Genomic DNA, 136,016 nt, shown 5'->3' on the forward strand with positions numbered 1-136,016 from the left:
TTTTTCCCATAACAGAATGAACGAGCAGTATGAAAACGTATGAAAAAGGTCAGTGTGTTTATTCAGTTTATTCAGTCATGAAAACAAAGAGGGTTTGTTTAGCTTGTTTAGCCATAAAAAAAATCAGTCAATGAAGATTTTTCTCATCTGATTAAAATTTCTTCCCCAAAACTACATAGTGCTCCTTTAAAACACAGATATACAGAAAACACATTTAAGCTTAGTTGGCTGTTTTAATCCCACACAATACATGAATACAGCATCACTCTCCTGCTCGTGTTCTGCCTGAACTCACATGTAAATCCCAACTTTAACACACAGACACACACTTACGCTCTGTTACTACAACTACTTCCTCAGCATTGACCCAGTCCGAGCCCCCCCCCCCCAACTCATAATTCTTCCTCTTCCCGCTCATTCCCCTTTTACCCCAATGCTGCGGTCTAGTGCTGCCGCCAGCCCTAATTATTTGGCGTGTGGCTCCCCGGGCCCCTAATAGGCTGAAGTGTTGCGGTTTACAGAGCGGGTGCAAAGTGCCTGTGATTTCCAGCACCCAATTAAGCATTTAGGGCCACTTAACCACTGAAAGCCCAGTGGAAAAGTTGTAAAAACCCTGCATTAAAAAGAGAGATGCCACGGCGCAGGCATGACTAAACGCCCCGAGGGCTGCTGCGCTGTGAACGGTGCACAATTGAGCCGGTCGTGGTGGAAGCAGCGCTACGGTCGTCCTATAACGTCTGACCTTAGTCAGCTTTTGTGGTCGGCTCAGTCATGCTCAGACAGGATTTAAGCTCCCCTCTCCCCAATGGGACCAATATGGCAAATGAGAACAATATGCAGCCATGTGGGCTGTCCTCTTCTGAAATGCAGCTGAAGCCGACTAAGTGTTGTATGTGCAGAGACTGCGGGTGGCTCCGATAAGCATCAAGTTAAACTTTGTGAAGAAAAGCATCACATTAATGCTTATCTTAGCTTCATTTATAGATGATGTTAAAAGATAAGATGCTGTCGGTCAACGTCCTGCTTTCTCCAGCAGTAAAGCCTCAAAACTCAGCAGTGAGCTCGGAAAGACCAACTTTCTTTCACAAACGAGGCCAAGACTGACTTTGATCTCATGTCTTGGGAACAGGACTGATCTCTAGCTGATGTCTGATGCTGTCAGCACACTGTCACATGAACTCTATGCACAAAATCAAACACATCACCTGCTGCAGATGCTTTTCTGTTCTTCTTTTACACTGCAAGCTCTGGGGCTGGACTCCAGCACGTTAACCTGATCAATGTGCATGTTTATCAAGGCTGCGTTCATAATTAACTTCTCTTTAACATCTGCCGTCAAGGCCAACAAAAAGCTCACATTTGAATATATTTCCTTTTTTAGAGCAGGGTTGTCTTCCCCGAATCCAATTCAATTCAAAACAGGTTTAACTAGTTGTTTTTTATGATGTTTTATGCTGTTGAACTTTTGTAAATAATAGAATTGTTGGTTTGAATTGAAATGAAATGGACCCAAGCTTGTTTTCAGACAGGTAAAATCTTGTCTTACATATATCATGCTGATGATACACAGAAGCCAAACATGAATTACTTACCTCAGTAGCACACACAGTATAGTAGAACATGTAGAAACACACACAAACTCATCACCGAACCAAAGTATAACTGTATATATAACTTATTATTGTACATAATGTATACATTAATAAAGATGTATGGCAAAAACTGCTTGTTTTTTTATTTAATAATGTGAAAACTGACTTTTTTTAAAAGGAATTTTGTCTGAGACGTGATTGGATCGGACCGGCAGGATCCAGAGTTTGAAACAAACTGCCTAAAGGACTTTAAATAGCAAATGTATTGACATGACTGATATTTAAGTACACTTTTATAGACTGATGCTGTTAGTTGTGCATTTTGTGCTGGTATGCAACAAGTTAACAGAGTCAAAAGCTAGCAGCTCTGTGAGGCTGTACTTTGGCACAGTGCTGGAGCCAAATGCTAACGTTGGCATGCTAACGCAGCAGGTATAAGCAGGTATACTCTTGAGCATGCTCACCATCTTAGTTAAGCCTGTTCACATGTTGATGCTGAAATATTGACCTGTTGACCGAGTGGCTGACAAGAGCACTGGTGCTGCAACCAAAGACAACACGTGAAAATAGACAAAACACAAGCAAAGTAGGAAAGATCCACATCAATCTGTCCATGTGCAGCATTAAGTATGCGCTGCAAACACACACAACACGACCAAATACTGTGCACAGACATGCTGCAATGACCAAAAACATTCCCATTAGGAAAAAAAAAGTTTTCTTAAGTTGCTCTGCATTTGTCCTTGTCGGCCACCATAGTTGACGACACTTGATGAAAGTTGGAGCATCACTGGAGTTTCTATAATTCATTCTGAGGGTGACTTGAATGTCTGAGCCAAACGTCATGGCATAGTCGACCTCATCAACCTCTTGCTGGTGCTGAAGTCAGGGTCAGCGCTCATTATCTCCAGTGCATGATGATGCTCGGTGGACCAACAGACATTTCCATCCATAAAACCCCACTGCCAGCATGGTTAAAAATGTATCTTAAGTATGGCAATAAATAAAAACATACACACACAGTAAACACTGTGACCCAGTGTCAATTTAATTGTGTTAATGTTATCCAATACCCCAACAGAAGGGTTGTTTTTGATCGAGTAACCCAACAGTAATGTAAAATTAACATTGACACTGGGTCAAGACACCCCTTTGGTACATCTTGATAAGGTTAGCTCAGTATGCACAGTTCTGTACTGACCCATGCTGGGTAACAATTTGTAACACATTGTTTTTCAGTGTGCAGTACAGACTCTTACAGGACCGGTGTGTAGGATGTAGTGGCATCTAGCCATGAGGGGTGCACTGTTTGGTTTGCCTGCCCTGGGCTACTGTAGAAACATGGCAGTGCAACATGGTGGACCGTCCACCACTACCCCCAACACAGGCTGTATATGTGTGTATGTATACTGTATATATTAATGTTTTGCAGACATGCACTTAATATATCCATAAAAAAATGTACTCAGCCATTTATATGACGTCAGAGGTGAGTGACACTGAAATGACCCCGTGTTGTGGTCCATCCCACATTGTTAGGCTGCCATTACAGCAAACACTGATCAGGTCGTTAATGGTTTAAAGACACCCAATGGAAAATCTCTATTAACAGCATTTTCCAGCTCATTCAATACTCCCAACAGTTAATTATAGATCATTAAATGTGACACTCTAACCACATGGTTCATCAAATAAGAAATTATTTCAGTGGAAAAAGACTGTAGGACAAGATTAGTAGACGTTAACGTCATTCAGGCATTAGTTCTCACTCTCAAATGTGCTTTTATCTCTCTCACTGACTTGCTACTGCAAGTTGGGAAACCAGTTCACTCCTCTTTTTCACAGATAGTAACTTAATTCTTCTTAATTTTATTGAATTATAATTTTGTTGTTATCGTGGACGTAGGCCAACACGCGGCTGTCAAGGCTCCATGTCTCCACCGCACTAGTGAGTTTTGTGCCGGACGGAGAGGCTCTGAGTGAGAAGTACGCTGGACAGCAAAGATAATAAATCAGTTTTTCTTATTTTATTGAATTATTTCTTTGAAGGGGAAAAGGCTTTTGGGTACGGACTGGAATATAAGAATATAACTGCACAATCAGATTTCTTTGAATGCTTTTAAATTTGTTTTGCAAGACCTGGAGACAGAATCGTTGGGGTGTTGGTTCTTAGTCCCCATGAAGTCAAAATCGTTAAAGTGTTTTCATCACATACAATATGTCTTGTCTCCATATCTCGCCTATACAACAGTATTAGGCCCACCAACGGCAAAAAAACCTGGTACTGCACTTGGGGGCGTGTGTTCATTTTTCGTATTAAAAAACGCTTTTTTTATTTTATGACGCTGCCATGGATGTACAAAAAGAGGAAGGTCGCTGGAGGAGTGTGCGATAAAAGTCGATACCGCTAACTGCTGCTTAATGTAATTAGTTGCCGTTAGCTCAGTAGGCGGTCCTTGCTGACTCAGTCTGGGTACTGTATTCCCATCTTCAAACTAGCCTCCGTCTGTTTTCCGTCCTCGTCCAACCGTGTTCACTGGGAGCTGCCAGTCCATGGAGAGTCAGCGTCGGTGTTTTCACAGGACTGTGCTGAAGCAACTCGCATTCTATTGTCGATCTCACAGAGACTTTAAACTGATATCTTTGGATGTATGGCTTGTACTGCGCTTTGTTCGTTAGGATGTGTATATTGTAAAACTGTCCTTGACTAAGAGATTTTTACATATCCTGGTTACAAAGCATGCAACCTGACCTGCACCAACATAAAAAAGCGAAAGACCTTTTCTCCAACAAGACATTAGCAACGACTGTGTCACCTCTGCATAGCACTCTGTCATCGGGCTTTTTATTTTGTGTAGGCGTGTGTTTGCGCCAAGATTCCCAAGGCCTTAGCTAATTGATGAGGTGTGTTTGTTCTGGCTCTGGATGTAAAGTCAGGTTCACAGAAGGTCTGCCTGGCAGTGGAAACGCCAGTGACGATGCTGTGGGGCATCACATCAGCACTGAGATCGTTTCCCCATCATGTTTCCAACATTCACAATTGCCCGCAGATAATCCGTCCCAAGTGAAGAGCCTTTTAGTCTGATAACACACACACACACACACACACACACACACATTGAGCATACATGTACACAGATGTGTGTCTTAAGGGTCTGTTTTAGTGCTTGGCTTGATTTTAAATGAGGAGGAGGATGAAGCCATAGAGAGCCACTTCGGGGCAAGGAGTGCCAACCAAGAGACCAATTAAGCCTCTTCTATTCAGTAACACATTCACCTTTCACACAGCAACTACATGCACACACTGATCCCTGTCAGTCACCTGGAAACACATCAAACAGCAAGAGTTCAAGTACTGTCCAGACCCCGGGTGTATTTTCTGCCACTTTTTTGGATCAAAAATTGTCTGTCTGGTTTGAGGGATGAACTGTTTTTGCACTCTTAGTAATTAAATTGCTTTCAACAGCAATAACTGCAGTACAATTGCGCAATTAAATACCCACTAATACACTGTCACACGATGTTATAAAATGCACTTAGCAATGCATCTTGCAGTTAACCGTGAAAAACAAGGAACAGATACTTTGTAAAGCTGCCACCGGTTTTCAATAATCATGAGAAAAATCCTTTCTAAAGGAGTTAGGACAGAGTATCCAGCAGTTGGCAGGAACAGATGCACAGTAATTAGTCAGATTTTGCTGAAAATAAAAGTGTCCAGAACTACTGAGACATATTGACGGACAGCAAAGACGTACGCTGCAGGAGTGGTTCAAGAAGTGTCCATCAACGCTGAACCTCCAAGCTGATTCTGCCTAATGCACTGTTCTCCATGAAGCAGCACATTTTTTTAAAGTTTCGGGTAAGTGAGTGTTTTTTACGTTTTAGGTAGAGCATCTGTCTGAAACTTTGACATTTTGGGAAATATGCTTATTTGCTTTTCTTGTGTTAGCGGAGATGATTGACACCACACTGTCAGGGGGAAACAGCTGGCCATGCTGTGCAGATGGATAAAGAAAGAGTTACATTAAGTAGCTTCTGTTTGTGTGTAAATCCAATAAACGAGACATTTTGTATTAATTAGTGAGGTGCTGGTAGGCCATTTTTAAATATTGGACAGAGCCGTTCACACTTGCTTTCATTTTTTATGCTAAGCTAATCAGTTGCTGGATCTAACTCACGAAGGGTCAGTTATGATTAATTTTGCTTCAACAGCCCGACACCCATTAACCTTTACGTCACCTGTTACTTAAGCTACTGTGAGCAAGTTGTGATAGCTTTCGTTTTGAGAGCTGACTAGCAGCTGGTGGTCAGAGCTAGCTTGAGAGAGCAGAGCAGAGCTAACCCTCCAGCATCATCGTCTCAATCATTCAGCACACCAGCGGGGTGACGGCCCACAGCATAGTGGGCATTTGACTTAGCACACTTCATTTTCTACCTCAGACTGCTAGCTATCCAAGAGAGACGAAAAGGTCTCATTTTTCACGTCATGTTACAATCCACTCACAAATGGCCAATAAAAAATTTTATTAATACATTAATACATGTAAATTGTCACGAATTAGTACGTGAGGCCCCTTTAAGGCAATTACATGAGCAGTTTCAACGGCATTATCCATCTTTTGGCAAGAAAGTGAATACATGCAAAATGTTGAACTGTTGTATTGTTTTATGTAGCAGTGGAGCTTGAGGGTACAAATTTGGGACTATTGTTAAATTTGCAATCAATATAATTAGATGTGCTTTAAGTTGTGATGTCTTGAGCGACCGACCAATGTGGAAATTTTGAAAAAGGAAAAAAGAAAAAATAATTCACAATCAAGTACAGACTCGACATCAGCCCCAATAGATTCAGAGATTCTGGAAAGACGATAATGAGGAGGGAGACAGAAATTTGGAGAGACATTGACACATGAAGCTTAGCCAAAAATACGCAGGCAGAAAAGAAATGTGCAACATGTTTGTGAGTCCCGAATTAGGACTGTCACTTGATTTTTTTTTTTTTTTTTACAGATACAATCATTATCAGATGCAAAAAGAGGTTAAACAAATGGGGATTTGGAAAACCCTTGTGATCTGAGCCCGTCGACCATAAATAACCCCTGACAGCTGCTTCCACTCACAATTCCTTCACACACACACAACCTCATTTACAGTCAGGTATATTACCAGACCCACCATGTGCTTATTATATCACTCAAACAGAATATTTATGCATTTTGCGGCTGGTGGAAAAGAAATATACATTTGGTGGTCTCCAATGTCAAATTGCTGATTGACTTGACTTTATGGTTGTGCTGAAGTGGAACCGCTAATGTTTCCCCCTGCCAGCATCCCCCAACTACCAAATAACATTTTAATGAGGTTTACCAGCCAGACCAGAGCTGGGCCACTCTATACGGTAATTCTCTGAATTTTTGGTTCACTGAAAAAACGCAAACATAAATCAAGATCAGCGTATAGAGCCGTATAAAGGTAACAAGGACCAGACACTGCTACGCTGACTGCAGTGCAGACCAGACTTAACTGAAGTCATGACAGTACATAAATCACCCATGGACAGTTCCTGGAGTCAGCACACAGGCAATAAAGCCCTGTTAAAGTGACATTCCACCCAAAATCTATTTGAATATCAGACACTCTATCACCTTCTACAGTATCTGTGCATGGACACTATGGTATCAATTTCTAGATCTATCTATCTATCCATCCATCCATCCATCCATCCTTATATCAGTGGATTCTTGATCCGTATGCTCAATATAAAGTCCACATTGCACATATGGATGAACACGAGTGAAGCGAATTATGCTGCAGTGCGTTGTTTCTCTTTTTTTGGCTTGTTGTAAACTTGCTGACATCTTTGCAACTGACCAGACCGCAGCTGTTCAGAAATGTGGGAAACTTCAGACCTTCTCTCACAGCCATATTTCAGAGTGCTTTGAGGTCATCTCTTATCAGTGGCTGGGATCAATTTAGACAAGGAACGTGTGGACAAAACTGATAAAGGGGAGACAATTGGATTTGCAAGGTCTACCGAACAGGGGTGCCCCCAAAGCCTTACAAGGTCTTAATGTCATGGAGGTAACTCCATAAAAGATTACTTGATTGGTAATCCGACAATATCGCATTAATTTGTTAGGCCAGTAAATAGTGCAGCTCTGGTCGGCTGTCATGTGTTACCACTCAGCTCGATAGCTTCAGACTGAAGTCAAGGCAAAAGATGAGTCAATAAAGTAAGAAATTGATGAATGGCTTTGCAGTGAGCTCCAGTTTTCAATCAATTTGTACTCAATCTGCAGAGCGGACGTGCTTGGAGGCAGAAGAGATGGATGCTGAAGAAACAGTTGATGATAAAATGATGATCTTGACAGAGAGTTTTTATTTACCACAATGCATCTTGCCTTGATGTGACAGGGTGAAGCTGGGTGGCTCGGGGAAGAATGGCGGTCACGGGATGAGTGTTTACGTGGCTGCTGTGTGCAGAGTGTGCTGATCATACAGCCTGATGATTTCATCTGATATCATCCAGATGCAACAAAATTCACAACAGCCACAACTGGAACGCAATGTAAATACTCTGCTCCTCCGTACTGCCTGCAAAATATGACCTCTTTTATCTAATATATAATCTCCTCTGCATACGGCTGTTGACGGTTACTGAAGTAGTAAAAATGTGACAGAGAGAGAAAGAATTTAAGGTAGGATAAGACCTAATCAGGGTGATATGCTCAGTAGAAACGAGGGGGATTTCCCTTTTTAGGTCTCTGACTATTTAGTTTCACCCCCAGTGGAGATTAAAATTGTACTTTTTTATTTACAACACAAGAATTTTTTAAAAGGCCAATAAAAATGAAATGTTTTCCAGTCATTTTGTATAAAAACAGATGCGGTGCCAGCGAGTGAGAACAAACCAAACTCATTTTGGTAACAACATGATGTATCATTAAAGGGGACTAAACTATAAGCTGCAGCTCACTCCTGCACCTTCAGCACAGCTGATGCAGAAGCTTCCAGACAGATCAACAGAAAGACCTGGTTTAAAAAATGCTCAACAGGGTGAATATACTGTCAATGTTCAGCTTGTTTTCAGGATGCATGATTTACAAAGCTGCTTTTTTTCCGTTGCAGTTCGACTGTAGGATGCTAATTTTTATTCCAGTACCACCATGTGTCCCCTTTTTCATCATTGGCTCTATTATGGCTGTAATGTTGGTGCAGTTCCCAAGTATCTGCAATCACTCATAGTCATTTTCACTCAAATATCTAAAACAGGTGGCATTTATTTGGGCAGAACATTTCATTTCAAACATCTTTGCCCTTGAATGTTTTTTTTTTTTTAGGGATGAGTGTTTTATTATTATTATTTATTTGATTTATGCGCAATGCTACATTTTGTTTTTGCTATTTTCAGACAGTTTATAAACCACGCTATGCAGATTTCTTTTTCCTTAAATGTAGCCCTAAACCGACTGTTATAATGAATATCTGATAAATTAAGATTAGCTGATACAAATCGTAAAAAACTAAAAAAAAATTAAAAAGCCATGCCTTTTCTATTCTATTTAAAGGCTTCCTTTCTCAATTGAAAGTTGTTCTTGCTTCTTATGTTCACTTTGATAATAAATACTTTGCAACACTTTTTATCAGATTGCACATATTCACCACTTCTTCACATGCATAGTAGTTTGGCCTCACTTTAGGATCTGGAACATATTCTAAGTAAGACTGAATCTGGAGTTATGTCGACACTATTAACACAGTCAACAAGTGTTATTAAGGGAGACTGTTTCTGTGGTACTCCCACCTTCAGGCCCATACAAAGCAAAGCATTTTAAAGTCGTAATTCATGGACAACAACTTCAGTACTTACTATAAATAAGCACTAATTTGGTGGTCATGAGGAAAAACTCTTATAAATATATACTAAAATGCAACTAGTTAATGGTAATATGTGCGTCCTGATATAAAGTGACCGATACCGATCAGTAATCAATGAGACTAGTAACCAATATTTGGAACCGATATACATTTGCAGTACTTACTTTGTATTTCCTCTTGGCAGATTCAGATCATTCACTGTTGATGAGCTGTGACGTGTAACTAAACAGTTTGTGTTGTGGGCTGGACACTGAGTGAGCTCACAGAGTGGTGACTACAGACAGAGAGTATGCCGCGTCAGTGCCAAAGTATCGCAGTTTTAAATTACTTTATTTCATCGGCAGCCAGACAAAATAACCCACCGATACTGATAATCGGAAAAATGCTGAATACCGTCTCTGGTAATCGGCCAGGCTGATTATCGGCTGTTCCTATGCACTACCCAGTGGCTGGCAAAATAATATGTTTTGTCTGAACCTTCTTGACGTCGAGATTTTATCCTGTTATCAATAAATGTGTCTAAAACATATAAAAAATCATTAATTCAGTTCATTCTGTATTATTTCATACTTGATCTATATTCTACATTAAATATGAGATCCAAAGACACATTGTACCAGCAAGGTTTTCAAACTCACCATCTTTGAACCCTGACCGAAACAGTTTCGCAGAATACCTAACATGCACTTACTTTAAGAATTGGGATGCTTTAAAAACTGGACGCAGCACATTCAAATTCAGAGCAGCACTGCACTTCTGAGGGGTTTTCAACGAGTGCATTTTGAATATCGGCTGTAATTGTTCCAGTCTGACCAATCTCCTCCATCAACCAACACCACCAACGTGTCCCATACTGAGACCATTAGTCCCATAACCCACCCATGCTCTGGAACAAACAAATAAGACATGTTTATACAAAACATATGGATTTCAGCATTTCATATGCAGTCCAATCGTAATGTCCTTCAGTTCTTTTTGTTTATTGCCATTAAAAAGCTTCACAGTCACAGCGTCTCTTCCTCTGAGCACATCAGACACCCATTAAGGCCACTTGGCAAGCATGACACTCATTTAAAAACAAAAGGGGAGGGTTAATGCAGAGGGAGAAAAGACAAGACGTCAAACTAACATTGTGGAGCGTAAAAAAACAGTAAGGTCACAAAGAGCAAAACATACACAACAGTAACAAAAGTAGTTTTGACAGACAAAAGAAGTTCAAAAACATAGCAATAAATAAATAAGGAATGTGTGTCTGCTTATTATTTGAGGTAGGATGGAGCCTTGAAGTACTGAACAGTTGGAAATATGGTAATTACAGTTTGCGCTCATATGAAAGACCCGACAACGTGCTGAAGGACTGAAATACAAGGCAAGTCATCTTTAAACTAGCAAGAAAGTCTGATTTTATACAGAGACCTTCAATCCAACATCAGGCAGAGAAACAGATGTGAGTGTGTGTGTTATTCAAGGTTGTGCAGGATGGACCTGAGGTTGAGGCAGAGGAAGGTGTGCGTGTGGTTGGTTTTGTGATTAAGTTCTTGTATCTGAAGGTGGAGGGAGGACAGTTCAAACAGACGGCGGTTCTTCCTGAAAAAAAAAAAATCAAAGAAATGCAACGAAACCCCGTGAGTGAGTCACACACTGTACTACAGGCAACAGGAAGGAAGTTTAAAAGTTAGAAGTCACAAACAGAAGAAGTTTTTAGTGTCAATGATTCCTTCATCAGTTAAGGTTTTGTTTTTTATTGAATCATGATTTAAAAGACCTTCCACCTGTGTTTTTTTCAACCCTGACATTGTTATTTGAATTTCTTAGCTCAGCTTCCTCATTACAGCTAGCCAGCCAACTTTGTTTCGAGCTTCCGAGGCTGAACAAAGCTAAGTTACGGATATGGGTGGCAGAGACGGAGAGCAAAGAGTGATGGGAGACGGTTTTCTCGGCTGGATGAGACAATTGGAGGTTGCCATCAGAGCAAATATGGGAAATAGCAAAGATTGCAGTGGTGTGCTAATCAGCAACACTGAGGGGACATCAACCCAACCCTAATGATATGCTGAGTCCAGGAAATACACTCTACTAAACTTCTCCAGATGTAGTGGTGGTAGAGGAAAAGTCAGGGATCACCAAAGTTATCAGGATTCAGCATTTGGGGAAGATGATTGACTGTACAAACATTTTTCAACAATCCATCCAATAGTTGAGATATAAAAGTCTGGACCACAGTGACCAATATTTGTATTCATATGGCTGTTTGCATGATGAAAGATTTCCAGTAGCTTTGATGGTGTGGATTTAATTTTGGACTTCAGTACGCAAAAAGCTCAAATAAATACACGGCTCTCATAGAAACTTGATTTAGCCAAGGTTTATATCTAAGCATGCGGGTACTTCCCACCCATGATCAGAGGCATGTAAATTCTTGATTTTGTCTACCTGATACTTGAGAGCTTCTGCAGAAGGATGGACAGCTTCTCCAGCGACGTGAGGTCCAGACGAGGATTTTTAAGCAGCTGAGAGGCTGTTCGGAAAAACTCCTCACAGCTACACGCATCCAAGAAGGCATTAAGGTAGCCTACAAACACACAAACGCAAACGGAGCAGGGAAAGTAGGATATTACTAAAACAATTTCTCCAATGAACAACACATTGTTCTTCGATGTTAAACCCTTTGAAGAAATTGTCTACATAATTTTGCCATGCTCTCCGGATTTGCACAGAAATGAAAACGACATGGAGGCACAAACAAACCATGAAAATCCCTTTAACAATCAAAAGCAGTTAGACAGGGACACATATGCTGGTCAAAGTGACTCTGCGATGATTGGTTTTGGAAGAGCTTCCATATTGTCAATGTTAACTCTGACCTTCCCTTCATGAAACCGTAACTTCTCACACACACAAACACACACTCAGACACACACACACACACACACAGATGAAACAAAAAAAGGACAATAGCATCAATCCTCACAGATGGGAACAGCACATTTTTAAATGAGTAAAAGCAAATGTGGCCCTTATGAAGTCCTAAAATTAGTCAGTTCCTGGTAAATAAACATTTGTTTCTGCTAAAGACACATTCCTACTCCTTCAAAAACTAACTCTCCACTGGCTTAGACCACGCACAAGGGTGAGGGAATACAATCTGAGGCACAGAGGGACTTTTTGGCTGGTACAGAGGTTCTGCTGGCAATAAATCACAGCAGAAGATTGGACAGGGAAGAGTAGGATCAGGTTCAGATAAGAAAAGGATAAGGCGGGTAGAATCTGATAGCATGAGAAGGATAAAGCAGGACAGGACAGTTTGGTCAGTCTTGTTTCCAGCAATTACATCACTTCATCTCAAGGTTATAAAACATCTATATACAATTCACAATACTGACATCAACCTGAACAATGTCTTTTCAACATTTTACAGTATTTCTTGCACATTTCTTTAGGTTTAGGCACAAGAGTTTGGTCGCCACCATCCCCTCCACCTCTTGATATTAAAGTCAGGTCATATACATGTAATGTGAATGTGATAAGACACATTTTGTAGAAATGTGAATATGGTACGTAGCTGATGACCTGTACATGAACACTTTGGTGGTTTGCGGAAATGTTAACTGCCAACATTTTATTCTGGCATCTGTGCTGGAAGTCCAACTCATATCCATGTCGACTTTCCTTTCAGCTCTGTATTTGGTCTCTACCAACTGCTGAGGGAAATATCTGGCTCCTTAGCAGCTAAATGCTGCACCATGTTTACCAGTTTGTTGTGAACTGTGTCTGTTTTCGCTGAGCAGGCAGTGTACAGTGGGTTTTAAGGGCTTCAGGTGATGACTTAATTCTGTGGGCTGATAACTACGAGCGACCAAAATTGTTTTCACACTGTCACTTGACACATTGTTCCTGACAATACATATATTTTAATTTTTCAAAAATGTCCAGACCTGAGTGAGAATCATTTAGAAAGATATGACAAATCAGTTGGGTAGGTCCTTAGTTTATTAATATCATAATTCAATTATTATATTGCTTGCAACTGGCAACGTCTTATCGGTTTCAGAGGCATTAATAATGCATGTTATGACCAGAAGTATAAGGCCGGAGATATATTTCCTTTTAACAACACGTTTGCAGGTGCATGATGGCCGACTCAGCTATCCTGCATTCGTATGGAGCATTGTTTGTGCACATCTTCATATATGAACGCGACGTGTCCACAAGATATAATAAGTACATTGTCTATGTCTGTGGTTAAACAGCAAGTATATCTCCAGCCTAACACGTGTGCAGCAACTCTGCTCACACTGCCCAGTCCTCTGATGGGTCTTTATTATTTTAACATGTGCCACATTCTATACATACAGTATGTGGCTATATGGATACAGAGGGAGACAGAGAAATACAGACAAATACTTGATGGTTGACAATATAGGCGATGTGGGATCACGTCAAATAATATAAACCTTGTTTAAAGTAATTTTACCGGGTCAGAGTTTTTCTTTTTAAGCTGCAACCATCGAAACATGGAACAACAAACACTTCTGTACCGTGTCGAGCATGAAAAGAATGCAAACACACACAAGTAGGTCCATATGTGACCATGGAAGTTAAATATACTGTGTTTGGTAATGTGTGGTAGTGAACACACCCACTGTTTACCAGACATCAGTCAAAGCCAGTAAAACACTGTTACTGAGTGTGTGCTGAGGTGGCCGACAGCATTTTTGTGATCCACAAATGTGCCATTAAGAAGATGTGTTGTGTAGCTGGCAGAGCAGTCAGGCTGTCGCACTGTGACCACAGACGTGTGTGTGTTTTGGGTACAGCTACACCTTTTTGTTTTGTTTTGTTTTATAGGCAACCTTCAGGTGTAAACCTGTCTCCCCCTCTTCCTCACCCCTTTCCGTCTCCCCTCATTACTGCCTGTAAAACACAATAATTAGCAAGTCTTGCTAGACTTACAGTCCCCTTAAAACACACAACTGTATGTACACACACACACACAGCTCCAGCCCCAGTCGCCTCCAGCATATTGCTCTGCTGTGTATTAGCAAACAGCAGTCTTAAATGATATGGCTTATAACCCTGCTGACCTTGCCCTTCTATGGAAACACACTGCAGCTGTTCCCTCCTCTGTCAAGTCTTTCTATAAAAAGGGCCAGGAGGTGGTGAAGGTCCAACGTTTTATGACCACAACTTCCCAATCTATTGCATGACCTGTGCTTATGATGGATGTGAGCTCAGAGAGACCGTTACTTTCCACATGTGGTCTTTTATGTGAGGATGATGTGGCAGGAAGAGCTGGTATAAATCAAAGTAAATAGTGATAGTAAAGACAGTATATAAATCTGGGCTAGAAGAGGGATCACAGCAGCTTTCAAGGCTACATCAACCACAGACGGTTTGAGTGAGCAAAGTGAACTGTATATTTATAAAGATGTTGAGGTCTTCAGTGATGTACTATGGCAGGCTGGAAATTTAACTATAGTTTATATATATAGTATATATTGCTTTGCCATTCACTGATCTGAATATACAAATGTACAAAAATGTCAACTGATAACTAAAGAAGTGTTGCTATAGTGGAGTTTCTAACTCCGAAATGTTCTGCTTCTAATGTTCAGAGATGTACCCTGACTTCATTTGGACTCCCTCAGTGCCTCTGAAACTGGTGCATCAGCCAGTTTACTAATGTTATTGTGCAAAAAAATATATAATTTAAACACTGTAGCAGAAAAAAAAATTTATAACCAGGAAATCTGGAGGAAAACAGGAGACCTTTTCCTTTTGTTTTTGTTGTTTCTTAAGACAAGGCCTATTTATGTTTAACTAATTTGAGAAACTATATTTATGTCTATTTTAATACATAAAACTAGAACAGTTCTTCCTATTTGTGTTTTTATACCCATTTGAGTTTCAAATTATTATAATAAAAACAAAATTTTAAGATTATGTCATTATTACCTAAAATGCACTAAAGACATGTACAATTCTAAGAAGGAATAACTTGTGTAAAAAGAAACCTGTTGCACAGAACACTTGGTCCAGTCTCAAAATGATACACAGGTGATGGGTTCTCTACTTTATTCATGAGACGCATGCCTACTTACGGGACTGTTCAGTTAGCTGCATCAGGATGTCTACGGGTGTTTTCAGACCTCCATGACCAGCACGAATCATCCACAGTAGCACACACACTCCTCCATAGTGGATGAATAGGCCTCGGCTCTCCTCAGACATCAGCTCGGTATGGAGATTGTCCAGAGCCTGGGCCAGTACATCAGCTGAAAGGACAGACAGACGTATGTAAATACAGAGATACTTGATTCTTTGCTTGAAAAATGACTTTAACAACATAGTTGCTGACTTAATTCTTTTGATCGACTAATTGATTAAACAACTCAATGAAGCTCTAATCTCATCTTTGTACAATGCATTTTTATCAGCATTTGACCTGTTCTGTAACAGGAAACTTGTCCTCCATCTACCCTTTCCCATCTGATCCCCACTATCCAAGCTGTTTCCTTTCTTTCTCACACTTCATCACTGTACTTTGGCCTTAATGCCTGTCATTCTTCTGCAGTCACTATTCAGGTCCAAAACCACTTATGCCTGACAAAGTCAAAAATATGATGTGTGACAATCTCAAACAGTTCTGAGAAATTCTAAAGTTCTGAGAAAATGCTTTTCGAATGTCCAAAAGTGCTGGATTTATACATCCTGACATGGGATAAAAGCTGTCTTTTTATTTTCGACTGAGTTTGGTTAGTTCGTCTCAGAATGGTACCTATTATGTGTAAAATCCCAGATAATAAGAGGGGGAAGAAACATCTCCCCATTATATCCAATCTGGTTTTATGTCAATCCAGGCAAGGGAAGAAAGCAAACCTGGTGAGCAGACTGACAGAAGTAGTCTATATAGAGACATACTGAGGGAGCCCTGAAGCATTATGAGCAGATGGAAGGTCAGTTCAGAGGAGAGTTTCATAAAATATGTCAGGATATATAGGCTGCACCCACTGACTGCACTAAGATTTATAGTGTGGAAGGCCAGGGAGGAAGATTTGGGTCTAGCTAAAAGCCTCTTGCCCTTTTCAAATATTTTATAGGAGCAAGACTGAGAGCCTAAAGCCTGACTAGCTGCTCCGTGAGGGTACTGTTCCTTGTAATGAAAACAACATTTTAAGATAGACATGAGTAGGGGTCCATAGATCTGCAGTGCAGCATATTTCCACACGAGTTCCTGACTGTGACCGATTTGACTGTTTGTCTCTACTTTTCCAAGCTATAAAAACATTTCTATTTCCCCGATTTTGCAATGATGCATCTCATCTTGCAATCAATCTTGTTACTAGATAACCAGTGCTCCAATGCACTATTTCTCTGGGGCTTAATAGGTCAAATATTATCAAAAAAAATGTGTAGGTAACCCTTGTTTAACATGGTAGCATACTAACATTTGCCAAAATGACATTTCTAACTAAACACAAAGTTCAGCTAGGGCAGTTGGGAGTTTGGAGATTAGGTTACAAACCAAAAGCACTGGAAAAATATTGAATGTTAACCTGATGATGGTGCTCGTCTGCCAATAACCTATGCGTCATTTTTGACCACCAGATAAAATTTCATAAACAAATCAAGACACATCCTCTCGCTTAGACTACTTCAATGCTTTTTATTCCTGTATAAGACAAAAAGCGATTACCGGAATACAGTTAGCCAAAACTCTACGGCAAGACAAGTCACTAAGACCTCATATCACTCTAGTATCACCCTGGTTTTGATGTCACTTCACTGGATGATTAAGGATTCAAAAGGCCTCCTCCCTGTTCATAAGGATTTGAATAATCTTGTGACAGCGTATATCAGTGATCTACTAACAAAATATACCTCTGCTAGGCACCTCAGGTCCTCTGACCAAGGCCTGTTAGTTTTACCTCCATCAAGACTGAAAATGAGTGGACTGTGTGTTCCCTGTCCTGGGTCTGAAAGCAATAGGTGAGAGGAAGGATCACCAAGGTAATCACAATTCAACCACTGAGAAACATTCATGTATGTCCTAGACCAAAAATGTTTATTGCTGGAGGCGGTAGATGATTAATCAAGGTACCACCAAAGTCATTAGGATACATCCTCAGAGCGATCCATCCTATTGTAGTTGAGACAAAAATATCAACCTCGTGTTGGCACTAAAAGAGAAATCATCGATTGAGAAATCATTCTTAGGGACCATCGTGTGTATTTAAAGAATTTTAAGGCAATCAGAGGTTCAGATTTGTGAGTCTGGAATACAGTTGAAGTCTGATTACATGTTTTCACACCCAGCTGTTTCTCTGTTTCACTCCTACACACGAGGGCTGCCGGTGAAGTTGGAGGTCACAAGTAACAACAAATGTACTGATCGCAATTTATACGTCTGATTATGATTCTGACCAGCAACTTCAGTTATGCTGCCGTGACATCACTACATCGTGGATACGTCTTGCTGCAAGCAGGACAGGTAAACAACCAAAACTACAGTAAGAATCTTTTTTTTTTGTAGAAAATCTGCTTTTTAGATAACCAACTTCTTATAACTAAACCTGCACTGAGCGTAATCTGTATAAGAAGTGAGTCATGAGAAGCATTTCGTCACATTTTTCTAAAATGTTTCATCATTATCCAGAGTAACTTCTTTCCCTCATCGTTTTTCCTTTGTAAGGTCTTCTTGGCTTAGTAACATAGTTGCACACCACATTAAAATTGTTTCCAAAAGTGTCTCATTTCTCCTTTACTGACAGTTGAATTTATGCACTTAAAATTGTACACGTAAGATCAAGTATCTGTCACAAATCAATCATAGACACAACAAAGTCATAACTACTTATTTCTCACTTTATGTCTGTTGTTTTCTTTAAGCCAAAAACATTTTTCTGTCAATCACTTAAATTCTGTCTGTGACGCCAGCAGCAGAAAAATGAAATGAAGTTCTACGGTTTCTAAAAAAAAAATAGGTGTAATAAATGGATGAATAGTATTATTTATAGTGTAGTATACCAGTGTGTAATAGCTTTCTATAGACAAGAACTGATTCTAGGGCTGAGACAATTTGGCAATTTATCGCTTCGTTGATCAACAGAAAATTAATAGCCAACATTTATTATCAATAAACTATTTCAGCCATTTAACAGGCAAACATTTTTCACTGGTTCCCGTTTCTCAAATGTGAGGATTCATTGCTTTTCTCTGTATCATAATGCTGCAAATCGAATATTGTAATATTTAAGATGTCCCCTTTACCTCAGGAAAATTTGGTAATTTGTCACTTTTTTCTGACACTTTATCAATTAATCAAATAAACAATACATTTAGCGATGATGAAAAAATCACAGCCCTGCCTGATTCGTTATCCTAAACCTTCTATCCTGCTTTATCTTCATAATTAAACACCTGTTTCCAAGTATAGTTCTTTAGATACAGTATGTGTGTTCAGCACTATTACCTTGTGTGACAGTACGGAGGATGATGAGGGTGCAGAGGATGCGTGTGTGAGGACAGGGGCTGCGGTAAAGGGGCCAGCTCCTGCAGACTCCACCCACAGCCCCACCGCAGGACTTTGACACGACTGGATCTTCATATGTAGCCGCCGTTAACTGGGCTGGTGGCTTTGATACCTCCTCTCCTATCCGCCGCAGAGTGGCAGATAGTGCTACATGCTATGCAGATAGTCAGATACAGACACACATTTGTCATTGCACATTCATGACTGTGCCTGCACTCAGTTACTTTAGTTATATAACTAGGAATGATATGCCTGCAATGATCTTCATCAAACACCAGTGTAGAAAATACAACGTCACCCTGACCGGGAGCCAGCAGGCTTCTTCTCTGAATAACTGATGGAGCCAATAACTCAGCACAGTAAACTACAGCTACTATCCAAGATTTATGTATTTCCAAAGCAGTAAAGAGCGGGTGGTTTTCAAACTCGTTCTCTTCATAGGGACCCCAGATTCTAAGTTGCCTCCCTTCTTCCATTAATGCACTGTGGCCCAATAGCGGTTGGCTTTTGTCTTAAAATTCAGCACATATTGCAGCAATAAGGCAGCATGTGATTCCAGTTGAGCATCAAGCATGTCACAGAGCAGATATGACATGGCCTGACAAACATATACGGGGGGAGCCAAGCACCCTGCGGCAGGACTGGGGAAGAAGACTGATGTTTGGAAGTTGGAAGCTGTGGGTAGAGAATATGGTGGCCAGGAACATAGTGTGAAGGCAGGAGTTTAAGGCCCAATCCCATTACACTCCTTGCCACTACGCCTCTGTTTCGTGTTTGTGTCTAGGGGTACGATGTCCCAATTCTTGTTGGGATAGAGAGGCGTGTAAGGGATACATGGCGCTCCAAATTGAGGTTTTTCAGAGGCACACTTCAAACCAAGGGTTGCGAGAACTCTCTGTTGTTTCAATGTGTTGTGACTCTTTTTTTATTCTTAAGTATAAAACAACTGCTACTACTTTTCTGATTATTGGACAATAAGCTAATAGTAAGGGCTAAAGGCTGGATGCCTGTATTTGACCTTCACAATAAAATAAGCATTAAAAGTGAGATTGAGAAACAGCACAATTGTCTCATCACCTGTCTCCAATTTAACCAGAAACCTGCTGATGTTCAGTATTTGTCATGGGGGGCTCTGGAGGGATTCATGGCCACGTGGCTGTATAATGGAGCGGGACACATATTCTTATCAAAGTAACAGAGACAGGGACAGCCTGTTTTGATGCCTAGTCTCTGTTCAACGCGCAGTCAGACACAGAGGGGACTTCAGATAACCACACTTGTCATCTGAACACAAGATGGAACTCGACAGGGCCTCCAAACATTAAAGCCCGCCGTGCTGCGAGGGGAGATGTAGCGATAAAGTGGATATTCCCTACTTGAAGTGCATGTGGACTTGTCTGATGTGTGGCTCTGAGGGAGAGCTGTGCATTGTGTTTGATTTCTGCTGCATGATGTTGTGAAAGTGCCCTAGCAGCTTCCTGTAGAATAACACTTATCTTTTGCTCACTTATTCTCTTAGGACCAATTTACAATAATTAGGGAATGTGCAGGCCGAGGAATTTCCAATATTTTCTAAGAGACCACAATCTCTAGGGAGGCATAATATGGATTTTGTAGCAGGTCAATAATGTATTTATAGACTCAATATAAAATATATCGTGCATCTCTGGTGTTCTTCCTCCCCCGTGTTGTTACTTTTGGACAGAATAAATACAAAACAAGTTGGAGACTCTTGAAATTGGATACAGTATCCAACTTTTTTCAGGATAACTAACTGAAAAGGTTGTAAACATCTTTAAATGGTCACAATTTCAACCAATGCATCCTAAAATCCAAATTTTCTTCAGTGGAGGTCTTTAAAAACTAAAGTCAATGAGGCAAATTAACATACATACCTCACATGTTCTACTGCTATTGTATTTGTGATGTATGTTCTTTGATGCATCCTGTAACCACTCAGTTTAGCCTCAGGAACAATTATACCTCGTCTTTACCTGTGCACTGTTGTCCATGTGTCTCAAAGCCCAGTGGATGAGGCGAAGAAGGTGCAGGAGGAGGTCAGGTTCTGACGTAGGAGTGAGATGAAGCTGATCTGCTAGTAGCGGCAGCACCTGAGGGACCAAAAATAACTTATTTGCGACAAAAATGTTTGGGTTTGTCTTGATTTTTGGCTCTTTTGTTATCATGGGCACCACAATATGCATTGAAGTAGTTAAGTAGTTAAAACCAAGAGATCACACTGACACTATACCTTAAGGCATCTCTCGTTGAGAAGGACCTCTGGAGGAAGACACTGGCCCATTCCTTTCCTTTGGTTTGCTGCTACTGATGAGAACGTCTGTCCATCAAGGATCCAGTCCATCAGAAGAGTCAGGAGCTTTGGAGGAGCAGGACTGAAGCTGCCCTGAAAGACGGAGGGTGAAAAATATAACAGTTAAATTATATTGTCAACTTTTTTTTCTTCTATTGCCATCATATTCAATTAACTTTTTGTGGGGGGTTTTTGGTGTGAATTCTACGTTTATTAATTAATTGTGAAGCACTTTGAATTGCATTTGATTTGTTGAATTTGACCTTAATTATCTGTAAGGTTCACATCGTCTATGACATGTCGTGCACAGAGTAAAACATGAGCTCCTAAGTGGTGCAGAGAAGTCAGGATTTAAAGAAACGTCTCTAGAATTCATAACTGCATCTATCTGAAGTTCAGCTGTGGGACACACAGGCATATTCAGGGAAGTGTGAACATTACATCATGACTGTGATTTCACTGGGGCGCCTCAAGGTGTTAATTAAAGTGTGAAGAAGTATGATAATGAAATGAAAGTTTGGCTCCGTCAATGTTCTCTGAATAAGGAAAGGGAAAAAAAATCACCCTTGAAATGACAAGGGCAGCTGTATCAACTGAGCTCAGAGCTCGACTGCATCCACTGATAATTCATCTTCATCAACAACTGCGATGATAACATAATAAAATCACAAACTATGATTTATCATGTCAGCTGGCAGCACGAGTGTGGTTTGTGGAGAAGAAGAGTTTTACTGTTTCCAGCTTGGAAATGTGTAAATGAGCTTGTTAAATGTGTCAAACAATGCTAAATGATGTGCTCTGTGTTTTTCGACAAGCACACGAAAACAAATTAAGTAATGCGGCCTTAATTAGAGTAAATCCTACTGATTGGTAAAAGATTTGAGTGGAAACAAACAAGCACAACACAGCACAACAAGAGGGGTGTTGAAGTACCTTGTTGTTGGGTTTTCCAGAGGCAGCGATTTTCTCCGTTTTGGTTGGTTTAACACACTCTTTGCTCTTAACACTCATTTTTTGACAGCCTCCTGATGTGATGCTGTGCTCGTATTTTCTCTGAAAGCAATAAGTCAATGAACGACTGTATGAAAGAACATTTGCTTTTCAACACATTAGAGACAAAAAAACACTTTTCAAGCTAGAAGAAAATACTGATTATGATTGACAGCTAGAATGTCAGAACTTAAGGTCTTCAACAGAAAAATGTACTTGACTCTAGTTATAAAAAACACATTGGTTACTATGCTCTTACCTGTAGGTTCTCAAGTCGAGCCTGCACCCTCTTGGACTGGCTCTCTAGCTTCTTATTCTGTTCAGTGATCTTATCCAACTGTTGATTTAAAAACAGTGGATGTCAATCTGCCATGCAGGGCCACTGTCTAGAAAAACAGGCTGTATTTTGTTAATTCCACATAAACAAATCTGCACACTTTTTCAGATGGGATTTTTTTTTTTGTGAGTTTTTGAGGCTCCATAGCAGCAAAACACTTAAAAGTTCCTAACAGACACTTATACCAAGTAAACAAAAGCAGATTCAGTGATTCTTGTATTGTTCAACACAACACGAGAGGGTTATGTCATAGCGCCCTCCTGTGGTCTAAGGTACTAACTGTTCAGTATGAGCCTTCTACTCCTCCTCCACTATTAATGAAGTGACACCTTCTATCTGTTATTTTATTTTTTAAGGAAAAGAATGAATAAAATACACTCACACATTGGCTGTTTTTTTGACACATTGGGTGGATGTCAGGCTCGGTCACTTGGGATATTACTTTCAAAGCAAAACATACAGGACTTAATTTTCAGCCCTAAAGATTATAAAGCCTGCTATTTAAATGCTATTAACCCTTTAGCACTGGACAAAAAAACAACTGTGATTAATCAGACTTAAACACACATGTTTTATTTTTATCAGATGAAAGAAATTTTTTAATATCTGTAGAATTGCTGGTCAAAATCAATGTATTCAGGAGTTGGCTGGCTTTTCTCGAAATGTTTGCTCATTTAAGAAACTGCAGTATTTCAGCCCTTGCGTAATACAGAATGTAGAGATTTGTGAGACTCTATCAAACTTTGGAGATACCCACAAAACACCAATAGACAATCACGGCTTGTATGTGAACTCTTTTAACCTGTTTCTTCGTGCTGTCGTTCAGCTCCTTGATGGTGTCGAAGCTGGACTTGAGCCTCCTGTTCTCCTTGCTTCTCTCCCGTACAAGATCCTGCAGCTGGCTCACCTCTCGCTGGTGTTTCTGGTGACACATACAGACATGTTCACACACAATGACCAACAAACGCTTCAGTGGTACAATACCTTATTTAGTCCACCGCATCCGAAATGAAATTGGCTTGTTTGATGCGTTTAATTAGTGCGTTTATTGGATTTGGATGGATGTCTTTGTGTGTCTGACCTCCTCCACAGCTAGTATCCGAGTGTGAAGCATCTCCTCCAGCCCGGCAAGCCTCCCAAAAGCCTCCTCCTGTTGCTTCAGCTTCGTCTCTCGCTCCTGCAGCTCCTTCTCCCACTGCTGCTGACTTTGTCGCTCTGTCTGCATACACACACACACACACACACACACACACACACACACACAAACACATACACATACACATTCATTGATCTTACTATACTTTATTTTATATGTTATATTGTAACCCAAACTAGCATTTGACTCCAGACAACCAACTGTAGGTATCCTCTAATTTTGTATTTCCCTCATCTGGATATACTGATGAACCACTGTTATAATAGTTCTGCTCTCTCACCTTTAGTTGTTCGTAGATGGTCATCATCTCTTGATACACCTCTACTAGTACTAAGGAAGAGGAACGGCACGAGTCAGGGAGCTGTCGAACTCTCTGCAACCTCCCATCAGTCTCAGTTTCCAAGGACCCAGGGCTACCATGCAGACAGGAAGGCAAGGTCACATCTGGAGGAATGAGGTATAATAGAGGTAAGCCCGAGGCTAGCTTATTATCTACCTATAACAGAGGCTATTAGGGGAAGTCACAAATCCCAGCAATAACAGGAAATTAAGTAAATAAATTACAAGAACTCCAGGGCCTGTTTCATTATTCATGATCTTGTCCAGGTCATTCATTTTCAAACTACAATCATATCAACATGTCTGTGCTTCAAAGAATTTTCCTCAGGAAGCAGGAGCCCTGAAATTATTTCAGCATCTACTACTTTAAGTTTGCTATAGGGTGGCGACTTCTTCTGACTCTTTTCTCTTTTCTGGCTCTGACACACACACCTGTTTCTGTAAACATCAGCTGAGAGCCCTGAAGAGGGGCAGCGGTAGAGTCCCCACTCGAGTCATCACTGCCCTGTAGACTACAATCACTGGCAAACCTGAGAAAAGATAGCAACAACTTTGATCTTGGCATAACAATCATCTCAAAAAAGGGGGTATTTGTAGGAGTAATCTCATTTGACTTACTGGTTAGGATGGTGGGTAACTGCTTTGAACAGCTCATGTAAAGCTCTGTCATAGCTTTTCAACTCTTTGCTTGGCCGTTTGGATTGGTGGGCAGAAATGAGCCTTTGTACAGCCTCTAAAGTAGTGAACACAAAGCAATGTTAGGCACGTACATTCAACGTGTCAGCATCCATTACTTTTAAACATGTACTGTACTGTAAAAGATCCTCCAAGTGAAATATTAGTGGTTATAAATTTATGTGCATTTTGTGAGAGACTTGATAGAGAAGTCAGTGCAGAACCTGAGGTTATCCGAGCATGTGAAGGACCTCTGTGGACCTCCTGTGAAGAGCACTTCACATCACTGGCTGCCCGGGTCATGTCTTCTGACGGTGCCAACTGTAAATCAGAGCAACCCAGTACAACAGGACGACATTATTCAACCGCATTCAACACTGAACTTATGACAACAAGTGCTTACGTGACCTGAAGTTAGAAACAAGTCACAGTAACAGTACTTAGGTTTTTGTTTCATTCATGCTTTGACATGGAGCTTTTTCATGTAGCTGACAGGATGAAGGAGAAGTTAGCTAAACAGACATGGCGGCGTAGCTAGGCAACGACAGGGACGTGTCAATGTGGAAGTAAGCTAGGCTAAGGCTACGGCTAAGTTAGCATTAGTTTGTGGATATCAATCACACGGTTGGACCATTGACAGAAAAATGCGAATGTAAAGCAGCTCTAACTTGCCACTGTTTCTACAGGAGAGCGCTGTCACAATGCAGTTACCAGACACGCTGAGGTCGTCTGGAAGTTGTTTGAAGTTGTCAAACCTGTTTCCTTCTCTCCAGATACTTCTGCTTCAGCTTCTCGACCGTGTCCGTCACATCGGTGTCTTTAAACCGCAAGTTCATGGCTACTGTAGCTGTTACGTTAACGTCAGCTTTAATGTTGATCAACTCTGCAGAGTTTAGTCAAGAGATTCAATAATCACAGCGTACAATCAACTTCCGGTAAACACTTTCAGATTAAAAGCCATTTTCATGAATGAGGATAGTGCATTCGCGATATAACATAAAGTATTTTGAAACTCTAACTTCCGGTGTTACTCTACTTCACCGCGACCAGGTGTAGTGCCGGTGTCCTGCCGAAAAGTGACTGCACCCTGTAACTCTGGATTGCAAGGAGTGATATTGACCAATTTCACTGTACATGCACCTGGTTTCCTCTACTATTAATGCTGAAAAGACAGAGAATGTAACCCCTCCCAATCCAGAGTTACAGGGTGCAGTCACTTTTCGGCAGGCCCTGCCGAAATGTGACTGCACCCTGTAACTCTGGATTGCAAGGAGTGATATTGACCAAATTCACTATACATGCACCTGGTTTCCTCTACTATTAATGCTGAAAAGACAGAGAATGTAACCCCTCCCAATCCAGAGTTACAGGGTGCAGTCACTTTTCGGCAGGCCCTGCCGAAATGTGACTGCACCCTGTAACTCTGGATTGCAAGGAGTGATATTGACCAAATTCACTGTACATGCACCTGGTTTCCTCCACTATTAATGCTGAAAAGACAGAGAATGTAACCCCTCCCAATCCAGAGTTACAGGGTGCAGTCACTTTTCGGCAGGCCCTGCCGAAATGTGACTGCACCCTGTAAGTCCTTATTGCAAGGAGTGATATTGACCAAATCCACTGTACATGCACCTGGTTTCCTCTACTATTAATGCTGAAAAGACAGAGAATGTAACCCCTCCCAATCTAGAGTTACAGGGTGCAGTCACTTTTCGGCAGGCCCTGCCGAAAAGTGACTGCACCCTGTAAGTCCTTATTGCAAGGAGTGATATTGACCAAATTCACTGTACATGCACCTGGTTTCCTCTACTATTAATGCTGAAAAGACAGAGAATGTAACCCCTCCCAATCCAGAGTTACAGGGTGCAGTCACTTTTCGGCAGGCCCTGCCGAAATGTGACTGCACCCTGTAACTCTGGATTGCAAGGAGTGATATTGACCAAATTCACTGTACATGCACCTGGTTTCCTCTACTATTAATGCTGAAAAGACAGAGAATGTAACCACTCCCAATCCAGAGTTACAGGGTGCAGTCACTTTTCGGCAGGCCCTGCCGAAATGTGACTGCACCCTGTAAGTCCTTATTGCAAGGAGTGATATTGACCAAATTCACTGTACATGCACCTGGTTTCCTCTACTATTAATGCTGAAAAGACAGAGAATGTAACCCCTCCCAATCCAGAGTTACAGGGTGCAGTCACTTTTCGGCAGGCCCAGCCGAAAAGTGACTGCACCCTGTAACTCTGGATTGCAAGGAGTGATATTGACCAAATCCACTGTACATACACCTGGTTTCCTCTACTATTAATGCTGAAAAGACAGAGAATGTAACCCCTCCCAATCCAGAGTTACAGGGTGCAGTCACTTTTCGGCAGGCCCTGCCGAAAAGTGACTGCACCCTGTAAGTCCTTATTGCAAGGAGTGATATTGACCAAATTCACTGTACATGCACCTGGTTTCCTCTACTATTAATGCTGAAAAGACAGAGAATGTAACCCCTCCCAATCCAGAGTTACAGGGTGCAGTCACTTTTCGGCAGGGCCTGCCGAAAAGTGACTGCACCCTGTAAGTCCTTATTGCAAGGAGTGATATTGACCAAATTCACTGTACATGCACCTGGTTTCCTCTACTATTAATGCTGAAAAGACAGAGAATGTAACCCCTCCCAATCCAGAGTTACAGGGTGCAGTCACTGCACAGTGACACAGTGATATTGACCAAATTCACTGTACATGCACCTGGTTTCCTCTACTATTAATGCTGAAAAGACAGAGAATGTAACCCCTCCCAATCCAGAGTTACAGGGTGCAGTCACTTTTCGGCAGGGCCTGCCGAAAAGTGACTGCACCCTGTAAGTCCTTATTGCAAGGAGTGATATTGACCAAATTCACTGTACATGCACCTGGTTTCCTCTATTATTAATGCTGAAAAGACAGAGAATGTAACCCCTCCCAATCCAGAGTTACAGGGTGCAGTCACTTTTCGGCAGGCCCTGCCGAAAAGTGACTGCACCCTGTAAGTCCTTATTGCAAGGAGTGATATTGACCAAATCCACTGTACATGCACCTGGTTTCCTCTACTATTAATGCTGAAAAGACAGAGAATGTAACCCCTCCCAATCCAGAGTTACAGGGTGCAGTCACTTTTCGGCAGGCCCAGCCGAAAAGTGACTGCACCCTGTAAGTCCTTATTGCAAGGAGTGATATTGACCAAATTCACTGTACATGCACCTGGTTTCCTCTACTATTAATGCTGAAAAGACAGAGAATGTATCCCCTCCCAATCCAGAGTTACAGGGTGCAGTCACTTTTTGGCAGGCCCTGCCGAAATGTGACTGCACCCTGTAAGTCCTTATTGCAAGGAGTGATATTGACCAAATCCACTGTACATGCACCTGGTTTCCTCTACTATTAATGCTGAAAAGACAGAGAATGTAACCCCTCCCAATCCAGAGTTACAGGGTGCAGTCACTTTTCGGCAGACCCTGTAACTCTGGATTGCAAGGAGTGATATTGACCAAATTCACTGTACATGCACCTGGTTTCCTCTACTATTAATGCTGAAAAGACAGAGAATGTAACCCCTCCCAATCCAGAGTTACAGGGTGCAGTCACTTTTCGGCACCAGCTCAGCAGGTCGCAACGAAAGGGGAGACCACACAAAGACAAACATCTGAAATAATATGTTAGCAGAGTTGGAGGAATAAACTCCATGAGACATCGGTCTTGCTCGTGACTGGAAAAAACTTTATTGAAAAACTTCTCTCACACAAATCACGTGCCACTTACAGCGTCTTTTATAGGCTGTCATTACTGTCCATCACATTACCTGCTTAAACTGAAAGGTTTGCCTAGCGACACAAACTAAGGCTCATTCTCACAATTAAGAGCACATTTTACACACAGGTCAACATAATATTTTATGAAATCAAACTGAACCAAATTAGATCAAATCTAAAGCAAATCTAAATGAACACAACCAAACTAAAAGCCTGCTGGTTGGGAGCACGGGAGACAGAGAGAAGGAGGGAGCTGTCCAGCCCTCTTATAGCAGGTGAAGTATTCAGAGGAAGTTACTTCAGGTCCGCTCCTTCTCCTGACACTCCTACCGCTCGGCCTTAATACATGAACAGGTAAAAACACGAGGAACCACATAAATACGGTGGGAGGGGTCGTCACACAGCACAGACAACCAACGCAGGCACTGTACAGCTTGTAGCTAGAAACGGACTCGTACTCGTGTGGACGCGAACCTGCATCCTCTGTATCTCAGAGGCTGTGCGCATGCGTAGAAGAGACGAACGAACTTACACCTACTTTAACCGCTCGGCCATCACAGGAGGCAGCACGGCGGGACTGAAAAATAGGTATCTAATCTGGTGCTGTATTACTCAGTGTCTCTGTCGTCCGGCCACACTGACGGATTTCCTAATCAGGTTTGGTGGCATAAAACATAAATTACCAAATTACAAAACACGGACTGAATGACACCGCTGAAGACTTAGTAGTAGTATATTCAAAAGCCCACAAAAAGGGATTATACTAAGGTTGGATTTGTCACAAAGCTTTTTTTATTCAAGGTCTAATCTCGGTTCATGTGATCTGAATGATATCTATATCCTGATATTAATTACAGCAAAGATGTATTTTATTTTCACCTGTTCATTGTTTGTCTTCTGTTAGCCTACATCATTACAGTAACACCACACACACACACACACACACACACACACACACACACACACACACACAAGAATGCTAACTGCACAGTACTTTTTTAACCAAACCACTTCATAAACATCTCAGGATCAACATGTGACACACTTTTGTCTCAGAAAAGTAAAACCTGGTCATATTGACACAAACAACAGGTAGTATTTAAAATGAATGTTACTTCTTTATTGCATGGATTGTGCTACCTTACAGTTAATTTCACTGAAATTAATCGGAAATGATGGCATGGGCTTCAATAAGTTGTTTGCATGGTTTTTGTTTTGTATTTTTGTTTCTTTGTCATTTTATCCAGTTAGTAGGCTAATTTGAAGTACCCAATATTATACACAATCACTATACATGTCATGTTTTGAACATAAATTCAACAGTTTTGACAATTGTATGCAGACGTGAACAAACCTGGAGCGTTGAGTAAATACACAGAGTTTTGTTGATGGTTGCTTTTGTCATCTCAGAACTGAACCTTTTCTAACAATCTATAGTTTTAACAATGAAAACTGCAAATATGCAATGCACATAAATAAAACAATGACTAATATAAAGCTAGTATGTTTTAACAGCAGGCAAGCTGACTACAGCATGTATTTATAGCCGTGGCCAGCAGAGGTCAGTATCAGTTCTTCTACAGGTCTTCAAGTTGTAAAAAGCCCTTTATGCCTCTAGAGGGAGCTGTGAAGTCTCATTCATTTCTTGTTGGGGTCTGAAGGTAAAAGTTTTGTTGAAGGCAAACATCAACACAGACTTCTCTTCTTCTCTGAGAATGAAGCATGTGTACTTCTACTTGTCTACCTGTAGAGGGGGCTGCAGCATCACCAACCTCTAACCTCTAATTGAAAGCTGTTTTTTTTTTTGTTTTTTTTAATCGACTACATCTGTGTGCTTGACCCTTCATCAGGTAACAGATGTTTGGCAGGAAAATGGCAACACTATTTTACCAGTGATGGAAAGTAACTAAGTACATTTACTCTAGTACTGTATTTAGGTACAATTTTGATGTACTTTACATGAGTTTTCCCATTTTCTGCTACTATACTTTCACAAATATTGCACTTTTTACTCCACCACATTTATTTGATAGCTTAAGTCATTAATTAATTTGTAGAAGGCTTCATCAGAGCCAAAGTAGTGCATTTTTTAAATAAATGTAATTTTTGTATCTGCAATCGGATTAAAATAATATAATCTGATAACAAGAAAAATGCTGAACATCCCATTGGATAATCGGTCAACCCCAAGTGCATACGATGTGTATACCTACATGTAAATATATGTTTAATTTACTTTTACATGTACTTTTTATTGCCAGAAAATTACTGTTGACAGAGCAGAGTATATTTTGTCACATACCTTTACTTTACTTTTATATTAGATACTTAGGTTTTAAGGCTTTTACTCAAGTTAACCAAAGTAATATTTTAACATGACATCTTTTTTTACTTTTACTTAATTGTGAGTTTTGGGTACTATTTACAACCCTACTGTAAGAACTCTTGCTAAAAAGTAATGTTGTGAAAAACATAAAGCAACACATGCCAAGCAATGGATTAAGTTGGCCAAAATATACTGAAGTCACATTTACACAGAATAACTTGTTCTTGCAATAATAAAAGCAGCTAAACTACCCAGGCAATGCAGGCAATAAAGGGTTATTCTCATAAATATTTAGGATTGGAGGAGATGTGTTGTTGATTTGTTGGCTAAATTTCCTGCTAAGTGGCACCACAATGTTTCCTGTGTGTCATTGCATAAAGTCATGTGTCAAGTATTTCCACTGGCATTCCTTAAAGTTTAGGCGTTTAGTGCAAGCAGTCAAAAAAGAAGACTTGCAGGGAACCTTGCTTTTACTTGTGCTGCATTATTTAACAATAAATACCATGAATATGTTGACAAAACAGTCTGAACTCAAAGTCCATTTACTCTGAGATTGAGACTGTTTTGTCAACTGCTGTTTTTTAAGGTCAAGACTTGAAAATGCACAATGATTTCATCCCTGAACACAAACGACAGGGCTCACCGCGTTACAAACCTTATCGCTTTTATTCAAACTGTACACATACAACAGGCTTATCTCATTAAAAAAAGACAAGTAAAAAAAGACAAAAATGAGTGTCCCTATAAATACAATATGCCTTTACAAAACAGTCTGTGTTTACTTGGTAGGTTGCATATGTTCCAATAAAAAAAAAAAAAAAACCCACACTCATACTCCTTCTGAAAACAAGACAAAGACATCAGTCTGGTATCATTGACACGGGCAGATCTCAGCTGCCTGAAGACAATCACACAGAATACCTTTGCCTTGTTAGGTCAAAACTTGATGGACGAGAGATGACTCGTGTGGTGGAGTGTTGCCCTGTTTCCTTACTCAATCCTTTAACCAGGGTTTGAGGTATGTCGTTCGTTGTGTGTGAAATGTGATATTTCTTGTACACAAACTGCTTCAACAGCATACTGCAGAGAGTTGTACGTAGTTATCTACTATTAGTGTGTGTGGATTGTTTACGAATAACTAGAGTACCAGGTCTATAAGGTCATAAAGTGAGTGTTCCCTCGTTGCTGCAGGGTGTTTCCATTCATAGTTTACATGTAATGTATATAGAGAACATGTGTTACAGGACAGGAAAAAAAATTCTGCCTCGAAGCTGTCTGAATCAGAGTGAAAACATCTTTATCTTGCGTTTCCCAGCAAGATCTCCTGCTGATCTGAGCAGTGAGTCAGAGAAATAAATTCCTGATTAAGTCCAAAAAGTCAGTCACCTTCATGCAACAGCGGATTACCAATGGGACTAAATCGCTGGTGAACCTTTTGCTAATGATGACTGTTCTAAAGTTTTGTGTTTTCTTACAAGACTTTAAAGTCTTGAGTTTACCCTAAAATTTCAAAAACGGACAGCCTCGATCCTGAAACACGCTTTTGGGTCGGCTTATTTATATAATATGAGCATTTAGTTGAGAGGTTTCCCTTCTACTGTGTTAAAAGGGTTGCATTTATTTAAAAAACAAAACAACATTTGATGTTTAACTACACCAACGAACATTAATTTTGTTGTCATAAGCTGCTGTATTATCACCAGTGATTCAGTCCCAGAAAATATGAAAAAATGACAAAATATTCTCACATAACCTTTGACCTCAGTCCTGATTTTTTGTTCTACGATTTAGAACATTTAACGTGAGTTCTGTTTCCAGACAGAGGAAAAAATGCAGTTTTTCTTTGTTTCAAAGTCGGGTGTATACTAAAATAAAGATTCATTAAAAATCTAAAATGTTCAGTCTGCTTGTGAAAACCATTCAACACTTAACGGGAAATTATACGGGGGTAGGGCAGATTCAGTTACATTGGATAGAATACAGGCGTGAATGTGTACAGTCATCTTAATCCAGGATAAAATAACGTTAAAAATCCTGAGCAAACCATTTCCACCCCGTACGGATTAAATCTGGATCCTTGAAATGGTGCTTTGGATGTCTTAAAAGCTTAAAAAAGTCTTTGATGAGTGATCCAGCAGTCGAGAGACCACACACAGAGACAAACAATGAGCTGTTGTGTCTTCGTTGCAGAGAGTGGAGGCCCGTGAGTGTGTGAGTGTGTGTGTGTGTGTGGTCTCTCCCTGTTTGATCCAGGTCATCTTGTAGTGAGAATCAGTCATTTTTTAACACTTTTAAACTTTAAGGATAGCTGTGCAAACCAATACATAACTTCATTCACCTTCGGAGTGAACATTCAATACAGGAGCAAATACGCAACAGACTGGAAAACTGAAAAATTTAAAGTAAAAAAAATGAAATAAATGTTTTGATTTCTGGGCAGCCACTTGGCACATAAATGGCAGAGTGAGTCACGAGTGGATTCGTTATTCCTCAGATTAAAAACAGGCAAGATTGTGCTCTGCAATGTCTAAACACACGTATTAAAGGATTTCAGTCTGTACCTAAAAGCAGAGTAACTTCAAATTTACATGTATAATCCAGGCATCCATAATTCATGAATTCACAGTCAGAGGGTGTGGCTGCTGCTGTGGGGATCAAACCTTTGACCTTTTCGCTGCAGCATGGACAGACCCATCAGTCTTTTTCTGTTATGGTGCCTTCCAGTGAGAGACTCTCACCGGAGTAGACAGGAAGTACATTCAAATTGTAAGATTAAAAAGGATATAATCAATAATATGGAGTGAGTTTTCATATTAAAAGTAACTTCACCAGTCCAGGTACCTGTATGGCCTTTTGCAACGAACATAATCCAAAGATGCAAATGCCAGGAGTGACAAAAATAAAAAAAAGAGATGTATATGAAAAATTCGTCCAGGTTCTATCGAATATAAAGTTTGGGTGTGTGTCCAAAACACGATTTGCTCTCACACCTTTAAAAAACACAAAAATCTGATTAAAAATGTCCAAAATAGTATTAAAATGAAAGCTATTTGACCTCATTTACATGGTTGTTGTATCCAAACTCTCCTCTCCGAACTTTTAGACCGTTGTCTCTCCATGGTTACCGTTGCTAAGGCGCTTGTAGAACCTCCGCCATGATTGAAGCGTCTTCCCGGACCAGACCCAGAAACCCGAGGTGATCCCGACTATCATGGTCATCAGGTATTTGATCATGAACACCGTGAAGTCCGGGGTCATGGGGGCGAAGTTGTGAACCGGACAGGGTACGGCGAAGCGCTTACAGGTCTGCATGTGCCAGGTCCGCTCCCAGTGCTCCCTGAAGGCCTGCTCGTAGAAGTAACAGGCGATCACTATGGTGGCCGGTACCGTGTAGAGCACACTGAACACCCCGATCCGCACCATCAGCTTCTCCAGCTTCTCCGTCTTGGTGCCGTCGTGCTTCATGATGGTGCGGATCCGAAAGAGGGACACGAACCCGGCCAGGAGGAAGGACGTGCCGATGAACAGGTAGACAAAAAGAGGAGCCAGGACGAAGCCGCGGAGGGAGTCCACGTTGAAGATCCCGACGAAACACACTCCCGTCAGGACGTCGCCATCCACTTGACCCATGGCGAGGATGGTGATGGTTTTGATGGCAGGGACAGCCCATGCGGCCAGATGGAAGTACTGGGAGTTGGCTTCGATCGCCTCATGGCCCCATTTCATTCCGGCAGAGAGGAACCAAGTCAGGGACAAAATCACCCACCAGATGGAGCTGGCCATACCAAAAAAGTACAACACCATGAAGAGGATGGTGCAGCCCTCCTTCTTAGTCCCCTGAGCCACCGTCCTGTAGCCGTCATCCTTGAATTTATCCACACACACAACTTTGTCCTCCAGGAAGAACCCAGCAGCGTAGGCCACCGCCACCATGAAGTAACACCCAGATAAGAAGATGATGGGCCTCTCGGGGTACCTGAACCGCCTCATGTCCACTAAATATGTGAGCACCGTGAATAAGGTGCTCACACAGCACAGAATGGACCAGATCCCGACCCACAGACGGCCGAATTTCACCTCATCCTCCCGGAAATACATGATGCCAGTGGGTTTGGTGGGCTCACAGGGTGCCCCGCAGTCTTTGACCCCCATGAATCGGTACCCCAGGTAGGTAGGCACCTCCAGCTGCAGAGGACAGGAGAACGTGTGGTACGGGTGGAGCTGGGGCGGGCGTTGGTTGGGTCGGCCGATGTTTGGGGGAAGGGTCACAGGTTCGGGTGCATAGGGGGAAGACGAGGAGGCCGGGCTGCTGGGTTCGGATGTGTTCTGGCCGACGCAGATCTCCCCGGCTCCGTGGACGGGGAAAGCCTCGCAGCGGAGTCGCTCCGGCCACTGGAAACCGAATTTATTCATCAGGGCTTCACATCCCTGCCGTGCACGCTCGCACAGGGACCGGCAAGGGGGGATGGCCTGCTCCAGCACCGTGCAGACAGGCGCATACATGGAGCAGAGGAAGAACTTCAGGTCCGCAGAGCACTGGACCTTGACCAGAGGGTAGAACTGGTGCACCTCCAGTCCGGCGTCCTCCTGGTTCGTGTGGCCCAGGAGGTTCGGCATGATGGTCTGGTTGTACGCGATGTCGGTGCACAGCGGGATGGAGATGGGCTGGCAAAACCCGTGTTCTGGTATAGATATTCCGCTTTCACTGTTGTAATGCTGGGCAGAAGTGAGCGAGCACAGCCCGCACAGCAGCCACATGATCCGCAGCAGAACGGAGCCAGTGGTGGACCTGGCCGCCGCCATAGTTGAGGAGGAGGGGGAAGGGAAGGAAAAACTTTGATCCAAGTAGGGCGACTTGAAAAAGGCTCAAAAGCAAAGAAAATCTTCCTTAAATGTCCCAACACTTATCTCACAGTCCGAGAAACTCGACTTGAAATCGCCGCGATGGTCTTTTCCTCGTACTTTATGTAGATAAATCCAAGCGAAACGTTCGTCGTGTCATGACTTCTTGATGGTCTTTGTAAGTGACTCCAAGCAGTCCACTCTCACTCCCGGCCGGGTGAAAATCACACTCAGAGTCCCATTTTATCGCACTAAAGCGAGCCCGAAACAGTCCAGCGCGTTAAAAACTTACGCGTCGTCACTTTCGCGCTACACAAGACACAGATAAAAGTTGAAAAGTCTCACATTTCCGTCGCTTTTCCGACTTGACTTTCCACACGGCGTCGGTTCACATGCTGAGCGGTTGGAGTCCAGGGGCTCGCGCTGCTCGCTCCGTGCAGATTCCACCGGTTTCCAGGCGCCCCCTCCATTCACAAGACCCCCCCGACAGAACGCAGGGCGCCTTGAAACCGGTGCCGCGTCTCAGCCAATCAGAGCGTTTGTTTTCCTACAGGATTCGATCTTGATTGGTTCTTAGTCCCTATGGAAGGAAAATGTGTTACAGTAATTACATTACACCAGAGATTTTACAAAGAAATAACCTTTATTATTACGTTTTAAAAAAAAAAAGGATGTACATACAGCCCGGAGCACTTAAGTTAAATTAATTTCTTGCTTTTAAGAAAGAAGAAAAAAACATAAATCCCGTTTGTCAGCTGTCCAAGTCTTTCTTGTAAGTCTTCTGTCTTGTAGCCTATACTTAACTTCTTTACTTTTACTGAATGTTTATTGAAAAGCAAAGCCAACCATACCACTTGAGAAGGAATGCTAAACCATTTTGCATATTTTGTATAAAGAAACACTTTTTATATTTTGTATATTTCACAAATAAGTAATACTCTTTATTGTCTTAAACTGGGCCCAGTGTGTGATTCTGACCTGGGGAACCCACTGGTTGTTACTGGTTTTTCTATTGTACTGTAAATTTTTGCAGCAGTCTCTGGCACAACAATTTCCTTTGGGCTTAATAAAGTAAAAAACAAACAAAAAAATGTGAGAAAAAAGTGTTAAAGTGTAAAAATCAGTTCATGTAGATTGTACTCAAAAAATATACTGTTACTTTTGCTGAGTGTAGAAAGCACAAAAGCCTTTTTTTATTAATGTCTAAAAAGTATGCAAAATTCATAGGCCTACTTGAGTAAAAGTAAAGGTTCAAATGAAATATTACTTTGGAAAAGTGGAAATTACCCATACAAATTGTACTTGTATTGGGGCTGATTATTTGGTCTGATATTCAGTGTTTTTCCGACTACTATTATTATTTTTATCCGATTGCAAATACAATAATTTAATTTAAAAATGTGCCAATTTGGCTCTAATGCAGCATTTAATCTGCAAAGTAACAAGTTACTAAAGCTATCAAATAATTGTAGTGAAGTAAAAAGTATGATATTTGCCTCCAAAATGTTGTTGCGTGGAAGTAGAAATGCTCAAGTAAAGTACAACTACCTCAAAATTGTACAGTAGTTGAGTACATGTACTCGAACTAGTAAATACTGAAAATTGAAAATAAATACACTTTATTTTCAATGTCAACATAATTCCTCTGTTTTCCTGCCTGCATATTGTATTTTTCAGTGATATAAATAGTTCATTTTAACAAGTTAAAACAAAATGACAATTAACAAATTCAACTGTTGAATTCATACTCAAAATAAATAGAGGGCAGCATATCACCAAAGTAACCGCTATCTGCTTAAAACTGTAGCTGCCGCTAGCTAGTTAGCTTAGTTAGCAGTGCAGCTAGCACTCGATTCTGAGGTTTGGGGCAGAGGGGGTGTGTTGATATACCAACTAACACAGGAGCTCGGAGGAGGGGGCTAATTTCTAGCTTACTAGCATGCTAACATCATAGACTTCTTTGACAAAGCGTCAAACGTCACATTCTGTTGACAATTTTTGTTTTTTAATGTTTTAAACTATAATTCCTACATATTGCACCTTTAAGTCTGATTATCGTGCATAAAAACAGTAAAGTCAGATTTTCCCTCTTTGTAGACCAACCGTTCAGTTTCTACCTGTTCAGAATCTGTGTTTTAATACAACAGCAGGATAAAGCACATTAATCCATTTCTTGGTTTTTCTGTCCTCCGAAAGCTGCATAAAGTTGCGTTTGAGTCTGTTAGGTCTGAAGCTTTTTGCAGCTGTGAAGTTAAGCTCTGAGTCTCTACACAGTCACTCACTGTGTGTGGGACATGTAAACACACTGCAGCACATTGAGCAAACTAAGAGCAAAAGAAGCCAAATGGATTCCAGCATCTTAACCACTCGACCACAGCAAGCACCGCAAGTACCTGTTGCTGTTTACTGCTAAAAGGCTTTCATAGCAAACAAACAGATGCAGCTTTTGAAATGATCTGTATCATTGACATTCACAGCAACAACAGGCAAGGCAGCAGTAATTTGGAGTGACAGCGTGATCAATCTGCCCACAGGCGACCAGTGTGGGAGGTTCCCGGTCGCCTTGCCTGCATTTGGTGTGTTTCTACCCTGAGTGGGATAAAGAAGAAGGTGGGGGTAGATCGTGGTGGGGGAAGGGACAGGAAGAAGAGAGAAGGTCGAAGAGGGCAGGGGGAGAAAGAGAAGGAGAGGGAGCAGGAAGAGAAGCTGAACCAAAAGGAGAAGTCAGGAGTAGCTGATCACAGTTAAACTGTTTTAAACTGGCCAGATAAGTTCGATTGAATTAGGCCAGTGGTCTAGTCTGGATTTCTGGCTCTCTGCAGAGTTACTCATCAAGAAACTGAGTCAGGCAAAAAAATGTTTCCCCCCTAGCTTTAAAGAGTCTTTGTGCTGCCTGTTGCACAGTTGACTATAATGTGACTGACTGGATGTGTTGGACTTTTTAAGACAGTCCTCAGGACAGGGACTACTTTGTCTCACTCATCAACTAAACAAATCAACACGACATGCTCAGTTCCTGCAGGCCTCTTTTATTTAACCTTTACATGCTGGCATCAGGTCAAATTACACAAAATAATAAAATCACATGAATCCACTTTGTTACTGTTAGAAAGACATTACTATTCGTCCCAACAATTTTCACTGGTACATTTTGTCAGTAAGAACAGGATCTGGTTGGATGGATGGATTGACAGTGTGCATCGTGGACATCTGCTGATGTTTGAATCCAGCTGGGGATGTTTGTTGCATGTTATCCTCCCGTGCCTTTCCCATCTTTCCTGTCTGTTTCCACTGTGTACAATCAGACAAGAAAAGCTTCGTCATCGTGGTTTGGAGTTGTTCAGAGACACGCAGCTGCTGTGAGGTGAAATCTGTGACCTTTGTGTTAAAGTAAGCTGAGAAAAGACTTTATGATTACAAGAACAAATGAGCTGAATGACACATAGCTGGGAGCCTCATGCAGCTCAATGATCCATCTGAAGGATGAGTCCAATGTTCTGGCCGCCGCTTCTGCTTCTGACGATTGGTTTGACTGGTCGGGCTGAGCCTCGGTAAGCACAGCTGATGGACAGCTGTGTAATAATTAAGAACTGCAGGTATTAAAGCTATTGATGTTGTACGCACACTGATTTCCCAGGAGAGTATTGGACAACCCACCATCTGAGCGTTACAGCCCACAGAACCAGTGATGTTAGACACCATGGATGAATTGAAGCAAGGGTTAATAAATACAATGGTGGGGGCGGGTTTTTTGGCTTCCACAGCTCTTATTAATTAACTTGGTGTCCTTCATAACATTGCTAGAGAAATGTATTTCAACATGTTCCTACATCGCTACTTTATCTGTGCTGTGACAAATCAAATCAATACATACAATATGACGATCTTCCTTCCTCGATAACCTAAAGGGGAATAATTACAGATAACTATGAAGAACACTGTAATAAATATTAAAAAGCTGTCACTACCTTTTGAAGTATCAGTGTCAAAAATCCAAGGTCCAAATAATGCGGAAATGTGTAGATAACAAAAACATGTGTAATAGAAATGGGTGTAATAAGCCTCAGTTAACAAGTAATGAGGCCATTAGTCATAACATTTGTATCTACAAAAATAAGCATGTGTAAGTGTTGATAATAGCACAATAAACACCCTTATAGTTAAGTATTAAAGAAATGTATAAACAGTTTATGAATTTTTTTTTATTGAATCTTTTATTGGATTTGTTTATTTTACAAACACATTTATTGAGTTTAACTAATTTACCTTTTATGTGACTTTTAACAACTTTAACGATGACATGAGGGATGTCACAACATCAGGTTTGATTATCGTGGCCTAAAGAATTCATGATGATGATATTTTCACAATATCCACCCACACTGCGGGAATAGTGTTGCTCTCGCCTGTCATCTGCTTTGACATATTTTTGCGCAGCAGTAGTGGTTGTGTTATCTTCTTCTCATTTTTTTTTTTTAAAGGCGGCCGGCAACCAGCGTGAAGGTGCATTAACACCACCTGCTATCACAAACTGAGAACTGAAAGGTGGAGAGGTGCTGGATCACATGTGTATTATTAACACAATATCAATATTTTATCCTTAAATATCATGTTAATCATCGATTACATCGCAACACACCAAAATGTCATAATAGGTAAGTTACTTAGATCCGGGAGCTGTTAAAAGCATTACTAACTGATAGTAAAGGTATTATAAAATATGTATAAATCTAATGTAACAAAAATGCTAAAGGTTTAACAATGACATAATATCTAAGTTATTTTAATCCCAATAAATAAATGTAATGCTATTACATTGAATTTTAAGAAACTCATAAGGCTTTTTATTAATGTTCTTAAAGGTGCATTATGTAGTTTTGGAGAAGCATTTGTGCCAAAGATGCTCTGGATAAGATAAAAACATTGCTCAGATGTTACTTTGGAGTAACAGTAACATGATAAAATCACGCCACATCACAGTACAATTCTGCTTGAAAATGATAAATGATCATATTAAAAGACACATTTCATAACGTGAACATCGCAGGTGACGGTTCAGGTGGGCCTCCATGTTTTGAATGGGCCTGGATTTACTTTGATCTCCCTCACACACACTCACACACTCCTCGTTTCTCCCTGTGGTGTAAAACGCAGCAGTTAGCAGCCACACCAGGTCAAATGGACGCACTTCATCATGTTTAACTGTAGCTGTTTGTTTGTGTGTGTGTGTGTGTGTGTGTGTGTGTGTGTGTGTGTGTGTGTGTGTGTGTGTATTTATGTAGATAGTGTCTGCAGTGATCAAGCAGATGTAGGCAGTCCAGCAGGTTTCCAGACAGTCAGTCAGTGTTTGGACTGCGGTCTGCTGCCGCTGGACATCTGCTGCAGAGGAGAAAAAAGTGTTACACAAACAACAACTAGATCTACAGGAGCCCGAGGTGAAATAAACAAAACAAGAGAGATTCTGATGGTTTGGACTGTGCTTGCTCGGTTTAAGGATAGCCCAGAAGCATGACCGCCATGCAAAGTATTTGAGCTACCGTGTGAAACCCAATACTGAACAACTATTTAGATGTGGAGCTGAGGTGGAAAAACACGAGCCGTTCTGTTTGGTCTGAGGAGGGTTTCTCATTTGAGGACGTCGTACAGGACGTGTTGGCTGACCGAGATGGTCTAACCAGCGTTAAGTGTTTTGAAGGAGTGAGCTTTCACAGTTTATGGCACTATATGGGTTTATGTTCATGCTTTAATTTGTATGTATATGTGGGAATTTTATGTAAGTTATAAGAACTTGTAATCTTTATTTTCTATCTTTTTGTGGTTGAAAAAAATGGAGAATAAATCCTGGATCTGGTTGTACTATTTTGTGGTTTCATGTAAATCCAGTATAGCTCAGGCATATTTGCAAGCAACAGCAATTGAATGTTATTTTAATTTATTCATCCATCCACTGATAACTAGACTATACTTGACTAGTGAGCCTTTTCCAAAGTGTTTACCCTTCATTTCTAGACCAAAATCAACAAAATAACATGTGTGATCAAGTATTCATCACAGTAATCATCATGTCTGGGTTCATTTCAGGTGAAGTTGTGTTTTTCTTGTGTAGTAACAAGTGTGGATTTATATGAAAAACCTGCAGGGCTGGGGACTGTGCGCTTGGCTGAAAAAGTAAATAAGCATCCTTTTTGGACCTAGTCCCGTCCATGTCACTGTAAAAACAGCTAAGCCTTATGCAGCCACTCTCTAAAGGTGCTATATGTGAAAATAAGCCACCTGTTGAATTCATACAGAAAGTTTGGGTGTCCATCCCTTATTGTAAGAAACAAGGAAACGCACAGTCCTCCCAGAGGTCTTTCTTTCTTTCAACAACAGCTAATTTAGCAAACACTGTCAGTAACATCATACAATCAGCTACCTTTTTAAGCTATCGCTAAATATTCAACGTTAGCATTTCAGCTGGTCAAGACACAATGTTACGAGCGCAGCATCAAACTTCATCCCTTCACTCGCCATGAGCTGTCTCCAGCATGTTAACTCTTGTTTGGTTTCTGTCGCTATCACATTGTTTTCCCGCCAGTTGTGAATGGTTAGAGCACACTCAGGGCCACTTCAACATCCTCTCATGTTGGACTGGAGGGTCGGCTACAAGACAAGACAGGCTGAGGCTAGCTGGTTAGCATGCTAACTTTAGTAGCTACCTCAGCAACACATAACATAACTCCAAAACGTTTTTTTCTTGATAATTTAGGTAAATTTTTAAAAAATTGTTCACTCAAATTCTTACATATAGCTCCTTTAACTGTTAATCTTACTGTATTATTCAAGTTGTCTGATGCACACTGTCCCATTAAATCAGACGACTTGAATAAAACAGTAAGATTAACAGTTAAAGGAGCTATATGTAGATATATATATAAGTACTTTCCAAACTATAACATGGCAATAAGGATAATTTACTGTCCCTGTTATGTGGCTCGTTGATCTCATCCTTTGTTACAGGTGTAAGGAGCTCCCAGACCACGTCGTCTCCCCAATTTGCAGACATTTTTGGTTGTCTTTCTTCTTCGTTGAGTAAACTGCTAACTGCTGCGAGCCGCTCTCTCCTGGTTGTGGGTCGCACACATAACACGTCATTAAAACGTCACACCTCTGTCCAGTTCTGCCAGCTCGCTCTTTTTATACAGTTGATTCTGCATTGTTACTACCTCAACTGGTCGCTCGGAGGCAAAACAACACAAAACCCGTTCCATGTTTGTACCTTTTTTTGAAAGGGACAGTTTAGAGAGATGACAGGAGACACAGTGAGAGAGAGAGGTGGGAAGACACGCAGCAAAAGGACGCAGATTGGACTCTGTGTGGGATGCACACTCTGCCAACTGAGCTACCGGAGCGACCCCCAGTTTTGTTCCTTTAATACAGAACAATGAGGCAGAATAAAGGCTCAACAGTTCGACTTTGAACAGTTGTGTAAGTAATGCTACTGTATCCTAGCTGCCCTGCACAAAACAGGAGGCAGAAAAGGTTAGCATCTAGCTAGCTGGTGAACAAAGTGGATAATTAAGGAGCTAAAGAGCTAACATTTCCCTCGGGACAGTGAGTATATTGGACTTTCTTTGCTCTGATGGACACAAACACAACTCTAACTCAATGCTAATGACCATATCTCCTGGATGTGTAAAAGGGCAACAGTTTGCCAACACAAGCTAACACAAAAATCACTTATTGCAGGGCTCATCTAAAAATAAATGTACAGACACTCACCAGCCCAAAAAACTCAAGGATAAAGAGGTTTGCTATCAAGGTGAGACTAGCACCCACAGAGCGGGTCGTCATGGCAACAACAATGAAGGAAAGCAGAAATAGACCAGACAGCTAAAGCTAACGTGCTGAAACATAGCGGGGAGAGGCGTCTGATTGGCTGTGGGGGATTATGGGCCGTCAGTTACTTCAGAGGCATCAGGATGAGTGATGGGTGTTGAATATAGCAGCTTCAAAAAGCCCGCTGTAAAAGGTGCAACACTGAAAAAAAAAGGAAAAAAAAGCATCTCTATTCTGTTAAACCATACGTTGCTTAATTAAGCTGTCTCCTGCCAGGTTTCCTTGTGTGTATGTGTGAGTCATGGGTTGGTGTATGTATATATATAGCATTGTAGAAGTATGTGTGGGACACTCGTCTGAATGGGGGGAGGGGAGATCGACCTTAGAAGAAGTCAGTAGAGAGGGAGAGAGAGAGAGAGAGAGAGAGAGAGAGAGAGAGGAATGCAGGCAGCTGGTTTGTGTCTGTCAGTGCAACACAGAGAGCCTACAGTACTGGACTACACACACACACACACACATACACACACACAGAGTGATGAAAGAACGATTTATTTGGACCAACAGTGTGTGTTCGGCCCAGAGGCAGGCAGCAGGAAGCTCACTGACTGACATCTCAACTACTGGGACAAAAAAATGCCAAACGAGAGTGTGTGGCCGGAGAAATATGTGCAGTAAATTACGAAAATGTTAAAGCACCATCATATCAAATAGTTAGCAGGGTGTGGATGTGATCAGATCAGATTCTATACGGTCATTAAAGTTGTACTTAAAGCCTGTCACTGGTTTGGATTCCAACTTATCCGTGTCAGACCAGCCATAAATTAAAACTGTGTTTTTTGCTGAGGATAAATTGAGGTGTCTCACAGTCGCCTGAGAAAAGAGGATGCTCTGTAGTCTGGTGGTACAGTACGGCACAGGTTTTATAAATGAAAGTTCTGTGTAGTAGCTTTAAGTACTGGTTTATTAGTACTAAGTTATTATTAAGAACATTTGTTGGGATTTATTTACTTTTTACCTCAAACATCTGTCTGTTCTACATCACACAGAATATACAGCAATATTGATGTATATGTGATATGCTAATATATTAACCCAACAGTTTGGAGGGAAATAACAAAAGTCTATCCATGCTGGCAGCACTGCCTGCTCCGGGCTAAATGCTAATGTCAGCATGCTAACATTCTCACAATGACAATGCTAACAAGTTGATTTTAAGCAGATATAAGATTTATATCATGTTCTTCAACTCAGTTTAGCAATCGTGCTATTAAGTATATTCACAAAGTACAGCTGAGGCTAATGGGAATTGTAGTTTTACAGATATTTTGTAAGAAACAAAGAAGCACAACATGAAAAGTCAGAGGGTCACAAATAATGACAACAAATAATCCTGAGGGACTTGAACATTTCACTCAAGACCACAAACGTCATCTTAGCGAGATGTTCGATGTTATAGACACAAAATTCACCGCTCCTTGTCCCGCTGCAGTCCTGTGCTCTGTCTGCTCAGTGCAACAGCTTGATGGGAGATGTTGTGGTGGAGACAGGTCTCTGTGGGCACAACAGTCCCATTGTTTTGCCAGCCTGAGTCCCATTTTGTCCATTTCCTTTTCCTGCGACCACACATTAGCCAGGAGCAGCCTTAAACCAATCTGGATTATCATGGCTCTTATTCAAACTCTCTTCTTCCCTGGACTGGTTCACATAGATATGTACGAGTACTAGTACTGCATAGAAGAGTAATATTCTAAAATATTACACAGAACAGTGATTCATATTGAGATTAATTCACATGGTTTGTTGACAAAAAGGCTACAAGTTGAATTATAAGTACTCAATGTCTTTTTAGTGTAAAGTGACTTCAGGTCAGGTCTTAAATGTCATGTAGCCTCAAGACCTAAAAGTATAACATTGTCCTCCGGACTGCAGGTTCATGGTCGGACAATGTCTGCCAGTCTGCAGCAGGGTAACAGTTTGTGTACTGGGTGGCAACAGACCATGATGATCATTCAGGCCTTCAACACAGGCGTCGTGTGTGGTAAGTGTCCTGAATGGCAGAGAGCTCCCTGCCAATGGTCTGCTCTGCTGTTGTTTCCACTCTCTGGAGAGTCTTGTGGTTGTGGACAGAGAGCTGCCAAACCAGAGATGTGACCAGTCCGAAGACTCTCAATGGTACGTCTGTAAAAAGTCTGTGAGGAGAGCCGGTCCAGGCCAAACTTCTTCAGTCTCCTGAAAAAAGTGGGCAGAGAGGTGACTCAGAACAACAGTGGCGGCTCCTCAGAGGTTAGCATAGATGCTGCTAGCATCAGTTATAGCAGAGCTGGAGGGTTATTTCATTGGGGATGGAGGATTTTCTCTTGACTGGCTTTCGGTCAGAGTTTGATTTACCAACTGGCTCTGCTGGTGGTAGCGCTCTCCTATCTTTGATCTTATTGGTGGAAAATCAGGGCAAAAACCGTGTAGTGTGAGCTCTGCTTAAACAAGTAGCAGGCAGCCATGATGGACACCAGTTCTTGGGCTCAATCGGGAGGAGGTGGTGTTGTCAATTCCTCGCCCCCCGAGGCCTGTTCAACAGGAGGTGAAGCCCCCCAGCTGCAGAGGGAGGTGTCAGGTCCGTGACACCAGATCTGTAGGCAGTAGATCGTTCTCCACTAGATGAAAATAGACTTTACCTTTAATGCATGTCTTTTTATTCTGGTATAGTGTCACTGATGCACTTTGTGATGAGTCCCTGAACATCTCTCAGTCTGTGGTCTGAAACAGGAGAGTGGTCGGCGTGGTCACTCCACTCTGGACAGTAAAGGTAGAACTGGTTTGTCCTGTTTAAGTCTTTGTTTATATGCTCGGAGCAGCAGACTGGAGATATGATCTGCTCTCCCAGAAGGCGGGGTGGGGGATGTTTGTGCAGCAGTGGTCCCATGTGCATTCACCTCTGGTAGGTATGTGAGCATGCTGGTGATATTTTGTTGGCCCTGTTGAAACTGAAAGCTGCCTCAGCGTGGGCATTCTCCAAACTGTTGATAATATCATACAGTTCATCCGTGGCCTCGGCTCTGTCTGCTTGTTGTGGAATGTAAACTGCAGTTACAATAACAGAGCTGAACTCTTGAGACGCAGACGAATCCACATCTCGAGTTATGAACTAGTGAAAGAAGATTTCTAACTCCGCCGAGAGCTAACAGACTCGTGTCCTGGCGGTAAAGCACGCTTAATCCAAATAATCAGTTTTTATTGTCTTGTCTTGGACTAAACATCAATGATGGAGAAAATATTCAGACCCTTCACTTAGATAAAAGTACCGACGCTGTAAAAATACTCAGACAATTAAGAATTCTGCATTAAAATTGTTGCTTTAGTAAAAGCATGTGATTATAATCGGGAAAATGTACTTTTAGTATTTAAAATACAAGAAGTCAATGCAGAAAAATGTCCCTTGTGACTGTAATACTATTATAATTATATCGTTAGATTGAATATTACTCATCTACTAATGAAAAAGCGTGATTTGTCCCTTGTGACTTAATTTTTCGGTCTGTAAAAATTCTGAATATGGATAATAAACGCCATCACAATCACCCAGAGCCTGAGGGGACATCCTCACAGTGCTCGTTTTGTCAGTTGGAATCATGAAATGTTTTTGTAGTGACTTCATTTTAAACAAAACAAAGCACGTAATCTGTCTGGGATCATGGGAGCTATCGTCTTCACTGTGAAACAACCACCATGGCAGATGAAAATCTTTTTATGTGGCTCAGGCAGGAATGGTCACGAACGAGGTCATTTTTTGGTTTTATTCACAGAAGATTAAGTCACGTTGGCCAACTTTCTTCCTCACTCTGACTCTCTCCCAGGAGTTAAGCGAGAGCTGATTAAATTAAATACACCATAACCAGTCCGAACTTTGTTGGAAACATTTGGGATGATGTAAGTACACAATTTAACAAAATGTACATCACAGGTGCAGTCATTTTTACACATTTTAATGCAGAAATGTGGCATGTTAAAACTATACAGCTGAAACAGAAAACTTTTGCCCTTCAGTGTTTATAAGTTGTAAGTTATTGTTGGCGGCATTGTTGCAACGGCAACTGGATCGCTTTCTGTTTTCTCCAGAGTTGCAACAAACAGCAACAAAATGTGACTTCATTCATCCATTCAGTCTGTAATGGAGACAGACTAAACAGACTGCCAGCTTGGCCTGATCTCCAGGCAGCCTTCAACTTCCTGGAAGGCTTTTAGATTAATAGATTAATAGATTAATGAACGTATCACTTGCGCTGCACTTGTATAAACTGTTGGGTAGTTTAGTAATCATATTTTTTTTTTAGCCCGTTGTGTGTTTTGTATGTAAAAATCTATCTCAAATAATTAATGTTGAGTAAAAAAAAAAGGGGGAGCAGAAGTAGAAATTGGCATGAAAAGAAAAAGTGTACCTCAGTTTGTACTTGAGTAAATGTACTCAGTTACATTCCTCCACTGCTGAGCATCAGCCTGAAGAGGAGGTTTAAAGAACTTGTTGTGTGTTCTGCGTCTTCAAAGAGCTGTAAACTAAGTGGGAAGTGACGGTTGGTGCCTGTTGTGCGATTGATAATGTGTTTGTCGGTCATATTGTCGGTTAAAGTAACACACATGTTCACACAGGAGTTACCAAAGTCCTGTCCACGACCCCTCAGATTGACTGGCAACAGACTGAGTTAAGCAACATGGTAAACCTCTGTTATTTTCTCGACTACACACAATAGATCCTCACTTCCCCTCCCCCACAGCGCGCTCACACACACACACACACACACACACACACACACACACACACACACACACCAGTCTTGGAGGTGATGTGCTAATTGATGCAAAGTAATGGAGGAGGTGAAGCAACAATGGCCACCCCGCTAAGCTTTACACAGAGCTTTTCTCGCTTTCATGGCTCATATTCAGTAAACTTTATGTATTCTGAAGGTGTGTTTTTCGATTGATCGCTGATCAGAAGACAGAAAACAGACGAGAAGAAGAGGAAGAGAAGCAAAGAACAGAAGCAGAGGAAGGAAAAAGGGGAACATGGGGAAGGAAGAGGATTAAGAGAGGGGGGAGGCCTCCTGCGGTTTTGAGGTCACACACAGCTGTGGTCATCACCTTTCACTGCAGGCGACACACACACACACACACACACACACACACACACACACCACTGTGATCATCACTCTCTGTGGGAGTTTGACCCGAGCCAGATGGTCACTGCTGTCTCTTTTTATGACCCTCTTCTTCTGTCATGTCCACACTAAACCAGCGTTTTTCACACCTTAAAAACTGAGCTTTTTTTTGTTTTTTTCAAATGCGCTCTCCGCAGTGAATACATCCCAAAACACCAGTCTCACATTGTGGTGTGAACGAGGCGAAACAATACCAAATCAATGATGTATCAATAACATGCCTTCACAGGCGAGGTAAACTCTCACTAAGTCTGAGTGCCAACCCTTTATCAGACAATGTGATTAACTCGTCTCTAAGTTGCTGCTGCAGTAACTAAAAACTGGGTCTCAGGAGTGGAATATTTCCAAAACGAACAACAGAATCTGCTCTGAAAACTAGGACACGGAAAGACTGTAAAAGAGTGCCTGTTTTGTTTTAGTGAAACCAGAATACATCCAAAACTCTATACAGCATGAACTCTTTCCAGCTGATGCAATATGATGTGTTTGTTACGTGTAGAATAAATAAATAATGAAGAAAATGTTCATCTTCTTTAACTTTTAAAAGGGTAAGTTCACCCAAAAATGAAAATTCAGTCATCCACTCGTCATCATGTCGATCGAAAGTCGGGTGAAGTTTTGTTGTCCCCAAATCATTTCTGTAGCTTCACAGCAAAACAGTGTTGCATTATTCTCCAGAATTACTGAATTAAATATATAACGGCTCCATTCAGCTCATCCGTCATAATCCACATGATCACATGTCCCAATTTGTTTTGACATACAGCTGCACACTAATATGATGATGATAACAGTTATTGTTGTTATTATTATTATTATTATTATTATTATCAGTAGTAGTAGTCGTAGTATGTAATTGTGTTAAATGAAACTTTATTCTGTGTTACATCTGTGTTACTGAATATACAGTTACTTTTCTTCACTTAAAACCACAAAGAAGTATATTTAAAAGTTTTAAAGTTGGATCAGTTCAGTAAAGTTCTACTTCATATGTATATATATATATGTATATGTTTTTTGTGGATCCAGGAATTTATTTATCTTTTTCTTTAACATTCAAAATTTAAGATGTTTATTGTCACTCCGGTTGTACGAGTACACTCGTGTGAAAGTCTTATGTTTAGCGACTCCATGATAGAAATGGTAAATAGTAAATTAGGAAATAAAATGTATATAAGAAATAATAATAATACAATAATAACTAAAGTAAAACAAAAATAGAGTGTACAGAATAAAAATATGGACAGCAGGGATAAGGTGCATGTGTATGTATCTGTCTATTTATGTGTGTACATGAGACCGTGCAAAGACAATAAGTGTAAACATAATATAAATAGCAATTAAGCAACATACAACATATTTGTGCATTTCTGAGGGAATAATTCATGGATGTTGATGAACATGGTATATTCAGGTGGCTGGTTTCTATGAGTTAGTACTGTTTGATGCAGATAAAGGGGGCTGTTGGGTCCTTGGCGGAGGTATGCTCTCTGCTGGGTGACATCTTAGTTTGTAAATCTGAGCGAGGTCTTGCGAAGAAAATCCGTCAGTTGAGGAAAGTTGGGATCGCAGCACCGTTTTACATCATAACAGTAAAAATGTGCTTGTAAAGTTGTAGTTTTGGACCTCTGAGGGACACATTTTGGGCACCGCTGCTCTGAATGAACCTAGTTTATATTGAAGCTCTTCAGTGTTTCTGGTGCAGATTTTTAATGCATGTAAATGTTGTTTCCCAGCAGGTCAAACTTCCTCCAACCAAGGCAGCATGCCTGTGCATGAGTGTATGTGAAGATCGTGCCAAATTACCCTGCGCCTAAAATGTTTTTATCAGGCTCCAGACATGTGTTTCCAATGTTCTTTAAATACGCTGCCTACACACACACACACACACACACACACACACACACACACACACACACACACACACACACACACACACAGTACTTCCAGTGCCAGATAGTTAAAATGAAACCCCTCCCTTGTTGTGTCTGAGACAAAGTTGAATTTTTCTTTTTTTGGCATCGGACTACATGTGAATAAAAAGCGGATAAACTGATGAGAAGCTGAGTGTTGGTGTTTATCAAATACCAAAAACTCTATGTGGGATCTCATTACACAAGTTCACTTCAGAAGATTCACCTGTTGGAAACACAACAGTTGTGAAATATGTTTTCATGATGTCTCCATTGGACTGGAAATGATCCGGCTGGTTTTCATCTTGCAGCAGCTGGACTTTTTTCTCTAAAAAAAAGCTGGAATGAAGTAGATTTAAAGAGGGTACTTTAGGAAAAAAAGGAGAGCGTTAAAAATTAAAACTCTTTGCCCTCGGCCATCCGCTAATGTACGGGCCTTTGGTGAGCGCCTGTGGCCCCAGTTGTTGCAGTGTGTCCCTGCACTGTTGGCACTAGTCGGCCCTCGTCGGTGGCTTTTTGCCAGATTGAGTACATAGAAATGGCAGCAGAGCCCAACGGTGAGAGAAACCACTCCGATTGGTTGTTCAGCTGAAAAACAGAAAGGGGAAGCCCTCTGAGCCTGCGATGTAACGTCCATGATTTCAACCATTTAGTGCAGTTTCTCCTTATTTTCTCCTCCTTCGCTGCCATTTGCAACCTTTTATTCAGACACACTCTTGATTAGAAGTGGCGATATTAGACAGAGCGGTGTATCTTTCATCGCAACAGGTTGTATACTCACAGTCCAGAGTCTTCCAGTTTCCCTTCTTGGATGATGAACACAGCCTACTGCCACCTAGTGGTCTGGAGATCTATTTCCTCTCACACAGGTGCAGGATGTACAAGCTTGCCGGCCATCAGAGGTATATCAGTCTTTGTGATGTGTTCAAGTGGCGCTTTTGGCCCAGACAGGCGACATGAGGCGATGCAACAGTCAAACTTCCTTGCCACCAGTTCTTTAATGTTGGTTTGGTGTGTCAAAGCCTTTTTTTTTTACACCATTCTCACTAATATAGCCACTTCTGATTGAGAATATCTGATAAAAAGTTGCAAATGGTACTGGCAGAGGTGAAAAATACAAATAAACTGTGCAAAATGGGTGAATTCATTGATACCACAGTATCAGGCTCAAGGGGCTTTCCTCATTTCTCTTCTTGTGTACTGATTCCCTCAGCTGAACAGCCAATCAGAGTGATTTTTCTCACTTACAGGCCCTGCCCATTTCTACACGCTCAATTGGCCAAAAAGCTGCCGACAAGGACCGATTAGTGCCAACAACCAGGGCCACAGACACTCACTGACTGCCCCAACCATGGCTGCTGACCAGCTGTCGGCCTGGTGTATATTTACAACTCCTTCAAAACCTTAATCAATCCAAGATGCTGAATCATTATCATGAGGAACTTTTTTGATGAAGCAGTATGCTTTTGAAAAAAGAAAATGTAACGCTGGGTTTGAGGAGTCTAGCAAACATCAGTAGGGCCCCAACACACCTGAGTCAAATGAACGGGTCGTTATCAGACTTCAGCAGAGCTTGATGATGAGCTCATCAGGTGTGTTGGGGCAGGGAAACCTCTAACACTTGCAGGAAGGAGGTCTCAAGAAGAGGACTGAAAAACACCAGCTTAACCATAATTTAAACTCGCCAGATCATAGATACCAGCCACCTACAAACGCTTAATTTTTTTCATCAAGATCCATGTTATTTTTCCCTGAGAAATTCATGAAAATGTCTAAAGAAAGTGAGAACAAGTTTCTGGATCCGTCCTTTTATTTGGATCCACAAGAAAAATGTAATGGGGTCTATCTTCTAGATAGATATCTTCTGTCCTGAGCTGAGACCCGTCCAAGTTTCATGGTAATCCAATCAGTAAAAACCCGACCTCCGTGTAATAAAGTAGAAAGTGATAATTTGCCTATCCTTTCTGACATGTACAGCAAATATATTTAATGTTTTACCTCATCAACTTAATTTACTTTTGCAAATATATGTTTATTCTGAGTTTAAAGTCGGGACAGGGCAACAAACGACTGGGAAAGATGCTGAATGCTCAAAAACAGGTTCACTGGTGACAGGTGACAGCAGCATGATTGGGTATGAAAGGGACCACTGTAGAAAGGATATGACTACATGGGAAAACGGTCGCATTCTGGCTTTCATGTACGTTTTTCACACCGTCTAATACTGTTTTTGGAGTCGGGGTTGTACGAATCTGGAAGGTACAGCTGCAGGCAGGGTTATAGAGTGCTCTGTGTTACCTCCTCCTATACTCCTCACGACATTGTGGTCAAGCAAACCGCTCTCTCAGACTTGCTGTGTCTCTGTGGCCTGGCTGCAACCCTGCACGGTTTTACACACACACACACACACATACAGTGCCTCTGCAGTCTTGTAAATCCAGGTTGTGTCGTTTCCAGCAGCAACAGCAGTTTATGAGGGTTTGGACAGGAGAGTACTTGCTGCTCAGGTCACGACATGGGGTTACCTTGTGTGTGTATGTGTGTGTGTGTGTGTGTGTGTGTGTGTGCGTGGGAGGGTGGGTTGTATACAGGAAACCCGGGGCGGTAATTTTATTTGTTTTGAAAATAGGAAATAGATTTGATTTTGTTGCGTATGATTTTTGCATGAACTGAAAACCAGCATGATGTTCGTAAGTACAACGTGTAATCAAAAGCTTTCTCCCTGCAGCCAGTCTTTATTTAAAGGACTACATCAGAGGTTTTTCCATATTAAAAGACATTTACTACAAATTCTATACATGTTGCATTACTTTTAACCCTTTTTCAAGACCTACTCTACTCTGTGTGTTCCTCATGTCCTCTTTTGCTGCTTTTTAATACAGTTTGAAAGCACAACTTCAACTTATTTTCTTTTTTTACGCAGTCATTAGAGTTGCACAGTTCTGGTGACAATTCTGACTCTGTGAGTGTGACCTGCAAGAGTTACCTTTTTAATGCACGAGGCTTCCAGGTTCACACTATCATTTTAACCCTCATGCAACTGTTGATACGTTTTATGTTTTTCTAACTTTCATTTTTGGAATATTTCGGCTGTTTTAATGAATATTGCAAACATTTTGGCAATGGTGTTTGAGTCTATAAGACTTAGACTTAGACTAGACTTAGACTTCACTTTATTGATCCCGTTGGGATGACTCCCTCAGGGAAATTGAATTTCCAGCAGCATGCAGTTCACGAGAAAATAAACTCTTAGCAAAAAATAGAAAATAAAGATAGGAATAGAACAAAATACAATACAATAGAATACAATAAAAATAGATTAAAATAAAATAAGATAGAATAGGATAAATAAAGTAAAATAAAATAAATGTAAATGTAGAGGACTGTATATTTGTTATTGTACAGAAATTATTGCACGAAAGTGAGAGTGTCCAGGTATGTATGTGAATAAATAGATAAATAGATAAATAAGTTATTGCACAGTGAAATCACAGTATTGCAGTATTGCCGGTTATCTATTTCCTCCTATTTCCTATTTCCTTTATAATACACTGTGTATATTACAGACAGACAGCTATAAATGCTATCAGGCTTTCATTATGTATTTCTGTATTTTGGCCCATTAGCCACATACATGCTATTTATCTTGTGTCCTATAGGCGGGCTTTGCCTCTTAATACAACTTAACATGCGACTGATAAAGACACATTTAGTACAAAAAATATCCATGTCAAAAACTGCCATAAAAACAATACTATATATTAAATATATAGAAAATAACATTTTTTTGTGGTAATAGAAATGTAAAACCTAAGACGTTTGCCCAGTGTTGTGTGGGGAGCGCTGGGTGGAGCAGGGGGCCCTATCTCTGCTCATCTGGGGAGTTAGCTCTGGAGGAGAGGGTCAGGCGCAGAGCCAGACTGTCTGGAGGATTAAAAAAAAAGATAAAAAGTAATCTCTGAGCTACAGGAGGAGAGCTCGGAGATTACTTTGTAACTTTTGGGACTAAAAAGTGGATTTATCGTCACTTCTGTTTATCAAGCTGACTCCAGCAGCGGTCTACAGAGGTGACCTCTATTATCGGGTGTACTTTACTTCATGACAGTAATGTAAAAGAGAGGAGAGAGGAAAAAGAAGAGAGACAACCAGAGTCTCTGGTGAGTGCTGAGTTTAGTGTTTTTGACCTGAATGCGAACACACAGACACAGCCTCTAGCAGGTCGTTGCTTGCTTACAGCTAACTTACAGTAAAGTAATCTGACTGCGAGTAGACACGCCTGCTGGTACCTTGAATAAACTTAGATTGAAGATAATAATTTAGTTGTATTCATGTTTAGTCTTATACACCAACTTCCACCCTCATATCCCTGATGTTACAGCAACAGACTGCGAGTTTAATCGCTGGATCTTCTTTCATATTATATCTTCATTGTCACGTTTGACTCGTGCTTGTTTTCTGTTTCCTGACATCAAAAGTCTTAAATGAGACCTGTGTTCTTCTTAAGGCGCCTTATTGCTGTTTCCTGCATCGCCGAACCTCCAGAGAAGAGAAACACACCCATCACTTTTAGATGTTTTAAACAGAGACTTGTAAACTTACAGTAATGAAGGAGAGAGTCAGGTATCCAGCGTGAGGCTGATGGTTTTAATATAGACCATGAACCACAATGACATCAACAGTGATAGAGCTGAGGTTCACAACACTGAGATGTTTGTCTGATGAAAAATGATTATTAGATTAGCAAGAAACTGTAGCACATGCTACACGTAAGACCCCAGAAGCTCCTGCCAGCAGCTGTGATGTGATTTCTCTTGTTCAGCTCCAACAAGGCAACAATATAAGACTCTCTTTCTTTGGACTCTCCACCCTTGTTCCTTTTTTTCATTTTTTCCCCCTCGTTTTTACTGCTGGCAGTAAAAGTCGGAGCCAAAACCTGCTGGACGCTTTTATATAGAAAACACTAAAACGGCAAACAAGAGCTGATCACGAACATGGGTGAAAGAAAGGGTAAGGGAAGGAAAGGGAGGAAAGGATGAAGAAGTGCAAGATATATATATAGACACACTTTGTATATCTATTAATGTAAATTATATATATATCTATATATAGTGAGGCAGTGAGAATGGGATTTGGAGATAACATGATGAGACGTTATACTCGGTATTAACATATTATGCATAAATCCCTGTGTTACCTTATGTTGTATTCATCCAAGGCCATGGTTCACAGGGTGACTCTGTTCAGCCTCTGGTACCAGTAAATGTGTCCGTGTCTTTTTGTAGTTACTCAACATGTGACAGTCAATCTGAGCCTGAGCAGGACTCAGAGGAGTGAGACCTCTGCTGTCCTAACACCAGCAGTGGAGGAAATGTTCAGATCCTTGACTGAATACATTAATAAATAAAGTCCTGTATTCTACTAAAGTAAGAAGTGTTATCAGTAAACAAGGTTCATTGATCTACAGTAAAATATCCCCTGTGATCAATATACTATTGTATTTTTAATTAGTAGATCAGCTATTTTATGATACATCAATATGTGAGGTGCATTTTACTGGTGAGGCCACTCGAGGTGGAGCTGGTTTTACCTACAGTTTCCAATCAATCACCAGATAAATCTGGGTGGTTAAGAGATGATTAATAATTAATACAGATATATATTGATTTTTGATTTTTCTGACTTTGTCTTTAGTCTTTGTTTTTTGTGAAATATTGGATGATTTGAACATTTCTGCTGGAACTGCTGACAACTCAGAGACACCTGAAAAATAGGTCACAAGCCAAGAGAGGGTCTTTTTTCACTTTTGTAACACTTCTCTTATACTTGTGGTTATCACATGAAAAACAGTAGAGTTAACAGCAGTGATGGAAAATAATATAATAATAATTGTAGATAGTTCTGGTTTACTTCACTACTTTATTTAATGGATTTATTTACTAGCAAGCAGGGAGTCAGTCTTGTTGGGGTGCTGAGGGGTCAGTCTAATGACATCATAGTAAATGGTGATCAACACTGATGTTTTTTGTATTAATTTGAATGGCCAGGATAACATGTATCTGATCCTTATTAACAATTATTTAGAACAATTTGAACATCTACATACTGTAGGTCAAATCAGCCACATTGTTTACAGTTAACAACAGCAAAGAGATGAGGAGGGAGAGAAATTCCCCAGACTGCCTTAAAGAATCACTCAATTTTGTGAGTTTTTGAGTTAGGAGAAACTTTTTAAACTTTGTGAAATGCTGTCAGTGACAAATTCTTAATTGTTTGGGCCTTCTTGTTAATTCGGCATATGTTATAGCCTCGTGTTAGGGGGTGACGCTGCCACCTCAGCACCCCTAGTTCCCGCATCCCTGCTAAGTAGTGTACAGATTCAAATTATTAATACAACATGTTATCAATGAACAAAATATAGCATTATTTTAGACTAAGCTATGCAGATGTAGGCCTACATAAAGTAGGCTAATTAAAAAATAGCTCCATCTTTACCTGGAAGTGATGTACACATTAATGCTTCAATTATTACAATCCTCATAATGTTTTTAAACATTGATTACTTTCACTTTTGGCAGGACTACCCACTTAAAGTACACTACTAAAAATTAGATAGGGATATTGGGATATGGGTGTAAACATGCATGTGCATGGAAATTCAATAAAAGTCAAATTAAATGTGTCACATTATTTTTGGAGACCAAAAACACAAAATAAAAAATAAAAATATATAAATGATGTCACTTTTGGGTACTTCTCCACCACTGGAGTACCTATAATATTAAATGCCAGCTATTTAATTAGTTTACTTACACTGTTAGCTTGGTACATAGTTAATATAGAACACAACTGCACATGTATTATTTTGTTTACACTTTATATATGAATTATCTTCAATCCAAAAATGTATTCTAGGTCTGAGCCAGGCTTCATCACCGGAAACAGAGACGGAGTCACACCTCTGTCTGTCACTATCGCCTCTTCGACATTCCACAGCAACAGGTGTGGCAGCGCCGCGGAGTTTGTCCCTGCGCGGCCGCCGTCGCGGGGCTGTCTGTGTGAGAGCAACACTGAACTGTCAGAGGAACTTCTGCTTTTACTACGCTGCACTGATTTGAATCTTATAAAAAATGTCATAGCTCGGTGTTTCTGCCCCGACAGCCACGCACAGTTATCTGGACTCGTTCACCGTTAACGCGCAAACAAATCCGACGCGGCGACCTCCAGACGTCAAACTGGCAGTCGGTAAGTTTAGTTAGCTTGTTTAGCGGCTGTAGCATCGAGCTAACCAGCTTCACTTCACACCGCAGCTGCGTTTCACCCCAACTTGTACCAACAATACACGACCTTTCGTGTTTTACTGCACGTTTTCACCTCACATTGTGTAGGATTTAAACTGGGCAGGACGCTTACAATTGTCTTTTTCCTTTTTAACTCGTTGTCGTGAGACATTTGCTGTTTATAAGCTAATCTCTGGCGTTAAATGGCTTTAAAGTCTCCACTGATGGTGACCGAAACAGGCGAGTGAATTAATGTTTGGCTTCTTGGATGATGCGAAAAACTGCATGTAACGAGCTACATTTACTCAAGTAACGTTACTGCACAAGTACTCTGACTTCCACCATATTTGGAGGAAAATACTACACTGTTTACTTCACTACAGCTACATTTATTTGAAAGCTTTAGTGTCTTGTTACCTTTTAGATTTAGGTGACGAATACATGATATAAATTAACCAATAAATGATGATATTTTGTAATATGATACGCTTCCCAATAGTGTAATAAAATAACTGGAAATAAAATGAATCCCATCTCTACCAGTTGCAACATTAAAGGGGTTTTCACATTAATGTATCTTAATCTAATACAGTTATATGACATGTACATGTGTCGACCAGCTTTTTCAGGGCCAGTGCCGATTATTAGAAATCAAGGAGACTGAAAACCAATAGTTGGAATCAGTCTACATTTGCAGTAAAACTTAAAACCTTAGTGTCAAAATGAAGAACAAGCAGTGATGGAGTGAACTTAAGTACAATTTATTAAAGAACTGTACTTAGGAACAATTTTGAAGTACCTTACTTGAGTATATCTTTTTATTGTACTTGTACGAGTTAGAAGTTACTATATAACAATATACAGTATTATATAATATATATAATATTCGGTGTCTATATGCTGTTAATTGTCAGGTAGTGAAAAATCCCAGATAATGATAATTGGAAAAATGCTGGATTTCGGCCGTGATAATCGGCCAGGATGACAATGGGTCTATCTGTAATGTATATGTTATTTGTGTACTTTAAAGTACACAAGTAAGAGTTTGAATGCAGGACTTACACTTGTAACAGAGTATTTTTACTGTGTAGTATTGCAACTTAGACTTCAGTAAAAGATCTGAATACTTCTCCCACGTAAAGCTGTCAGGAACACGGAGCATCAATATCAGAACTCTCTAATGGTTTTATTGGGTATTAAATTGTTGTGACATGTTATCAGTGCTATCACAGCTAATAAGAATCCAGTGAAGATCTGATGAGGAACCATTACAAACTAGATCAGCCCACAGGGTTGGGCAACATGACTGAAATTAATATCACAAGAACCTGAAAGTTCAGTCTTTAACTTGGTTCAATAAAATCATCTTTACTCACGGTCCGTGAGCGAACCGATGAAGACTGTATGATACATTTTAAAGCCTTGTAAAAAGCTATGTTTGAGCTTGAGTTTTGTAAAACTGTCACAATAAGTGTGTGTTATAATATACAGTATATGCATGACACAGTAAATAGGGGTAAAATGAAGAAAACATTTCTGATCCTGAGCCGGAGGAGAATAAACTGGCTATCTTTATTGCACATGCCACACTCTTTGTCAGACAAGTAAAAAAACTGTATAATTTGTATTTGTTTCTTTGAAAAACAGGTATTTTACAAAGAACAAGCATCTGAAGAGGCGCCAAAACAGGACAGATGATTTTCTTTGTTCCTGCAAACTGATTTATTGTTGGGAGTGAACAAAAGACTAGAGCTCTGGAGAAATGTTAATAAAGATGCCTTCAATGTCCTGTGGAGTGGAGAGTCTGAAGTGATGGAGAACATAGAGGAGAGGTAAACATTCACAGACACAGACACTCACACTTAAGGTGTCCCTGTCCTGATTTTATCTCACCAGCAAGCACTAGTCGAAACACGTTGAAAACTTAAACACTAAAGATGCCACTGAAATCACGCCTCCCTTAGATGTGATCATGACTAGATTATAGCAACATTCATACCATTAGTACAAGATACAAACTTGTGCCTGTGTTTCGCAGCTCTGCAGTATATATATGTGTCCAATTCTGTATGAGTGATATGCTGTTGAATCATTTACAGATGTTGTACTCCTCCCTCCAAACATAACCGCATGTCAGGGCCTGCAGGTGCTGAACAATTATTGGTTTACGTATGAATGAGATGGAATTTAACTCATCTTTGTGTCTCTCAGCCACAACATTATATTGTCGCCAGGTTTAAAATTTGGTTCTGGTGTTTCAATTCAGGCTATAATTGTAATATATTTGTGTGTGTCATTGTAGCCCAGCAGATGAGCGGGCCCAAACCCCCCCAGAGCGAGGACTGCTCCACATCTGGCAGTCAGCGGGGCCCAGTGCACAGCTGCCTCCAGAGAGAGTGCTCCTGTCCAGGCCTGTTCTGCAGGCCGCGTTGGGAGAACATCATGGACTCCTGCTGACACAGGGTGGGAGTTAAAATATGTCTGTTGTCTCCCAACAGCTGTGTTTGATTAGATATGTAATAATTTAATATCTTGATGTTACTACTATGGTATTACAAAACTTTTATGAAAGCATGATTCAAATTTGGATATACAAACAAGTTTCTAGTCAAAATTAGTCATCACTCAGTAGTTGCCGTCTTGCAGGTGGTCTGGTGTATTCTTTCGGTGAGCTGTTATGGAGGGACGTGAGCGTCCCGGTGTCTGCTCCGGTGTTGGAGGTCTCTCTGCTGGGGAGGACGGTGGTCCACGTGGCTGCTGGTGGCTTTCACTGTGGAGCGCTGAGTGAGCAGGGCAACATCTTCATGTGGGGGGAGAACACTGCAGGACAGTGTGGGCTGACTGAGAAGGGCACAGCTGCAACCATCACAGGTTGGTCAACACTTAACCTCTTTTCTTCCCACATCCCCCCTGTCTGTCTGTCTGCTGTCTGTCTGTCTGTCTGTCCACCCTACCCACTGCTTGCCCTCCTTACTTTTTTCTTCCCATAGTGCCTCCATTCATTGCTATAATCCATTGTTAAGAAATTTCCTTTTCCTTCTCTTTCTTTCATATATTTTTCTCTCTTTCTTTATTTTCCTTTTTCTTATTTAGTCAATAAATGAATGTATTTAACATTTAATATGCATTGGCGAAACATCAGCTTTGTAAAATATCCTGTGTCAGTTTCAGAGCCGAGCCCCGTCTCTGTGGTGGACAATGATGTCGTTCCTCCAGCAGCGGTTCGGGTTGTGGATCTGGCCTTCGGACGGGAGCACAGCTTGGCTCTGTCGGCCCAGAATGAATTGTGGGCGTGGGGCAGCGGCTGCCAGCTCGGCCTGGTCACCAGCACCTTCCCTGTGTGGAGACCACAGAAGGTAAGTTTGTGTAAGAAAGAGTCAGATTGAAAACTGATGTGTATAATGAAACTGAATCTTTATTGAATACTTCATCTTTTAAATGGTGAGAGAGGAAGAAGACTAAATTTGTGTACATCTCTGGCACAGGTGGAGCACTTGGCAGGCCGACATGTAATTCAGGTAGTTTCTCTTCCTAATTTCCCCGTTGCCACATTTGTACAAAAAAACACTGTGTTCTCAATCCAGAAATACCGTCGCTATTTATATTCCACAGGTGTCTTGTGGTGCCTACCACAGTCTGGCTTTGGTTCGCAGTTTACCTCCAAAGAACTACAATACCCAGAATCCCCCTGAAAAGAGGGAGCGGGGCCAGTCACCTCACTACTCAGTGACAGAGAAGGAGGAGCCGTTTACAGTTGATGGTGGTCACTACTGTCCGCTGGGAGTGGAGCTGACTGAAGGCATGACAGAAGAGGTAAAGACGGTTCAAAACGTGCCACAGGATATTTGATTCACAGGGATTTCTCAGTAACTTGAGCACATTTTTTTGTTTAAATTTCAGCTTTTTCCAGCACTGGTTGATGTTCCCTCTTTTGTTTGTTTTCCCAGACATCTCACAGAAGAAGAGCCAGACAAAGGTTCCAACCTGGGGGAAGGTCAGCTGGCAGCAGTCCTGGCTCTGCTGCCGGTTCATGTCCATATTCTGAAGATGGCAAAACGAACACTAAACAGTAAAGTATTACATACATGGCTCTCTCTTTTATTCGTCCATTTAATGTCTTCCTTTTTCAGTCTTTCTCTACTTTCCCTTCGTTCCATTGTTCAACCTCAGGAAGAATCTTCCAGCTGGCACCAGGCTGGAGCCCGATGGGCTGACTGAGACAGACGGCAGCCCCAAGTCCCACCCACTGTCAGGCTGGAGGTCCAATAAGAACTCTGCTCTCTCTGATGAAATGGATCTTCAGAACCTCCTCCAGAAACTCTCTGGTCACTCACTTGAGACGCCCAACACCTCCGGGCTCGGAGATACTGACTCACTGAGCAGTTACACTTCAGGTTGGTAATTCAGTTCTGGTCCTTCATCCTCAGTTATTATGTCTGTTCACTTGTTATTTCATGTATAACCTCATTCATATCTGTATCCCTGTGCTCTTTGATTATTTTCCATTCTTCCTTCATTCGTTCCTTTGTTTGCTTTATTTTTTGTTTGTTGCATTGTGATTTAAAGATTTAGTATATAATCTATTTTCTTTCTCCAGTGACCTCTAATGTTTTCCGTCTCTCCCTCCCGCTGTTGTTTTCTCCAGATGACAGCTGTGTTTCCTCAACTCCTTCCACGGATCTGTTGACTTCCAGTTACAAAGAAGAGTCATCGATTAAGAGTCAAACCAACAAGTAAGACCAAGTTTAGTTGACAATGAAGCACTTTGTTTGGTCAAGAATTTTAGGCAGTTATCTCTTTAAATCTCATGTTGAGAAGTTGTAGCTCAAATAGCAGAAAGTACATTTTTGTTGCTAATTTTGTCTTCACTTTTATATTTTATCAACCAACAATGCAAGTCTAACTTTAAAGATGTGCTAACATACACAGACAAAAAGCTCAGTTATGTGTCATTATTCACAAACCAAGTTGATTCTCACCTATACTATATTTACCCTCTGAACTTTGACCTTCCCTTCTGCAGAAACAGTGGACTGTCCACGTCGTACTCCTCCTCTCCAGTGTGTCTGGAAGACGTACGACATTGTCTCGAGGCAGAGAAGCGGGCGCTGCAGGGGCAGAAGAGCTCCAGTCTAACAAACATAAACCAGAGGGGGAAAGCATCAACAAACAGGAGACGCTCTCTGCCTGGAACACCCACCCGTGGTAGGAATGGTAGGGTGTGAACAACGCGACTAGATGTTTGGGAAATACGCTTATTTACTGTCTTGCCAAGAGCTAGATACCAGAAGGCAGATACCGGAGAAGCGGCTCACCAATAAATATATTTATTAGTCAGTATGTAAGACCTCATAACACCACTGTAGTCTGCAGAAATGGAGAGAACAGCAAAACCAAATGTTCAGAAACTCAATCAATGTTAGTAGCAGGCTGGAATATAAATGTTATCTCCAACAGAACCACAATATTATTTTCAGCCTCTGTTTGCATTTCACTTCAACACAGAACAATAACGTGTTCTCCTGGATCTGACGTGATCTGCTCGGATAAACTGATATGAAAGTCAGGATCACAGCATCCACATGCTCACATGCCAACATTAGTGTTCTTATCTTGAGATAACAATATTTATTTTTTTGAGATAACATGATGAGTAATGAGTTAAAAGGAGAAAGTAAAAAATAACTACACATTAAAAATCAGAAAGTCTGTTAGTCACAATATAAGTTGTATGGTTTAAGCCAAGTTACGTATGGACCCTTTTAGTAGCCTAACTAACCATTAAAAATCTCTTTACACTATTCAGAGGTATAATATCTGCAGTGTATCAAAAGTGCCACAAAAGACGAGCAGACACAAAGTGTGACCTTTAAGGAAATTGATGATTAGTAGATGCGGCAGACCAACTTCTCATTTTCTGGTTTTCCCAGAGTTTCAGGAGCGTCAGAATGAAAGTCTGTCTTCAGTTAACACAGATCTGAAAACCATCCAATGGTTTTCAGTTTTAGTAGTCACAGTGATGTTGCTAGGTACGCATTAGAATCTGAAAGGATGCAGTGAACTCACTATCCATTTCATCCCATGTTTTATATTCTTTATTTGTACATTAAGCTTCAATGTTTTTTCTTCTAGTTCTTCCAACGTTCCTCCATTGTTACTGTTGCTGTGATTTCCTGCTCTGTGCTCACTTAACTCACCTTGACAGATTCACACGGCTCTCTGCTAGCTGTTTTGGGGATACAGAGTCTTACAAAGAGTCGTTAGGGTGTGTTCATACCAAACCTGTTTGGTGCAGTTTATGTGTTTGCCCGTGTGTAAAGTTTATTGAGACAGGTGAGAAAAATGCAGTTCTGAACTCTGGTGCAGTTTGTTTGAGAAAAGAACACAACACAAAGCAGCTACAGGCGTATATGCTCTCCGATCATGTCTGCAGTCTCCTTCATCACATCGTCTCTTTCCTCTGTGTGTAGTAGCTTTTGTTATGTACAGTATGACAGATGAAGTGCATGTGCAGTCCTGACAGATACTTGCATTTATAACTAGTAGCTGATGGTCCAGTTGTTTGTATCAACACTGTTACCAAGACTTTTCCATTAGATCATGTGTTTTTCTTTCAGGGTCACCACGGCAACGGCGGCCTTATGCCTGCAGGCCATCTTCTGCTGCTCGGATGCAGTCTGCAGCACCGAAGGAGGCCGGAGACGGGCTGCCGTCTCTGAACACAGAAGTGTGGAGCTGGGGCCGCGGGTCTGAGGGGCAACTAGGTCATGGAGATGATCTCGCCAGGTCTTAACAGAAACCAATACAAAAAAATCATTAACACACATTTAAAAAAACTTTACCTAACCTGAAATATCTCAGAAGCTCACAAGCTGTTAACGTGTGTGTGCACGTGTGTGTCCAGACTCCAGCCTCTGTGTATCAAGTCCTTGACAGGCGAGGAGGTGATCCAAGTTGCCGCAGGGTCACACCATTCATTGGCTCTCACCGCTCACTGCCAGGTAACACTCGAATGAACCGAAGTCTTCCCTTAAGATTTAAACCAAATCTCACACTGTGCTAACGTAGAAGTACAGCATACTCACATATAGACAAACTAACTTATCTCATGTTTTGCAGGTGTACTCATGGGGCAGCAACATGTGTGGACAGCTCGGTCACGTCAACAGTCCTGTCACTGTCCCTCAGCAGCCGAAGGTTCATTAATTCAATTAGTGCTCAGCTAAGTTACAGATACTGTATACCATGAGACACGCTGCAGTCACACTAACAGATCTACATCTTCTGTGTTTTGTCCCTGGCGGGCCGCTGTAGCTGTCTGAAGGTCTTCGGGTTTGGGACGTGTCAGCCGGTCAGAGCCACTCCCTCCTCCTGGCTGACGGAGACTGTGTCCAGCCGGTCCTGTTGTACTGTGGCCAGCAGCAGGAGCCAATGTCAGGGCAGAGTGAGAGGTCACACCGGGGTCAAAGGTCACACCATAGGTCACCCAACAGAGCAGAGAGTTACACAGTCAGACCCACACTGCTGCCGTTCTGCATGGAGGTGTGTACGTCCAAAACTGTATGACTAACTGTTCCTGGTTTTCCTTCAACAGGAGGAAGATGATGGGTGGAGCAATTTTCCGACTGCACCACTGGAGTGTATTTATTTTTAGATATTGCTCACAGTTCAGTGTGATTAAAGTGCAAAAAAGTAGACAGCCGTTCACAGCTGCCATTTTAAAATCTGTTGGACGTACATTGAACAAGAGAGAACGAGAAAGCTGAGAAACAACAAAATGAAACATGTCATGAAAGAAAACTTAAAAACATTGTAATGCTGTTAGAGTATGACAAACGTGTTTCTTCTGTGTGTGTGTGTGTGTGTGTGTGTGTGTGTGTGTGTGTGTGTGTGTAGATGGGTTACATTAGCACTGTGTGCAGTGGTGGTCAGAGCTGTGCGGTGTTGGCAGACCATAACATCATGGGTTTCATCTCAGCGATTCATGAGCTGGCCTCCAGAGAGAGACAGTTCTACTGCTGGCTGAGCAGCGTCAGGAAGCTCCTCCTCACACCGCTACGTACCAGAGGTGAGAGACTCCTTCTTTGTTGACCTTTGCTCTAGTGTGCGACGCCCTTATGACTGGTGGTTTTAAATATTTTCCTCTTAAGTGTAAGTGAGAATATATGAAATGGTGGCAGATGCAAGGAACTGTGCGCAAAACACAAACTATCTGTGAAACAACACATGCATGATTTAAACATTTAATAAGCGAGTTAATAGCAAACGCACTAACTCAGCATGTTGTTGATTTCCTCCACAGAGAGTGCGTCTCCGTCGTTAGGTGAGCCGTGCACTCACCTCTTCTTCTCTCTTTGTGAGAGTTTTGTTCGTCTGAGCGCTCTGATCGGTCGACACTCCACGTCACTCACCTACTTCCTGCATGACGTGCAGGGCTGTGATGTCACTTCCCTTCCCCTGCTGACTCACACTGAGCACTTTCTGGACATTTATAAAGAGTAAGATTCACATTTGTGTTTCCACACACAAAATGTCCATGCTGCATCTTCATATGTTTTATAGAAAATATGCATTTATGTTTGTTTTCAGTCTTTCTGCTTTTGCAGATTTTCTGACGTGTTTTATTCTCAGTATCACTATTTTCTCGTGCTTTATTGTCCCTCTCCTTTACTTTGTGTTTCATCCCACTTTATTTATTTGTCATAGTAGAATAAGAATATTTTTCTCTCATACAACGCGAATCACATCAAAAAGAGATTCTGAGGCTTTAATTCTTTTACAGATGCTTTAACAGTCAGAAAGTCCAAGTCAAGTTTAATTAATACCAGCTTACTGTATGTTATTTGTCTCAATTTTAAAATAGTCCACCTCTGTACAACAGATTCAACAGATTCCACGTTCTGTATCTGTCCTGTGTATGACTTCATACGTCAGTTTAAATATCGAATATCAACCCTGATAATTGAAAACTCAGTTTCACTGTGCATGCAGTTAGTGCTTTCAGGGCTTTTTATAAAGAATTTGTAGAATCTGTTACATGGGTTGCTGGCACAAACCAGGAATGTGGCACTGTTTTTCCAGGGCAGATAAAATGATAGTTTACTGTTGACAGTAGATAGAGCGAGGAGTCCAGGGACTGATGGAAAAAATGCTTTCAACATGTCGGCCTTAGTAAGAATACAGTTCATGTGTGACAGAATAAGATGAACAACTCAAATTAAAATCTCTCTTTCTCTCTGCCTGTCTCTCTCCAGGTATTGTTCTTCAGTAGGTAACTTCCAGGTGATGGGTGGATTCCAACCACTCCATAAACTCTCACTGTAAGCACCTTACTTTTTCTTTGTTTTCACTTGAGAAGTACAGCTTGAGTAGACGTAGACTTCTCATTCATATTAAGGAGACATCTGCAAGTGCAAAGGCCTATAGAGCAGGAAACGTATTATTAATGCTGATGATCATGCCCGTGCTAATGAACCAGTTCTTCTGGATATTTTATCCCCCAAACAAACCATAAACTTAAATTACTTCCTGTGCAGCAGCAAAACAGCAATCAGATTAGCTTCCACCAACAGACGACAGACACATATTTAGATTAAAACACTGAGATAGTTTAGTCCTAAGAATGTCTTATTCCTCTTTGTTTTTCTCTGTGTCCAGTGAGTGTTTAGGCTCTCAGCAGACGATACTCGCTCAGCTGTGTGTGTCAGACCAGTCTGTGAGTGCCGATGTTGACCTAGTTTCGTTGTTGTACTGGCCTCTGCAGCAGCTCCACCAGTACAGCCGAGTCCTGCTAAAACTGGCAGCCTGTTACGATGTGGTGAGAAGGAAGCTCTCTGTTCGCTCTCCCTTCTGCACTTTCACTCTTTCTTTTTTTGACTCAAACACTCTTAAGATGTTCCTTCTTTCTCCTCTCTGTTTCACTTTCTCGTCTCAAAATGTTTCCCATGATTAAATACATTGCGATATGTTGCAACTTATTACTCATTGTACTGGCTTGAATTCAAGATGCTTCCCATTTTGCAACACCTGTCCTTCGACAAAGAAAATGTTTCTTAAAAAAGTTTGTAATTGAGTTATTTGGCAGAAGATGTAATACATCTACACTCTTCTGTATGTTCTTAAATTACAAAGAAAACACAGTTAAACATCTATTTCTTTTCTTTCTCCCCCTCAGTTAACTACAGAGTATCAGTCCCTCCATCAGGGCTGTAGTCAGTATGAGTCCCTGTCTTCGTCCCTGCTACGGAGGAAGAAGGAGGCTGAAAACACCTTCCTCTTCTGGAAGACCCACTCTGGAAAAACTGTGAGCACGACTCTGTGTTTAGTTGCTTAAACCTGCTAACATTCTTCCTGTACTTGTGTAATTGTACTTGTGTGTTTGTTCATCAGGAGGATCTGCGTCTCGCTCGGCGTCGTGTGGTGTGTGAAAGCAGCAACAGATCTCTGACTCTGCAGAACGCCGGGCGCTTCTCCAACCACTGGTTCATACTGTTCAATGATGCACTGGTGCACACTCAGGTACAAACACACACACACATGTGCAAACACACAGAAAATCAGTGCACAATTGTTCTCCGTAAACAACAACTATTCAAACATCAAAGAACATCCACAGGATCTTTGTCAGTCACATTCATAACACATGGAGCTTCAGCTATATCTGTTTGTGCATATCTGTCTTCCTGGTGTTTCGACCATGTTTTTTTGCAGATAAAGTTTGTATTTGTTCATTATATCTTTCAATCACTCAGGGTGCCATTCCCTCTCAGAGCATCGTAAGTATATCTGACATCAGTCTAACCACACTGAGCTTGGTGCTGCAGCAGCATGGGTGTGCTGGCCTCTGCTCAGTGCTTACACTCTGACAGGTTCACATGGGATTAGTAAGCAAATAAGTAAATGTTAACACAGGACTTTATGTCATGGTAAAGGGACTGTTCACCCATAACCCAACACATTTTATCTCCTCTTCAAATCTAGCGTTTTTGTTGAATCTCTCAGTATTGTGTTATTGAGAGCTGTGTCTAATGATGAGGGTACACTAACTGAATAAACAACAGGCTTTAGTAATATCGTAGCCTTTATCATTACAGATGTCCTGTGTTGAAATTTATTTTGTGCATGCTGTCCTGGTGGCTGGCTCTGAGCTTTAGCCTCTACCAAACAGGCTGCCGTGTGTTGGTTTGGTTTTTAGACGTGTTTGCAGCAGAAACGTTAGAAAATTAGCTGTAAAAAATAGATGAGGTCATAGTTGCAGTAGCTCATGGCTCATAAGTTAAAGGATGCATCCTGCCACTGTGTTCTGATCCAAGAGACAATAACATCACAACATCAGCTCTAAACAAGACGTGTGTGTCACTGATCACAACGAATTTGCTGTTGCCTTGTCCTGAGTGTCTCCTCTTCTGAACCCTGACTAATAGTTTGTCTTCCTCTCTGTTTGGTGTGGGCTGGTGTGTTAATAGACAGCAGTTAGTGGTGAAACCTGTCCTGTTTTCTCTCGGTGGTTTTTGGTTCATGTCTTGTAATGATAATAATAGTTAAGCTTTGTTCAAGGATTCAAAGGCTTTATTGTCATATGCAGAAATAAACACTTTATCAGTGTCAGTGCAAGTTCACTATGTCTCTACTTCGTGCCGTAACTGACCTATTTACAAATATACAAATCTTTATTTGAAGCAAATAAAAAAGAGCGGAAGATAAGAAAAGAACAAACACAAATTCATATGCACTCACTCGCATTCACTCTCACATACTGAATTAGACAATTAACAAACAAAACAAAAGTATGTGCAAATATCAGCAAGATGAGTAAAAGTGTAACAAAAGATTGTGAAAAAGTGTTTTCTGCTTTAGTTTCATGTTTACTGTCACTTATAAAACAGAAGTGGTGTTGAAACTGTAAAAGCTTCATGGATGAAACTATTGACAAATATGTGTTTTTTGTAATAGAATCAGGAAGTGGTCTACAGTGGCATCCAATCAGCAATCTTCACATCCACACAGTAAAACTGAGATTACACTTGTGATGTTTTGTGTAACCTTCCTTAAATAGTAAAGCAACTAAATGTAACTGGTTTTGGGTCGGCAGCTCAGGTCGGATGCTGATCCAAAGTGTCAGTATATGACGACCTGGGGATCAGACTTAACAATCAACTGGATTTATCCAGGACGTTAAACTTTCTCGCTTTAAACACTACAGTGAGATATGTGAAAGAGGCAAATCTACTGGACACACATATGCACATGATCTGGATTGAGATAGTGTGACGTTAGCTAATGTGAGAAGAATCCGTGTCCCACGTACATGAAGTGCTGCTCTGTCTGTCTGCAGTTCTCCACACATCACGTCTATCCTCTGACCTGTCTGTGGGTGAAACCAGTTACTGAAGACAGCAGCGGACTGTGAGTTTGTTGTGTTTAAAAATCCAAACTATGAATGTTAAAGCTAACATGGCTAATATTGGCTCCGTTTTTGGAGCAGCATCTAGTGTCTGGTGGATGAGCTGCGTTTTAAGGCACTCCAGTACTGACGAACGTTCAGCCTGTGGTTGTTTTCTGCTTGTTTATTGTCGTGTGTCTTGTGTCTCCAGCTATGCCATCAAAATTACTTGTCCAGAGGAGAGTTTCACTGTGGTGGCCTCGACACCACAAGAGAAGGTACTTTTATGGTTTATACACTCATTAGCTTCTTTGTTTTTCCTTTCCAGTGTCGCCAAGTGCTTGCTCATCATTGTGGGAATTGTTGGGTCACTGTGAATAATTTTATGAAGAGTATGGTCTTGATTTATGCCTCCAAGAGCAGGATATTTCTCTTTTTATGAGTTGAGTTTAGTCTGAAGGCACTGAAATTGTAATATTTTATGCTCACATAATCTATAATTTAGGATCTGCCTCTGTCTCCCTGGTTTTGTTTTATCACTCTCTTCTTTTCCAGAACAAGTGGCTACGATCTCTGAACCAGGCGTTGGATCAGGTGCTGGGTGGTGGAGGTCAGGGGTCGTCGCCAGGGGTGATGGGAATGTCTCGCACGGCCTCGTACACGTTCACCGGAGAGGGACGGTTCAAAGACGCCCAGTACACCGGGGGCTGGTTGGCAGGACGAGTTCATGGCAGGTGAGAGAGCATGTGTGTATGTGTGTGTGCTTGTGCCTATCCCACCTCCACCTCTTCAGCTACACTGTTTTTGTTTTTTTATTATTCTTACATATATCTGTATCTGCTCCAGAGTGTCAAACTGGTGATGTTTAAATAGATGGATAGTAGATAACAGTACAATTCCGTTTCACAGAGGCACCATGAAGTGGCCCGATGGACGGACCTACGTCGGGAACTTTAAGAACGGACTGGAGGATGGGTAAGTACGTGAACTTGGTGCAGCACTAAAGAGCTGGTTAATGTGTAATGTTGACACATCAGTCTGCCTTTTAGGGAGACTTGTGATTAGAAGATAACATTATTAAATACCAAGGCACTGTTTCCACATAGGGTTTTTTTTTTCTTTCAGCACATAAAAACTTCACCTCAACACTCCTGAGTTCACAGCCCAAAAAAAAACCCTATGTGTACACACACCCTGACAGAAACTGAAAATAAACTGTTGTCTGAGCATTTCTGTACAATTGTTATTTGTCATTTCAGCTATGGAGAGTGTATTATACCTAACAAAGTGTTGGATAAGCCAGATAGTTACCAAGGACACTGGAGAGACGGCAAGATCCATGGCTTCGGCAAGTACAAGTCAGTACACTCTTTTCTGCAGACTTTTGTGTGAAGTAGCATTGAGTATTGATCTATAAATGTCATGTAGAGGTTGTCATCATGAAAGGTAAAGGCAATATTCAGTCTTTTTGTAAGTCTTACCCAGTCATCAGTCATCGTGTCTGACTCAGAAATTACTTGGGTCCCTGGAACGATACATGACCTCTTCTTTATTTTGAATGAGTGGCCTGTGTAAAAGTTGAACCCACAACCCTGGCAGTGTTAGAGCCTTGCTCTGCACATGAACACACACAGGGCCACTGTCTCTGTGTGTGTGTGAGTATTCTCTGTGGGCTGTACTCAGGTATGCCAGTGGCGAGGTGTACGAGGGCTGCTTCAGTGACGGGCAGCGGCACGGTTACGGCATGCTGAGCTCCGGTAAGCTGGCCAAGAAGTCCTCCAGCGTTTTCATTGGCCACTGGGTCAATGACAAGAAGACAGGATACGGCGTGTACGATGACATCACCAGGTAGATTACACTCACAAGTAGAAAAAACCTGGAGACTGAACTGTATTCTTGTTTTTCCAGTAATAATAAGGAACTATCAGGTCAACATTGAACATCTACACCTTGTTAATGTAACCACAGTTTGTATTGCTGTCTTTGTAAGTATTGTTTTAAGTTTGTTGTTCATTACTCACAGCTTTATTTGTTTTCTTCCCAGAGGTGAGAAGTACATGGGACTGTGGTTGGACGAGCAGCGGCACGGCACCGCTGTGGTTGTCACCCAGTACGGTGTGTACTATGAAGGGACCTTCAGAGACAACAAGATGAGTGTAAGCTCACCCTGAAGTATTCACTTCATCATCTTGATAATCAACTGTGGGATAGTCGGAGGTAGTACAGGCATTGGTGTGTTTTGTTGATGACGTAGGCTACGTGAGTTTTCCACTTGATGTGGAATGTACAAAACTTACTTATGATGAAGGGTTGGTTGTCAGTGTCTGTGGGTTTTGTCTGGGAAGCTTCAGACTGGATTACCCAGTAGAATTTGGCTCAGTAAATCAGGCTTATAATGTAAGTTCATCATTTATCATGTCATATTTCCTTTCATTCTTTCTATTTTAAGCTACAAACTTATTGAACGTTTTACGATCTAAAAGTAGCTCCTTGTATGGAGATACTCTAATGTGTACTGTCACTTAAAGACAGAAGGTGGTGCCACTGAGCTTCACTTTTCTAATATCAACTGCAGGTAACTTCAGACAATGCCGTGCCGAAAACAAAGTGAATGAGATCATTTGTATGTGTAATGGTTTCTTTACTGTGTGTACTTCTATGTCAGCCTTGTGGCTATTAAGTCAAACTGAGTTTATAAAGTTAAAATATTTCTTAAATAAATTTAGTTTGATATTAATGATCAAAAAAAGCTAAAATATTATAGTCCTCAGAAATCTTCAGCCAGTATGACCATCAGACCTCATGTCGTCAGGGTTTCATGTCCGACCTCTCCAACAACAGAAGAAACGGTGTAATTTCCAACTCAGTAGCTGTGGCCACCTGTAGTGAATGAATCATTTGTGACCAGGGATCATGAAAATATGTAAACAAATGTAATTGGACACAGTCGTAATCACGTACATCTGTAAAAAGACTTGATGTGTGTTTTCTATCAGGGTCCAGGTCTGCTGGTGTCTGATGACGACACGGCTTTCCACGGGGAGTTTTCTGATGACTGGACTGTCAGCGGGAAGGTAGAAAGCACTCTGTCTCCTTTTTCTCTGTGTGCTCTGGATGTTTGTCTGTCATGCTTACTAGCAGTTACTGTCTATATGTTCATCCTAATGTTGTAATGTTGTAATGTAACTGTGTTTCTGTCTCTATCCACTTTTTTGAGATGTTTGATATAATGTCATACACAGTTATTACATCCCCTCCCTTCTTCTTCTTCTTCTTCTTCTTCAGGGTGTTTTGACTCTGGCTAACGGTGACTGCCTGGAGGGCCTGTTCATTGGAGAGTGGAGCGCAGGACTGAAGGTGGTTGGAACGTACACCAAACCAGTCGCTGAAGAACTAGAACACAAGGACAGAAACAGCCTGCTGTGAGTTTTTAATTCTGTCGAGCAGTTTTATGTTTATCTTTTTGTGTGTAATCGTTGTTAATTGTACGAATGTTCCTGGTAGTTCTGTTGGGGTTATTGATAGGACATGACATGACAGCAGTTTGTGTCATCTAGAGCTCATGTTCGGTTTGTTTAAATGTTTGAATGTGTGTGTGTGTGTGTGTGTGTGTGTTCAGCCGGTTGGGTCAGTACGTGGTGCCTGCAGGTCAGAGGTGGCTCTGTGTGTTTAATGAATGTTGGAGTCGACTGGGCTGTGATACTGCTGGGAGAGGAGAGAGGACCATAGCCTGGGAGAACATCGCAGTTAGTTTGACATCTGCACGACGACACAGGTAGAAACAGAAACACACACACACACACACACCATTTATCTGAAACATAAGCAAGTTCTCACTTGACTTCTCCGTTGCTGCATTCTCCATCATCTGTTTCCAACCTGTAGATTAAGACGCCTCCGCTACAGTTTTCACACTTCAGTTCCAGGAAAAACTGCTATTTTTTTGGTTACAGCTGCCAACTTTTCAGGCATTTTTGGTCCAAATGCTCCAAATGGTTGAAACTTATCTGAACAAACCAGAACAGAACCATTTCAGTGTTGTTTTGAAAAGGGGTAACAGAGGCAAATATACATTTTGTAACACATTTCCTACACATACAGCTGTATATTAAAATAAGTGTGTGTTTATGTGTGTGTGTTTGTAGCCCAGACCTTACTCGCTCTCAGACCAAAGTGTTGGAGTCTTTGGAGTTAATTCCTCAACATGGAGAACCGGTTACCACCGCAAACTATGACAACATAAGAAGATACCTCACCAAGGTACAAGTGGCTGTGAGGGAAACCTTGTGTGTGTGTGTGAAACTCTATCTGTCTCTCCATTGCTGTTTTAATAATCTGTTCAGGATATAAACTAAGAAATAATAGATTTTACTTAGTTGTCAGCTAATAACTAAATTCTGATACAACAGCCCTGCAGTTATTCTTTCTGAGAAGTGTTGCTTTTAATATTTTGTCCACCTTTATTGGGTTTTTTTTGTAATCTTCATTTAATCAGGCTTAATCAAAGATAAAGCTCTCCTTTCCAAGAGAGACCTGAGAACAAAAGAACATCCACAAGAATACAATCAGCGAACAGAAATAACACAAATGCAAAATAAATCTCCAAGGGGAACTTAAGACTCTAGTTTGAGGGCAGTTTGCAGTTTATTAAGATGCTTTTTACCTGAAACCAGTTCTGTTAACATTAGTGTGCACAATGGGGATAATAATAGATGAAAATGGACCTGGAGAGGTGTATGTACTGCCCTAGTCTCGGACTGCATCGAGGAAACATATCTGCCCTTTAAAGGTGGTTTTGTTGGTGTAATACTGAAGTGTGCATGTCTGTGTTGTGTGGCAGGCATGTGAGACCCCTCTCCACCCTCTGGGCTGGCTGGTGGAGACTTTGGTGACCGTCTACAGGATGACGTACGTCGGCGTGGGATCCAACCGCAGGCTGCTCCGACAGGCCGTCCTGGAGCTTCAGGGCTACCTCACACATTTCTACAACATCGTCCGGTAGATACAAGTTCTCAGTTCTTACTTTTGTTCACCTCAAGATGACTTTTGATGTTTTCAGCTGGGTCTCTCGTAGTCACTTTACTAAATATTAGTCCTGTTGCCTCCAGGTTTCTGTTTCCAGGGTTACCAGACGATGGTGGCATCATCCCAGAACCTCCTGCATCTAAAGGCAGACATGACTCTAACACAGCAGAGCAAGGGTGAGTGTCAACACACACACAACACACAACACACACAGAAACTGATGGGCGTCTGAGCAGATACAACGGTTCGAAACATGAAGGTATTTGTCAGCTTTTCCATCTCGTCTCTCCTCCTCATCCACCCCTGTCGTCCGGCAGTGTGCTGGTGGTGTGCTGCTCCTCTCTGCTCCTCCCTCTGCTGCTCCCTCGACTCTACCCACCTCTCTTCACCCTGTACTGCCTGCAGGAGGAGCAGGAGGAGGCACAGTACTGGGACCGCATCCTCCGACTCAACAAACAGCCCGACCAGTCGCTGCTCAGCTTCCTGGGAGTGCAGCAGTGAGTGTTAACACATTTACACGGACGACTTGAGCTGTTGAGTTTAACATTTTAGATGTGGGTGTTGATGAACACCTGTATGAGTGTGTGTTACATTAACCTGACCAGATATTCTCTGACACACACTTGTAGGAAGTTCTGGCCTGTGTGGATGTCAATTCTTGGAGAGAAAAAGCAGGTCAGATACTAAATGTACCATTTTCTCCTCATGCATCTTTTTCCTTCTCTGCCTTCTCTCAAGCTGTTGTATCTTTTGCGTCATCCTCTCTAACTGTTCTTCTTACTTCTATCACAGATTGTGTCGAGCAGTAAAGACGCCTGTTTTGTTTCTGCTGTAGAGACACTCCAACAAATCAGGTAGCTGCCATGTGAGCTTAAGTGACATCACATAATTATTAACATCAGTAAATGTGATACAGTGTGATTAGCAGCAATATCAGGTTCTAGGTTCGCTTACTCCACCTTGTATACAATTCAGTTATGCTTAAAGGCAATTATTATCACGGGACATTATGATAGGGACTTAAATACGTTGGCCACAGCACATTTTGTGGATCTTGTAATGTGTAGTCAGGGGTAGGAGGTGCCTTCTGACAGCTTTTGCGGCAGAATTTTGGATCATTGAGGCTCATGACAGTTTGAACGTTTTTTGCAGAAATATTGTGATTGGGCCAACTTGCTAATAATGCTTAGATTGGATGAATTTGAATAAACTTCCAGATGGACTGAGGAGGTTTTAGTCACTCAGCCAGGAGCTCAGTATTAAAATAATTTTCAGCCATTACTGAAAACAAAACGAGATTTGTCTGTCTCCTCAGCTGATGCAACAGAATATTTCAACACAAATCTTAATTTCTACAACTTTAACTCAGGACATTATCAAAATTAAAAGTACATCATCTTGTGTATTAATGAAAGTGTTTGTCTCCGTTCACATGCAGCACCACCTTCACTCCGTCAGACAAACTCCTCGTCATCCAGAAGACGTTTGAGGAGTTGACCCAGGAAATTAAACCTATGCTGGATGGTAACTTCCTGTGGTGCATGGACGACCTGCTGCCGCTCTTCCTCTATGTGGTGCTCAGGGCAAGGTGTGTGTGAACAAGAGGCTTTGGCATTATGCTGGTCTGTGCATGTTTCAAACACAGAGTGGTGAGCAGACGCTGCAGGCTGGTCAACATGTTGTGTTTTTGTTGCTCTGCTCTCCAGGATCAGGAACCTGGGAGCTGAGGTCAATATGATCGAAGATTTAATGGATCCCAACGTCCAGCATGGAGAGCTGGGGCTGATGTTCACGACGCTGAAGGTGTGCTTACACATTTTATTGCTTTTACACATTATGGAACGATGAAAATGAGTCACACCTCGACCAACTGATAATCATCCCTAATTTCTTGAATGTCGTCCACTTATGGAACTAAATTTAGATGACAGCTTGACAATCTTTCAAAATCTGATGCCCCTTAATCAGTGCAGCAGCAACGTGGTGATTGTTATTGATTTAGTTGTCAACTATTAAATTAATCGCCAAGTAATTTAAAACCCACTTTTATAGACTGTCCTTTTATTCCTTTTACTGCTCTTAGTCTATTTATCTGTTTTTAATTCCTCTTATGTGTGTGTCTCTTTCTTACCGTCCTTTACTGATTTTATTTGTTTATTGTTAATCTATTTATTGTCTTTTATTGTTTTTACTACTCTTAATCTTTTTATCTGTTTTTAATTCCCCTCGTGATGTCGTCTTTATTGATTTTATTCCTTTATTTATCTCTATTTTTGCATTACTTTTCCTGTCTCTTTCTTTTTCTGTGATTTTGACTGTGTAATGGCTATTACTCCTTAATAATCCTTAGTTGAAACCCTACACACATCCTTGTACACTGTCCATACAAATTCTAAACTAAATCATTAAATGACTAAAGTAACATTTAGAGGATGACACAATCTTTTTATTTGACGTATTCATCATCGTCAGTCCTCCGTCACTTAATCATCAATTCAATTTCTCTGCTGCAGGCCTGCTACATCCAGATCCAGCAGGAGTCCACTACCTAGGAGTGGATATGAAAAAGCCTCACAGTCAACAAAAACTTCACACGAAGGAGCTGCCAGAACAAAACCAGTCAAACCAGCAGTATTCTACTGGAGGCCACTGGGAAGCTGCACTGATGTCAAACAGGAAGATGATGTCTGACACCTCGTTCTCTGCTGATCCTCGTACAGCACACCAAAGTTCTCTCTTTTCACAGGAAGGTAACACATCGCCCTCTTCAGGACACGTTACAAAACTGCATTATTATCTTTATAACAATATGTTGTTACTGTAGATATTCAGTAGTAATACATCAGCTGAGAGTACAGAAATATTCAAAACACAGTGCGGTTCTCATTACTTTACAGTATTTTTACTTTACTGTATACACGCAATATACAGTAAGGAATCAGTGAGGTGCTGTATCGGTTTAGCTGCTTCCTATCAGGAATTAAAGCACTCAAGGAAAAGGGTACTGACAAACCACATCATTGATGAAGTCTGAACTAGGATCAGATTTTAAAGTGAACATAGATTATAATGTAAATATTTTGTTAATGTCTGAGCACTCCTCAAAGGGAACTTGAAAGTCTCCAACCCCAGTAGATGCACTGTTGAAAATATCAAATGTAATGAAGCCTTCGGTGCAGGTAGTTGTTTTACTTTATTTGCATATAAAATAATAAAACCTCCTCTTCAATAACATCCACAAACTCATTTAGACCCATTACATCTGCAGGAGAGGTAGTTCAAAATATCACACTAAACAGTTTCTCGAAACGATGTAAATTATTTTGTATTTATTTATTTTTTAACACTTGTACTCTCCTGTAATACAAACCCAACCTGTGCACGATCCTGCATGTTGAACCTGCCATGAAGCAGTTTGTCTCAGGTCTGAACCCTCTTGATATTTATAGTAAACTGAGCAGTAGGACAGGAAAACGTTCCTACAGAGGGAAATGATTTTGTACTTTACTTAAAATAATTAAAGAGGGAACACTGATTATATTTTTCAACCAGGTTGTTATTCTGCGGAAGTGTTTGTGTGTGAACGAGCGTAAATGAACAAATCTGAGGAGGAACACTTTTAATGTTGCACAAGCTTTATTTTTTTAGTTTTATTCACCAACCAGCCAGGAGAGTGTTTAACGACGGACTATATTCACTTTTTCATGGCATCAGTTATTATAAAAAAGTAAATATTTTTTGTTTTTCCCCACCTCCATTGAGGACATAATATTTTCAGTCCTGTTTGTTAAGAAAATGTGGCGGAAGGTCGGCCATGAAAAGTAAAAGAAAACGTAACGTGCAGACGTTAATTCATTTAAAGCATTAATTCACATTGCGAGATGGACATTAGAAACATTTTCACTATTTTCTTAGGAACTGCTGCACTCACTTAAATAAATGTATGCCATGATTGTCTATCACTGTGTGTGTTTAATTCAGATCCAGATGCTAATTAGGTAGCTAACTTAAAAAAAAACAGCATTAAGGTACTTCAGACTTTTCCTTTGAATCCATCTGTATCTGTTAGAAATGACTGTATTTTCAGATCCAGATCCTTTAGGGACATCAAAGTGATATTTTCCAATGTCCAGTATCTCTTTTAAATTTTCTTTGTTCTTGCAAAAGAAAAAAAGTTTATGATCATAACATGAAAACCATTTTTAGCTACCAGAACAGTCGTCATATGTTTGAGTACAACATCCTTTTGTTTTTTGTTTTTTAAGAGCCTGAGGGCACTTCAGATCACTTTGAAATTGATTATATTAATTAATTTATTAATAGAATGTAATTGAAATTATTTATAAGAGATATATTAAAAGTATTTTACCACAAATCTGGATATTGAGCATCTCCATGAAGTCAAACTTTTACATTCTAGCTGAAATCCCACCAGTAATGATTGTTAAGGACGTGTCCATTATGAAAATCCACTGAGAAAAAATAGCAGAAAAAGATGATTTACTCAACATTTACTTGTTATTCCTGCCGTTTCAGCAGTACTGAAATGTGTTTGTACTGTATTAAGTTATTGTCACAACCTCAGAACCAGAGTCAAATGTTCTTTATTATCTTTTTGTTACTTACACCACTGCAGTGTAACAACTAAAGGATGGATGAGACAAAATCCCTCAGCTGACCTTTTAATGGCCTCCTTTAATACCAGTTTGGAGGACACTGCAGAGGTTTTGCATATCTTAACACGGCATTAATAACCAACATCACACGCAGGAGTCTGTTTGTTGATTTATTTCCTACCTTTTAGGTAAGCCCGGGTTTGAGATCATTTCAGAGCAGCATTAAAATCAAACTTTATTGTCTTATTAGTGATATAAATGTACTTAAAGGTAATGCAGGAACCATTTTGACTCCTTGTGATTTGTCATTGTACTGACATGAATTTTAACCAATCATTTAAAATACAGTAATGATAAAGTGTAAAGTGTAAAAAAAATGAATCGAAAGTGCATTTAGTTTCTACATTATGGACTAAGACACATGATCTTTTGTAAAATCCTGCATTCATTGGAGGTTTCAAGCTAATGACCTGACTGAATTTATGACTTCCGTTTATTTTATTTTTTAACCAAGTCTCTATTTTTGTAACTTCATACATTTTTAGAAAGAGATGATCAAGGGAACTGATTGCATAATGTTAATTTGATGTGATGGATTAATGAGTTGTGATATGAAATGTGTTTACTGAAAAAAGGGCAATAAAATTGATTTCATTCATGAAATGTCTCCTGATGATTTATTTTTTCTATTTTAGTTTCACTGCAAATAAAAATGTTCATGTAAACTGCTCGTTGTGTTCATTTCTAACAGCAGACATGTCGACTTGTCATTGTGGGGAAAGGACAGGTACTGACAACAGTAACAATGGCTCGGTTCTGTTCTGTTCAAGCTGAGAAATTCTCCAGTGAGCTCACACTGCATCCAAACTTGTGTCTCTTTGAGTTCAACCGGAATTAAAATGACTTTTGCAAAGAAATAAACATTGAGGAAACAGTGATGAGCCTCCACGCGAGAGTCATCATGAAGACCAGCTGTCTGTCAGCCGTAGTTCGCATGACTGCGACAGGCGGAAGGAGAAGTAGTTCCTATCAACTCTATATAATGTAGACTAATCCTGGTGATAGCGTTGTTACTTTATTACGGCGTCACTGTTAATAGTAAAGCACGCATTTAGCACAAAATTACTGAGTTTAAATTTTAATATTTTTAATCTTTGTTTATGTTTGGGACAGTTGGTAGCGTTATTTCCGGATCAATCCGCACAGAAGTCGTTGACGATGGCTGCGGCCATGTTTTGCGTATTTTATTTGTCAATTATTTTATTTTCCTCTTGGTATATTTCCTTATGTATCTGTTTCTCTTAAGTGTTATTGATTATTTTCTATTGTATTGTAACGTTATGGGAATTTAAAAAAAAAAAAAAAAAAAAAAGTAGGACACAAAATGGCGGGATCCAACCAGTTATGTACGTTAGTTGCCCTGTCTGAGAGAGCTCCAAACACAAGAAGTCATCATAAAAACGGCATGAGGACGCCATAATTGAAGCACAGGTAAGTTAAGGTAAGGTAATGTTATGTTAGTTAGATACTGAAGCTATGTGTTGTGACTGGTAGCCAATACATGACCAGTTTGATAAAAGGAAAAGAAGAGAGAAAGAAGAGAAACATGGACGCCTCACTAGGTTGACTCACTAGCCCTAGCTTATTCCCGAGGAAGTTAAATTGGGGTTTCTCCATGAATTGAGTTTTCTCAGCTAACATTTAGATAGCTGGTTGCCTTTAAATTAATAAGTTCAGCTAGCTTGTTGATAGCTTGCACTTGTTATCACTAGCCATCTTAGCTGTTTGATAATAAATCAATCAATTGTTTACTTTACTGTGTCCAACACAAAATCAATGCTAGCCTAGCTAAACTTTATTTCTATTGTTTAAAACTACTAATGGTTATATTGTTTTAATCACAAAATGTAGAAATCTTGGAGCAGCAGACTAATTGTCACTTGTTAGCTACAAAGCCACTAAACACACATGATTTGTCTTGGCCATATTTGTCATATAGCTAAATTGTCCACCTCTATGTTGATTAATGCTTCAGTCATACACTCAGTCAGTAGTCCTGAAATGGAGTCAGAATGGAAAAAGAAATGGCATCGCATTTTCAAAAGCCCTCAGCTCCCTCTGATTACGTAGCAAATACAAATCAGTTCCTATTTATAAATGCATTTTTTAGCTATGACTGTCTCCTTATAAATTTGGTGTTAGCAAAGCATATAACTGGAGATGCTGGGGATTGATCCCAGGACCTTGTACATGCGAAGCACACGCTCTACCACTGAGCTACATCCCCCTTATATCAGTGTTAGGGCTGCCTGATGAATGATTTAAACAATTTCTAAAGTCTTTTAGCAAAATCTACATTGTTAAATTGCATGTCAACACTTCAATCCATAATCTGTCTACCCCCAATGGAGATGCTGGGGATTGACCCAAGGATCTTATACATCCAGAGCTACATGCCCCTTGTTACTGCTGCTGGCTGGCTCACAATTCAGATATTAAACATAGTGATATAGGCTTTTGTACCTCTGTGTAAATGCAGTTATAACAGGATCCTTCACTGTGTATTATTAAAGAAGGTGTTGGAGCGTTGTACGTGCAAAGTTCACACTCTACACTGAGCTACATCCCTCTCACCACATTTGACCAAATCAGTGATGGATTTGTATAAAGGTTGAAGTCTGATTTCATCCCGTTTGTGCAAACAGAACAGCTACAAACTCAGATCTCTGTGCTCATCAGAGATTATCAGCCATGTTGCAGATGCTGGGGATTGATCCCAGGACCTTGTACATGCGAAGCACACGCTCTACCACTGAGCTACATCCCCTTATGTTAGTGTTGTTTGCCTGATGGATAAATTAATCAACTTCTTAAGTCTTTTAGCTTTTAGTTGTTTTATTACATGTCAATTCATCACTCTAATCCCTTCCTCTCTGTATGCAGTTCAAAGAGAGTCAGTCAGCTTTATGTTATTGAATAAGGGTGACAGCTATGTTGGAGATGCTGGAGATTGATCGCAGGAGCGTGTACATGCAAAGCACACGCCCTACCACTGACCTAAATACCCCTTATTTCATATTATAGGCTGCCTGATAAATTAATTTATCAATTTTATCATGCCTTTTAGTTGTTCCCAGAGATGTAATTGAATAAATCACTTAAAAGAGACCCGCCTCTGTGGAAACAGAAGGAGTTACAACAGAATCAGTTGTTTATCAACACATTACTGAAGAAGAGAGAGTGCCATGTTGGAGATGCTGGGGATTGATCCCAGGACCTTGTACATGGTCCTGTGAAGCACACGCTCTACACTGAGCTACATCCCTGTCATGACATTTGACCAAATCAGTGATGGATTTGTATAAATTTAGAAAGTCTGATATCATCCCTTTTGTGCTGCTATGCAAACAGAACAGCTACAAACTCAAATCTCTGTGCTCATCAGAGGTTATCAGCTATGTTGGAGATGCTGGGGATTGATCCCAGGACCTTGTACATGCAAAGCACACGCTCTACCACTGAGCTACATCCCCCACGTAACGTGTGCTCTATTCTATTCAGCTTACAATTCAGATATTTTACATAGTAATGTAGGAGGCTTTTGCTGCCCTATGTAAATGCAGTTATAACAGGCTCTGTCATTGTATATTATTAAAGAGGGTTGACTGCTGTGTTAGAGCGATGTATATAAAAAGCCCACAATAACTGTGCTACTTCCCTCTCTATAGCTTTGACCAAATTAGTGATGGATAACTTACCTTGGTAACCTTTGAGCCTCTGTGTAAACATTTCAGCTCTAAATTGAGACCTCTGTTTAATATTTCAGGAGAATTAAGGCCAAGTTGGAGATGCTGGGGATTGAACCCAGGACCTTGTACATGCAAAGCACACGCTCTACCACTGAGCTACATCCCCTTATGTCAGTGTTAGGTCTGCCTGATGAATAAATTAATGAATTTTCTTTCCCAGGACCTTGTACAATTGAGATATTTTACATAGTATTGTAGGAGCCTTTTCCCCTTTATGTACATGTAATCATAACAGAGTCCATCACTGTGTATTATTAAAGAAGGTTGAGTGCTGTGTTGGAGCGATGTACATGCAAAGTTCACACTCTACACTGAGCTACATCCCTCTCACCATATTTGACAAAATCAGTGATGGATGTGTATACATTTAAAGTGTGATTTCATCCTGTTTGTGCAAACAGAACAGCTACAAACTCAGATCTCTGTGCTCGTCAGAGGTTATCAGCTATGTTGGAGATGCTGGGGATTGATCCCAGGACCTTGTACGTGCGAAGCACATGCTCTACATCCCCTTATGTTAGTGTTGTCTGCCTGATGGATAAATTAATCAATTTCTAAAGTCTTTTAGTTGTTATATTACATGTCAATTCATCACTCTAAAGAGCCCTTCCTCTCTATAAATGCAGTTCAAAGACAATCAGTCAGCTTTATGTTATTGAATAAGGGTGACAGCTATGTTGGAGATGCTGGAGATTGATCGCAGGAGCGTGTACATGCAAAGCACACGCCCTACCACTGACCTAAATACCCCTTATTTCATATTATAGTCTGCCTGATAAATTAATTTATCAATTTTATCATGCATTTTAGTTGTTCCCAGAGATGTAATTGAATAAATCACTTAAAAGAGACCTGCCTCTGTGGAAACAGAAGGAGTTACAACAGAATCAGTTGTTTATCAACTTCCCTCTCTATAGTTTTGACCAAATTAGTGATGGATAACTTACCTTGAACCCCTGTGTAAACATTTCAGCTCTAAATTGAGACCTCTGTTTAATATTTCAGGAGAATTAAGGCCATGTTGGAGATGCTGGGGATTGAACCCAGGACATTGTACATGCAAAGCACACGCTCTACCACTGAGCTACATCCCCTTATGTCAGTGTTAGGTCTGCCTGATGAATAAATTAATGAATTTTCTTTCCCAGGACCTTGTACAATTGAGATATTTTACATAGTAATGTAGGAGCCTTTTCCCCTTTATGTACATGTAATCATAACAGAGTCCATCACTGTATATTATTAAAGAAGGTTGAGTACTGTGTTGGAGCGTAGTACATGCAAAGTTCACACTCTACACTGAGCTACATCCCTCTCACCATATTTGACAAAATCAGTGATGGATGTGTATACATTTAAAGTGTGATTTCATCCTGTTTGTGCAAACAGAACAGCTACAAACTCAGATCTCTGTGCTCGTCAGAGGTTATCAGCTGTGTTGGAGATGCTGGGGATTGATCCCAGGACCTTGTACATGCGAAGCACACGCTCTACCACTGAGCTACATCCCCTTATGTTAGTGTTGTCTGCCTGATGGATAAATTAATCAATTTCTAAAGTCTTTTAGTTGTTACATTACATGTAAATTCATCACTCTAAAGAGCCCTTCCTCTCTATAAATGCAGTTCAAAGACAATCAGTCAGCTTTATGTAACAGAAGTAGGGTGACAGCTACATTGGAGATGCTGGGGATTGATCCCAGGACCTTGTACATGCAAAGCACACGCTCTACCACTGAGCTACATCCCCATTATGTCATCATGCCTGATAAATTAATTACCAATTTTATCATGCCTTTTAATTGTTCAGAGAGATGTAATTGAATAAATCACTTAAAAGAGACCTACCTCTGTGTAAGGGTCAATGACGTGATGCAATTTTTTTTCTGTTCTTATGGTTCAGTTGAATTTAAAAAGGTTAAAATTTGAAAATAAACGTACAAATTATTTGCATACATTCTCTTTTTGAAGACCTCATCTAAAATTTCTGGATTTAATCAATTTTCAGAGAATATTCAGGGGATAATGGCAAAAATGTCAATGAGGTGTAACCATAAAAACTTCGTACCACATAGTTTAACTTGTTCAAAAAGGTGAAATTCTCAATAAAAAACCCTATCAACTAGTTTGGCATAATCTTACACTTGTGTTGTTTAATAATGAATAAAATAAATGGAACACCATTGTTCTGAATAAATGTGTCTGTCAAGTCAACTTCCTAAAGTGTCAAGGTGGTGTAACCAACATTCAAGGAGCCATTTTCTTAATTTGTGCAAGAAGACCATGTGACAGGAAATTATATCACGGAGAAGGACCCCTGATTAGCCTAACTGCTTCATGACGAGGTTAGTAACTCTTTGAAATCTTGATAATTTGACATTTTTAGAGACAGTTGACTGCCCTCAGACAACTTCTGCCCTGAGACCAGGAGGGATTCACCTGCCCTCAGACAAAATTGTGGGAAACAATGGTCTCTGCCCTGAGACCAGATGAGACTAAACAGCCATGAGGAAAATCCTACAAAACAACTTCTGCCCTGAGACCAGAGGAGACAGTTGACTCCCTTTTTTCCAACTACGTTGCCTTAAAACAGAAGAACACGAATTCTGCCCTGAGACCAGGAGGGATTCACAACTTCTGCCCTGAGATCAGGAGAGATTCACCTGCCCTTAGACAACTTCTGCCCTGAGACCATTTTTTTCTTCATTGAAAATAATTTTAAAAAAGTTAAATTGACCTTGCTCTACCACTGAGCTACATCCCCTTATGTTAGTGTTGTCTGCCTGATGGATAAATTAATCTATTTCTAAAGTCTTTTAGTGTTTATATTACATGTCAATTCATCACTGTAAAGAGCCCTTCCTCTCTATAAATGCAGTTCAAAGACAATCAGTCAGCTTTATGTAACAGAAGTAGGGTGACAGCCACATTGGAGATGCTGGGGATTGATCCCAGGACCTTGTACATGCAAAGCACACACTCTACCACTGAGCTACATCCCCCTTATATCAGTGTTAGGTCTGCCTGATGAATAAATTAATCATTTTTCTTTCCCAGGACCTTGCAAAATTGAGATATTTTATATAGTAATGTAGGAGCCTTTTTCCGTCTATGTAAATGCAGTCATAACAGAGTCCGTCACTGTATTATTAAAGAAGGTTGAGTGCTGTGTTGGAGCGTTGTACATGCAAAGTTCACACACTGAGTTACATCCCTCTCACCATATTTGACCAAAACAGTGATGGTTTTGTATTTAAAGTCTGATTTTATCCCTTTTGTGCCTCTATGCAAACAAAGCAGCTATAAACTCAGATCTCTGTGCTCATCAGAGGTTATCAGCCATGTTGGAGATGCTGGGGATTGATCCCAGGACCTTGTACATGCAAAGCACACGCTCTACCACTGAGCTACATCCCCTTATGTTAGTGATAGGTCTGCCTGATGGATAAATTAATCAATTTCTAAAGTCATTTAGCTTTCAGTTTTATTACATGTCAGTTCATCACTGTAAAGAGCCCTTCCTCTCTGTAAATGCAGTTCAAAGAGAATCAGTCAGCTTTATGTAATTGAAGAAGGGTGACAGCCATGTTGGAGATGCCGGGGATTGATCCCAGGACCTTGTACAATTTGGATACTTTACATGGTAATGTAGGAGGCTTTTGTACCGCTATGTAAAGGCAGTTGTAACAAGGTCCGTCACTGTGTATTATTGAAGAAGGTTGAGTGCTGTGTCAGAGCGTTGTACATGCAAAGTTCACACTCTGCACTGAGCTACATCCCTCTCACCACATTTGACCAAATCAGTGATGGATTTGTATAAAGTTTAAAGTCTGATTTCATCCCTTTTGTGCCTCTATGGAAATTGAACATCTGCAAATTCAGATCTCTGGGCTCAACAGAGGTTATCAGCTATGTTGGAGATGCTGGGGATTGATCCCAGGACCTTGTACATGCGAAGCACACACTCTACCACTGAGCTACATCCCCCTTATATCAGTGTTAGGTCTGCCTGATGAATAAATAAATCAATTTTCTTTCCCAGGACCTTGTACAATTGAGATATTTTACATAGTAATGTAGGAGCCTTTTTCCCTTTATGTACATGTAATCATAACAGAGTCCATCACTGTGTATTATTAAAGAAGGTTGAGTGCTGTGTTGGAGCGTAGTACATGCAAAGTTCACACTCTACACTGAGCTACATCCCTCTCACCATATTTGACTAAATCAGTGATGGATTTGTATATATTTAAAGTGTGATTTCATCCTGTTTGTGCAAAGAGAACAGCTACAAACTCAGATCTCTGTGCTCATCAGCTGTGTTGGAGATGCTGGGGATTGATCCCAGGACCTTGTACATGCGAAGCACACGCTCTACCACTGAGCTACATCCCCTTATGTTAGTGATAGGTCTGCCTGATGTATAAATTAATCAATTTCTAAAGTCTTTTAGTGTTTATATTACATGTCAATTCATCACTGTAAAGAGCCCTTCCTCTCTGTAAATGCAGTTCAAAGACAATCAGTCAGCTTTATGTAACAGAAGTAGGGTGACAGCCACATTGGAGATGCTGGGGATTGATCCCAGGACCTTGTACATGCAAAGCACACGCTCTACCACTGAGCTACATCCCCCTTATATCAGTGTTAGGTCTGCCTGATGAATAAATCAATCAATTTCTTAAGTCTTTTAGCTTTTAGTTGTTTTATTACATGTCAATTCATCACTCTAATCCCTTCCTCTCTGTATGCAGTTCAAAGAGAGTCAGTCAGCTTTATGTTATTGAATAAGGTTGACAGCTATGTTGGAGATGCTGGAGATTGATCGCAGGAGCGTGTACATGCAAAGCACACGCCCTACCACTGACCTAAATACCCCTTATTTCATATTATAGGCTGCCTGACAAATTAATTTATCAATTTTATCATGCCTTTTAGTTGTTCCCAGAGATGTAATTGAATAATCACTTAAAAGAGACCTGCCTCTGTGGAAACAGAAGGAGTTACAACAGAATCAGTTGTTTATCAACACATTACTGAAGAAGAGAGAGTGCCATGTTGGAGATGCTGGGGGTTGATCACAGGACCTTGTACATGGTCCTGTGAAGCACACGCTCTACACTGAGCTACATCCCTGTCATGACATTTGACCAAATCAGTGATGGATTTGTATAAATTTGGAAAGTCTGATATCATCCCTTTTGTGCTGCTATGCAAACAGAACAGCTACAAACTCAGATCTCTGTGCTCATCAGAGGTTATCAGCTATGTTGGAGATGCTGGGGATTGATCCCAGGACCTTGTACATGCAAAGCACACGCTCTACCACTGAGCTACATCCCCCACGTAATGTGTGCTCTATTCTATTCAGCTTACAATTCAGATATTTTACATAGTAATGTAGGAGGCTTTTGCTGCCCTATGTAAATGCAGTTATAACAGGCTCTGTCATTGTATATTATTAAAGAGGGTTGACTGCTGTGTTAGAGCGATGTATATAAAAAGCCCACAATAACTGTGCTACTTCCCTCTCTATAGCTTTGACCAAATTAGTGATGGATAACTTACCTTGAACCCCTGTGTAAACATTTCAGCTCTAAATTGAGACCTCTGTTTAATATTTCAGGAGAATTCAGGCCATGTTGGAGATGCTGGGGATTGAACCCAGGACCTTGTACATGCAAAGCACACGCTCTACCACTGAGCTACATCCCCTTACGTCAGTAACAGGTCTGCCTGATGGATAAATTAATCGCTTTCTAAAGTAATTTAGCTTTCAGTTGTTGTATTACATGTCAATTCATCACTGTAAAGAGCCCTTCCTCTCTGTAAATGCAGTTCAAAGAGAATCAGTCAGCTTTAAGTAATTGAAGAAGGGTGACAGCCATGTTGGAGATGCCGGGGATTGATCCCAGGACCTTGTACAATTTGGATATTTTACATGGTAATGTAGAAGGCTAGTGTACCTTTATGTAAATGCAGTCATAACAGGGTCCGTCACTTTGTATTATTAAAGAAGGTTGAGTGCTGTGTTGGAGCGTTGTATATGCAAAGTTCACACTCTACACTGAGCTACATCCCTCTCACCACATTTGACCAAATCAGTGATGGATTTGTATAAAAGTTTAAAGTCTGATTTCATCCCTTTTGTGCCTCTATGGAAATTGAACATCTGCAAATTCAGATCTCTGTGCTCAACAGAGGTTATTAGCTATGTTGGAGATGCTGGGGATTGATCCCAGGACCTTGTACATGCAAAGCACATGCTCTACCACTGAGCTACATCCCCCTTATATCACTGTTAGGTCTGCCTGATGAATAAATAAAACAATTTTCTTTCCCAGGACCTTGTACAATTGAGATATTTTACATAGTAATGTAGGAGCCTTTTTCCCTTTATGTACATGTAATCATAACAGGGTCCGTCACTGTGTATTATTAAAGAAGGTTGAGTGCTGTGTTGGAGCGTTGTACATGCAAAGTTCACACACTGAGTTACATCCCTCTCACCGTATTTGACCAAAACAGTGATGGTTTTGTATTTAAAGTCTGATTTTATCCCTTTTGTGCCCCTATGCAAACAAAGCAGCTATAAACTCAGATCTCTGTGCTCATCAGAGGTTATTAGCCATGTTGGAGATGCTGGGGATTGATCCCAGGACCTTGTACATGCGAAGCACACGCTCTACCACTGAGCTACATCCCCTTATGTTAGTGATAGGTCTGCCTGATGGATAAATTAATCAATTTCTAAAGTCATTTAGCTTTCAGTTGTTTTATTACATGTCAGTTCATCACTGTAAAGAGCCCTTCCTCTCTGTAAATGCAGTTTAAAGAGAATCAGTCAGCTTTATGTAATTGAAGAAGGGTGACAGCCATGTTGGAGATGCCAGGGATTGATCCCAGGACCTTGTACAATTCTGATACTTTACATGGTAATGTAGGAGGCTTTTGTACCGCTATGTAAAGGCAGTTGTAACAAGGTCCGTCACTGTGTATTATTGAAGAAGGTTGAGTGCTGTGTCAGAGCGTTTTACATGCAAAGTTCACACTCTACACTGAGCTACATCCCAAGAAGAAAAGAAAAGTATAAATTCAGATCTCTGTGCTTTTTATTAAGGAAGATTCTTAGGTATGCTGGAGATGCTGGGGATTGATCCCAGGACCTTGTACATGCAAAGCACACGCTCTACCACTGAGCTACATCCCCACATGTTACTGTTGGGGCTGCCTGATGTATAGATTAATCAATTTCTGCTTTAAGTTGTTTTATTACATGTCAATAAATCACTTAAAAGAGACCTCCCTCTGTGTAAATGGAAGGAGTTGTTTATGAACACATTACTGAAGAAGAGAGAGTGCCATGTTGGAGATACTGGGGATTGATCTCAGGAGCTTGTAAATACCCCTTATTTCATATTATAGTCTGCCTGACAAATTAATTTATCAATTTTATCATGCCTTTTAGTTGTTCCCAGAGATGTAATTGAATAAATCACTTAAAAGAGACCTGCCTCTGTGGAAACAGAAGGAGTTACAACAGAATCAGTTGTTTATCAACACATTACTGAAGAAGAGAGAGTACCACGTTGGAGATGCTGGGGATTGGTCCCAGGACCTTGTACATGCAAAGCACACGCTCTACCACTGAGCTACATCCCCTTACGTCAGTAACAGGTCTGCCTGATGGATAAATTAATCACTTTCTACAGTCATTTAACTTTTAGTTGTTTTATTACATGTCAATTCATCACTGTAAATAGCCCTTCCTCTCTGTAAATGCAGTTCAAAGAGAATCAGTCAGCTTTAAGTAATTGAAGAAGGGTGACAGCCATGTTGGAGATGCCAGGGATTGATCCCAAGACCTTGTACAATTTGGATACTTTACATGGTAATGTAGAAGGCTAGTGTACCTCTATGTAAATGCAGTCATAACAGGGTCCGTTACTTTGTATTATTAAAGAAGGTTGAGTACTGTGTTGGAGCGTAGTACATGCAAAGTTCACACTCTACACTGAGCTACATCCCTCTCACCACATTTGACCAAATCAGTGATGGATTTGTATAAAGTTTAAAGTCTGATTTCATTTCTTTTGTGCCTCTATGGAAATTGAACATCTGCAAATTCAGATCTCTGGGCTCAACAGAGGTTATTAGCTACATTGGAGATGCTGGGGATTGATCCAAGGACCTAGTACATGCAAAGCACACGCTCTACCACTGAGCTACATTCCCCTTACATCACTGTTAGGTCTGCCTGATGAATAAACTAATCATTTTTCTTTCCCAGGACCTTGCACAATTGAGATATTTTATATAGTAATGTAGGAGCCTTTTTCCCTTTATGTAAATGCAGTCATAACAGAGTCCGTCACTGTGTATTATTAAAGAAGGTTGAGTGCTGTGTTGGAGCGTTGTATATGCAAAGTTCACACTCTACACTGAGCTACATCCCTCTCACCATATTTGACAAAATCAGTGATGGTTTGTATAAATTTAAAGTGTGATTTCATCCTGTTTGTGCAAACAGAACCGCTACAAACTCAGATCTCTGTGCTCATCAGAGGTTATCAGCTATGTTGGAGATGCTGGGGATTGATCCCAGGACCTTGTACATGCAAAGCACACGCTCTACCACTGAGCTACATCCCCTTATGTTAGTGTTGCCTGATGGATAAATTAATCAATTTCTAAAGTCTTTTAGTTGTTATATTACATGCCAATTCATCACTCTAAAGAGCCCTTCCTCTCTGTAAATGCAGTTCAAAAAGAATCAGTCAGCTTTATGTAACAGAAGCAGGGTGACAGCTACATTGGAGATGCTGGGGATTGATCCCAGGACCTTGTACATGCAAAGCACACGCTCTACCACTGAGCTACATCCCCTTATGTTAGTGTTGTCTGCCTGATGGATAAATTAATCAATTTCTAAAGTCTTTTAGTTGTTATATTACATGCCAATTCATCACTCTAAAGAGCCCTTCCTCTCTGTAAATGCAGTTCAAAAAGAATCAGTCAGCTTTATGTAACAGAAGTAGGGTGACAGCTACATTGGAGATGCTGGGGATTGATCCCAGGACCTTGTACATGCAAAGCACACGCTCTACCACTGAACTACATCCCCCTTATATCAGTGTTAGGTCTGCCTGATGAATAAATTAATCAATTTTCTTTCCCAGGATCTTGTACAGTTGAGATATTTTATATAGTAATGTAGGAGCCTTTTTCCCTTTATGTAAATGCAGTCATAACAGAGTCCGTCACTGTGTATTATCAAAGAAGGTTGAGTGCTGTGTTGTACATGCGATGTTCACACTCTACACTGAGCTACATGCCTCTCACTCATCCTGTTTGTGCAAACAGAACAGCTACAAACTCAGATCTCTGTGCTCATCAGAGGTTATCAGCTATGTTGGAGATGCTGGGGATTGATCCCAGGACCTTGTACATGCAAAGCACACGCTCTACCACTGAGCTACATCCCCTTATATCAGTGTTAGGTCTGCCTGATGGATAGATTGATCCATTTCTAAAGTCATTGTTGTATTACATGTCAATTCATTACTTTAAAGAGCCCTTCCTCTCTGTAAATGCAGTTTAAAGAGAATCAGTCAGCTTTAAGTAATTGAAGAAGGGTGACATCTATGTTGGAGATGCCGGGGATTGATCCCAGGACCTTGTACAATTTGGATATTTTACATGGTAATGTAGAAGGCTAGTGTACCTTTATGTAAATGCAGTTATAACAGGGTCCGTCACTTTGTATTATTAAAGAAGGTTGAGTGCTGTGTTGGAGTGATGTACATGCAAAGTTCACACTCTACACTGAGCTACATCCCTCTCACCACATTTGACCAAATCAGTGATGGATTTGTATAAATTTAAAGTCTGATTTCATCCTGTTTGTGCAAACAGAACAGCTACAAACTCAGATCTCTGTGCTCATCAGAGGTTATCAGCTATGTTGGAGATGCTGGGGATTGATTCCAGGACCTTGTACGTGCGAAGCACATGCTCTACATCCCCTTATGTTAGTGTTGTCTGCCTGATGGATAAATTTATCAATTTCTAAAGTCTTTTAGTGTTTATATTACATGTCAATTCATCACTGTAAAGAGCCCTTCCTCTCTATAAATGCAGTTCAAAGACAATCAGTCAGCTTTATGTAACGGAAGTAGGGTGACAGCTACATTGGAGATGCTGGGGATTGATCCCAGGACCTTGTACATGCAAAGCACACGCTCTACCACTGAGCTACATCCCCTTATATCACTGTTAGGTCTGCCTGATGAATAAATAAATAAATTTTCTTTCCCAGGACCTTGTACAATTGAGATATTTTACATAGTAATGTAGGAGCCTTTTTCCCTTTATGTACATGTAATCATAACAGGGTCCGTCACTGTGTATTATTAAAGAAGGTTAAGTGCTGTGTTGGAGCGTTGTACATGCAAAGTTCACACTCTACACTGAGCTACATCCTTCTCACCACTTTTGACCAAATCAGTGATGGATGTGTACAATTTAAAGTGTGATTTCATCCCGTTTGTGTGAACAGAACAGCTACAAACTCAGATCTCTGTGCTCATCAGAGGTTATCAGCTATCTTGGAGATGCTGGGGATTGATCCCAGGACCTTGTACATGCAAAGCACACGCTCTACCACTGAGCTACATCCCCTTACATTAGTGTTATGGCTGCCCGATGTATAAATTAATCAATTTCTAAAGTCTTTTAGGTTTTAGTTGTTTTATTAAATGTCAATTCATCACTGTAAAGAGCCCTTTCTCTCTGTAAATGCAGTTCAAAGAAAATCAGTCAGCTTTATGTAATGGAAGTAGGGTGACAGCTACATTGGAGATGCTGGGGATTGATCCCAGGACCTTGTACATGCAAAGCACACGCTCTACCACTGAGCTACATCCCCCTTATATCAGTGTTAGGTCTGCCTGATGAATAAATCAATCAATTTTCTTTCCCAGGACCTTGTACAATTGAGATATTTTACATAGTAATGTAGGAGCCTTTTTCCGTCTATGTAAATGCAGTCATAACAGAGTCCGTCACTGTATTATTAAAGAAGGTTGAGTGCTGTGTTGGAGCGTTGTACATGCAAAGTTCACACACTGAGTTACATCCCTCTCACCGTATTTGACCAAAACAGTGATGGTTTTGTATTTAAAGTCTGATTTTATCCCTTTTGTGCCCCTATGCAAACAAAGCAGCTATAAACTCAAATCTCTGTGCTCATCAGAGGTTATCAGCCATGTTGGAGATGCTGGGGATTGATCCCAGGACCTTGTACATGCGAAGCACACGCTCTACCACTGAGCTACATCCCCTTATGTTAGTGATAGGTCTGCCTGATGGATAAATTAATCAATTTCTAAAGTCATTTAGCTTTCAGTTGTTTTATTACATGTCAGTTCATCACTGTAAAGAGCCCTTCCTCTCTGTAAATGCAGTTTAAAGAGAATCAGTCAGCTTTATGTAATTGAAGAAGGGTGACAGCCATGTTGGAGATGCCGGGGATTGATCCCAGGACCTTGTACAATTCTGATACTTTACATGGTAATGTAGGAGGCTTTTGTACCGCTATGTAAAGGCAGTTGTAACAAGGTCCGTCACTGTGTATTATTGAAGAAGGTTGAGTGCTGTGTCAGAGCGTTTTACATGCAAAGTTCACACTCTACACTGAGCTACATCCCAAGAAGAAAAGAAAAGTACAAATTCAGATCTCTGTGCTTTTTATTAAGGAAGATTCTTAGGTATGCTGGAGATGCTGGGGATTGATCCCAGGACCTTGTACATGCAAAGCACACGCTCTACCACTGAGCTACATCCCCACATGTTACTGTTGGGGCTGCCTGATGTATAGATTAATCAATTTCTGCTTTAAGTTGTTTTATTACATGTCAATAAATCACTTAAAAGAGACCTCCCTCTGTGTAAATGGAAGGAGTTGTTTATGAACACATTACTGAAGAAGAGAGAGTGCCATGTTGGAGATACTGGGGATTGATCTCAGGAGCTTGTAAATACCCCTTATTTCATATTATAGGCTGCCTGACAAATTAATTTATCAATTTTATCATGCCTTTTAGTTGTTCCCAGAGATGTAATTGAATAAATCACTTAAAAGAGACCTCCCTCTGTGGAAACAGAAGGACTTACAACAGAATCAGTTGTTTATCAACACATTACTGAAGAAGAGAGAGTGCCATGTTGGAGATGCTGGGGATTGATCACAGGACCTTGTACATGCAAAGCACACGCTCTACCACTGAGCTACATCCCTGACGCTACTAACAATCTACTCGGCTTACAGTTTGGATATTTTACATAGTAATCTAGGAGGCTTTTGTTCCTCTATTTAAATGCAGTTATAACAGGGTCTGTCATTGTGTATTAAAGAAGGTTGACTGCTGTGTTAGAGCGATGTATATGAAAAGCCTGCAATAACTGGTACTTCTATAGCTTTGACCAAATTAGTGATGAATCCCTTTTGAGCCTCTGCATAAACATTTCAGTTGTAACTTGAGATCTCTCTGTATCACAGGAGAATTCAGGCCATGTTGGAGATGCTGGGGATTGAACCCAGGACCTTGTACATGCAAAGCACACGCTCTACCACTGAGCTACATCCCCCTTGTGACTACAAGGTAAGACACACAAAGAGTGAAGAATCTGGGGATTGAGCTACATCCCCTTGTATCTTCATGTTGGGTTGACTGATTCATAAGCGTTTCACGTTGTCCTTTTCTACATCATCATGTTACACTAAAGGTGAGTGGCACTTTTCTCTGCCTTTCAATGTGATTATAGCTTTCCTGACTTTACCAATGATACTTTAAAAGACTGAAAATGTTTGGGTGAGTCATAAAATTGTTCATTGCGAATGTGTCAGAACAGGCCTGACTTGTTAACTGTCCCTCTAAACTGGGCTCCTCTCAGAAAACTATGGCAAAATATGACCGTTGATTTATGTAATCAGAAAATATTATTCCTGATCTCCAAATGAAATTATTGAAAGACATTTTTAACATTTTGATGATAGGGTTCTGGACTTGAGACTGAGCTCACCCTGTTACTTTTTTTTAACCATTTCACTGCCTTCATCCTTTATTGGACCCCAAATAGTTTCTACAAAGTGGGTGCTAGTCATCCTGTGGCCCATATCAACACAACAACCACAAAAAATACAAAATGAAAACAGCGCAGTGTCAGTAAGACAAAAAAATGCAATTCAACAGGAAACAGATGAAATAACTACACATAAATCAACAAACAACAGTAACGCATTACAGAACCATGTTTATTTGTTTATCGCCACATTTCTCTTCCCATCCATTTCTTCTTTTTCTTTTCTGTTAACAGTGAACTGATCCTGTAGCTGAAGAGTTTCAGGCTCACACCATCCTTCAGCCTGAGAGCGAGCGGTGAATGTTGACCCTAAAGATTTACATCAAGTGACAAAACTACACCACAACCCAGTGTAGCTGAAATAGATTGAGCAATGGCACAAAATGGACACAAGAGGGAACCATTTGCTTTTATGAGTGTGGAGCACAGTGTTTGTCTGCAGTGGCACAGAATCCAGAGATGACTGGACAGCAGTAACCTGGATGTTAGAAAAATGTGGATGAAGAAATAAGATTAAAGCAGCTGTCATTGGCCCTTCACAGCTCTGGCGTGTAGCTGTCAAGATATCTAAAATAAATGCAAAGATAAACAGACCAATCAACCAAAAAACATAAATCAATATCACAATTCTCTGATGTGCATTCATTGATTTTTGGTCATTCGGCAGAGGATCTGAAACAAGCTGACGGACACGAGACCCTGACATGTTATTATCACATTCTAGTGAATTGATAAAATATTACAAGGCTCTGATTTAGTCTTCACCTGCTTCTGATAAACATCTGGCTTTTTAGGTTTTTTTGATACAGTATTCAATGTTCCTCACCAGCTATTCAGTGATTCAGTTTGTCTCATGTTTAGCAGTAGGACAGTGGTTTTGTCAGTGAGTTTGTTTGCTGAAAACAGCTGCCTGCCTCTGCTGGAAAGTTGCCAATGAGAGTGTAGAGACTCTGCTGCACTGGGTTAGTGTGACGTCTGATGCAATACAGGAAAGTAAAATGGCATCTTTAATAAATGCCATGATGATTGACTGAGGTGTGCATATGTCACTGGCCTGCTTGGCACTGACTGAGCATCACGCCCTCATACCAAAACGACTGAGTATGTTGATTGTTAGTGTCTCCCAGAACCACATATATCACTGTTCCCAAACTACATGACAGTTGCAGCGTAACGGCGACACATGTACTGGATCTCTGTTGTATGGTTGCAGTTTTGGGAGGTTTAGGCAAGAAAAGTACATGGTTAGTTTGAGGAAAACATTGTGGTTTGGGTTAAAATCATTACATTACTTCTATTAGGAACGTACCTATGTTAGAACTCGCTGTTGACTTCTAGTTTCACAGTGGACACAAACAACAGTCTCCTGAATGAATTTGCTGTGGTTTATCTGACCGTCCATCCCTGAACCTCCTCCAAATACGGACTTTTCAGTCTTTTTAAAGCTACTATAGGAAGCTTTGTTTTTTGCTGATTACGGTGTCCGCTGTGGAGTCAGTGAAACAAAGTACACTTTGTTTTAGTGTCGTACCACCAGACTACAGAGCAGCTTTTTTCCTTATACTTATATTCCTTATTCCTTTACGACTTATCCGACGTCGATGACCGGAATCTGACCTGGTGACGGGCATTTATAGTACCTATAATAACAATATAATAATAGCCAATCTTCTCACTGATGGCCTTGTTTGCTTATGTAGGTCATAAAGAGGCATCAGTGTTAAATTGAGACTGTTTACAACCAGTTAAAAGTTCCTTGTGGTGTGTTTCAGTTACAATAAACCTGACAATGTTTATTTTTGTAGTGAATACAGATGTTAAATAGTGTACTAGTTTACCGAAATATGACACTAACTGTGACCTGAGTCTCACAGACGATCATCAGGACCGTCTGCAATGTTCCTCTCATAAATAACTGTATTGACTTTGGATGTAACTGTTGATTCACATCTATTCATTTTAAAACAGATGTCGATGTCACCAAAACCTCCAGCGTGTTACCTAAAAGTCACACCTGTCTGTCGAGTGAAGCCATGCATCAGCACCTGTGTTGTAACAAGAGCAGGTACCTTTTTTGTTATTAATTCATGCTGTAGTTACTCACTTAATGACATCACTTGCATGGGTGTGACAATGACATTGCATGTGTATATACTGTGTACACAGTGAGGCCTTATAAGTATATTTATGTCAGTTCAGCGTCTAAGCTGCGTATGAAGTGTATATTCAAGTATATTAAATTTTTGAATGGTAGTTTCGGGCTATTTGCTGGCCAGTGAGGGAACATTAAGTTAGATGCTGACGCTAATATGCTAACATTGATTATAGCAGCAATTCATTTGGGCAGCTGACTCTGCAGCCAGTAGTCAGTAGTGATCAGAAGAAGCTATTCTCTCTTGCCATATGGCCAAAATGTGTTTAATGATTATAACCTTGTGATGTCGCTTTAACACAAACACACACTCTGAACTGTAAGCTGGTAACACAAGACATAGATGAGTAAGATAACCACTGCAAAGCAACCACGCTTTCATCTACGCTCCTCCAACCTTTTATGTTGCTTTATTCAATGCGTTTACCGTCCACTTGAAACGCGCAGGAATATTAAAGGGATAGTTCGGGCCTTTTGATGTGGGGTTGTGGGGTTGTGAGGTGAGGTACTTCTCCCTAGTCAGTGTATTACCTGCAGTAGATGACTGCTAAACGGGACCGACAGCAAGATGTTTTTTAGCCAGAGTATAAAGTATAAAGCTGGAGTATTTAGAGTATAAAATAATAACTCATAGAAATAATGTCCTTATTTGCTGAGGACGTCAGTGACTCCATTTTAAACACTTCTGCAACTAAAAACACCATCTTAAATTTTGTGTGACTGGCAGAAAATCACAATAACAGATATTATTTTGTCATATTTTTCTCAGCGGCCTTCAACCAGGTGTCAAAGCCAGCTGTTGTTTGGGGAAACACAGGAACTGCAGAGTGTTTAAAAAATATCAAACATGCTGACTTTTGTTTTGGAAAGAAAGAAGCAAAAGAGAGCAGGGAAGCTGTTTTTAGTACACTGTAAAAAAAAAAATCCTAAAAAAACGGTAATTTTCCGGCAGCTGGGGCGCCAGAAAAATATTGTGAAATAACGGAAAATTACTTTCTCATAAAAATACAGTTTTTTTCCATAATTAAAATACAGTTTTTAGTTGTAATTTTAACAAGATTTTGCCTCATTTTAAAAACATTTTCACATTTTAAAACAATTAAATTACCTAAAAATATGGTAAGTAAATGCTGGATTACGAATAATAATGCTTAAATTTACAGAAATGTGCTGTTTTTAATTGGTTTAATGACATTATTTTATGTAAAGAAGTTGTATAATAATTTGTGTTTGATGTAATAAAACAGTATATGACACAAAAATAATGTGATTCATCTTTCAAATTATATCAAAAAACTGTAGAAAAACTAGATATTGGGTTTAAAATTGCAAGAATTTACCATTTTTAGATCATATCAAATGTTATTTTACGTTGTTTTTAACGTTTAATTACAAACATTTTACGTTTTAAAACAATTAAGTTACCCATAAAGATGGTAAATTAACATTGTAATATGAATAATAATGCTTAAATTTACAGAAATGTGCTGTTATTAGTTGGTTTTAATGGCATTGTTTTATGTAAAAAAACTGTATATTACTTTATATTAGATGTAATATAACACAATAATTTGATTAATCTTTCAAAACATGCCAAAAAGACTTAACTCCACGTTGGGTGTACATTTTTTTCCTTTTACATTAATTTCCTGAATATTTAAAAGGACGTTCAACTAAAAATTCCTCACCTAATAACACCAGAATTATTTTTTATTTTAAATGGTTTAAACTGTTTTTTGGCCAGTGGGAAAAGGGGCTTAAATGAATTGTTGTACTCAAATGAGAGTAAGCTGAACAAGAACAGCTACAATTTTCCATTTTCAGTATTTTTATTGTAACAGGTAACCATTATTATAGCAATATGACTCTGAAACAACTGATTTGGAAATGAAAGAAAAGTTAAAAAAAAAAGTTGAGTTACCAATTCAGTGTTATTTCTATCCAAGGTATCCATAACTTGGTCAAGTCACTGTACTGTACATCCACAACATGGATTACAAGCCTACATTAAACCTCACTGTAAATTAATCCACACTATCCAAGTCATCCATAACCTGGTCAAGTGACCATACATTCAAAACATTGATAACAAACTTAGTCAAACCTCACTGTAAATGAATACACACTCTATCCAAGTCATCCATAACCTGGTCAAGTAACCATAAATCCACAACATTGATTACAGACTTTGTCAAACCTCATTAGAACATTGATAACAAAGCTACATAACAAATAGCTTACATGAAACCTCACTTGACATTAATCCACAATAGTCTGTGACTTAGACAAAGTATCCATAACTTGTGAGCACTTCTTATTCCCTCCACTCGTAGTCTGCAATTTTGGTGATGAGTGTGAGAACCTTTGGACTGACGGCAAGTTGTTTTTTGGTGGCGTTCCGCTCCACTTTTGATCCCTTGTCTGGATTTATCTTGAAGAGGCACCTGTCAAATGAAAAAAAAAACAACTTTAGTAAGTGTGGACTGTACTGTAATGTAATGTTGTCATACATTTGCAAAAAAGTTACACAACAGTGTAGACAGAGCTTGCTTGTGAAAGAGTATTTGGACATACAGGAACTGTGGAACAGTGATGTAATGAAAAGATTAACATGTGAGTACTGTGTATGTGAATTGTGTATGAATGTGTTTGAATGTTTGAAGGTGGTCAGAGGGGGTTTGGTGTGAAATGGCAGCCACGCTTCCCTCAGTCTGCCCCAGGGCAGCTGTGGCTACAAACGTAGCTTACCACCACTGGTAAGAATGTGTATGAATGAATAATGGTTTCTGTAAAGCGCTTTAGGTGATTGAAAAGCACTATATAAATCCAAGCCATTATTACTGTTATTAGTATTAGTATTAGTATTAGTACTATTTCAGGGAGAATAACGTAACTTCGGTCAGGAGGATCTGCTACTCAAAGGTTTCTTGGGCATTTGAGTTTTGTTTTGTCATTATTTCATAAATAAGAATTAACAAGCACTTGTTTCTGTAACTTGACATGAGCATGAATCAAGGATAAATAAGAGACACAGTCAGTCTAAAAACCTGAAAAACAAAAATGAACTCTCAGGTAAAGTTTGGACCATTTTCATCCAGTAGGGGGCAGTTTTCACATCATTTTTTAGTGATAGATTAGTGATAGAAAATGTCTTTTTTTTTAATAAATTCCTGAAATTGTATTAAAAAAAAATTCAAAGAGGTCAATAATACATTGTCCTACTCAGTGTATGGGTCAATCTTTCATAACTCAATCAGAAAAAGAGAAAATAAGGTTGTTTTTCTCTTACAATAAAATCAGAACATTAAAATGAAGTTTTTGATTTTATTATTTTGTTATTGTGGCCTTTTGATAAATTCAGGAAATGCCTGGAGACTTGTGGAAGTACAGGTGCTTTACTTTCAGCCTACATGCACAGCAGGAAAGCCTGACCGGAGATCTATCTGCCAACTGCCTGCAGACTGCAACTACTCATGGCAGGAGACGGGTCTCCCAGACCGGACAGGACCCAGCACCATCTTCAGTAAAGTTCCTCCAGCCTCCTGAGATTAATAACATTATCCAACAGCTGAGCAGAACAGTAAACTAACTTCAGCCCACAGAAATATCCACAACACAGGTCCATCTCGGCAGCTCCACGCTGCTTCTCTCCGCGACCCAACTCCACCTCCTAGTGGGGCCTCCTCAGTGGCAGTGCTGGCTCCTGTCTGGTCTGAGTGATTCCTGGCATGAGTGCTCATGCACAGTCAGGCTTTCCTGCTCTGCATGTAGGCTGAAAGTAAAGCACCTGCACCTCCACAAATCTCTAAGCATTCCCCCAAATAAATATAATATCCAAATAAAATAAATTGATGGGTGGATCATGAACTTAAAGGTGTGAGAATGTACCACATTGTGACCAACAGGTGAGTATTTCAGCATTTCAGCACTTGAGCAGTGCTCAGTTTTACAGTATGTGCATTATATATCTTATTTTGATGTATTGAATTGACTAGTGGTGTCTTACCTCTGTAAGAACTCCAAAGTTGATGCTTGGGCTGCTGGGTAAGATATGTTCATACAGTAGTACGAACCAAACATCAGCAAAAGAGCATCACTGAAGATTCTGATGTGGCCATTCACAATGGTCTGGTCAACAGACAGCATGAAATTCTCTGCCGCCAAAGTCGAGTTTCCTGTTGTGTACAGGGACAAGAGAAGGACAAGAGAAAAATACAATTAAATTATCATCTTACAACTGAGTCCAGTACAACAATAACAAAGTAATAGTACTAATAGTTTTCTGTTTTTTGGTTTTAATTTATTGTGGTGGAGAAAGATAAATATTCATACCGCAAACAACAATACATGGTGTACTTGGAAGTCCAGCACAGTCCACTTCAGAGGGCAGGGTTGTTTGATCCACTTTGTAGAACATCTGTTCTTCTTCTTCATTGAAGTACTTGAGGAGTAGTGGAAGAAACACAGCAACATTCACATCTGCAGCATTTTTGCTTGATGTTTCCATTTCCCTGAAGATGGTCTCCATCTTCCCTGGCTTGTCAGCCGATTTAAGAAATGAAATGACTCTGGCACATTTATTTGCTATGTTTTTGTCTTCCATGTCCACACCTGTAAGCTCTTTAAAATGAGTCTTCATGCCAGTTGTCTCAAACAGATATGGCCATTCCTTTATCAAGTCAGAAGTCTCAGTCCCACTGATAATGTCCTTTCTCTGAGTGAAGAAAGTGACTCTCATCATATTCTCAATGGCTTTGCTGTCACAGCATCTTTCTCTCCACATTTTCTTTAACTCTTCTTGTGCATGTTTCTGAGATTCAGGGGTTTCATCAGGTGGCAGCTGTGTTGGTTGCCAGTTTGTACACCCATAAGTGTCTAGTCTTTTTTTCTGAGTTGGGGTATCCTCTCCTTCACTGTTGCTAATACTTTGTCTCTTTAACGAAAGTGAAGTGTTTCCTCTCTTGAGGTTGTCCACTCTGCTGACCATCTGTTTGGTGAGTGAGTCATATCCACTGCCTACAACTTCACCTTCAATGACATCAGTAAATGCCACAGGGTAGGCCTTTGTCATCTTCCTTGCTATCTCACTGATATGTTTCTTCCCAGGTGTTGGGCACATGGTTAAGATTTCACTGACAATGAGCCGTATGATTTCAAGTCTATCACTTTTTGTTGGCCGCTTTCCCCTTTCCAACTTTCTGATGATCTCAGATGGAATCTTCTGCCAAGGAATTTGAAATTTAAAATGCCAGCTGTTGTCAGACAGTCGACGAGGTGTGATATCTGTACTTGAACTACTTGTTGACCGTGGTGAACTTGGAGTTTCTGAGCTGTAACCACCTGGAGAGAACACAGAGAACATTAGCTGTTATTAAATAATAAGTGGGTTTTCATTAAGCCTTTTTCCTCTTTCGGGATGTTGGTTCCAGGCAAAACTATATAGAAATGACTGTCATTTGTCCTCTTTTTTTTGCAGTGTTCAGACCGAGACTTAATGGTAGTGAGATGCGCTGAGTCAAGGCTTCAACACCCATGGTTCTGGTCGAATTTTATTTTTCAGACCCATAAAGAACTTGTACTTACTTACTGATGCAACAGTTAAAGCTATCCAATTTTACACATTGTATAATGTAACATGCATAATTTTAACTCAAACATCTATATTTCCACAAATAGTCAGTGGATATCATTTTAACCCCAGCATGTAGTTAGTAGTCCTGATACTGATTGCAGTAATGGAAATGGGAGGAAAAGAAAACAACTAAGCACAGCAACAGTGGAAATATTACCTGCATGGTCACATGGGTGAGTTCATGAGTTTTCTTTATCAGCATTGGGCTGAAAATTTTCATTTTTTCTCTTACTGTTGTTGGCTGGGAGAACTGACTGTTTTTGTTGTGTGTTTTTATTCTTTTGTTAGGTTGGAGCTTTTATTGAGTCTGAAAACATTTACAAGTGATCCAGTTTACGAGCCAGGACCAGGATAAAGGTGCAAGAATATCCAGCCTTTTCCAACACCACAGCAGTCACACTAGAGATGACACTGTTGCTTTGGGACAGACAAGCTTGCGAGATCTCAATATAACACACCACATAGAGTAGCAAAGAAAATACACATCAGACTGACTATACATGGGAACTAAATGAACAACACATTCTTGTTGGGGGGATTGCTACTGGTGGATACAAAAGTCATTTTTTTCTGTACATTGTAATAAAATATCCTGTGTTCATCCCTGATTAGTTGTGTGTGATTTGCTACCGAATCAGAATCTAGAGAAGATAGACCCAACTTATGATACTGATTTATAGGCACACTGTCAATTCACTGCTGGTGATTGTACTATATTACAGTTAGTTACTGGTAGATTATAAAATGTTTCAGCCCATCTAACCCAAAAGAATGATTCTGTGCAATAAATGCATATACTCACCAGAAAGGGCCATCTCGTCAGACTGTGCTACTGGACTTGTACTGGTGCTGGCTCTGCTGAACTGTTGGTTGCTCTGGTTGCTTGGAGGACTGTCCAAGACATCTTGCTGGCCTTAATAAAGGAGAGATAGTAGTAATATTTAAACCATACAGACATCACATTGCTCAATCTGGGTATATTAATACCCAACATAATTATATACTCAGTAGCCAATTGATATATTTCAAAGTGTTCCTTTCTCAATATAATGCAGTACAGTACACCACCACTAACACTCACTATGAAATCAATAATGAACAACGTATAGTTTATAGTTATCACCTTTTTGAAAACATCAACAAAAATGTAGAGAAGATTCTTTGAAGTATAATTCATAGTAGAACTGCTGTATTGGACTGCATTAATTTGAACAGGTGTACCTAATAAGTATATTTTGACTTTGTACATTTTTCTAATGTGAAAGTTTATTATGTACAAATTGAAACACATACTTTTCTTTTTGAGCAGTGACAGAAGTTTCCTGGCTTCAACTGGTCTCAGGACAGAAAGGAGGTCACTCTCCTGCAGGTAGCTCAGGTCCTCCAGGTCCTCAACTCCTAAACCTTGCAGATGCTCCAGCAAAGGCTCAGGGTCTCTCAGTTTAGGAAGACTTGATTTGATGAAAGACAGGAGCGGACTTTCTGTATCCATGACTAGGAGGACTAGAAGGGATGAAAAATACTGCTCAAGCATTACTGTCAGATTTTAATCTCTCAAACTCCAGATTACTCTGAGTCAACAATGCTATGCTTAAGTGAAATTACCCTTGTCCCACAAAGGTTGTACACAGGCAAAGGATAATAATCTAGTTTCTGCTCAGGCTTCCAACATTTCATGCTCTGCCTTGCTTGTTTCACTTCATACAATGCAAACGCTGGCATGTAGGACACGTCATGAGGTGTCACGATAAAGTACACATGCTGGTCCTGCGTCACAAGCATGAGCTCAATCTGTCCGAATTCAAGTGCCTCACCTTGGTTTAAACACAGAAAGAGTCCCTTTTTGTACTGAGTGCCTTTCCACTGCACCTCTGTAGCTGACTCAACTTTGGGTTCTTTGACTAAGGTTTCTCCTACTGCAGAGCGCACTGCTTCGCTGTACAGTTCAGCATGGAAAGGAGTGGAGTTCTTAACCACCAATGAGGGTGCAAAAAAGGAGCCGGAATGTAGGTATGCCTGCAGTAGCTGATGGTTCTTTGCAAGTGTGTGACATACATTTTTGAAGTTTTGTGTCCTTCGCACACATCTTTTGAAATATGAATGCTTGCTCTCAAACCTCATTGTCCACAGCCGAATGAGTGGGCCAAACTTTAGTATTAATGCAGGGTAGTGGGTGAGGTAATGATGCTTTGGTTTTAGTTTTTGTGAAGGAAAACATTCTTTCCTTCCTTCCAGATAATCACCGATCAAAACACTGAGCAATGCAACCTGGGGTACTGATATAGTAGGGGCACATATCAGTTCCACTAACTCTTTCAGCTGGACAGTCAGTTGCCATACAGGATCCTCTGTGTCTGTGATCTTTTCACCAATGATAATGGGGAGAAGTCTCAGCAAAGACCAGTTTTCTGTTGCCTGGCCACCTAATTTCACACCCTTCTCTGAAACTTCAGCTGGTTTAGAGCTACCATCAGATCCCTGGTAACTAAACTGTTTGATCCTTCGATTAAGCTGTGAATATGTGAAGAATTTCTTCACCTTGACAAAATGGTTCAGGTAAATGGCAAGGTCAAATGCCACGACACCCTCAAAGAGATCATGGCCAATACAGGGTGGGAGGCCTGGCTGGCAAACATGAAAAAATGTCAGTGAATTAAAGACAGAGTTACATTTCACACCTCTGACTACACTTGCATCACCATTTTGCAGTTCTTGAACAGTGTCATTGTACTCTTGTACTGTACGGATTGGAGCATGGTGTTCCAAATTGTCTAGCTCACTTCTGGTTACATGACAATATCGGCAGAAATGTTGAGATGTACTGAAATTTTCTGTGAATCCACCAATGTTATGTGACCCTAAATTGTCACCGGCAATGCAAAAGACAGTTGCCTTAACAATGTTTCCAGAGATATTCAGTCCATTTGTCTCCAGTTCTCCAAGATCGGTTATCAATTGAGAGAACACTTTCTCGTGGCCAAAATATTTGAAATCAACTTCTCGGCACAAAAGCAAAAGCTGCAAGTTGTCAATAGTGGATCGATGAAAAGGTTCAAAATTTGCAAGAGTGAAGTAGACTCCAAGCATCTTATGTTTTTTCTTTGCCGAGCCGAGGGGATTTACCACCTCAAAAGCATCTTGATAAAGTATCACTTTTAATGTGAGACCTGACTCAGCAAAAAGAGGATTGGACTTAAATACCGATCCATCACACACATCATTTAAAATATGAGGTGTACTCTCATTCTCAGATGTAGAACCCTGTTCCAGCACATCAGTATTTTTTAGCAGAGTTGTCAATGTATGCTTTATGGGAACATACTGAGCATATTGCTCCTTTCTATTTTCATCAACCCCCAAAAAAATCGGTTGTGGATGCACGTATGGAAAATTCTCCTCAAAATACCGTTTTCTGTTGTAGTCTGTGGAAAGGGAGGAGCTGCAGGATCCATGAATATCTACATCATCTAGGGTCTTCAAAACATCTTCAATTTCAGTCTCAGATAGTTCAGTTTTTGTTTGAAGAGATGCTTTCAGTTGACTTTTCGTGTACTGCAGGCACATTCCATTAAGACTATTCAGTTCTTCTACGATCAACTGGATTGTAGAGGAAGGGATAAGTTGTTTGGCCTGTAGTTTCATATAAAACATGCACAGATTTTTCATGTACAAACTTTTCATTTGTGCAAGGTCTGGGACATCTGCCTCAGGCTCATCATCAGCTGACCCTTCATTTGCCTGGCTTTCAGCAACAGAGGACTGAGACTCACTAGGAACTGAAGGAGGGCAGTATGCACCAGAGACATGCAGAGCTGTGGGGTTTTTGTGCTTCCTAGATAGGTGGGCTGTGAAAGATGATGTCACTGAAAAAGTTTTATCACAGTCTTTAAAGGGGCAATGCACTACCTCTCTTCTTGAAATGTGAGATTTTAGGTGACAGAGAAGGTCTTTAAGGTCGATCAACTGTTTCTGACAATGTGGAAGCTGACATAGAAAGGGTGCCTGCAAAGTTTGAGACTGTGACACGGTAGATGACCGCCGATGATGGCGGTAAACATGACATTTAAAAGCATTGTAATTTCTGAACCGAAACTTACAACTTTCCATACAACATGCATACTGATAATGTGGCTCATTTTTATGAAGCCCTTGATGCATCACGTACCCTTTTAGGGTATTCACTGAAGCACCACAACTATGACAGGTGTAATGTTTTGACATCCTTAACTGCAGTGCAGTACTCACTTTTTCAGTTTACTCCATGAAATCAACTCATCATTTATCTGCAGAGAGAAAGAAAAAAATAAAAACACATTTATGAAACATGAAATTTGCCAAAATCAAAATAAATGCTATTGACTGTGAAATAGTTAACCTAAACTGTGTTCGCCAATCTCCCCTCAATTAACTAAAAGATGACCATTAGCTTATCCTTTACATATTTTTCAGTATTGTTTGAATTTCATGTTGACCAGTGACTAGTGTTGCACCAAAATGAAGATTTGAAAAACCTTGAAAAAGGCAAGAGGAAGATCAAAAAATTTGTTTTAAGAAAGAGTAACTGGTTGAAATAAACCATTACCAAATCTCAGTATCATTTATAAAATATCTGTTCTCTCTTCTTTGGAAGAAAGTACACTTAAAATGGCTCTGAGCACTCGTGAAAAGAAAGGAACAGGTGGGGGCTAGAAGAGTTTTTTTTTTTTTTTTTTGCAATAGTGGATTATTGACGTTAGAAAAAAATTCAAAACCAGATATTGAAAAGTTACATAAAATTAAGCTTCCTATTCTAGCCAAAAATCATGGCATTTCAAGTCATACAGTGGAAGTTATGGACAAAAAAACTAGTGAAAATGTATCTGTTCATTGTTGCAGCTCTAAACAACTGTTCATCCTTTTCTCCGCCTGTGTCAGTTAGTTCGCAAAAGCAAACGCAATGGCAAGGTAAAGTTAGTAGCTGGTCTGGCTGAATACTACAGTAAATGCAGCTGGCAGACGCCGGCGGCCATGCTTTTGGCATCATAGTTAGCTAACATTTCAATTGACAACATGCCGGCGTATTCTGTGCCTTTTGCGGAGTGAGTAAACTCAGAGGCATGGTGGTAAATAAAACTAATGCTACTCAGCTTCAGTTTGATACTTGCCGTCTACCGTCGTCCTTCCTCGAGCCTCGACGTTAGCTGCTGTCCGCACAAAGTTCTTTCGGGCGAGCAGGAAGTCTGGAACCGCAACCGCGGCGCGTTGGTTGTTGATCTTGCTCAAGTGTCACGTCGAAACAGCTGATCAACCCAAGCGGGAACCGCGCTTTTTTTTTTTTTTTTTAACTTTATTCACAGAAATGTCCAGAACAATACTGTTGTGCCAGGGAAGAAAAAAAAATGCTTTATTGAAAGCATTTAATTGCAGCTCACTTAGTGCTGATGCTGCATCAGTTCAAGTCCAACTCTTTATTATTCACCCTCTCAAGCTTTCCCCTTTCCCTGTGTCTCTTTAGATGTCCTTTCAAAATAAATATAATTTATTAATATAATGTTACCATCTAGAAATGAGAGTAATTGTATTTATTTTCAATGAAAATATTAGTCAAATAACAAAGAAATTATAGTAAAATTACAAATTTTTACTATTAATTCCTCAGTAATTTTAAATTATTTTTTCCTCTTTTTTAGGGTTTTAAAGTTGAATTTTACAGTTTATTCCCTTAAATAACAGACAAATATTTGTGAATTTACGATACATTTGTGAATGTATTTTAACAATAAATATATGTATTTCTAATGGGTTTTTTTTGTAAAAGAACAGAAATATAGTGTATTTTCACAGTTACAGTTATTTAATGTTATTTTACATTTGACATGTAAAAACACAGTCTATTTTTGTAAATTAAATGGTATTTTAAAAATACAGAAAAAATCTGTAAAATAGACAGTAAAATTCTGTTATATTACAATTTTTTTTTACAGTGTAGATACTGAAACAGGCAGAGTGTAACCTTTAGTTGCGGCGGTAAACCTGCAGTCAAGGCTTCATTTCATCTGTGTCAGTGACCAAAAAAATAAATATAAAATTCAGTAGAGTGTACACTGCAGATACCAGCCACCTAAATACACCTGGTCGTTTTCATCCATCATTCCTTGAGAAATGAACAAAAATGTCGAAAAGCATCCTATCCTAAAAATTCCTGGATCTGTCCCTTTATCTGGATCCACACCAAAACATACCGGCTCTATTCTGGCCCGAAACCCATCCTCAATCCAAGTTTCGTGGAAATCTGGTCAGTAGTTTTTGTATAATACTGCTGACAAACCAACCAACCAACAAACAAACGGATACAGGTGAAACCATCACCAAGCACACTGACAGAATAAGTGCAGATAAATAAAGAAACTTCAAGAAGACAATGATTAAAAGTGTATAAGACTCTGCATGAGCAATTAGGCTTGCAGTTAAAGGCAATAGCAGTATAGAGATAAGGAGCACTAATAAAACTAATAGGCTTGTCCGTGCGTCTGTATGCTACAACTCATCTGCAGAGAGAGACTCAGGGCCAGTCAGTGCTGCAGTTCAGCAGGTTCAGGTTGGCACAGCTTCAAACGCACACACACACGCACACACATTTTGGGTATTTGCCCATATCTCAGCTGTGATGGTCTGCGGCGAGGATGAGAGAAAGTGAGGCGGAAAAGAGACAGACAGAGAGAGCACAGGAGAGAATACAAAGTAAGAGGAGAAGGAAGAGAGAAAGACGTATCAAGTCTCATCACGTTAACCCTCTTCTGATGAAAATCGTCCTATTAGCAAAACGCTCCTGGCACCATGAGGCGAGCAGAATACGCCTGAAAATGTGTGTGTGCATTTATTTAATTGAATGATTAAACAACAAGTGTAACTGTTATCTAGCAATCCCTTCATAAACTCAGTCATCTAGTTCGTAAGGGATATAAACATCTTCTTTTATTCACATTTATATGGAGGACAGAAAGATTTGACAGAACACAGGGATGGAAATCAATTAGACAGGAAGCAACATTCAAACAAGAAAGAAAGAGAGACTTCTGCAGTTGCTGCTGCAGAGAAGTCACCTTATACACAAAAAAGGCTGAATTATCCTCCTTTTCCCTCATTTCTGTGCTCCTCCCTCCCTCCTCCTGTCCTCCCCATCCTCTAACAGAATGAATGGAGAAGTGGGTCTAAGGAGGACACAGGGGATTATGGGTTATTGACCCAGTTACCTGCCGTGACCAAACGCAGGCATGGCTGGTGCCCTGGCCTGACCGAACCGTCCTACCTCTGCCATCACTATTCACTCACCAGTAAACACTTTCCGTCTTACTGGAATAAACTGTAATAAACGGAGAGTAACGAGGTGCCGGGGGACATAAATTAAAAGGCAGGAAAACTGAAAGGTCATTTTCTTTCCACTGGACTTGCATATTAAATTATGCACCTTGAGGTAAAGCAGTATGTGTTCATGAAGCGTGTTGCAGTTTGTTTAAAACTGAAGCTGCCAGTGAGGTCAAATCTGTTCAAATATGAGCTTAGAGGGTCTGAAAAAGCACTTACACAGAGTTACTAACCACAGTGATGGAATAAATGTGTTCAGGATGTGCGTTGATATTTTGGAGCTGATTTACAGCTTTTCTACCTTATCGTGTAACACTATCAAACAATAATGTTGGCTAATGGTAATCAAAAACGCTGATTTACCTTTAAAAATGGCCCAATGCCCCTTTAAATTTTCACTATTCATTGTCATTTAAGTTGCTGATCTACCAGGAAGCAGTAAAATGACAACAAATTGTCAGATTACCTTTTACATGTATTGGATTTTCAACCTGGAGCACAGCAGTACGAGATTTGAGTTTCCCACTTCCACGTGATAAACATATCGCTTTTTGTACTCAGATGTCAAATATGTTCTGACAAGGTCGACAAGTCTGCAAATCTGAGTCTGCAAAAGTACCAAATTTTGAAATGTATAATGTAAAGGAACCCTGATATTTGGGGATATTTCCTGGGAAAATCATGTCATGCTCAGCCTTTCCGGACTAGATTGTAGCCCCTCCGCCCTCCACGTAAAGGCATGAAGGTTTGCACATGAAAACACCTGGAAGGAAATGCCAGAAATCTGAAGAAAGTAGAAGGTATTCATGTCACGCTGCCTCTCCCTGCTATATGTTGCATTGTTTTCATTGTTTACATTGTTATTGTTTACATTGAGTGTTATTGTTTGCCGTAGTTGTTCCTCCGGTCCATCCTAAACATGAAGAAATCCATTCTTAGAGATTCAAGACTTCATCCGCAGTCATCAGCCAGTATACGGGCGGAGTTGTAATCGTTTTAAGGCTGATATATACACAAATACCTTCAGTTTGTTTCAGTGACAGTAGGAGGATGTTTGCTGTAACGACACTTCATGCAACATTTTCCATCTGGGTGGAAACAGTCTATTATCTGGGCGGGTTTGAATAACAAACTGACATTTGCTCACAGCAAAGTCACTGCGAGCTCTTAACCTTCAGTAAGATCGACTCTCACAGCTGAATCCTGCCGGGACGTTTTGGCAAAATGTCACGTTTTTCCTCTTTAAGTCCGAGCCTTGTGTGTTTGTGTAAACGTCACGATTAATCTGCTCGGCATGTATATCCGTGTACACACATCCTGTGTATCATATACGCGTTGGTATATTTGAAAGTGGTCTGAAGGAATGAGGGCTGGTGCTTGTGAAAGGTCAAGAGGAATGTGTGTGTACACAGACCCCAAACAGAGTTACTGTGTGTGCATGTGTGCTGAACAGTTTGGTCTGTTTTGGATGTGATTTTGTGACGGATGCCAGTTTAATTCAGTTTATTTCAGACTGTGGGTCCTCGTGAAAAAGATTAAAATCACATTAATTTGTATTCACAACATAGAAACAAAACTTTCAGCACCATCTATTCTCAAAATGCTGTTGAGACTCTCCATTTTGTGCCGTTCTCTACCCAAACCAATGCACATAAAGTAAACTTGATGGGCACTTTGACATAAAAACTAAAATCTGTTTTGATTTTATGGAAAATCCACTATTGGCTGGTTGCTGTTGGCCACCAGTTTAAATCAAACTTCCAACCAGACCTAGTAAACAGTCATTTTTTAAGATAATCTGGTCCCCTGTTTATCTTAAATCTGTGTCCTGGCAACTAAAGGATTGTTTTTATTGGTATTTATGCAGCTTAAACCCTTTTCTAAGGTTAAGTCAAGATCACGGTGTTGGTACATTTTATAAAGGACAAAAAGACGCTGATTTGTATCACGGGATGGGACACGAGCCTTGTATACGTCAAACTGACCACCTCAGTGTCCTCCTTGTGACTTTTCACTGCAGTACAGTACATGATGTGACTTCCTGCAGAGGAACAAAATGTCGCCAGTGAATGTAAATCAGGTTTAGATTAGGGACGGCAATTTAATTTACATTAAACTTGTGTAACCTACACACCGGTAGTCTGAGGAAGAGAGGTAGAAGAAGAGAAAGAGAGACAGACAAAATAAGAACCAAATATGAACAAAAGTTTTTATTTAGTACATTATCTGGAGGCCTCAGGGTTTGTATTGTAATGAATATCTAAATAAAGTCGGCTCTATAGTAAGGACAGACGAAATGACAAGGGAGATAACCCCATGGGAAGTAAGTCTCATTTTGAGAAGTATTGACATGGTTGCTGATAATTTCTAACACTTCTAATCTATTTAATTGATTATTAGTATGTCAGTGGTTTTCTCGTCAGTTGTCAGACTCGAGTAACTTAAAGAAAGGAAGGAGAGACAAAGCGGGACGTTCGTCAGCTGGCCGTAGTGCATTAATTAGCTGTTCCCATGCCATGTGCTCATTACAGCTACTTCCAGTGATCACACCGGGTGTTATGTGTCACTCCCAAAGGACACAAACACACATACCACAGCCATATGAGCTACTGGAAGAGTGTGTGATCAGTGTTAGTCTGCAGCCACAATAGCTCTTTGTCTGCTCAAGTGAAACCGAAACACCAAAACATGACACGAAGGACAAGTTTAGCCTGAGATGGCCGTGTGTGTGTGTGTGTGTGTGTGTGTGTGTGTGTGTGTGTGCAGGTAGCTTGGTGATTGTTGCTGTAGTAGGAAGGACGTGTCTTCACAAATATATTCAGCTCTTTTGGCTGTGCTGTCAAATTGTAGAGGTCTCAAGACTGAAGCATGTTTTTTACAGTAGCTTCACAAGCAAATATTAAAGGTAAGATTTGTAATGAAAGTGTGGTGGCGACATTGTTGTATCAAGAATATTTACATCTACTGCGACAGGAGCCAGCACCTGTGCACCTTCATAGAGGCGTCTATTTAAAGGAACAAGTGTGCTTATTTTACTGCTAACTGGGTGTTTATAACTGAGTGAAGTCTTTATGAGCTTTGTGAGTGTTTGGCCCCAGTAACACTGAGACGCTCCGCTACAGGAGGGCTGTTTCAAAAACGCCTTGGAAAAGTGCATTAGACAAAACAGCGCGGTGCACCTGTGGCGCGAAGCTGCGTGTGCCGCTGCAGGATAAAGTAAATAATGGTAGAAGCAGTGCGATCTGTTGAGAATATTTTAACATCTAAAAACAGCTGGTTACACTGTTGTAACATTGCCATGTAGCTTTTGCCATGTGTGACTTCTCTTATTGTGACGGGGCTGAACCGATCTCATTGAGGACAAAAACAGGAGAAATGGGATACGGGAGTGACTTTTTAAAAGTTAAAGTGTTTTTAAAGGGCATGAAAGTTAATGGCTGCTCTATGTAAGATGGCCTCCACACATCTTCTACAAATTATAGACACCATTGAGCCCACAGTGACCTTTTTTGTTTCAAGACACTTTCATTTATAAGTCCTGAGAAATCAGCCATAAACACTTTGGCTGTCAGCCTAGATGTTTTTTGCACTTGATAAATACGAACAGTGTTGCAACTCAGTAGGTTTTGTGCCACTCAGTGGTTGTAAACATGGTGACATCAGGTGTATAGCCTTTATTGAGCTTTTTCCGAGTTATCTAGAGAAAATTCCTGTATTGTTTCATCTGACAGAATATTTCACAGACAACAAAATATCACAATGTCGTTTGTGTGTTTGTTTGTTTTTCCCAACATCGTGCAGCCGTTATCGGAGCTGAAGCCTGTGGATGTACTTTCGTCAGCAGCAGATGTCACCATGATTCACAACAAACATTTTAACAAGTCGGTTGTAATAATGTACTCTCATTGATCACGACTGAGACTAAACTGTTCAAAAGCTGTTATTCAGATATATTCGGATTTCAGAGCATCCTTGTGCTCAACGGGAGGAAGATATTCGGAAACAGTCCTTGCTCACGGCCGCAGTACTACACAATGATATCATTTAAAACACTTTCCAGGCTGACAACCTGACAAAGTTTCAAGTTTTTGCACAAACCAACAGGTGGTTTCATTTAAGTACATTACAACAGTTTACTGTGACCAAATGTTGTGTTGTCACAGTAAACTGTGAGTTTGTCTGCAGTCGTGCAACCTCTGACCTCCTCGTTCCATCCGAATGCACCATTAGACATCTGGTACTGTTCATCAGTACCTGTACGTGCTGCTCTGCACATCTCAACTTTTCATTTGAGCGGTCGCACAAACATGACATTTTCTCATCTTGTTTATCCTGTAACACAAAGTTTAATGTTGATCTCAGACTGACGCTTCAGGGAAAAGGTGAAGACTCCATTCTCCACATTGAGCTGCAACATTGATACATCAATAATCATAATCCAGCTCTTCTGCCTGGTGCCCACTTTTACGTTTGGTACTTTAAGCATATTTCAGGCTCGTGAATTAAATTGCACGTGACTCTGTCTGTGATGTGGAGGCCTTTCTTAAAACATCCAAAGATATAAAACACTGCACGACGACATGCAGATGTCGCCCCCTCAACCACCACACACATTGCATCATCCACGGAGATCCTCTTTCACATCCAGATGAGGAATGTTTGATTTAACCACACACACACACACACACACACACACACACGAAACCAAGCTAAATATTATCTCAGAGGTGCCACTGCTGTCGATGTGCTGCTGAAGAAGGAGTTTTATTGATTTGTTTAATTTATGAGAGTGAAGGTCTGTTCCTGTGTTTGTCAAAGGAGTTGTGATTGGATGACTTAATGCACCGAAACAGGAGGACAGTGATGTCATCAGGACAAACACTACCCTCACTGTCTCCACAGTGGTTTCTCAATGACTCCTCAACTTCCAAAACAAACCCGACTTGTCCTCACCCCACCCATCCCTCTGAGGCTCTTACCACCATCATCATCTCCACTCTGTTGTTTTTCGTTGTAGTTTCCTTGAAACTGGACGTCGACGATGTTCCCACGGAGTGCCAGTGTTGTTATGGCTGTGGTCACATGGTGTTAAGAAAACACAGACTTTAAACAGACTTCACTGATTGATGGAAGGAAAATAATGAGCTATAGCGAAGAATCCACATAGTGTCGTATTTATCTAGAGTTTCTAGGAAGAGGCCCTCTTCTGTGAACTCTTGAATGAAGCTGAAAGGTGAACATTCATCAAGCCTGTCTAGAGGATTCCTAATAGGACAGCTTCAGAGAAGACACCTCAACAACTACTGACAAGACTCCCATGAAATTAACTGTTTCAGGAAGATACCTAACAGATAACTCGTGTAGTCAGGTTGACTTGGGTTAAACTTTGGAGGGACAAAAAATGTCGGTAATGTTTGATGGCTGTTTTTGGGTAGTTGTCACTATGATAGCCAGAGGGGGGAAGTAACAAAGTATTTGTACCACAGAGTTTTCCTCCAGAGGGTTTTTTCTCTGTCCATGTGATCAGCAGCAAACGTCAGTCAAGCTTTAAGGTGCTGCGTCTGGAGGAAGGGCTTTCTTTTTGCACAGCAGCCTTTCAGCCCATGTTGATTTAAAACACGCTTGACTGCTGACACCTGTCTTCCAGCAGCTTCTACTTCATTGCAGACTTGCTTTTTGGTGGTTTTTGGTTGACTCTTGACCATCCTGAGCCGTTTTCTCTCAGCAGCAGGTGATAGTTTGTGTTTTCTTCCTGATGGTGGCAGTGACACAACTGTGCCATGCACTTTATACTTACAAACAGCTGTTTGCACAGTTGATCTTGGGACCTGTAACTGCTTTGAAATGGCTCCAAGTTGACTCTCCTGACTTGTTCAAATCAATAATGGGCTCTTTCAGATCAATGCTGAGGTCCTTAGACTTTCCCATTGTAGTGTTTGTGGCCGAGTCTAGTGGGTGTATCAGACTTTTGTCTACGACTGTATGTGTTCATCAGCTTAAAGCAGGACTAGAAGGCTCTGCAGTGTAAACAGCTTGGCAACATTTTTATGAATGAAACGTATCCACACATGCAACAGGAAGTTTTATGGGCATCGATTAAACTAATAATCAAATGTCACAAACCTGTTTGTGCAGTTTAGAGAGTTCAGTGAATCTGACTTCGAATTTTTGTACGAAGAAACCTCACGGACAAAGTAAGAGGGATTAAGCATAAAAACTGTTCATGCATCCAGAAAGACAAGATGCCTTTCAGAATATAAGATGTAGTTTTTAAAAGCTCTAAGGAGCAGAGATGAAAGTCTGTGAACCTCCAGGGCACGAGGACGGCATCTGCATGGTGAAAGACTACCAGGAGAAAGAGCTCAAATGTTTAGATGTGGGGCTTTAACTGTGCGTGTTGTTCTGGTCCAGTCGCCTCAAGTGCATGAAATTATAAGTGTCTCTGTTGGACACCCTGTGTGTGTGTGTGTGTGGTGTGTACGGCTTCAGATGTGAGAGTTTTTGGAAAGGGAGGACATTTTAGATGGATCAAAGCACTTTTTGAGGGTTAAAACTTGGTTTTAAGTTGAATATTAGAGTTTGATGATTCAGGTTATTTGTAGAGTAAGAGTTGTTTTTTTTTTTGGCAAGAGAAGGCATCATGTCAGTGTTTAGATAAAGTCTCATCTTTTCATGAATCATTGCTCAGAATCTGACACCAGCCAAACAGAGAGAGAGTCATAATCAGACTCTTCTGTGTGCCTTCGGCGTGCCAAGTGCTGACCCAGTTTCTCTTCTGTGGGTTGGCATCACCTGCGAGCCAGCACCACCTCGGGACGCACAGAGAGTCATTCACACAGAAGCAAACATACATCAACCAAAAAAAGCTGCACGTGATTGTGTTTTGAATCTGTACATCCACGAGAGTGAGGTGCCAGGTAGAAACCTGTTGTGAGCCACAGCTTTTTTTGTGTGTTTGTGTTTTTGTGTGTGTGTGTTGACCTTGGCTGTCTGAAAGAGCGACTCAGCACTCTTGAAAACAGTTTGGGCTCTTCTGTCGCAGGTCTAGTTTGCCAGGAAGAGGTAATTTTCCAGCATATTTATCCAAAACACACACACACACACACACACACACACACACACACACACACACACACACACACACACACACACATAAAAACTCAACTTCTCGTGATAAAAATAAGCATAAATCGGTGCTCTTTAGTCCTTGATGATAATTCATTTTGACTTCTGACGCATATATGTTATCTGACTGATGGTTGCAAAAAACACGTGCGCGGGTACGACCATGAATTTGCACAAAGACGCACACACACTGAGCCAACGGTAGTGTGTCTGCCGAGCATTTGCATATTGGTGGTGGCATTCCTAGAGGAGGAAAATGCAAATGATGCAGGAAGATCAAGCAGTAAAAGTGTTTTTAATACCACATTCAGAGGGCTGTCATCAGGGAGAGCATCAACACGAAGGAAGAAGAAGGTTGTGATTTTCATAAATCGAGTGAAATCTAATTAAAATGTCTAATTACAGTAGAATCGGGTGACAAACTTCACAGCAGATAAGAAAACATCATCAAACCTTTAATATACCTGTCTGTCTTTATTGCAGTTGTCTTATTTTAAAGGTTATGTACAGTTTTTCCTTGAGTCCCCTGTTAGAGCTTAACAGAGTTTTTATTGTTAAAGTGTAGCAGTCCTATTGTTTGACTTGCTATCTTTCTTTGTTTGGGCTGATTTTCCTCATGACTGATTGCAGGTGATTCAAAGCACCTGTCCACAGGTGGGGAGACTGACTCCTGATTTGAGGAGTGGAAGCAGCTTGGGGCATTTCCCTCCCAGCCAATCAGGGTGTGACGACACCCTGTTTGAAAGGCTTAAGAGAGATGGGAACTGGCACACTGCGGGCTCTCACCCTGAATTACTGAGAACCTCAGTCCCCCTTAGATTGCCAGAAACTCTGGTCTATTTAGGCCCTGTTTTGTTTTCTTGGCTTTCTTGAGGGAACTTTGTTTATTTGGGGAACCCCTTAAAACCCAAGCCCCTTTATACCTTCAGTTTACCATTTTGTTTCCCTGGGGCTTGTAGGAGCACATTTATTTATTATAGCGGGAAGAGGCATTTGTTTATTGGTTATGTCCAAGTAGCAGACATTTGGGCATTCCCCTAGGTCTGCATGTTTTTTGTTTGTTGGGCTGGCCTGTAAGGAATTTACAGCCAGTACCGCCACAAAAGTCTTTCTGAATCACTTTCTGAATCATAAAACTTAAATTTAGTTGCACATATGACAATGTAAAAACATCGCCTCTGGATGGATCAGGGTTTCCACATGAGGTCAAACTTCAGGAGCAAGAGAGTTTGGGATGGGAGAGCAACACTGAGGCCATGCCTCTGATAGCTAACACCACCTGGGGTTGTTCATAAAGGTGTCTCATCACCGTCTCAGTTATCTGTCAAACATCTGACATTGAAAACACGCCCACGGACGCCTGAACTTCAGATTTCCCAAATATGAAGAGAATGTTTTTATGCTCTATTGAAACATGCTGCAGTACTCATGTTTAAAATCATCGACAGAAACTCCAAAATAAAAGAAATCCACATGAATTTGACAATACATGCTGATACATTGTCATTTTCTTCTTTACATCATAAAATATATTTTGATCGGCACAATGGTAATATATGCTGATATGTATTCAAAATATGTTCACTCTGAATATATTTTTGCATTTATTACTAGTTAATATATGTTTGAAAATACATGGTAATAGTTTTTACAATATATGATAAATGGTTGTAACAGATAGATAGATAGATAGATAGATAGATAGATAGATAGATAGATAGATAGATAGATAGATAGATAGATAGATAGATATGTTCAATAAGTACATTATTAAATATATATTTCAATACACAATTTCAGCCTGTGTCGACTCTTTATATTTATGTGATACACAATAATTAATTGACACAAATTCCATAGTAATGAATTAGATCTATGTATAAGAAAAACACATCTCTGTTGCATGAGGGTGAATCATTTTAATTTAAAAAGGTGCGTCTCCTAGCAACAGCTCTCAAAAATCAGTCGGACGCTGACATTGAAAAAACCCCACAGAGCCCCAGATTTCACTTTTTACAATAATATGTTCATCCCCTTCTGCAAAATGACTAAATGTGTGCAAAAGCTACAATATAATTTTAGTTTAGTCAAAATGTAAGTTTAAAATGATTTCCTTGTCTAAACAATCTGCATCGGTAATAACTAAGTCTTGCAGTGTTGACACCCAACACCTGTGTGAAGGTGAAAATAGAGAAGACAAAATACGACCCGTCAGTTATCATCACTAAACATGCAGTAAACCCTGAATTCTGTGACTCGGTGACAGAAGAATGAGGGACTGGAGAGAGAAAACAGTTTAGAAAACTAGAAACAGATGTGTGCGGTGCAGGTGAAATGTAAGTCTGAGAGATAACGAGGGAAGCCGAGGAGCAGGTCAGTAAAGAAAAGGGGGAAATCCTCTCCGTGTGAGGAATGTAGTCGTAAACAAGGTTTGACCTCGTCTACCACAGCGACGAACATCAACGCTGCCTCTGTCACAAACATTCATCTTTACCTTCCTGAGAGTCTTTCATTGTCTGCATTCATTCACTGAACGCTCGCTTCTGCATGTAAACGTGTGAGTGCACGTGAGATGTGCACATCTTTGCCCTCACATGTATACTGTAAGTGTGCATGTGCGTCTGTTGCCCTTTGCCCCTCGTTCTTGTGTTCTCTCGGGGTTTCAGGCCTACCTTCATTGTGTTTCTTTTGTCTGCGGCTGCTTTGTTTTAGTAGTGGTCGGTCAGTAAAACAGCAGCGGTTAGCTGCTAATCCGCCACGCTGGTTTTTGTGTCTCAACACAGCAGCACTGTATGAAGCGAGCTGGAGCTACATAACCACCAGAAGACCCGAACAAAGAAGTGCTGGGAGCACTAATCGTCAGGACAAAGCAAAGATGAGCAAACACTTCATCACCTGAAACACAAACCCATCTCCTGGCCCCAGCAGGAGATGACAGCTGCGTTTTTAAAAACATTGTTATATCTGATGTAGTTCAAATCATTCTGAGTGATTTGTTTTTCACTTTCTTATTTTGGCGTTGGTGCATTACAATAGTAGCAATCTCCAATCTCTAGCTTGTTGGTGTCCTTCAAAATTGTGATGGGAAGAATTTGTTTTGGTGGAACATTTCCACGTTTGTCTCCTGTAGAGATGTTTTTTTTCTAAAAATATAATCACATGCAGATTGCGGGAGGGAAGGAGTCTCCTGAATGAAGTTGTTGACCAGTGGCAGGCTCAGGACAAACCAAACCAACATCACAGAACTAGCAGTGACAAAAGCCGACTGTTGCATCACCTCAGTTCAGCCTGTTTCTGCAAAAAGCTGTTCTTGAACTCACCGCAAAGATCATCAACACCGATTCTACTTACTCAATCGGCCAAAAAGCTGCCAGCAAGGAGCGACAAGTGCTAACAGTGGTGGGCACACCACAACAACTAGGGCCATGGACCCAACACTCACTGCCTACATCCAGTGAGTCCGATCAGAGTGACAGAGTCATAGAAGATAAATTCAATTTGCACCTTCAGGACTGACAGCCGACACTCCAGATTAACAGCAGCACAGCAATTTTATTTTGTAAGAGGGGAAAGTCGATCAATAAAGCCCGTCATGCTTTCATCTACAGCAGATGTACAGATGAGGAGAAAGACGTACTGACTTCAGGTTTACACTCATGTCAAGGTTTTGCTCGTGGAGAGAACAGAGACCTACGCTTCGGATACGATATCCTCCTGATGTTTAGAGTCTCAAGGTTGGCAAGTATGAACATGACGCGAAAGCCGTGGAGGAAAAAGTGAGAGGACGTTGAGTGATGATTCTTAAGAATTGATCCGGTAAAGAGAGCGCAGATGAGGTGACGCTCATACTGACCATGAAGCTGTTTTAACAACACACACATCTCCGCACCTCCAGCTGATGAGTAGCTGTTGTTGAAAGTCGGCTGAGCGAGAGGAAGCGACACTGAATCTGACTCATCGTGGCGTCTGTCATCGGCTGGATTATGTGTGAGGTCACGGCGAGAGCAGATTAACGTCCTTGGGGTCAGATTGAGGACATGTTTGACAAAGCAGAGTGCAAATCGGGGTCGGAAGTGACTCGGCACTCTGGCATGAAAAAGTCCATCCATGTTTTTTCTTTTGGTTTTAATGTTTTCTTTAAAACGACACAATCTTTCAGGAATCCAGGAAACATTTTAGCAGCTCAGTACCTGCGTTTGGACCACGTTACTCCAGAATCAGATTTGGTTCCTGCAGTTTTCAGTCAGACAATCAGCCAGAGGCAGGATGTAACTAATACACTGACTGAAGCACAGTACAATACATATATTATAAACAGGCTACTTTACTTTCACTTTGTTTCTCACGCCACTTTTTACTTTGACATGTTTTGGTCACTCGACACTCTGCTGGAGATGTCCAAACTTCTCACCAAATAATAATAAAAAAAAAATGTGTTGCCACAATCACAGCTGGAAATTGATGCGTAGCTGCAGTCACAAGCGTGACATCCTTCTCGCCTGTAAATCCACCAACAACTCCTTCAGCTCCTGATACGACAGCAGGTCATAAACGTTTCATGTGAAGGTGAGATGACATGTTTTGTAGAAATGTCGATATGGTCCACAGCCTTCAGCAATGTGCAGAAACATTAAATGCCATCACTGAGAAAAATTAGCGTATTTCCAACAATGCTATAATGTAACTGTAGAAAAGAGAAATTATACACAAAATGTCATAATTTGACACAAAATTGTGTTAAAATGTCTGGGAACATTATTATTTTCACTGATTTATAACATTTTAATTAAGTTTTATCTCTTCAGTTTATAACCGTTAATTAGTATTTATAATCCTATATAATTTTTTTATAGTTATTCTTTATCTTTATGTGTGCGGTACATTTCTGAGAACTGGAGGGTGGGGAGGCGGCACGTTCACACACATCTCAAGGCAGTCCTTGAGTCTGGCACTCAAAGTGGGTCACATAACTGAAGAGGGTGGGGGTTGGGTGGGTGCACAGCGCTGCTACACCTCTTTGTCTCAGTCTCAGGGGGCGACTGAACCAGTTTAAGGTAAATGTGATGCCAGAATTCATGTTGAAATATCTCCCATCATAAAAGGTGCACGAGTTGTACGGAGAGGAAGGTGCGTCGCAGAGTAATCTGTCAGTGCTAAGTACATTGTACTTGTACTCGACTCTTATCTTTTCATGTCACGTTCACATTTACATCAATACACTAAGAATAAAATGATATAATATATAAAATAACAGTCAGAGGGACCAGGAGGACGTTTTCATTATACTTTTAAGTAACATTTTCAATGCAGAACCAGATTTATTTGAACCAGAGTCTCTGAATAATTCCTCTACGACTGGTGTATGTTCATCTCTCTGAAGCTGAACATCGACGTGTTTTATTTCAAACAGAAGCTCTTTTCTGTTTTTTACCGTCTCCTCAGACCAGATGATTCACTCTTCTTACTTCGTGCCTTCCTGTGACGCACCATGAAATCCTCCTTTTTGAGAAGCATTGATCAAAGTTTGTACAGTTTTCTCTGTGTCTCACTTCACCAGAAGAACATCTACTGACCTTCACGTCATTGAATGAATCACTTGTCTCTTCGGTCTGTGCTCAGCTGTCTCGTCTCCAAGGTCACATTGTTTAATATGAAACCGACAAGAAGCCGTTCGGTAGAGACTTGAAGTCACTGTCATCCTGATGACACATGATTTTAAAATAAAGAGAAATAAAAATATTTAAAAAGGGAATATAAAACTGTAACTGAGCTGATCCTTCACTCGTCAAATAAAAGAAAACTGTCCCAAACTTCAACCCACAAAGTTACAAGACCAAACAACAGTAATGTGGTGGCAGGTGAGACGAGGAAAGAAATACAGACACACACATACATTTATACTGGAGGATTCGGGTGGCAGTCGACGGTAAATATTTTCACCGGCAGGTTTCTCTTCAGTCCTGCACGTGAATCTGACTATGAGCCTGTTTGTGCTTATGTGGCAGGAAAAGTGTGACAGCAATGAGAATTAACATCTCTGCTCGCTGACATGAAATAGACTGAGCATAACAGAGCTGCTGGTGTGTGTGTGTGTGTGTGTGTGTGTGTGTGTGTGTGTGTGTGTGTGTGTGTGTGTGTGTGTGTGTGTGTGTGTGTGTGTGTGTGTGTGTGTGTGTGTGTATGAAATCACAGATGAAGCTCTGTCTGGCTCTGCAGCATCAAGGCCGGTGGGAGTGGGTCAGCGGGGACCGAGGCGAGGAAATGAGCCTGCCGATCAAAAGGTAAAGAAGGTGCGCCTGTTTGGGGAACGTAATGAGTTTCAACCCTGCGACCCGCCTATATGTTTTCATACAGAGCTTATTTTGTTTATGTCACACCCTCACACGCAGTCATCAAACATTTTCCTCCACCTCCTCCTGCACCCTCGTCCCTCCTTCACCTGAAGTCCTCTACCTCTCACGTTTCTGGCTTATTTTGCCAGCGTTTAACGACTGTTTACGCGCTCTCGTGCAGCGGTTGAGCTGCATGTTTCTGTTCTACAGGGTGTGTTTTCACTGTAATTAACGGGGCAGGTTTGAGGTAAACAAGCCAGAATTTAGGTCACATAGTCTCAGTGTTACTCTGAAAACAGATCCATAAACAGACCTACATTAGGTGGGGTTTTCTTACAATGGAGATGCTTTGAAGTGACAATGGAGGATGGGTAACTGTGCGCCCACGGGTGCTATTCGCTCTGTTATGTCTGTTTGTATCTCCTGTCCTGCACCGTGTCTCCGTCCTTCCCTGATACGAGAGACGTCTCAGATATTTCCGTTGTTAAAGTCCACAACAGCTGCTGTGTCACACGTGCACCAGTGTTTCTGTTAAGCTGCCATCCTGCAGACGTTTTTGCATAATTATCATCCCGAGCAGCTGTAAACAGCCTCTCCCACCCCTGTCTGCATGTTGCTTGGTCTAACTAAAAGCAAAAACATATAGGCCGGTCTGTACTTATGTCGGTGTTTTACTTGTGGCACGTTCTGTTATCTTCATGTGTAAATTTAAAACACGGTGTTTGAACAGACGGAGAACTTCTGCACGTCTGGTCTGTAAACTTCCCCTCACATTCTTGTCTGAATCGATTTATTTTCAAAGGAAATGGTGGGTTGAATGCTGGAAAAAGAAAAATGTCCTTCCTCTTTCCCGAGGTATTTTTTTGTTGACTGATGGAACAAGTTGTAAAGAATAATTTACGAGGAGACTGAAAAAGAAAAACCACAGTCCAGAGAGAGTTTGACTGATTTTATACCAGGCAACAGAAACATAAAGACACTGATGGCACCTGTTTTGTATGGATGACTTAAAGATACGATATGTAAAGTTTCTGCATTACAACAACTCAACCTTTGTTATGTATTTAGTTGAGCTGTTGTAATGTTAAGTTAACGTTGCGACTTCCGGAAAGTCGGTGAACGAGACTAAACTAAACAGGAATAAAACTTTCAAATATTAGCTCGGCTGGAGTCGTCAGCGCCAGCATGATTACTGTACTTTAGCTGTCAGCCAGTGAGCAACAGCACACATCAGGAGTGTGTGTCTGTGTTTACATTCAGGTCAACGCTGACTAAGTTGTACATTTCCCCCCCAGCTCAAGTCCACAGCCATCGTTACAGAACATAAACGCCCCACGATGGTCACCTCCGCAGATCGCTGCTGCAGTCCGGTTGATAAACAGGAGTGATGATAAATCTTTTGAATCCCAAAAGTTAAAAAGTAAAATCTCTGAGCTCAGGATCAGAGCAGGATCTGATGTGACTCCAGGTGTTTACTCCTCCAGAAGGTCGGACTCTGCACCCGACTCTCTCCTCTCTGCCTCGTTTAACTTTTACCTTTAATACACTGCTTGATGTTATAAGAAGGTTAAGACTACAACGGGAATACTTTTGTTTGTTTTGTGTTTCTTTGTTTGTCTTGTTTTTGTTTATTGTTCATCTCTGTAGGGTTTTTTTCTCCTTCTTTTCAAAAATGTTTTGTTTTCTTTTACTGTTGATGTCCACAGACTTTAAGTCCAAGGAAAACTCCACCAGGAAACCCTTTAATTAAGACAAGCTGAGGAGGGATCCCTCTCCTAGGACAGACTTAAAATTAAATTAAATTAAACTTAAATTGTAGGGACAATCTGGGTGACAAAATTACAGAGACTGTCGACAGAGATGAAGAATATGGATCTGGGAGGATATCGTCAAACGGACCTGAGCTACGCGACTTCACTTAATTATAGAAACCTGGAAGAAGACAAGACAACACAAACATACCAGAGTTCAGCTCAGAGGAGAAACAACTATCTCATTACTCTCTCTTTCATTCATACCCACTTTGTTCCTGGTTTACTGATACTGTCACACACACACACACACACACACACACACACACACACACACACACACACACACACACACACACACACACACACACACACACACAATGGAGACCCCGGGGATGGGAAAGAGAGAAGCATGAAATCCAGGTCATGCATTGATGGTGACTTTGAAGGCACAAGGACATTTGATCTGCAGCCAGAGCGTCTGTTTGCTTCCTCACAGCATTTCTGTCTGTCTCTCTGTCTCTCACACATGAAGACGGATACAAAAACTGTTTGTCGTCACGCTGCTCAGAAGCTCTGGGAGGATGGATACACTGCTGTTTGTCAAGAAATAGTCCCAACGTGTAACTTGGGCTAAAAATCAATAATTGCTGTTTACTCATTTCTCATTCTGTGTGGGCTAAATACAAAAAGATATGACAAAACAACAAATCACGAGCTGTATTAGTGCATGCAGGTAATTTGTTTCCCCCCTCACCTATAATTATGAGTGCTTACAGTTAAAAAGGACAAACATGCACTTAGATAAAGAAAAGCTACAACAACATCAGATATAATTAGATGCTTGGATTTGGGGAACTTGAGCTCCTGTCCAGGGTTGTGGGAAGAGCAGAGGCGTCATTACTCTCACTTCACCTGTCAGTGTTAGCTCCTCCAACATGCTAACAGCAATGTTAGCTTCTTAGACTGTCTAACATGAGTGCTGGCTTTTCCAACAGGCTAACATCAATATTAGCTTCTTCAACAGGCTAACACCAATGTTAGCATCACTACAGGCTATCATCATTGTTAGCTTTTCCAACAGGCTAACATCAATGTTAGCTTAGGTTAACATAAATGTTTATGCATTTATGTTAACCTAATGTTAGCTTAGGTTCACATAAATGTTAGCTTCTTCAGAAGGTTAACATCAATATTAGCTTCTTCAACAGGCTAACAGCAATGTTAGCGTCACTACAGGCTATCATCAGTGTTAGCTTCTCCAACAGGTTAACATAAATGTTAGCTTCTCCCAAAGGCTAACATCAGTGTTAGCTTCTCCAGAAGGCTAACATCAATTTTAACATCTTAAATAGTCTACCATTAGTGCTAGCTTCTTCAACGGGTTAACATCAGTGTTAGCTTCTCCAATAGGCTAATATCAATGTTACTTTTTCCACAGGATAAAATTGGTGTTAGACTTTTTACAACATGCTAACACTGATGTTAGCTTTTCCAACAGACTAACATCAGTGGCAGCTTCTCTCATGGGCTAATATGAGGGTTAGCTATTTCAGTGGTTATAATTAGTAGTAGCCTTTCAGTCTTTGTATTTCTGTGGCCATGTTGTTGCTGATCTTCATTGTCATAAAGATGTATCAACAGTGGAGCTGCCATTTTATTTTTGGATTCATAACTTAGGAAAGTATTTAGTTTGGACGGTTCTGCAGAATACTTTCAAAGTTACTGGACCCTATTCCACCATGCACCGGGATAAACACAATGACAGAAAATAACTGCAAAATGAAATCTGATGAGGGCAGAAGTGTCACATGAGTGTTTGTATTTGATGTATCCACACAGTCAAACACTCAACAAGACTTGTCAGCAAACGTTCAGCCGGTCAGTAAACTGTGCTTGAGTTGATGTGTGTGTTTACAGTCGGACTGCCTCTCTCCTCCTCACTATTGGTGGACTTTTGTCCGTCCCTCCCCAAGTGAACCCTTTGATGCAGTTGCTAGGCAACCTCTGCTCCCTCTCTGCCCTCCTTTCTCTCCGAGCAGCGAGCTAGCTGTCTCGTCAGATGGAGAGAGTGATGTAAGTCGGCTGTAACAGATTCAGAAACATGTGCACGTCACCCCGAGTAAAGCTGAGTCGTCGTTCATCATGTTAGCCTCAGATTAAATTCTAGACCGGTTCCTTTTTTCCTTTGCTTTTATTAGGTTAACGTGGCCAGACAACGTCAGTGTGCAAGCCATAGTGGCAGCTTATCACACTGACCTTAAAAGATCTTGCCAGCAGGCAGTCATCGTGCTTTAGGAGCTCGAGTCTCTTGGAGCGAAAGTGCCCCTGACTGTGCTGATAGCGTGTTGTGGATTTAGGACTATCTCAATAGAAATATGGTTTTGGAATAATTATTTCTAGTTATTCTGTCTAATTAAAAATACTGCACCAAGGCTGCAGTTTCTAACTTAACAGCTTTTTTTTTTGCATGTTGTGTTCTGCAATAAGAAGAACAATACTGGTGTAGAGGATGAAAACATCTTCCTAACTTGATGTCAACACTCAAACAAATGCAGTTTAATAAAACAGTCCTGAAAGGAATCCTACCCCATGAAGATTATAATGTTCAGGTTTTGTTGAAACTGATTAAGATTTCACTTTCTGATCATTTTGGTGTCTTCAGGCTGACCTTCAAGAGGGTCTGAGGGACTAATAGCAGCACTGCAGTAGCCTCAGCTAGGTGAAACAAAAACTGGGTGTTTACTTAGTTCAATAAGAAAGGTTGTGTCTGTGTTAGCACTACTATGTCTGTGTCTTGTAGCTAACACTACTACTGTCACTTAAATACAATATTTTGATTCTAAGCTACTAAGGTAATGCGGCTAATATGGTGGTTGATAACGCTAACATAGCAGTAAGCTAAAGTAGCTAATATGCTGTTTTTTATGCCAACATGGTAGTAAGCTAATTAATCTACTATTTTGGTCGATTACACTAAGATGGTAGTAAGCTAATGTAGCTATTGTGGTTGTTTATTATGCTGTTATGGTAGTAAGCTAATGTAGCTAATGTGGTGATTGATTACACTAAGATGTTGGTCAACTTATTTAGCTAATATGCTGTATTTTTATGCTAATATGGTAGAAAGCTAATTAAGCTACTATTGTGGTTATAACACTTATAGAGATGTAAGCTAAAGTAGCTAATAAAATGAATGAAAACACTAATAGGGTCGTAAGCTAATGTAGCTAACATGTTGGTTGAGATATCATCGCCCTGGTTTCCTTTGAAAAAAGCCTAAGAGATTATTAAATAGAAAGAAAAAAATCTTCTGTGGTGAACTCAAGTTTATGATACTTAGATGTTTTGTTCAGGAAGATAATCTTCACAGATGAACACTTCTGTGATTTTCGAAGCGTAAATTAAATCTCTTGTATTAAAAAGCTAATGTTAGGCTTTAAACAGACTACAATGAGGTCACATAACTTAAACGTTGCCACTACAAAAAAAGATGAATCTACAAGTTGTAAAGTTAAAGTTAGAATAGTTTCCAACTATAGTCGACCTGTAAAGACGGACTAGTGAGGAGATGTTTGGTGTGATGATGTTTAATGTCCCCGACAACTTCTGTAGCCTCAGTTAGCCACTTGTTAGCATGCGCCATTTTTAAGACACATAAGCACTATATAAGTAAATTGTCGGCCATTTAATGATGTATTTTATATTGTAGAACAAAACGTGTAAATATTTTAAGCCTGTGGTGACTACAGACCTTAAAATTCAGACATTTAACCAAAAAACAATTTAAAAAACCTGTTGACTTTGAGACGAGGGAATCAGCTGTGCACAAATACGAACTGATTTCTGGGTTTTAGACACAAACAACTCTATAACAGTCAGAATGAAGACAGTAATCCTTTTTAAAATACAAAACATAAACCATTTGCACAATGTTTTTGTGCGTAACTTTTTAAATGTAATTTCTTTAGTCATTTGATTCATATATATCTGCATCTACTTCTTCTTTCTGCTCTTTTATTATATTATATATATATATTTAAATTTTTTTTTAGCCCAAATATAATCAATTAAATTCATCATCGATTGCTGTATCCTCTCTCCAGGTGCAGAGAGCAGCTGTGTGGGGGAAAAACCCCAACACGAAGCCTATCAGTTCCTGTGATGCCCTTCAAAATAAAAGCGTTTCCAAGAATTTCACATTAAAGCGGTTTGGAAAACGTACCAAACACGGCAAAAAACAACTTGTAGAATCTGGATTTACTTTCTGCGGGTCGTAAAACACAAAATCTCTGTCAACACCTCCTCTTTAAGTGCAAGTTTAATCCCACGCTCCGTATTTTGAAAGCCGAATCGAGCGAGTTTCCGGCGTGGCCGTGTCGGAGCTGTGCCAGCTTGACGCAGGGTTGCTGTCGACAGCCCGCAGCTTCACGAGACAAGACACGCTCATTTACATCCCGGGTGTTTTTCTGATCGTGCCGGAAGATGGTGGCTAAACAGAGGATCCGCATGGCCAACGAGAAACACAGCAAGAACATCACGCAGAGAGGAAACGTGGCCAAGACGCTGGTGAGCCGTAAACTGACAGCGAGGTGGCAGCGTGACATTAGCCCAGATAGGTGACGTTCACTCCGGCAGGGATACGGCAGCGTGACGGCGGCGCTGGAGGTGGAGGTGGAGGTGTTGGTGTGTCTCCTGTCTGTCACACAGCAACACGTTTTTAAAAAGCACCGTGTGGGAGATGTTTGGACCCAGCCGAGCCGAGCTGCTTCATTATAATGTAATTTATTCAGCTCGTTACCGCCCTCAGCAGAGTAACTTACGCGTTACTTTGTTGTGAGATGAGCAGGTTGGGTCAGTAAGTGGCAGGTGTGAAGTCAGCTGGGATGGATTTGGTGAAGTGTTGTGATCATCAAGTCATTCATTCATTGTTTTGATTTGTTACAGAGAAGAAGAAAATCACAGGAATTCATCAATGAATGGATGTTTGATTCTGATATCAGATGTTTCTGTGATGGTAAATTTCTTAAAGGGATTTTTTAGAAAAAACAAACAAAGTGGTGAAAGTATCTCCCTGTAGTGTCGCATTAATGTGACGCTTACACTCATTTTCTTTATTATAACGAACATTAACAAGGATTAAAAACAAAAGTAAATATAGTGTCCTGACTGACACCAAACTTGACATAAATATAAACTTATAGACTTGAGAAACACACAAATATAGTAGAATTCAATGCTGCAGACAAACAAATGTTCATACTGTGTTAAACCTCGAAAACGCTACGAGCGAAACTTCTGCGTTTAAAAACTTGCTTTTAAAGTTTGTGAGTGTAAAAATACTGCAGAAGATTATTTTTGGATTTACAATTAATTTACTGCTGTGGCTGTTAAAGGTCGTGATCCTTTTACTTTATAGACTTTATAGTTGCATCATGCCGTGTAAAATCATCTAACACAGTAGCGTGGCTGTCCTGTGAGAGACACACATCTCATATAACTTTTGTGTAAAGTTGTAACAGTAGTATAAAGTAATAATTGTACTGCGTCTCATCTAACAGTGAAACATATGGTCGAGTAATCGATTAGTCAGCTGAGAGAAAATGAAACTATCTGTTAATCAGTGAAACATTAGTCGAGCTGTCCAAACATCGATGGTTGTAGTTTCCTGTCAGTGTGTCTAAGTGCTGTATGAAGGCAACTGGACTTCAAGCTCCAGCAGGTCCAGTTTCCTTCATAAAGCACTTCAATATAAACATCTTTAAGTTGTTCGCGCTGCAGTTTGTAGGCCTCATCTCTGCCTCGGGTAATATCTCACCTTTTGATTGTATCGCACGTTTTTTTCACATTTCCTTCAAGGACTTCTCGTCCAAGTCGAGACTGAGTTTCATCCTTCACCTTGGAAACAGGCGCCGACAGAACAAACCCACCTCGAGGTCCGTTCAGCGGCTGCTGCAGAGTCGAGGGAGATTGTGCGATACGTTCAAAAGCTCCAGACGAAGGAACATTTTTCCATTTGTCTCTCTCGAGCCATCCTCCTTCTGAATCTGTTATTAATGTATGCGCTTTTTTAAAGTCGACAGTGTCGAGTTAAATCACGACTCTTAGTACGTGACTGGAAGACAAGTGAAGGTCTCTGTGTAATGAGATGCACAGCGAGGGGCCCACAGGGGAGATGATATCGGTGTGAATGAGACTAATGGTCGGAGGAGCGCATTAACAAGCTGACGCTGCAGTATTTCACCACAAAGATTTCTAACACAGTCGTCGTATTTCTCATGTGTGTTGTGGTGCACTTCCTCTGTCCTTTAAATAGGGTTTAAATAGTAACGTAAAGTCAAACATCGAGTCTGTTTTCACCCACGCTGCTGCTGTTACTGTGAACACAGCAGCCACTTCCTCCTCCAGCATCACTGAGACCATCACTGACAGCAACAACCTCCCTCACGAGCAGCAGGTGAACACGTCACGTGTCCTGAGCTGCAGACGTGTTTCCCCCCTCACATCGGTCCAGACTGATTAGACACTTTGGTCTGTTCAGTGCCACCAGAAAAGTTGTTGTTGTGGACGCTCTGACAAGCAACGTGCCCGTCTCAGCTTACCTGCTGTGCAAAAACAAGATCATGTGTGGTGGCAGGTTTGGTGACCAAGCAAAAAAAACAAAAAACAACCTGAGCAGTGTTAGAAATGTGACACCGCTTTGTAAATCAAACTGTTTCACTCTTACTCTGCAGCGTCTGTCAGATTTCTGCTGTAGCAGTGATGCTAATGTACTGTGTGTGTGTGTGTGTGTGTGTGTGTGTGTGTGTGTGTGTGTGTGTGTGTGTGTGTGTGTGTGTGTGTTTCTCACAGCGACCACAAGAGGAGAAGTATCCTGTGGGTCCCTGGCTGCTTGCCCTCTTTGTTTTTGTTGTGTGTGGATCAGGTATGCTATCAGAGGAAAATGTGTGTTTACGTGGTTTTACCTCTGTTCACAGGAGCTTACATCAACATGGTCGATGACATCAAAATATGGACGTTGATTACACTTATATGGAAGATAGCTAATGTAGCTAATAATAGTGGTTGATTAGGCAAATATGTTAGTAAGCTAATGTAGCTAATGTGCTGGTATATCAAGCTAATATTGCAATAAGCTCGTGTATCTAATATAATGGTGGATAACACGATAAAGGTAGTGAGCTAATGTAGCTAATATGATTGTAGATCAGGGTAATATGGCAGTAACCTCATGTATTGTACTAATATGGTAATTAGCTGGTGTAGCTAATTTGATGGTTGATTACACTAATATGGGAGTAAGCTAATACGTTTAGTTTGGTGTTTGATTCGCTAATATAGAAGTAAGCTATTGTAGGTAACACGGTGCTCAATTACACTAATATTAAAGTAAACTAACGCAGCTAATATGGTGGTTAATACACTAGCATAGTGGTAAGCTAATGTAGCTAAAATTAGGGGTGATTACATTAATATAGCAGTAAGCTAATGTCACTAATTTTGTGATGGCTTACACTAAAATGGAAGTAAGCTAATGTAGCTAATTTGGTGATTGGTTATGCTAATATTAAATAAAGCTATTGTAGCTAAGATGGTGGTTGATTATGCTAACATGGCCGCAAGCTAATGTAGCTAATAAGGTGGTTGATTACACTCAGAAAGTAGTGAGCTAATTTGGCTGATTTGGTGGTTAATTAAGCTTATATGATATTTAGCTAATATGATGGTGGATTCCACTAATATAGCAATAAGCTAATGCTGCTAATATGATGGTATATCTAACTAATATAGCAGTTAGATAATGCAGCCAATATGGTGGTTGATTACGCTAATACAATGATAGATTCTGCTAATATGGTCGTAAACTAATGCAGCTAATATCAGAGTAATTAAACTAATAAGGAAACGAGCTAATATAGCCAACATGGTGGTTGATTGTGCTAATATGGCAGTAGACTAATAGTTTTGTTTTTGGTTGCTTTCATTTAAACTACAACACAAAGACGTGGTGTGTCTGTGTCTCTCAGCTATATTTCAGATCATCCAGAGTATCCGTATGGGGATGTGATCCAGAAGGAGCCTCTGGACTACCACCTCCCCTCCCTCCCTCCCTCCCTCCCCCCTGCCCTCACTGAGCCCAGCTAGCCTGCACCTGCACACCCCCGCCCCCCTCCAGAGGCACAGAGATTGACGCCAAAGCTTCGGATCCAGCAGACCTCAGAGTGAAGCTTCCCCCGACCGCCACCTCCTCCACCAGCCCCTCCCCCGGGACATCTGCCCCCCGCCCTCGATCAGCGTTTACAGTGTTGCAGTCTGTGGTACTGACAGCTTTTTCTATGGACAGTCTAAAACCACGTTGGCTGGAGAACATGCGTGTGTCATTAACTCACTAGGCACCTTTATGTGTGTGTGTGTGAAGGTGTGACTGTTAATGTGAGAGTGTGTGTGGCCGGTGATTCCTGCTGACAATGTGCCATATGTGTCTGTTTCAGTGTTCGTCTGTGACGTGCGAGAAGATCTTTTTTCAAATAAATGTTGAGCATTTAGGAAGCCTCCAGTTTGACTTCTGCTATTGTCTGAATTTCACCATTAAGCATCAACTCCAGAGACTCCACAGAAGCTCGGCGTAACATATTATCTTTTGTTTTGGGTTGAACCACAAATCGAATGAACCGCTCATCCTATTATTCATTTCTGTTGGAGTTCACAGTGAAAAACATTCAATTCTGGTAAAT

General features: G+C 40.6%; 5 protein-coding genes and 29 non-coding genes across 34 annotated transcripts; 2 read left to right on the forward strand and 32 right to left on the reverse strand.

Moving 5' to 3' along the window:
• Positions 1-10,426: 10,426 nt before the first annotated feature.
• LOC141002433 (coiled-coil domain-containing protein 138-like) lies at positions 10,427-25,705 on the reverse strand. Its single transcript, XM_073473766.1, has 15 exons — positions 25,566-25,705; positions 25,035-25,131; positions 24,754-24,868; positions 24,568-24,665; positions 24,077-24,240; positions 23,722-23,859; positions 23,443-23,562; positions 22,563-22,640; positions 22,247-22,366; positions 21,254-21,406; positions 20,997-21,113; positions 18,943-19,156; positions 15,572-15,745; positions 11,904-12,042; positions 10,427-11,057 (listed from the first exon to the last, which is right to left on the reverse strand). The coding sequence occupies exons 1-15, from the start codon at positions 25,644-25,646 to the stop codon at positions 10,931-10,933; spliced, it is 1,935 nt and encodes a 644-aa protein (XP_073329867.1). The 5' UTR covers positions 25,647-25,705; the 3' UTR covers positions 10,427-10,930.
• A 5,856-nt stretch (positions 25,706-31,561) lies between these two features.
• Positions 31,562-36,155, reverse strand: LOC141002534 (frizzled-7-A-like). Its single transcript, XM_073473884.1, has one exon. It carries the CDS (start codon positions 35,715-35,717, stop codon positions 34,014-34,016), a length of 1,704 nt encoding a protein of 567 aa, XP_073329985.1. The 5' UTR covers positions 35,718-36,155; the 3' UTR covers positions 31,562-34,013.
• Positions 36,156-57,799: 21,644 nt separating this feature from the next.
• LOC141002317 (alsin-like) lies at positions 57,800-80,657 on the forward strand. Its single transcript, XM_073473609.1, has 41 exons — positions 57,800-57,936; positions 59,619-59,803; positions 60,274-60,434; positions 60,618-60,842; positions 61,137-61,327; positions 61,457-61,489; positions 61,584-61,784; positions 61,919-62,040; positions 62,142-62,365; positions 62,617-62,704; positions 62,995-63,176; positions 64,589-64,757; positions 64,876-64,972; positions 65,091-65,168; positions 65,286-65,513; positions 65,868-66,039; positions 66,274-66,469; positions 67,226-67,291; positions 67,629-67,788; positions 68,146-68,274; positions 68,361-68,489; positions 68,723-68,746; positions 70,306-70,376; positions 70,565-70,631; positions 70,909-71,087; positions 71,263-71,328; positions 71,613-71,711; positions 72,037-72,201; positions 72,398-72,509; positions 73,350-73,427; positions 73,639-73,775; positions 73,973-74,128; positions 74,499-74,613; positions 75,194-75,351; positions 75,462-75,554; positions 75,696-75,875; positions 76,008-76,053; positions 76,171-76,232; positions 76,817-76,966; positions 77,085-77,181; positions 77,892-80,657. Exons 2-41 carry the CDS (start codon positions 59,784-59,786, stop codon positions 77,928-77,930), a joined length of 4,965 nt encoding a protein of 1,654 aa, XP_073329710.1. The 5' UTR covers positions 57,800-57,936; positions 59,619-59,783; the 3' UTR covers positions 77,931-80,657.
• Positions 80,658-82,209: 1,552 nt separating this feature from the next.
• trnaa-cgc (transfer RNA alanine (anticodon CGC)) lies at positions 82,210-82,281 on the reverse strand. Its single transcript has one exon. It is a non-coding gene; the product is annotated as a tRNA-Ala (tRNA).
• Positions 82,282-82,749: 468 nt separating this feature from the next.
• trnaa-cgc (transfer RNA alanine (anticodon CGC)) lies at positions 82,750-82,821 on the reverse strand. Its single transcript has one exon. It is a non-coding gene; the product is annotated as a tRNA-Ala (tRNA).
• A 634-nt stretch (positions 82,822-83,455) lies between these two features.
• On the reverse strand, positions 83,456-83,527 carry trnaa-ugc (transfer RNA alanine (anticodon UGC)). Its single transcript has one exon. It is a non-coding gene; the product is annotated as a tRNA-Ala (tRNA).
• A 310-nt stretch (positions 83,528-83,837) lies between these two features.
• trnaa-ugc (transfer RNA alanine (anticodon UGC)) lies at positions 83,838-83,909 on the reverse strand. The gene has a single exon. It is a non-coding gene; the product is annotated as a tRNA-Ala (tRNA).
• Positions 83,910-84,825: 916 nt separating this feature from the next.
• On the reverse strand, positions 84,826-84,897 carry trnaa-ugc (transfer RNA alanine (anticodon UGC)). Its single transcript has one exon. It is a non-coding gene; the product is annotated as a tRNA-Ala (tRNA).
• A 345-nt stretch (positions 84,898-85,242) lies between these two features.
• trnaa-cgc (transfer RNA alanine (anticodon CGC)) lies at positions 85,243-85,314 on the reverse strand. Its single transcript has one exon. It is a non-coding gene; the product is annotated as a tRNA-Ala (tRNA).
• A 166-nt stretch (positions 85,315-85,480) lies between these two features.
• On the reverse strand, positions 85,481-85,552 carry trnaa-ugc (transfer RNA alanine (anticodon UGC)). Its single transcript has one exon. It is a non-coding gene; the product is annotated as a tRNA-Ala (tRNA).
• Positions 85,553-86,732: 1,180 nt separating this feature from the next.
• trnaa-ugc (transfer RNA alanine (anticodon UGC)) lies at positions 86,733-86,804 on the reverse strand. Its single transcript has one exon. It is a non-coding gene; the product is annotated as a tRNA-Ala (tRNA).
• A 343-nt stretch (positions 86,805-87,147) lies between these two features.
• On the reverse strand, positions 87,148-87,219 carry trnaa-ugc (transfer RNA alanine (anticodon UGC)). The gene has a single exon. It is a non-coding gene; the product is annotated as a tRNA-Ala (tRNA).
• Positions 87,220-87,717: 498 nt separating this feature from the next.
• trnaa-cgc (transfer RNA alanine (anticodon CGC)) lies at positions 87,718-87,789 on the reverse strand. Its single transcript has one exon. It is a non-coding gene; the product is annotated as a tRNA-Ala (tRNA).
• A 336-nt stretch (positions 87,790-88,125) lies between these two features.
• trnaa-cgc (transfer RNA alanine (anticodon CGC)) lies at positions 88,126-88,197 on the reverse strand. Its single transcript has one exon. It is a non-coding gene; the product is annotated as a tRNA-Ala (tRNA).
• A 168-nt stretch (positions 88,198-88,365) lies between these two features.
• On the reverse strand, positions 88,366-88,437 carry trnaa-ugc (transfer RNA alanine (anticodon UGC)). The gene has a single exon. It is a non-coding gene; the product is annotated as a tRNA-Ala (tRNA).
• A 636-nt stretch (positions 88,438-89,073) lies between these two features.
• On the reverse strand, positions 89,074-89,145 carry trnaa-ugc (transfer RNA alanine (anticodon UGC)). Its single transcript has one exon. It is a non-coding gene; the product is annotated as a tRNA-Ala (tRNA).
• Positions 89,146-89,445: 300 nt separating this feature from the next.
• On the reverse strand, positions 89,446-89,517 carry trnaa-ugc (transfer RNA alanine (anticodon UGC)). Its single transcript has one exon. It is a non-coding gene; the product is annotated as a tRNA-Ala (tRNA).
• A 502-nt stretch (positions 89,518-90,019) lies between these two features.
• On the reverse strand, positions 90,020-90,091 carry trnaa-ugc (transfer RNA alanine (anticodon UGC)). The gene has a single exon. It is a non-coding gene; the product is annotated as a tRNA-Ala (tRNA).
• Positions 90,092-90,436: 345 nt separating this feature from the next.
• trnaa-cgc (transfer RNA alanine (anticodon CGC)) lies at positions 90,437-90,508 on the reverse strand. The gene has a single exon. It is a non-coding gene; the product is annotated as a tRNA-Ala (tRNA).
• A 432-nt stretch (positions 90,509-90,940) lies between these two features.
• On the reverse strand, positions 90,941-91,012 carry trnaa-ugc (transfer RNA alanine (anticodon UGC)). Its single transcript has one exon. It is a non-coding gene; the product is annotated as a tRNA-Ala (tRNA).
• A 380-nt stretch (positions 91,013-91,392) lies between these two features.
• trnaa-ugc (transfer RNA alanine (anticodon UGC)) lies at positions 91,393-91,464 on the reverse strand. Its single transcript has one exon. It is a non-coding gene; the product is annotated as a tRNA-Ala (tRNA).
• Positions 91,465-92,382: 918 nt separating this feature from the next.
• Positions 92,383-92,454, reverse strand: trnaa-ugc (transfer RNA alanine (anticodon UGC)). Its single transcript has one exon. It is a non-coding gene; the product is annotated as a tRNA-Ala (tRNA).
• Positions 92,455-92,616: 162 nt separating this feature from the next.
• trnaa-ugc (transfer RNA alanine (anticodon UGC)) lies at positions 92,617-92,688 on the reverse strand. Its single transcript has one exon. It is a non-coding gene; the product is annotated as a tRNA-Ala (tRNA).
• A 166-nt stretch (positions 92,689-92,854) lies between these two features.
• Positions 92,855-92,926, reverse strand: trnaa-ugc (transfer RNA alanine (anticodon UGC)). Its single transcript has one exon. It is a non-coding gene; the product is annotated as a tRNA-Ala (tRNA).
• A 289-nt stretch (positions 92,927-93,215) lies between these two features.
• trnaa-ugc (transfer RNA alanine (anticodon UGC)) lies at positions 93,216-93,287 on the reverse strand. Its single transcript has one exon. It is a non-coding gene; the product is annotated as a tRNA-Ala (tRNA).
• Positions 93,288-93,994: 707 nt separating this feature from the next.
• Positions 93,995-94,066, reverse strand: trnaa-ugc (transfer RNA alanine (anticodon UGC)). Its single transcript has one exon. It is a non-coding gene; the product is annotated as a tRNA-Ala (tRNA).
• A 344-nt stretch (positions 94,067-94,410) lies between these two features.
• Positions 94,411-94,482, reverse strand: trnaa-ugc (transfer RNA alanine (anticodon UGC)). The gene has a single exon. It is a non-coding gene; the product is annotated as a tRNA-Ala (tRNA).
• Positions 94,483-94,657: 175 nt separating this feature from the next.
• trnaa-ugc (transfer RNA alanine (anticodon UGC)) lies at positions 94,658-94,729 on the reverse strand. Its single transcript has one exon. It is a non-coding gene; the product is annotated as a tRNA-Ala (tRNA).
• Positions 94,730-95,072: 343 nt separating this feature from the next.
• On the reverse strand, positions 95,073-95,144 carry trnaa-cgc (transfer RNA alanine (anticodon CGC)). The gene has a single exon. It is a non-coding gene; the product is annotated as a tRNA-Ala (tRNA).
• A 432-nt stretch (positions 95,145-95,576) lies between these two features.
• Positions 95,577-95,648, reverse strand: trnaa-ugc (transfer RNA alanine (anticodon UGC)). The gene has a single exon. It is a non-coding gene; the product is annotated as a tRNA-Ala (tRNA).
• A 380-nt stretch (positions 95,649-96,028) lies between these two features.
• trnaa-ugc (transfer RNA alanine (anticodon UGC)) lies at positions 96,029-96,100 on the reverse strand. Its single transcript has one exon. It is a non-coding gene; the product is annotated as a tRNA-Ala (tRNA).
• Positions 96,101-96,378: 278 nt separating this feature from the next.
• Positions 96,379-96,450, reverse strand: trnaa-ugc (transfer RNA alanine (anticodon UGC)). Its single transcript has one exon. It is a non-coding gene; the product is annotated as a tRNA-Ala (tRNA).
• Positions 96,451-100,972: 4,522 nt separating this feature from the next.
• Positions 100,973-106,088, reverse strand: LOC141002770 (uncharacterized). Its single transcript, XM_073474161.1, has 5 exons — positions 106,023-106,088; positions 105,532-105,642; positions 103,430-104,437; positions 103,104-103,272; positions 100,973-101,541 (listed from the first exon to the last, which is right to left on the reverse strand). Exons 2-5 carry the CDS (start codon positions 105,542-105,544, stop codon positions 101,412-101,414), a joined length of 1,320 nt encoding a protein of 439 aa, XP_073330262.1. The 5' UTR covers positions 105,545-105,642; positions 106,023-106,088; the 3' UTR covers positions 100,973-101,411.
• A 25,678-nt stretch (positions 106,089-131,766) lies between these two features.
• serp2 (stress-associated endoplasmic reticulum protein family member 2) lies at positions 131,767-135,742 on the forward strand. Its single transcript, XM_073474230.1, has 3 exons — positions 131,767-131,850; positions 134,134-134,206; positions 135,309-135,742. The coding sequence occupies exons 1-3, from the start codon at positions 131,767-131,769 to the stop codon at positions 135,347-135,349; spliced, it is 198 nt and encodes a 65-aa protein (XP_073330331.1). The 3' UTR covers positions 135,350-135,742.
• The last annotated feature ends 274 nt before the right edge of the window (positions 135,743-136,016 follow it).

The sequence above is a fragment of the Pagrus major genome, chromosome 9 (genome assembly GCF_040436345.1).
Source record: "Pagrus major chromosome 9, Pma_NU_1.0".
Taxonomy (NCBI): Eukaryota; Metazoa; Chordata; class Actinopteri; order Spariformes; family Sparidae; genus Pagrus; species Pagrus major.

Bases quoted from the DNA above. Each gene is read 5' to 3' on its own strand.
- LOC141002433 (XM_073473766.1), bottom strand. From the start codon at position 25,646: ATGAACTTGCGGTTTAAAGACACCGATGTGACGGACACGGTCGAGAAG. The intron at 19,157-20,996 runs GTAAAGACGAGG...CTATCTGCATAG, and splicing joins ACATGGACAACAGTGCACAG to CATGTAGCACTATCTGCCAC. The intron at 11,058-11,903 runs GTAGACAAAATC...TTTTTTTTTCAG, and splicing joins CAGAAGCTCTCAAGTATCAG to GAAGAACCGCCGTCTGTTTG.
- LOC141002534 (XM_073473884.1), bottom strand. From the start codon at position 35,717: ATGGCGGCGGCCAGGTCCACCACTGGCTCCGTTCTGCTGCGGATCATG.
- LOC141002317 (XM_073473609.1), top strand. From the start codon at position 59,784: ATGGAGAACATAGAGGAGAG. The intron at 66,470-67,225 runs GTAAGATTCACA...GTCTCTCTCCAG, and splicing joins TTTCTGGACATTTATAAAGA to GTATTGTTCTTCAGTAGGTA. The intron at 76,054-76,170 runs GTCAGATACTAA...CTTCTATCACAG, and splicing joins TTCTTGGAGAGAAAAAGCAG to ATTGTGTCGAGCAGTAAAGA.
- LOC141002770 (XM_073474161.1), bottom strand. The intron at 103,273-103,429 runs GTATGAATATTT...TGTACACAACAG, and splicing joins ACCATGTATTGTTGTTTGCG to GAAACTCGACTTTGGCGGCA. The intron at 101,542-103,103 runs GTAAGACACCAC...TTCATTTGACAG, and splicing joins ACTTTGGAGTTCTTACAGAG to GTGCCTCTTCAAGATAAATC.
- serp2 (XM_073474230.1), top strand. From the start codon at position 131,767: ATGGTGGCTAAACAGAGGATCCGCATGGCCAACGAGAAACACAGCAAG. The intron at 131,851-134,133 runs GTGAGCCGTAAA...TGTTTCTCACAG, and splicing joins GAAACGTGGCCAAGACGCTG to CGACCACAAGAGGAGAAGTA. The intron at 134,207-135,308 runs GTATGCTATCAG...TGTGTCTCTCAG, and splicing joins TTTTGTTGTGTGTGGATCAG to CTATATTTCAGATCATCCAG.